At 40.9% G+C, this 109,844-nt stretch overlaps 5 protein-coding genes across 8 annotated transcripts; 1 reads left to right on the plus strand and 4 right to left on the minus strand.

The window, feature by feature from the left end:
• Positions 1-4,263: 4,263 nt before the first annotated feature.
• podxl2 (podocalyxin-like 2) lies at positions 4,264-32,009 on the minus strand. Of its 2 annotated transcripts, none has more exons than XM_033627385.2 (13): positions 31,650-32,009; positions 14,470-14,813; positions 13,698-14,013; positions 12,763-12,869; positions 9,156-9,372; positions 8,485-8,670; positions 7,973-8,232; positions 7,811-7,885; positions 7,100-7,256; positions 5,509-5,570; positions 4,837-5,016; positions 4,525-4,686; positions 4,264-4,417 (listed from the first exon to the last, which is right to left on the minus strand). In XM_033627385.2, the coding sequence occupies exons 1-13, from the start codon at positions 31,678-31,680 to the stop codon at positions 4,358-4,360; spliced, it is 2,157 nt and encodes a 718-aa protein (XP_033483276.2). In that variant the 5' UTR covers positions 31,681-32,009; the 3' UTR covers positions 4,264-4,357. The 2 variants fall into 2 exon arrangements, with proteins under 2 accessions (XP_033483276.2, XP_078027684.1); XM_078171558.1 differs by having other exon boundaries at positions 8,497-8,670; positions 31,650-31,939.
• A 3,263-nt stretch (positions 32,010-35,272) lies between these two features.
• Positions 35,273-46,338, minus strand: mcm2 (minichromosome maintenance complex component 2). The gene is made up of 20 exons (XM_033625472.2): positions 46,202-46,338; positions 44,141-44,334; positions 43,855-44,027; positions 43,553-43,683; positions 43,290-43,428; positions 43,087-43,184; positions 42,597-42,718; positions 41,643-41,850; positions 41,216-41,350; positions 40,858-41,049; positions 40,573-40,666; positions 40,403-40,481; positions 39,563-39,734; positions 39,345-39,471; positions 38,838-38,950; positions 37,861-38,025; positions 37,698-37,772; positions 37,306-37,488; positions 37,051-37,206; positions 35,273-36,267 (listed from the first exon to the last, which is right to left on the minus strand). The coding sequence occupies exons 1-20, from the start codon at positions 46,205-46,207 to the stop codon at positions 36,157-36,159; spliced, it is 2,673 nt and encodes an 890-aa protein (XP_033481363.1). The 5' UTR covers positions 46,208-46,338; the 3' UTR covers positions 35,273-36,156.
• Positions 46,339-47,611: 1,273 nt separating this feature from the next.
• Positions 47,612-60,322, minus strand: pigu (phosphatidylinositol glycan anchor biosynthesis, class U). Of its 2 annotated transcripts, none has more exons than XM_033627697.2 (12): positions 60,169-60,322; positions 58,235-58,299; positions 57,935-57,994; positions 57,557-57,619; positions 57,086-57,195; positions 56,406-56,506; positions 56,059-56,156; positions 54,881-55,035; positions 54,542-54,685; positions 54,312-54,436; positions 51,206-51,348; positions 47,612-51,054 (listed from the first exon to the last, which is right to left on the minus strand). In XM_033627697.2, the coding sequence occupies exons 1-12, from the start codon at positions 60,296-60,298 to the stop codon at positions 50,941-50,943; spliced, it is 1,308 nt and encodes a 435-aa protein (XP_033483588.2). In that variant the 5' UTR covers positions 60,299-60,322; the 3' UTR covers positions 47,612-50,940. The 2 variants fall into 2 exon arrangements, with proteins under 2 accessions (XP_033483588.2, XP_078027702.1); XM_078171576.1 differs by having other exon boundaries at positions 54,312-54,432; positions 54,538-54,685.
• A 1,345-nt stretch (positions 60,323-61,667) lies between these two features.
• On the plus strand, positions 61,668-74,711 carry psmf1 (proteasome inhibitor subunit 1). Its single transcript, XM_033625709.2, has 7 exons — positions 61,668-61,906; positions 64,470-64,622; positions 64,871-64,953; positions 65,551-65,736; positions 71,610-71,666; positions 72,414-72,575; positions 74,154-74,711. The coding sequence occupies exons 1-7, from the start codon at positions 61,778-61,780 to the stop codon at positions 74,203-74,205; spliced, it is 822 nt and encodes a 273-aa protein (XP_033481600.1). The 5' UTR covers positions 61,668-61,777; the 3' UTR covers positions 74,206-74,711.
• Positions 74,712-84,641: 9,930 nt separating this feature from the next.
• tmem74b (transmembrane protein 74B) lies at positions 84,642-103,392 on the minus strand. 2 transcript variants are annotated; one of them, XM_033627535.2, is made up of 4 exons: positions 103,298-103,382; positions 102,218-102,280; positions 98,786-99,070; positions 84,642-95,739 (listed from the first exon to the last, which is right to left on the minus strand). In XM_033627535.2, the coding sequence occupies exons 3-4, from the start codon at positions 99,011-99,013 to the stop codon at positions 95,095-95,097; spliced, it is 873 nt and encodes a 290-aa protein (XP_033483426.1). In that variant the 5' UTR covers positions 99,014-99,070; positions 102,218-102,280; positions 103,298-103,382; the 3' UTR covers positions 84,642-95,094. The 2 variants fall into 2 exon arrangements, with proteins under 2 accessions (XP_033483426.1, XP_033483425.1); XM_033627534.2 differs by lacking the exon at positions 102,218-102,280 and having other exon boundaries at positions 103,298-103,392.
• Between the last annotated feature and the right edge of the window lie 6,452 nt (positions 103,393-109,844).

Raw genomic sequence — 109,844 nt, forward strand, 5'->3', positions numbered from 1 at the left:
TACACACAACTTTAGACATGACTCTAGAGGATTGAACATGACCGTGCCGACTTGGACTTGTCTATGTTCATTCAGACATGACTGTACGGACTTGGACATAACCATAGTGACTTTGACATGAACAGTGCCTGGGGCGTACACACAACTTTAGACATAACTATAGTGACTTGAACATGACCATGTCGACTTGGACTTGACTATGTTCATTCAGACATGACTGTAGGGACTTTGACATGAACGTAGTGCCTGGGGCGTAAACACAACTTTAGACATGACTCTAGAGACTTGAACATGACCGTGCCGACTTGGACTTGACTATGTTCATTCAGACATGACTGTAGGGACTTGGACATAACCATAGTGACTTTGACATGAACAGTGCCTGGGGCATACACACAACTTTAGACATGACTCTAGAGGCTTGAACATGACCGTGCCGACTTGGACTTGACTATGTTCATTCAGACATGACTGTAGGGACTTTGACATGAACGTAGTGCCTGGGGCGTAAACACAACTTTAGACATGACTCTAGAGACTTGAACATGACCGTGCCGACTTGGACTTGACTATGTTAATTCAGACATGACTGTAGGGACTTTGACATGAACGTAGTGCCTGGGGCGTAAACACAACTTTAGACATGACTCTAGAGGCTTGAACATGATCGTGCCGACTTGGACTTGACTATGTTCATTCAGACATGACTGTACGGACTTGGACATAACCATAGTGACTTTGACATGAACAGTGCCTGGGGCGTACACACAACTTTAGACATAACTATAGTGACTTGAACATGACCATGTCGACTTGGACTTGACTATGTTCATTCAGACATGACTGTAGGGACTTTGACATGAACGTAGTTCCTGGGGCGTAAACACAACTTTAGACATGACTCTAGAGACTTGAACATGACCGTGCCGACTTGGACTTGACTATGTTCATTCAGACATGACTGTAGGGACTTGGACATAACCATAGTGACTTTGACATGAACAGTGCCTGGGGCGTACACACAACTTTAGACATGACTCTAGAGGCTTGAACATGACCGTGCCGACTTGGACTTGACTATGTTCATTCAGACATGACTGTAGGGACTTGGACATAACCATAGTGACTTTGACATGAACAGTGCCTGGGGCGTACACACAACTTTAGACATGACTCTAGAGGCTTGAACATGACCGTGCCGACTTGGACTTGACTATGTTCATTCAGACATGACTGTAGGGACTTTGACATGAACGTAGTGCCTGGGGCGTAAACACAACTTTAGACATGACTCTAGAGGCTTGAACATGACCGTGCCGACTTGGACTTGACTATGTTCATTCAGACATGACTGTAGGGACTTTGCCATGAACGTAGTGCCTGGGGCGTAAACACAACTTTAGACATGACTCTAGAGGCTTGAACATGACCGTGCCGACTTGGACTTGACTATGTTCATTCAGACATGACTGTAGGGACTTGGACATGAACGTAGTGCCTGGGGCGTAAACACAACTTTAGACATGACTCTAGAGGCTTGAACATGACCGTGCCGACTTGGACTTGACTATGTTCATTCAGACATGACTGTAGGGACTTTGACATGAACGTAGTGCCTGGGGCGTAAACACAACTTTAGACATGACTCTAGAGGCTTGAACATGACCGTGCCGACTTGGACTTGACTATGTTCATTCAGACATGACTGTAGTGACTTTGACATAACTGTAGTGCCTGGGGCGTAAACACAACTTTAGACATAACTGTAGTGACTTGAACATGACCATGCCAACTTGGACTTGACTATGTTCATTTAGACATAAAGTGACTCGGGCATGATCACAGTGACTCAAATGGGACTCGGACATGACGGTTTTGATTCAGACATGGACTGGTCAATCAAACATGCTGTCATAATCTGGTGTGTTATGTTATTGTTTTATTTTTAGTGCCTTTTGTGACAACTTAGTTGACTTGGGCGTGACTGGAAAGACTTGGATATGGCAGAGGTGATTCAGAGATGCATATACTGATTTGATCACAGCGACTCGAACATGACCATGGTGATTCGGACATGCCTTTGATGACTCAGACTTCAACATTTAACATTAAAACATCACAGACTTTGGGCTCGACTTGGACTTGGGGTTTGGTGACTAGACTTCAACACTGTAACTAGATATTTTTTGTTCAGGCTTTTGGCCTCTAGATGTTGCCCATGTGTCATCGCCTCAAGAGTTAGCCCGGAGCGTACAGCAGCCATTCCAACACTATTGAGAAAAAAAGCATATTAGGCTAACAGGACGTAAATATAGCAATCACATGACTGGTTGTAGAGTGAACAGTAAACATCCTCGGCGGTTACAACCATTCCTATGAGCAAAACAGAGATATTTCTGTCACTGTATGTAATACATTTAACATGATGCAGCATTTCAATGATGATAGTCGCTATTTCCAAGAGGAATCGATAAAGTGCCAAAACCTTACTTCCAAAGTTGCTACAGGCTGTACTTCCTGTTCAGTGAGGAGAAGCTAAGAGGAGTCGCTGTTGTCTCAGGAGTCAGACATCAGGGTGAAACCACTGAACATCTCTTAAGTTTTAATGTTTTTAAGGGAAGTTCTTGATTTAACTTAATGAATTTTCTATATTCTTGATTTTACTTCAGCTCTACGCGAAATTCAGAGTTGTCTGCACACAGTTCTCAATATGCAAGTGACTGAGCCAGCAGCTAGCAGCTAACAGTGCTAACTTGGTAAGAAGTGCTAAACAACAGCAACATTCTTAAACTTGATGAATTTTGGATATTCTTGATTTAACTTGATCTCTATCGATAATTCAGAGTTGTCTGTACACAGCACTCAACATGGAGGGGGCTGAGCCAGCAGCTAGCAGCTAATGGTGCTAAACAATGGCAACATTCTTTGACTTCATGAATTTTGGATATTTTTGATTTAACTTTGACTCTATGTCAAAATTCAGAGTTGCCTGCACATGGTTCTCAGCATTAAGGTGGCTGAGCCAGCAGCTAGCAGCTAACGACGCTAAACAATGGCAACATTCTTTGACTTAATGAATTTTGGATATTCTTGATTTAACTTGCGCTCTATGTGAAATTCAGAGTTGTCTGCACGTAGTTCTCAACATGGAGGTGGCTGAGCCAACAGCTAGCAGCCAACAGTGCTAAACAAAAGCAACATTCTTTAACTTCATGAATTTTGGATATTCTTGATTTAACTTGGGCTCTATGCGAAATTCAGAGTTGTCTGCACACAGTTCTCAACATGGAGGTGGCCCAGCTGGCAGCTAGCAGCTAACAGTGTTAACTCCGTAAGCAGTGCTAAACAACAGCAACATTCTTAAACTTCATGAATTTTTGGATATTCTTGATTTAACTTGATTTAACTCCACATGATATTCAGAGTTGTCTGCACACAGTTCTCAACATGGAGGGGGCTGTGCCGGCAGTGAGCAGCTAACAGTGGTAACTCAGTAAGCAGTGCTAAACAACAGCAACATTGCTAACAGAGCTAACCGTGTTAACCAAGGGAAACTGGAAGGTGGATGCTACCTCTCCGCAATGACACTGGTAACTGTGAGTGCAGTGCAAATCGGCAGCAATAAGCTAACCAGTGGCATGTTCACATATACTAACACACACGTGCAGCCGGACCGGTTTATCACAACAAACCGCAGAGAAGCTTTGATTACAAAATACACACAAGGTAGCGTGACTTCGTTCTCTGCTTAGGATGCCTTCACTCCAAGTTTCCTGTGAGCATTTTGTCACAGAATTTGGCTTAATGTGAAATAAAATATCAACTGTTCCCAATGTTGCTGCTTAAGACTTTAGAGCTCCTTTACATTCAAACGTTAATGGTGGGAAAAGGTGCTTTTTAGAAGGATTTTTGTCGCTAGTTTCATGTTTTGTTTGCCACTTGCAGGCAAAGTGCAAAAAGCTAAAAGCATAAGGCACGCTAAACAGATGATGTTATCTATCATCAAGTAGGGACATGAAGCTTTCCCAATCAGAGGTCCAACTTTGTTTCAAAAGTTGGACATTTTTTGAGATTAAGAGAAGTTTGTCTTTCCATGAATTCAAATTTTAAAGACGCTGACATAAACCCTAGTGTCTGATATCCATGAAGATGTCAGTGACTCCTCCTGCTAACCTCCTCCTAACCTCCTGACTGGAAAACATTTATATTACTCAGGCTTTACGTTACTTTTCTCTCCTTCTGTCTTTGTTCTCCTTTTCCTCCTTTTTTTTATCTTCCATTTTCTTTATTACCTTCTTCTTCTTCTTCTTCTTCCTTTTAAGCTCCACTTATCATCTGTCTATCAATAACCTGTCTCTCAGAGATGTGTGTCCTGCTCTTCTTCCTCCTCCTCGGTTGCTGCTTGATTGACAAACACCTGAAAGGAAAAAAAAAGGATGAGAGGTTTCCTGTTGTTTGCTGAGCACAATAAAATTAATTCTCCCAAAGAAAAAAAGAGACCATCCATATGAGTCATCCAATCACCTGCCAGCGACTGCTCTCCTCCCCGCCTCGTTCTCCTCCTCCTGCAAGCCCATTGGTCGTCGGCTTCTTCTCCTGCAACTCACGCTGATTGTCATTGGTCACGTCTAGCATGGGGTTGTCGTGGCAGCCGTTCTCCACAAAGTGAAGTTCTTCAGCGCGAAACTGAGGTAAAAAATAAGTGCTGAAGGATAAGGATAAGGATTCTGTTTGTGCACCTTTATATGAGTGTTAACAGCGAGAACAAAATTGTACTCAAGCAAAGTACTTGAGTAAATGTACTTCATTACATTCTACTACTGGGTGTTTACCTACCGTAGTTTTGGTTGCAGGAAGTCGTCTTTGCCAGCAGATGTAAATGAATCCAGATGTGATGATGACCATGCAGATGGAGCCGATGATGACCAGCACCACAAACAGCTTGCCGTAGTCGCTGCGTGTTTGACTGGGACGAGACTGGCAGCTACTAGCAGTGCTGTAGTTCTGAATGCCCACCTGATGAAGCAAAAACACCAGTCACACAGCAGTTCAAATCTATTTTATTTATTTTTTTGGTCTAGCTTTTTTGTTTGTTTTTTTTGTTTTATTACAGTTTTTAAATCCATTTAATTGTTAATACTTTTATTCTTGTATCAGATTGAATGAAATAATTGAATGAACAGATGATAAATGGACCAATCAACTCCTCATCACTGTTACTTAAGTGGTAATTCTTTACCTGGGAGCCAAGGCAACAACACAGCCAATCTTTACCTTAAGTCTAAAGTTTAGACTCTTTCTTGAATGCGAAAACCTACTTGGTAATAAACCTGATTCTGATTACTCTGTGAATTCCACATGAATTAACAGGTAGAAATCACAATGTGTCCAACAGGAGCAGAAACTTTGTCATCTCTGCTTTCATTTATCATGATGGAGGCATTTTGTGACAGTGCTACAACACCAGGAGATACACACCTACTGTAAAGAAGTAATTTGTCAGTGTACCTTATTCAAACTCTTCCTGATCTCTCCCAGCATGCCCAGCACTTCCTTCGCCTCTATCACTCCTGGAAGACACGACACATGTGGAACAATGTTAACACAGTCCTAAAAGCCAACAGCAGTGTCTGTGTGTGTGTTTATACGTGTGTGAATGTGTGGATGATTTAAGAAGCTCTCAAAACACCATTTAGAACTGAGCCAGTTAGCCAGTCTGCATTTACTGAAGCTTCTTCTTATTTGACAGGTTCTCTTGATGTCTGACATTTGTTACTCATGTTTTAGAAGGCTGGAGGTTTTCTGATATTGCACTGGCTGCTGAAAATAACTGCATGTGACGTCAAAACATCTATTTTTGTCTATTTATGCAAAGAAATAAGGCTTCAACACCAGGCTGCTTTTTATAACAAGGATCAAATGTTTCAGAGTGCAGTCTTCAGTCAAGGTTAAAGTGAGCATTAAGGTTAGAAATTTACTTGACAGGTCTGAAGCTGGGGGAGGCATAAATCTGAAAAAGGAAGAAAGGCAGAATTTGAAAATGCACCCTCCTCCTGCAGCTCCCCCTTCTTTGCCTTAAGCCCCTCACACCAGACAACCATGTCTCCTTGTTTATTAGACCACAAATGAGACAAGAACCGCTATTTTGTCACCCTACGGTCCCTCCATCTTGCTCCGCGCCACTGTAACTGCTTCGCCAGGAGGAGAGCAGGCAGCAGCTCCAGAAAAGGACCTTCTGTCGGCAGTTGTAGCAGCTCAAATTCAACCAGCACAAACCCCCTGAGCACTGGGTGTCACAGCAGCAACAGAAAGTTTGCGATCCAACAGGGAGCCAGGGCTGTCTGGTTACCTTGAGCTAGGGGTCGCCCTGATTTGATTCAGGTTGCTGCAGCTGCTGCGAGCTCTCCTCCTGGCACGGTGGTCTGTAGCGGCGGGGAGTGAGGTGGAGGACACGCTGTGATTTTGTCACAGCTTAAGTTTCTTAGGTTATGTTTTTATTTGCTTCATTCATTCATGTTGTTTTTTGTCTTACTTTGAAACTCACATTTCCCCTCGTTTCAGATCACCTGTGTGTTTTGCCTCCCTTTGGATGACTTCACCTGTGTCTGATCGTCTGCCCCGCCCTGATTAGCCTCACCTGTGCCTCGTTATCCTTTCCCTCGCCAGATTATTAAGTGTGTGTCTTGTTCTCTCAAAAGGCGTTCCAGCCTTTTGTGTCCCTGTGTCCACTTCTTGTTTTTTTTAATTTTGCCTGTTGATTGACTCTGCCTCTGCCTCATCCCTATTGGATTTGATTGCCTCCGCTGATCGACCTTCGGTGTACTGAACCAACTTTTGACTGAGTTATTTTACCCGAACTGTCTCCAGAGTTGTGCTTTTGAGTCCACTCGCACCTGGTTCACCAGTTATTACAATTATGCCAAATATTGTCCAAAAAAGATGAAAAAGAGTTACAGAAAAGACGGTTACAACACAGAGGCTCACATAGCGTCTGTATTTATTCAGAGAATGTGAATAAACTTATGATGATGGACGTATTTGTTTCGTCCTATATATTATAGATATGTTATAGTGTGTGTGAGTGTGTGTGTGTGTGTACCTTGCTCAGATGCCACGTTCATCAGCAGCTGGTGTTGCTGGTGTGTCGGCTTGCTAAGGTAAAGTACCCACGATCCCTCAGGGCTGTTCATTCTTCGAGCAAACACTCGCTCCATGATCTTCAACAACCGCATGCCCTGATCCACACGAAACTCCTCCTGTCACACACACACCCACACACACACATTTTTCAAGAAGTGACCACCTGATTTTGCTGCAGATATCAAAAAGTTTTTCCATCTGTTTCTCTCTCACACACAATATTACTCATGAACACAAAAATTAATTCTCAGACACGAAAAAATTATGTAAAGTCAAAGGAGCACAGTTCTGGCTCCATCCATGTTTCAGTAGCAACCCTGAGGTCACTGCGGTGGTGGGGAGGGTTTGTGTTGCCGCCATGGCGACAGACACCATGGTGAAGGTCCTTCCTCCCTCACCACCACAGACACACACGAACAGATGGCCTCCAGCAGCTGCGTCTGTAAAACTGAACTGAACTCATTCACTGTTTGTCTGACAGAGTGGGAGAGAAGCCCGGCTCCAACATCTTGGTGCCAATACCGAACTTTATTACGTTTTTCTGTTGATAATCATGCAGTCAGTGGTGGAGGAAGTATTCAGATCCTTTACCTCTGAAAAAGTACTAATACCACACTGTGAAAATATTTATGCGAAATGCAGCACCTTTAATTTGAACCGTTGTACTTACACAGTTCAAGTTTTGCGTCATGTTGAGGATGACATATCCACGTCCAGCCAGCTCACTCCAGTCGACACACACCACCTGAAAGATTTGGTCAGGGTTAGAACAATAATATCTGATACATGTGAGACTACAGAGAGCTTTAGATTTAGACTTAGAGAGCTTCACCTGCCGTGCCTCCTCCATCTCATCGATATCACCCTCCGGTAAGAAGACCTCTGTGACCCCGCCTCCCCTGACCTCTGTCCTCTGGGTCTGCAGGGGCGTGGTCTTGTTCAGCCAATTCCAGGACGGGTCGGTGAAGCCGATGGTGGGTGAAGGATCTGTCGTGAGCGGGACGATGTGTCTGATTCTTATCCCCTCTTCCTCCTCCATCTTTCTCCATCTCTCCTCCTCCTCCTCTTCACTCGTGTCTTGCAGTCGACCCCCTTGAGTGAATATACAAATCAATTTTTATGCAGCGCTGCAAGTCAAAAGCAGTGATTGACATGATTGACAGCTGCGTTAGAGACTCCTCCGCTCTGATTGGTTGTTTTCCTTCAGCTGCAGTTGATTCTAGCAAATGTCATTAGCAGCACGACGAGGACGAGGAGGAAGATGATATATTTCACAGATTATCTGATATGTATTACCGTGTGGATGTTGTGATAGTATCAGCAAATATGACAAAAGGTTCCCACCTTCCAACTCACGTTCTTCCTCTTCCAGCTCCTCCTCCTCCTCCTCCACACTGGGCTGAAGGGGCTCTCTGCTGGGAGCCATGCCAACCTCTGCCACAGTGGGATTCTGGGTAAATACGCCTTTGTGTGCCAGACCGGTTTCTTCCTCTGCCTCCTGCCTCTCTGTCTCTTCATCCTCTGTCTCATCTGCAGAGGTGAACCACAGGATGCTCTTCATCTTTATTCGCAGCACTTTTCTCATGTGATGTTAATACTTTGGATTTAATTCATGGCCGTGTGGTGATCCTGGCAGTCTTAGTTAAACAAGTCTAAAAATCAGCGGCCGTGCTGGTGGCAGAGGTGGAAATCATGAATCACTCTGTTAATTTGAGTCATTTCTATTCTGACTTGTAGTCACTTACTGAAAGCTATTATTATTCATTGTGAGGGGAACATGAATTTAATTTAATGGCAATCCACCAAGTAGTTAATGAGATATTTCATTTAAAACCAAATATATCAACCTCAATGTGGCACTGGAGTAAAATTAAGGGATCACCAGAGTCATTAAGATTCATCCTGAGGGGAACGTTGATGTCTGAACCAAATTTCACGGCAATCCATCAACAGTTGTTGAGATATTTCAAACAAAATCAAACAGTCAGTCGATAGTTAATCTTCATTTTAAATACCTTTTGTGTAAGTTCCCAGCAGCCCGAAGTCTGTGCCTGTGTCAGTCTCAGGGGTGGCAGTTCCTGCAGCGTCTCCATCAGCAGCAGCAGTCGGAGTAGCAGCAGCAGCAGATGTAGAGCTAGTTGTAGTGATGGAGGAGTGGAGGACTCCATAGCCACTGGAGTGACCATCTTCCTCCGCCTCTGCCTCCCACAGCTCTCTCTCTAAAGGACCCACCTGTGTGGTAGATATCAAGTTAAAGGAAGAAGTTATATGGAGGCACTCGTCGTGGTGAAAGTCAAAGTAGAGTCCTCTGAGAGTCTGGCTGCCATAAATCAGATGAGAGAAGCACTGAGTTGATTTAAAAAATGATATTAATGGACTAAAACTGCTGCATTCAAATAGTCCTTTTTGCTTGGGAAGGTGAGTGAAATGACGTGGAAGTATCGAAGTTGCATCCATTATAAGAGCTGTGGAAATTGTTTTAAATGCTAAGGAAAGGTGCTTCAATGCTGTCTTACTTATCTTCTTTAGCACTGGGTACACTGGACCATACTTTATAAAAGGAAAGGAGATGATGCTGTCCTACAATTCCTTGCGGCAGCAATATTTAAAACAATGCACCTTTTGGCCATTCACAAAAACAAATGATATGCCTATTGTAATGGTTTTGGGTCTGTGTAGCTCTTTGGAGTTAGACGACAGGCAGAAACTCACTTCCACACGAGTGAGGAATTTCACAAATGCTCATCGTTTATTTTTACATCAACTTAAAAACACTCCAACCTTACCAAGCCCGGTTGTATGGCTACTACCTTTTCATACATGAACAGAATAGTCGCTACACGTACTTCAACCATCACTGTTGTGTTGAGAGACAAAAGAAAAAGCAGGAGCACAGAGGTATCCGTCCGACCAGCGTTGGGTGCGCTTTCAATAGACTCAAATCATAACAAGCACTGCTTGATGACGTTGCTGTTAAGTGACACAGTATACATCATGTTAAAGGCACATTTCATATATTCAACTGTTACACTATCTTACATACATCTAACAATTATTTAAATCAATCATACTGATAGGGTTTCATGTGATAAATAATAAATGTAAGTGGACAGGACAACCCCTTCTCATTCCCAGGGCGTGAAATACTAACCCTTTGTCATGCCCCCTCAGTGTCTCACAGTGATGCACAGGGCGCCCTTTAGCTTCTCTATGTGATGCACAGCTGAAACGCATTGGGTGCGTTCATAAATTCAGTCTGACACTCTACACTAAAATGAGAGCGCTGTTTGATTGAAGAAACAGAGCGTTCTATTTCTACATGGATTAAAAGTTACGTGAATCACACATTTACTGTGCTGCTCTCAGAGTGTGGTGCTCTGAATAACAGAACGGTCCAGTTTGTGCCAGAATGTGCCTGGGCGCTAATAGTATTTCAGAATGCAGTAATTTGGTTAATGTTGTGAGATGGTTGCAGTTATGTTAGGGCACCAAAGTACTTGGTTAGACTAGAAAAGCGATCATGTTTTGATATGTTACATAATGTGACATTCGTGTGCAACGTCCACACGTAACTTAGCCTATGTAACGGTACATTAAAACAATACTGACCTTGGTGTCATGCGATGTCCTGAATCAAAGTCCAGTTTTGTTTGACCCATCCACCTCCCCTCCCTCCCTCCCTCCCACTATATGCAGACTTCCTCTCTCTACATACGAAGTCAGTTTCTCTCAGCGTCCAGTATACCGGCAGATGGGTTTACACTGGAGTGAGTTTTAAGCCCAGTGCGTCTCATAAAGACGCTAAAGGGAATGATTGGACAGGAGGGTGAGGAACCACTCCAGGTGACAATCATTTCATTTTACTTTTTTGACTTGTGTCCTATATTACTTTTTTAGTTTCAATTCCAACCAAGCTGTCCTCGTTTACATTATGTGCATGAAACAACATGGTGAGAACACACGAGGCAAAGTATTTAAGATGCACTTTGAGTGTCCGTCTTCAGAGCATTGTCATTTCATCATTAACTCATTTAACTTAGTGACAGAGCCTTGTGTAATTGCAGTTGGAGTCTCTTGGCACTGTGGTTGACCTTTCTTTAGTCCTTCTGAATTCTCCTTCTCATCTTTCCTTGACCTCACCTGACATTTTCCATCAAGGTCAAGGAAAAATGTGATATTCGCCGCAGCTTTGAAGTCTTTGCATGCTTTACTTATTTAGTTTCAATTTGCTTTGCTCAGATTTAGGGTTTCCTTTGGCTGTTTTCTTTTGTGGTTTGTGGTAAGAGATGTTAATATAATATTATCTCTGAGTCCCAGTCCTACACCAGTTAAAACTAAGTTTAATTTTTCGCATTCAGTGTATGAAAGATTCAGAAATTTAGGCCAAATTTCTTTGCTTTTTTTGTTGGTTGACTTACAGAAGGCACGAAAATGAAATGTATTACAATGTGTTATTTGCAAAGGTAAAATAAATGTAAGAAGTTAAATAGCATTCACATTATTTTTGTTTTGCTTCTTTTTTGGCTGGTTGCAGATCACCAGATTTTGTGATTACAGTGGTGGAAGTAATAGCAGTGTTCACTTAATATTTGTAGTACTGATATTGCAGGGAGAAGCTGTAGTAATATAAGTGAGTAGTAGTAATATTTCCAGTAGTAGCAGAGGTTGCAGCAGTAGTAGTAACCGTGATGTTGATGGTGGTAATGGGAGTTATATTTTATATTATAACAAGCAGTAGCAGCAATATTACTGGTTGGACTAAAGGACCAGTAGTGCACTGGAAGAAGTTGTCATAATAGAAGATACTGGCAGATTTAACAACATGAGCAAATTATTAATTCACATGAAAATATCCAGAGACTGATGTGTATGCTGCCGTTAATTTGTTGATAGAATGTTTAATAAAAACAGCCTTAATCAACACGTTCTTTGCTGTGTCACTTGTCCCACCTCGGCCCACCCAATTGATGTGGGCCAAAGAGACACCACTAATCCTATTAAAGGAGTTAAAGACTAATTAAATTATTCAACACTAGATTAGTAGGTGAGCCCTGGATTACATCTGATTTACTGCGATCTAATTAAAAGAACAACTTCAGCAGATGACTCCTCATTTTTATGCTGCTGGAAGCTTCAACGCGGCAGTGTGCCACTGTGTAGGAAAATCATCAGATCTGACTTTCTTACCTCCGCAGAGCCGACTGCTGTGTGAACTGGGCGTGTTTTGGCATTTACAGTAATGTATCAGTATTTGTATGAGGCATCTTTATTCCAGTGGCGCCCTCAGAAACTTTTTCTACAGGTGGTCAGATGGGGCCACTGAAAATCTCGGGGATGGAAACACCAAAACCAAAAGTCATAACTGCATTTTAGAAATTTAATTATTTATTATTATGATTCCCATATAATTATTAAATTATGCTGTCAGATATCTTGGGAGTTCAAATAAAACCTTTAAAAATGGCCTTGCCAGTTGTTCCCTCGCAAAAATTCAGCCTAACTTTGGAGCATTATTTGGCCTCCTTCCCAACAACCTATGCTGACATATTTGTTGAGCGTGCCACAGCCCCTTAAAGACAGTATGTCTGTCTCACAGTCAAACAGGAAGACATCTGTCCTCACCTCCAGGACCGGGGATGCACGATGCTCCTGTAGCCCAGAATCAAGCACCTCAGCTGGGGATGTGCTCGGCTGGTCGGAGCTGGAGGGGTGGAATGATGGACTGTAGCCTGTGTGACACAAAGAGACATGTCAGATACATGTGTGTGTGTGTGTGTGTAAACATCTATATAAACCTCTTGTCAGCTGTTCCTTTTTCTACAGTTGTCATTAGGTTTTGACAGTGTGCTTGAATGCAAAGACTCACAGGAGATATACAGTAGTACAATGTATGTCTTTAGCCCTTTTCACGCAAGATTAGTGTAACCTGGGCACCTCAGATAATTTGTAATAATTGCAGAAGTCGTCTGTGATCTTAGTCCTGTGTGTATCTGCCATGTCCGTAATTTGTCAAGTAAAAATTTCACCACAAATTACCAACCATAATTTGCCAAACACAGAGGTTTTGTGATATTAGTCCTGTGCGAATCAGTGTCTTGATGATTTGGGGTTGCAATTAGGTTTTCTGTTTTCTCCACGCATCTTTCTTTGCTCCTTTCCACTTGAGAATCATTAAGACTGCATTAGCAATTATAAATGAAAGTCTTGACAGCATTATGTGTGCGGAAATAAAGAAATTAATTGTTTATTTCATGACAAAATTAAAGATGGTGCCAGCCTCAGTCTGCTATCTAATGTATGTCCAGCAAAAGCAGAAGAAGAGCACAGTGGAGCAGCACAGTCTGTAGAAATGTTGGATTTGAAGTTCGATTTGGTCAGAGCAAACATTTAATAACTTCAGGCGGACAGTAAACATTTTTGGGATTTCAAAGAGAAGCCTTTGAAGATCAAACCACCTGTTGGATAACATAAACCGGGGTCTATGGCTGCCTGAGGGTTTATTATGTGTCAACAGCATCTATTGATCAGGCTCAGCAGGGAGGATCGTTTCTACTAACCAATCAGAGAATCCAGATCTGGAGTTGTGTGGTTGGCATCCAGAACGTGGACATCTCGATCGTCTGCCCTCTCTTCTTCCTCTCCTCTGCCGTCTCCCCCTCTTCTCTCTCTGTCCTCTCCCGTGTCTCTCTCCCACTCGTCCTCTCCCCCTCTCCTCTCCCGGTCCTCTCCTCCCTCCTCTCCTCTGTCTCTGTCCTCCATATCCGTACTGTAGAAGCCAGAGGCCTCCAGGGAGGCATCACCGGCTCCCAGCCCACCGCGGAGCTCCTTCTCTGGGTCTGTGGAGTCTTGAGGAACCACCAGATGAACCATACGCTGCAAATAGAAAAATATTTGGTGAGACGGTTTGATTGATAACCAATGAAAGCAGTGTTAAACCAGGCAGGGGAAAGCCAAATTCTCTGAAAATGAGCAGTCATCACTATTTTGGTCTTAGCCACTCTATTTCATCATAAACAACCCAGAAATGGGGCTCAAAATGCAAAATACCAGACTTCTCCTTTAGGTACAGTACTTACATTTCACCACTACCACATGCTGTGTTTTTCTGAGAGTCCCTGTCATACAATGTTAATCCATTGTTTCACGGTTTGCTTTGTCACATCTCTGTTGAATTACACATTTCGGCTGATTCACCAAAACAAAAACAGATTAAAACATTTTTGGCTATCAGTTGCTTCCATATAGACTTGTCCAGATGCAGGCATTTACTGTACACTGAAGGTTGAACCCTCTGCAGTTTATTACACGTCACCATGAACTCATCCTCACCTCCATCTCGTCTTCCACATCAAGGTTTTCATCCACAGCTGGATGGGTCCTGGCTACATGCTGACCAGCAGACGATGGCGGATTTAACTGAGAGGAGTTGGCAGCATCCATCTTGGCCTGAGAACGGGATGTCTCATGTATCTCTGGCCAGCCCATGTCGTGGACCAAATTAGGTTGGGCTCGCACTAACTCGTGGGCTGAGTGGCGTTTGGTTCTGACTAATTCCTGGATGAAGTGTGGCTGGGCTGGGCCTTCGTCCTGGAATAGACGGGCCACCGGGGGACTGAGGGGTATGACCCTATGGGTCGAACCCAATCTGAAGGCATCGCAGCTGGCCAGAAGAGCTGCGGGACACAGAGAGAAAAACCACTGTGAAGATGACATGGCTGTGTACCACAATGTCTTATTATATTATGTTACATTATATAATGAATGGCCTTGTTGTCTTGTTTAATGTTCATTCTAAGGCAAGGCAGCTTTATTTGTATAGCACATTTCATACACCAGGGCAATTCAAAGTGCTTTACAGAGCAGTAAAACATAAAACATAATAAAGGATATAGACTTCAATGAGAGAATAAAGAGAAAAACATTTTAGAAGGTAAAATTAATTCTAAATTATTCACATTTTTTAAAATCACCATTAAAAAAGCAAAAGTCTAGACAACAGGTGCAAAGATAAAAAGATTATTTATAATGATTTAAATTGAGTTTAATAAAGTTGCAGTGCAGTTAAAGTCAATAAGAGTATTTGAACAAAAATGAAAGTGCAGTGCAAGAAATGAAAAAATATTTGATTTAATAAAAGGCAGCGGCAGACAAGTAAGTATTCAACCTTGATTTAAAAGTTAAACAGGAGAGGTCCCAAAGTGGAGCCTTGGGGAACTCCACGTCATTTTTGCACACTCAGACATGTAATTACCTATAGACACAAACGCATCCCATTCTATGTTTTTTTATGTGAAGCACTCTATGCATGTAGCATTATTATTAGCAAGTGGGTTTTATTTCTATCTTATTCTAAACTTGTGGCCCCTACCAGTGAGTTAAAAGAGGAGTGAGGAGCATCTAACGACAGTCAATAGTTTTTCAACAACTGTGAATCATCACAACCACAAGAGATCCTTGAGCATACAGTCATAAATGTGCATATAATATATTAGGCTGACTGGTCCAGTAGTTTGCCAGATAAGCTGCAGACAGACAGATATACACATTCACTCACACACACACACACACACACACACACACACACACACACACACACTTACACAAACAAATGCATGATCCCCTCCAGGTTTTATGCCTGGTGGAGATACAAATAGGCCTGAGTGAAGTGCCTGATCAAATCACCTTAATGTATTCTCCAAACAGATTTGATGTGCGTTTTGTTTTGTTACCCCTGATGCTTTAAAGAATAGAAATAAGAGCACTCTGTTGTCTGCTTTGTACATTAAACTGATTTACTGTTGAAACTCAGACACCAGAGTGCTTTTATTTCCACTGCTGCCTTTGGAGTAGTCACTGCATAGAGTGGTAACAAGTTCTTTCAGTTTGTGTTTAAATTTCCTTCATCACTCCATCTGCTTTCCATTAATTCTCTCATTTGGTCTCATTCAGTCCTTCATTTGCTTGGCTGATTTGCTCATTTATGCATTCACTGATTCATCTGTGGCTTCAAACATTTTTATGCTGTCATTCACCTGCTCATCCTTTTAGCTGTTCTGTTGTTAGTTCATCAAATCACCCATTAGTGCACATTTCTGTCTTGCCATTTAGTTGTTAATTCATCCATTAGTGACTGCAATCATCATTCACTCACTTGCTCATCCATCTATTTGTCCATCCACCCTTCACTAATCCCCCGTCACCACAGTCTCCCTCATGTATCCTGTAGTGCTCTCTGTCTGAGACCACAGATGGCCGTCTGACCTCACGAGCTGACTGAGCAGATTATGATATCATAGCCAACATGTCTCCAACACGTCTGCAACATGTTAAGTTCTCTGGTCCGTCACCACAAAGCTCCCACAAAGCTCCCACAAAACCCCTCAGATCCATCATTTCCTCTCTGCTGGCTAAATGATTCCTTAAAAAAAGTAATTGTGTGTTGAGTAGCTGAATTGACTGAAGCTTTTTCTTTTTAATTCAAACTTTAAACAAGAAGCTCCAAGAAAGTTTGGGGAGTAATTAATGTGCAAGAGTCTACAGCCATACCTTTCAGCCCTGAACACAAAGTACAGTTGAGTCTGACGGGAATGTCTTTAGTTCTGCAGGTATTGGGTCATCAACCTAAGTATTTGACACATTAACATTCTGACCCGCTGGTGGAGCTAGATGAAAAAGTCTGAGGATCAACAAAGTTACTTCAATTCATCCTGACAGGAGCATGAATGTGAGAACTAAATTTCATAATAATCCATCCATTAGTTGTAGAAGGTGAGCCAAGATGGCGCCATTGATGGCTGTCTCGAGCTCCTCTTTAACTTTGCTCTTTTTATTGTTTTAGTTAATTTAATGTCTTACTTATTTCTTACTTATTGCAACATGCACACTGCCCAAGCAAGCCACAGCAACAACAGCAACAACTCTGCACGTTCGATCATTGGTGGACAGCAAAGCATGGGGAATATCCATTGCTGGGATCATGTGTTGCTGCACCTGAAAACTGAAGGAGACAAGGCAAGAGCCGTGGTGTCCTAGTGAGTGCAGTGAATAAGGACTGGTGTGTCGGTGGGGTGCTGTCCCGATCCAGCTTTGGATCGCCTAGACAAATTTATACCATTCAAAGATGGCTGTCCATGTTTGGGAGAAGTGACCATGCGGCCATCTTGTTGAAGTCAGGATGTTAGGACAATTAAATCATTCCACAACCAGAAACTGTGGATTACCCAAGCCATCCACAAACATGGAAAATTATAAAGCAGCAGCCAACAATGTAAGAAGACGTACTCCCAGTGGGCAGACAGGAGGTATGGTGGATGGGTCCAACAAACACAGACTTTTACCCGAGAGAGCGGTGTTGAGATTCTAACGTCAAACCCTGTCCCAGAACGTCAGCAACCAATGCACGCAGGGTTCCTTGCACGTTGCATGTGGACGTCAAAAGTCCATGACCAAAACCTTGGTTGATTTTGATTAATTGATTAATTGATTGTGAGACTGAGGAAACATGAAAACCGTCCTCCTCTTCTGAGTATCCTTCTGGCAAATGTCCAGTCACTGAATACTTAGCTGGATGAACTCAGGAACAGGATGCCTTTTCAACAGGGCATTGAGAACTGCAATGTTATGGTTTTCAGGGAGACTTGGCTCGACCCTTCGATCCTGGACTTTTTGGCCATTGTCCCAGAGTGGCTCTCCATTCACTGCCAGGATCGGCAATAACATCAAGGAAGAGCAAAAGGAGAGTAAGGTGTCTGCTTCATGATCAAAAGCAAGTGGTGCTCAGATGTGGAGATAATTTCTATGGGCTGTCTTCCAAGTCATGAGCACCATATGATCAGTAGCTGTCCCGATTACCTCCTGAGGGAGTTTACATCAGACTAGTAATATCCTGAGCAGGTGTGCGCAGATCTTTAAAAAGGATTAACCCACACAAGGCAACTGGACCTGATGGCATCTCTGGCTGAGCACTCAAGGTGTGTGCAGATCAAATGGCAGATGTCGTCACAGACATTTTCAACCTGTCACAGCTCCAGTGTGTAGTCCCCATATTTCAAGAAGACTACAGCTCCTGTTTCCAAAAAGACCCAAGCCCTCTGCCTGAGACACTACTGCCCAGTACCCCCCACTTCCTCCATCATGAAGTACTTTGAGCAGTTAGTCCAAGTCTTCATCACCTCTTCCCTCCCTGACTCACTGCAATTTGCTAACAAACCAAACAGATTAACAGACAATGCCTTTGTCCTTCACACTGCCCTCTCCGACCTGGACCAGAGGAACACATATGTGAGACTATAGTTCAACACTCAACATGATTGTGCCTTCTAAGCTTGTTAACAAGCTCAGTGACCCGGTACTCAACACCACCCACTGTGACTGGATACCAAGCTTCCAGTCATCATGGCAAAATGTGGTCCTGGATACGCCTTTTGTAGCTGGAACAACCACAGAAGCAGTTTGAGCACTTAGCCAGGTATTTACATGTCTGACTTTCTGTCTGTGGACACATTTCATCAATGCAGTAGTGTCGCAATCGGGCAAGATGCAGTCACAAAACTGAACAGATCTGTGGTTGGGATCAAAACGAAGGCTAAGTTTGAAGATGAGTGGGGTCCGTGCACAGGCGCTAGAAGTAAAGGGGCAGGAAGTCAGGAAGGGTCTATTAGGTGCTCCTACTTTACACCTCTGACTCACATGACTTACCCCTAATCAAAGGTGGGGTCTCCTTGGATTGGACTTGGCTCTGACCTGTCGAGGCATGGACGATCAACGATCAACATTTATCTTTCCAACCCTTGTCCCTTTGCTGCATGTCATTCCCCCTCTTTCTCTTCCCTCTTCACACTATTGCTGTCCTATCAAATAAAGGCAATAAAGCCCCAAAAATACCAACACAAATATCAACCTGCCAATCTGTGGTAGATGCTGAGATATTTATCAGGCTATGTTAACTCCATGACCTGTAGGTGGCACTAGAGGAAAAGTCAGACAGATCCGTCCTCTGGGAACCCTGATTGTAAAAAAACAACAACAACACTTAGACCTGCAGGTGGTGCTAGAGGAAAAGTCAGACAGATCCATCCTCTGGGAACCATGATTGTAAAAAACACTTTGACCTGCAGGTGGCGCTAGAGAAACAGTTGTGATCACTGAAATTAGTGGAATCCTTCCTCTGGAGGGCATGAACATCATAAAGAAAAAGTCATGTCAGAACCTATTCTACTCTCTGCTGCAAACCAGGGCATACACTCACATATAAACCCAATGATACAGCAATATTGGATTCTCTCATTTGAAGCAACCAGATTTTTTCATTTGGAAAGCAAACAAGCAAACAGAAGATCCGAACAAATACTGCAGAAAACTAAAATACTGCCTCTTACACATGATAATTATAGACTGTCTGCAGTGACACTGTGAGCAGTGTATTTCTACAGTTGTAGTTTGGCATGTATAAAATAAAATATTATGCTACTGTAGAATGAATTGCCATTAAACAGGCCATAGCAGAGGAAACCCTTAAAACAACAGGAGAAATTAAAGCTAACATTGCATTTTAGCATGATAACATTCAGCGTAAGCTTTTTTGGGAAGGATCTAAGAACATCAAAATTGAACAAAATTGTCTCCATTTTTCATCTATCTAACAGTTTATTTTCTGTGTGTAATGAACCTTAAAGCCTCACGGGGATCACTGGACAGGTTATAAACTTGATTTTTGTAATTACTTTGTGCCCCTGGTATGTCTGTGCCCTCAGACTCAGTGGGAAGTCCTTATTGCAACTATAGAGCTGATGAAAAGCATGTTAAATCAAGGCAGGCCTGATTACTTCATGTACAAGAGCCCTCCAGAGAAATATGAAGTCACAATTCTTATGGCCTTGTGTTATGAAGTTGCAGCAATATTTTTGGAGAGCAAGGTGTAATCTATGGAGGCCTCTGTGGGCCTAAAACTTTGGGCCAAGACTGAAATATTTTCACAAATGAAGCTCTAGCAAAAGTTCAGTCAGGAAGACTTTAGCATGCTCAGGCCTGTAATCTATTCCTCATACCCTCTACCATTCACTCACAGTTTCATGCTGTCATTGTCTGAGACTGTCAATTGAGAAATCAGCTATTCTATCAGCCTATCACAACTAACCAATAACACAGCGACACACCTTCATCAGCCCTTGGCTTGGCTACGCATCAGCGTGGACTTAAAATGACACTGGATTCAGGGGAGTACGTGGGTGATAGGTGACACCATGAAAATCAAATCCCCCTTCCCCACAGAAATCAATTAGATTGGGGACAAAAGCCTTTTTTACACAGAGATTGCGCCATAAGTTCGCTACGCAGTCCCTTCTTTACACCGCCTTTGCAGTTTTACACAGAACCAGACAATGGCGGCATCATGCCACTCCTGTGTATGATTTTGAACAGCATGCCAACATCACGGAATTAAAAGAGGCATGACGGTCGTGACAACACAAAAGCGTGAGCCTCTAGTGTGATCTACAACAGCAGCACTTTATAAGCTTCTGGAGCTCCCAGACATTTTTGGCTGTCCTCTTCTTCTTTGAGTTAGCCGCCAGCTGCTACAAGCTACTTTTTAAATCTCCCACAGTGGGTCATCAGCATAACATTGTATTTAGTGCTGATTAGAAAATGTTAGCAAGCTCACATTTAAAATAAACTATCATTGTGATCATCATAAAAATGATCCCTACTTAGCATCAACACTCGAGTTGATCGGGTTCCAGTAAAACATATTGGAAAACCAACATGTGTTTAGTAATACCAACTCAAGCCAGGTTAGCCACTGTTAGCAACACCAGTTGATAAAAATGCATTAGGCTGTATTTTGCACATACAAACCATAGACTGTATAATAAAGACAGACACATCAAATACATTTTTCCCAAAGATGTTTTTTTTTCACACTACTGTGCGTTCAAGTGTCTTGATAAGTCTGGTTTTAATTAGTTATTTAATGCTAGAAAAAAGGGACTTTGCAACATGACTGACAACTGTGTGAGCCAATCAGTGGGTCGAATTCAGTGGTGCTGCTTGCGATTGGTCGGACAGGTGTACGGTCGGGAAATTTGATACCGCAGTGATCACTTCTGCTCAGACTCTGGCTCCAAATTACATCACCAGAGCAAGATGGCAGCACCCGTATCCAGGATATTTTGGCTTCACTTCTGTACAGTGGGGGTAAGTGGAGACGCATCGTCCATCTTTATTTACAGTCTATGATACAAAAACTGTAGCAACATGTCCACAGATGCTGGTTGGACAGAATTGTGTGTGACTGTTTTAATGAGACACAAGTGCTGATAAACAGTGAATTACAACAGCTTTCAATACTGTTGATGCGTGGGTTGGTGAGGTTCCTCCCACTTTCTGAGTAGTAGGTTCGACATCAGGGGACGTTCCTGTTAAATTTTCCGACTAGGAACTCGAAAATTCTGACATTCTGGTACAAATTGAACATACTATAATTTTTTTCAACGAATGTATGCTATATCAGGTTTTGGCTGCACAAACAATTCTAATTGTTTTCAATCTTTTCATCAGATTTGTTGGCAATAAGACAAACACAGCCATCCTTTAAGGTACCACAAAAACATAAAGTCACAAAAAAAGCTGGTTATATCTAAACACTGATATCTCCTGATAAATTTAGTTCGCCTTTTAAACAGAGCTTAGTATAAAAAACAGTGGGCTATAAAATGTCCTGTGTGCCCCACTGTTCGCTGTGGATGACAGAGCCGGTCCAAGGAGAAGAGACAGAAGAGACAAGGGGAAGTTAAGGATGAAGGGATAAAGCAAGGAAGTGAGGAAGTGATTTGGTTGTTTTAATTCCTCTCTCCTTCGCAAAACTCCAAAGTCAGCAAGCACTGTGCTGATATGACTGCACGTTAATAAAGTCTGTTCGCATTTCCAACAATCTGAGTGCCAAAGACACGCCTTACACATGACGAAAAATAGAGTCAAGTTAAATCCAGAGACAGAACTTGTGTCTGTGTGTTAGTGAGGGAAATAACACCACAAACAAATGGCTTCTGCTACTGATCTTTCATTGATGTTTGAATATTTGGCTGAAGAGTGGGGATGAAGACAATGTGGGATTTACAGAGTCCATTAGAGCCCAAAGAGAGGGTTTAAAATTGTGCTATGTTTGTGCTGATGTAGCTTTCACCTTCCTGATGCTGCATTATTGTACCATATACCGAAGAGATGTATTTTGGAAGATCATACAGCACAACTAATGGGGTGGTTGTGAAATAACACCACATAAATCAATATTTCTGTATTTACAATGGGTAAAATGACTATAAAACACACAGAGATTTATGGCTTGACTCTGCTTCTTTGAAGCATCGTAACATCTTTCAGCTCATTAGTTTGGCTTTTCCACTGCCTGCATCTTTACTGTTTTGATTCACACTCACTGCTCTCATCGACAGTGGTTTTTTTGGCCATAATAGGCCACTGTAAAACCCACTGTACACTACCTGCTCAGTAGCAAACAGAAGACAGATGCAGTAAAAGTAAACATAACGGATCATTCATACGCTGGAGAGCCATATATTTCCTTCAGGGGTTGGTGAAGACCAAAACGGAGCTATGTCAACTGAAAGTGCTTTAACAAAACAGATCACTTCATGCAGCATCTCCGTATCACTCATAGAAAGAGGAGTTCTGTATTTTGCACAGATTAGCCAATCAGTGTCACAGGTGGGACTACTGCATTTTTCAGGTGTTGTCAAGTGGCGCACTGGAGCCAATAAGGAGTAATAACAGTAATGGTAAGAGCTATAGACAAGACAGACCCTGTTCCCATTGATATGTCTTCTCAATATCACCTGACATCTTAGCTTGGTTAACTTTGCTCTGCTCCATTCTTAAAACCTTGGAAAAACGGGTATGTAGGCATGGCTATGCATCAGTGTGGACTAAGAATGACAATAGCTTTAGGCAAATAGATGGGTCTTAGCAACTGGTTTGGAAAAAATCGAATTCCCCTTTCCCAATAGAAATCAGTTAGAGTGGAGACAACTGCCCTTTTTATACAGAGATCGCGATATGGAGCGACTAAAAAAAGTTTATGCCTCTTTATGCCTCCTTTGCATTTTTACACAGAACCAAATGACAGCGGCATTATTCCACTTCAGTGTGTGATCATACACAGCATCCCGCTATTGCAGAATCAAAAGAGGCAGGACGGGCGTGACATGTCACACAACAGTGTCAGCCTCAAGTGCAACACAAAACATACACATCAGCAGCGCTTTCTAAACCATAACAATGGTAAAACGTGGCAATAACAATACCTTCTCTGTTATATGGCGGCTGATCTCGTCCTCTGCTCGGAGGGTAAGGAGCTCTGGACCTTACTGTTTTTCCAATTTGCGGACATTTATGGACATTGTTCTTCTTTGAGTTAGCCGCTAACTGCGAGCAGCTACTTTTAAATCTCCCATGGGTTGTCACACAGATAACATGTCCTCAAAATGTCAAAAAACTGTCCTGTTTATACAGACATCATTTCAGCACTGTAAATACCTCCAGTGGCAGCTTAAAGGCGAGACAACTCTGTCCCCCCACTCCATGATCATTCCATATACAGCACAGCAAGGCGGCATAACGGTGCAATTCTCCCGCCTTGAAAAGGCAGTGTAAAAGGGGCTAATGTCAGACTGAAGATGGAAACAGACTGTAATGAGTTGACAACTCTGATAACAGCGGAGCCAAACTCCATGTAGTTCACTTGTATTTCGAACCCTGGCTAGTTATCAACACATCACAAAAATTTCAATATGAATTTATAAGATTTGTCTGTATTGCAGCAGTCCGATATAGAGCTTATGCCTCTGATGTTGTCCAAAAAACACACATAAAAGCGCATCTCTCTCATACTGCACACCCACATTTCACCTATACACAGTCACCTTGAATTTTTTGTCTACAAAGGCAACTTTGCAACATAATTACTTCCGAAAATTCTTCCGGCGTCCATCCGGCAGGAGGGACCGAACGGCTGAGTTATCAGCTTCCTACAGATAAACTGCATGCTGAGGTGCCTCGGAGGAGGATAAGAGCAGGTGCTGGAGGGGAGATACCTTCAGAGTTCATCAAAACTGAACCTGAGATTACAGATGAGGAAAGAAAATCCCTTCCTTGATTGTGGTCAGGAACCCAAAGTACACTGCTAAGGGAAGGGGAAACTGCTCGCCAATACCCAGTGAGGTTCATGTTAACGTGTGATGCTTTACACCAACGACTCCTTCGGGACAAGATAGGAAAAACATTATTGAGTGAGCTTCTCTTCTCTCACTTACTTCTGTTTAGAAGACAGATTGAGTTTCATTCAGTGTCAATAAATCATTTTATTTGTATGAATAAATGTCCAGGATTTAATTTGTCTAAACAAGTACAACTAAATTCTTTCTTTTTAAAGTGGATGAGGGTGTGAGGTTCTCTATTCTGGCCACACTAGCACCGTGGCTTTTACTGAAGTAAAAGTAGTTACACCACAGTGTAAAAAATACTCTGCTACAAGTAAAAGTTAAGCATAAAAGAGCTTACTTAATTAAAAGTATATACGAATCAGAATAATGAACAATCAACAATATGAAGCGCCAAATGAAACAGTACTGGAGTAATGGAGTAAAATGCACAGTATTCATTCCGAGATGTAGTACAAGTATAGTACAAGTAAATAGAAGAAAATGGAAATATTAACGTACCTCAAACACACAAGTTCATGAAAAAGAGACCTTTCAAACTAATGTAAATTCCCAACAGCCTCAACAGTAGCCCTCCTTTAGATATAAAGAAAATGGTGGAAAGTAAATTTCACCTTAAAAGCATTTTTCCTGTATCTCTTTCTTTTCTATAAAACATTTAATTATTTTTGATGACTCATCATGGATGCACCATACACAGAAATGTAACTAGTATTTCCGAATGCACCCTAGTTACACAGAAATGTAACTAGGGTGCATTCAGAAATACTCACTCCAAGTGCTGGCGTGCACTCTGGCACAAACTGGACTGTTTGTAAATTCAGAGCACGGTTGGAATGTACTGTTCGATTATTCAGAGCACCACATTCTCAGAGCAGCAGAGTACCCTGGGCAGTGTCGGGGGAGATGGAGCAGCAGAACGCCAAGCAGAGTGAATGTATGATTAACATAACCTTTCATTAACTTGTGTGGAAACAAATGCTCTGTTGCTGGCATCAGCAACCTTTACTAGCTAAAGAGCCATTTTTGGTCCACAAAAAAATGAATTAAATCTGTCTGGAGCCATAAAATATATTTGAGCTCCCTAATAAAGATAACACAGCCTTATTAAGTCTAAATTAGCTTATCAACCTTACTAACAGATCTAATCATAAATATGTTTTACCATTTGGTGGTTACTCTGCTGTAAGGTATTTATGAATATTTGGCACCTTGCAACAAAAGTAAACAAAGCTGTTGATGCACTATTAAATTCAATATTTTCCTGCAAGACTTTTTCTTTTTGGATTTGGAATCCACAGCTAGCTTTGCTAAGGAGACTCAAGACAAGCCACCACTATTAATGATGGGAAAAATTTAGAAAAAAGCTATGAGTCACACTTTATATATAGTTACACATTTTTACAATTGGGTAATGTAAGAATCACTTAAAGGGATAGTGCACCCAAAAATGAAAATTCAGCTATTATCTACTCCACCATATGCCGATGGAGGCCCTGGCGAAGTTTTAGAGTCCTCACATCCCTTGCAGAGATCGGCGGGGGGGGGGGAGCGGCTAGCACACCTAATGGCAGACGGCGCCCCAGACTAACGTCCAAGAACACAAAATTTAATCCACAAAGTATCTCCACACTGCTCATCCATAGTGATCCAAGTGTGCTGCAGCCGCGACATAAAAAGTTGTTTGGAAAAACGTCATATGAACTCTGTTTTTAGCCTCACTGTAGCCTGTAGCTCTGACTGCTTCTCTGTGCTCCGCGTTCACGTGTGTGCGAGACCAGCGAAAGCATGAGCTTTGCTCACCCGTGTTTACATCACGTGACAAGTGCACCGCAGGGAGAGACAACGTAACCACAGAGCTAAAAGATAATTTGCACTACGGTCTTTTAGCAAAGGACAGCCCAACATGTCTGAAGACTGAAGAGGAACAGCATTTCTTTGTTGAGCCATATTTGTTTGAGCCCGAGTATACGGACAGAACTCAGGCTACTGGACGAAGCAGCCGCCGCAGCTCATGAGCACTGGAAACCTGGTGGTGTAAACCTGGTGGTATAAACCTGGTGGTGTAAACCTGGTGGTGTAAACCTGGTGGTGTAGTTGTTTCAAATGCAAAGCAATGCCAACGGATGAGGAAAGTCTTTGCTGCTCAGACTGGGAATTGGCGATGCCTGCACTTGAGAATCTGGACAACAGTACTGACGAGACTGCTGCTCTTCAGAGACCGTGCATCACCGATCACCCTGAGCGCGCACACGTGAGCGCGGAGCACAGAGAAGCAGTCAGAGCTACAGGCTACAGTGAGGCTAAAAACAGAGTTCATATGACGTTTTTCGAAACAACTTTTTATGTCGCGGCTGCAGCACACTTGGATTACTATTGATGAGCAGTATGGAGATACTTTGTGGATTCAATTTTGTGTTCTTGGATGTTAGTCTGGGGCGCCGTCTGCCATTAGGTGTGCTAGCCACTCCTCCCGCCGATCTCCGCAAGGGATGTGAGGACTCTAAAACTTCACCAGGGCCTCCATCGGCATATGGGTGAGTAGATAATGGCTGAATTTTCATTTTTGGGTGCACTATCCCTTTAAGGCCTACTACAATGCTAAATGAAAATTAGAATGTTCAAAATTAACCGTAATTCAATTCCACGTACCCTCACTTTTGGTCAAAGCCACAGGGAGTCGTTGGAGAGGGGCTGAAGACCAGCATAGGGCTCCAGAGCCACAGGTTGCCTACCCCTGGTGTGGAGTGTCAAATTGGATTTATGAACACTCCCTGGGTAAAATGTGATGTGGCATTGACCACAACAGCACAAACTTCATTAGCTTGCGGATAAAAGTAGGTAATGCTTTCATTCATCAAAATCCCTCTTTTTAGTAAAACATTAAATTATTTTGGTGTCTCATCCTGCACCCCACATATACAGAAACATATTCAGTGAAATGTAATTTTAGGTGATCAAACCGGCATTAGATTTTGTTAGCTTGTTGGTAATTAGCTAACAGAGCAATAGGGTTTTTGTTTAAATATCACTTGCTTGAAAACATTATTTACTAACTTAACTGTAAATCATCCTCCAGTCTAATTTCAGCTGTTACAAAACAGAAGCTAACTGACACTTCACTGGGATTTTAATGCAAATACACAAATGCTAACAGCAATGTTAACATTAAACAGAAAAACTGTTAGCATGCTACCAAGCTAACTCATATACATTACATACTGTTAGCAAGCAAGCTAAAATCCTGGTATAAGCATGCTACCATGCTAACTGTCACTAGCTAGCCATCATCGGGTTAATATCCAATACTTGTGGTTTAAGCACCTTAACTGCCACAGAAGAAACCACAGTCATGTTTGTGAGATTTTAGCGATCTGAGATGAATTACAATTATATGTGGTGGGTTAGTAGTTAGTGACTTTCAACTGTCTGTGCAAAACATGAAGTTAAATTCAAATAAAAGGAAGATATTTAGTGGCCAATTCTCCCCAATATTAGATTCATGGCCATAGGCCTTTTCACAGTACACATTTTGATTTGTCATGGTAGGAAAAGCACAGGTGTTACTAATAATACTAATGATGGCTCTGCTCTGTTTAACTGCTCCAGTGAGAGTGACAGTGAGTAAGCAGAATACACGGATCCTGAAATCAAAGCAGCTGAATGGAGTTAAGCCAACATTATGTTTAGTATTTACACTTGTGCTGTTGCTGTAAATGTCAAAATGTCTTCTGTGAAAAAGGCCTATGTGTGGAGAACTCTCTGTAGCAGACAGACCATTATGTAGAGATAAAATTTACATAAGATAGAGCAACAGTTACATGAATAAACGTCAAGTGAAAAATATTAAATTTACTGAGTTCTGCTGCGATTTCATCTGAACAAGTAAGAATTTTTTGTAAGAATACAAAAGTTGTGTCTTCTTTTGTCACCCATTAACAATTTTTAGTTCCTGAACGGTTCTGTATGCAACCTTCAGAACATTAATATAGCAGCAAAACAGTATTTGTCATGTAAAGATACAGTGGAGTAATGACATCCTGAACAGAGAATTAAGTTATGCTATCTCCGTGTGTGTCTGAGCTTCTCTGTGGTTTGTTGTTGTAAGCAATTGTATCCCACTGGCAAGCTCATTGCCGTCGCTTTCGCTGCACTTATACGGTGGTTAGTGTTGATATCAGGACAGCGATGGTAAGGAAGTGTAGCACCCACCATTCCTTTACCCCCGGTTAACACCATTAGCTCTGTCAGCATTGTTTAGCTTTGTTTATGAAGTTAGTACTGTTAGCTGCTAGCCGCAGGCTCAGCCACCTCCATGTTGAGAACCATGTACAGACAACTGAGCTGAATTTAGCATAGAGCACCTGTTAGTATTGTTTATCGTGTTTATGAGAAAAGTTTTCACAAGTGTGCTGATGTTTATGAAAATGTTGACACCCATGGAAGTTCCGTTTCACATTTTTCATAACAATCAATAGCTTTTGCTGTATTTGTTCCTTGTTCCTAGCATGACACTGAAATCCAGAAAAAAACGAATTTGTCATACATTTTTGGGAACTGTAGTGTCTGTATTTTCACGACTTAAACCTGTTGTTTTATTTGTAGGGCTGGACCAGACCCCAGGAAGTGCGGCAGGCGTTGAAACCAGTTTTCGTAGTTGCCAAACATTGGAACTCCTGAGTCCATCACATGATGCCATTTGGCCAAAAAAGACTTTTACCCAGTGACTTACAGTGGGAAAGGGATGTCTGTAAATCAGTAGATCATTTTTTAGTGCCATAACCCCCGCAAAATGACTCATTCCACATTCATTCATTCACTAATTTTCCATAACCAATTTTCCTGTTGGGGGTCGCAGGAGGGCTGGAGTCTATCCCAGCTCATCTTTTTGGCTTCATGTGCCACTGGGCAACTGAACAGGGTCCCAGCTGGTCCAGCCACAGGGTCCAGATTTCTCTTTAGTCATTAGTTTAAGGTCCATACAGTTTAATCTATTTAATATGTTTAATATGTTTGCGGTCTCTGTTAAGTAGCTGTCCATTAGTCACTCACTCTACAGCAGGAAACAGCACTCCAAAATAAAAGCTCTGTCCTGGAAATCCATTGTACTTCAAAATAAAATGTGTTTGTGACAAACTAGACACATTTGCGAGTCACTTGTGGTCCATTCAGAATGGACCCATGACCCACTTTTGGACTGTGACCCACCAGTTGGGAACCACTGTCTTAATACATCCATGTGCTGAATGATATGGAGAAAATTATATCACAATATTTTTGGCAGACTACATCAATGTTGATATTGCAGTGACATGATAGAGCCGACTACTTGTGCTTTCATATTTAGAAATTAAGATTTTGGATAAACAATCTTTATTAGTAATGTGGTTAAAGGCAAATAATAGAGCAGCTAGAACAGTCACGCAGCCTTTAAATCCAGGAAAAGACAACACATTACAACCTGAGACGATATCTAGTCTCATATTAAAATATTGATATGATACAGATATATTACCCAGCCCTATATGTGATGGTTGAAGGTTGTTTTCTTTGTTTCCTTTAGTGTCTCTTTGTGTCCATGTTTGACGTTGCATTGAATCCGTCTTTTTGTAGGTTTATTGGTGAACGGTGTTTTATTTTTGTCTCACCATGTCAAAAATATTTCCCCATGATCTCTGTTTGAGAGCAGCATTTGTTTTCTGCTGTGTAATGAGCACAACAAGCCTCCTTTGTGGGTCTGTGGACATAAACTAATTAAAAATAGACTCAAGTTGGTTGTAAATTTCCATTAACTCTGCAGAATATCTTCAGTTTCAGTTCACAGAGCCAGTACAATCTGACGGTGCATGCTCCTTCCTGCTGTCATTTGCAGCTTTAATTTTATGTTCAGTATGTTAGGATGAAGGGTGTTGCCCCTAAAGCCCCCTCAGATCGGCTTATAGGAGGCCGGGACCCTCCCCCAAATCCCCCTTCACCCCGACTGAGACAGAAAGGGTGGAGAGGTTCAGCTCACGTTCCTCTTCCTCACCCAGTCAAGATTTATCCTAACAAGTGATGTGTTTTTCCTCTTCACAGAGCGATAACGTTGAGTTTGCAAATAATAACCAGCATGGAAGCTGTTTACATCAGCGTAGCTTCACAGACACACAAGAGACGAACCTCAATATTTCTTCTTAAGAGAAAGCTGCACCGTCAGAGACCCACAAAAACAACCGACTGGAGCTTTCGACGTGGGCAGTGTGGTGCTGCTGCAAACCATAATAATGGTGGTGAAGCAATTAATCCATTAGTCAATCCACAGAAAATTAATCTGCATCTATTCTGATGATGATGGGTTTTTAGTACAGACTGCTTCTCTTTCTCGCATATGATGGTAAATTAAATTTGTTTTTTTGGGGATGATGGTTGAATAAAACAAGCTGTGGGGAATTAAAATAAGGATTTAAAAAAATATTTTCTGACATTTTAAAGGCAAAATAAAAGATATATTAAGTGAGAATTATTACGATTGTTTGCTGCAGCCCTGATTCTGATTTATTTACTGATCATTTAAGCAACTAATACAGAAATAATTGTGGTTTATGGCTCTTAATAAAATGTGATATTTTTCTCCCTTTTAATACATTTTAATTAAATATGTGTGTTAAAGACATCTTTTCATTTGTCTTTTCTAATTATCTTATAGTCCAAATCAAAGCCAGTTTTAGTTTGTAGGTAATAAAAACAGTGTTGTTTTGATACTTCACATGATCAATAAATTTAAATATATATATTATTATTGTCCATGACGATGCAAAACTGCTGATGATCATCCTGTTTAAAACTAACTTATGCTGGTGATGATAGATTGTTATTCAGTGAGTGTGTGTGTATGTGTGTGTGTCAGACACTGCAGTGTGTGTCTGCTGATTTAAGTGCACTGCGCGCCTCCCACTCACTGCCAGCCTGTGCATCCACTTTGCAGAATTTAACCTGAACAGTTCATTAAAAACAGACTGCGTTCCTGCTGCTGCTGCTGCTTGACTCCCTGATTCATCCTAATACTATCATTAATGCTGCAACACATCCACGTCCTCATACGGAGTGAAAACACGCCTGTGTCGCTCAGCAGTGAGTTGACACTGATGTTATCTTCCTGTGTGGTGTTTTTCAAAGTCTCCAAAGATTCCTCTGGTGTGTGTTTCTGCAGGCTCGCGTGTTGTTTGTTGTAAAATGTGTGAAACGGTTGCTGGAGGATGAAATAAATAAAAAAAAGATGGTGAATATGAATTGACTCACCAGTCAGTGTGATGTGGAGCAGGCCCGGCATGTCTGCTGCTGCTGCTGCTGCTGCTGCAGTGCTTCCCCTCCTCCTCCTCCGCTCTGAATGGACAGATCACACAGATTTGAGCTGCAGATGTGAAGTGGAGGCCGTCAGGAAAACGCCGTGCTCATGGCCGTGCTGTCCTCTCTGCTGTGTGCGGGCTCACTCACTCACTGACTGTCTGCGGTGTCCGCACAGACAGACAGGTAGACAGGCAGGCAGACAGACAGGCTGTGCGTGCGGGCAGAGCTGCGGGCAGACCAGGATCTGATCTGCTGCACCACCGACGCTGGAAATAACTGCCCGTCAGCTGCCTGTAGTTCCGCACGGTGACCGCTGGGTGTCGCTGCCGCTACCTGACTCCGCTCTGGCTCACTGATGCGTTCAGGTGCTCCTCGGAAATTCTTGATTGTATGTATTCTTCTGTGCTTTTAACACAAAAATTACAAAATCAAATCACATAACAAGGAAGGGAAGAACTGAAATGATTGAAAAATAAGATTGTCAACAGCAAAATGGATATATTAAAGATAATATACAAGATATCATTAAAATAAAGGATATTATATACAATACTATATATCATTCAGCCTGTCACAGTTTTTTAGGTTTGAGAAATGTTTGCCTAATAGCATTTCAAATTTTAAGTATTTGTACTTTAGAATAAAAGACAAAAACATATGCAGTTTCATCGCAAAGTGGAAAGCATTGATCATAAACTATAAATGACAATCAAATAACAAGTAAGCACAAACTTCAGTAATAAATGTAATTATATAAAACCAAAATTAAATTAAATTAAATTAAATTAAAATAAAATAAAATAAACAAAATAAATTACATTAAATTACATTAAATAAGATATACAGTACAGGCCAAAGGTTTGGACACACCTTCTCATTCAATGCGTTTTCTTTATTTTCATGACTATTTACATTGTAGATTCTCACTGAAGGCATCAAAACTATGAATGAACACATGCGGAGTTATGTACTTAACAAAAAAAGGTGAAATAACTGAAAACATGTTTTATATTCTACTTTCTTCAAAATAGCCACCCTTTGCTCTGATTACTGCTTTGCACACTCTTGGCATTCTCTCCATGAGCTTCAAGAGGTAGTCACCTGAAATGGTTTTCCAACAGTCTTGAAGGAGTTCCCAGAGGTGTTTAGCACTTGTTGGCCCCTTTGCCTTCACTCTGCGGTCCAGCTCACCCCAAACCATCTCGATTGGGTTCAGGTCCGGTGACTGTGGAGGCCAGGTCATCTGCCGCAGCACTCCATCACTCTCCTTCTTGGTCAAATAGCCCTTACACAGCCTGGAGGTGTGTTTGGGGTCATTGTCCTGTTGAAAAATAAATGATCGTCCAACTAAACGCAAACCGGATGGGATGGCATGTCGCTGCAGGATGCTGTGGTAGCCATGCTGGTTCAGTGTGCCTTCAATTTTGAATAAATCCCCAACAGTGTCACCAGCAAAACACCCCCACACCATCACACCTCCTCCTCCATGCTTCACAGTGGGAACCAGGCATGTGGAATCCATCCGTTCACCTTTTCTGCGTCTCACAAAGACACGGCGGTTGGAACCAAAGATCTCAAATTTGGACTCATCAGACCAAAGCACAGATTTCCACTGGTCTAATGTCCATTCCTTGTGTTTCTTGGCCCAAACAAATCTCTTCTGCTTGTTGCCTCTCCTTAGCAGTGGTTTCCTAGCAGCTATTTGACCATGAAGGCCTGATTCGCGCAGTCTCCTCTTAACAGTTGTTCTAGAGATGGGTCTGCTGCTAGAACTCTGTGTGGCATTCATCTGGTCTCTGATCTGAGCTGCTGTTAACTTGCCATTTCTGAGGCTGGTGACTCGGATGAACTTATCCTCAGAAGCAGAGGTGACTCTTGGTCTTCCTTTCCTGGGTCGGTCCTCATGTGTGCCAGTTTCGTTGTAGCGCTTGATGGTTTTTGCGACTCCACTTGGGGACACATTTAAAGTTTTTGCAATTTTCCGGACTGACTGACCTTCATTTCTTAAAGTAATGATGGCCACTCGTTTTTCTTTAGTTAGCTGATTGGTTCTTGCCATAATATGAATTTTAACAGTTGTCCAATAGGGCTGTCGGCTGTGTATTAACCTGACTTCTGCACAACACAACTGATGGTCCCAACCCCATTGATAAAGCAAGAAATTCCACTAATTAACCCTGATAAGGCACACCTGTGAAGTGGAAACCATTTCAGGTGACTACCTCTTGAAGCTCATGCAGAGAATGCCAAGAGTGTGCAAAGCAGTAATCAGAGCAAAGGGTGGCTATTTTGAAGAAAGTAGAATATAAAACATGTTTTCAGTTATTTCACCTTTTTTTGTTAAGTACATAACTCCACATGTGTTCATTCATAGTTTTGATGCCTTCAGTGAGAATCTACAATGTAAATAGTCATGAAAATAAAGAAAACGCATTGAATGAGAAGGTGTGTCCAAACTTTTGGCCTGTAAGAAGGGTACAATTTCAAAGTATTTTGTTTTATGAAAATATAATGTAGCTAAGATCATGAGCAAATTAATTTTATATTGTTCATATTTGGAGAAATTTGGATTATTGACTATTATTAACAAATCAGGTTTTTTGAGTGAAATGTTCTTGTCCAGATGTCCTTAAGAGATCCAAATGAAAATCAGTCCAGAGGATTGTCAAGTACACGTTGAAGGTGTGTTCTGAAGTGCTCTAGTGTTTCTACCATCTCGTTAGAGAAGGTGCCTTCGACAGTCATATCAGGATTCTATCTATAAATTCTGCGACTTTAAATTTGTACTCCACTAAATCTCAGAGGGAGATGCACTTTCACTTCACTACATTTATTTGATAACTTCAGTTACTTTGCAGGTTCAGATTAATGAAACAAAGTATAATTGACAAATTAATTATTTAACATTAAGGATTCAGATAAAACTATATTGATCCTCAGAGAGTAAATTCACCCAGCAGTGTATAAAGTAATTAAAATGAGCTCAGCCTTTACCAGTTGCAACATTAAAGTGATAAACATATAAATGCGTCAAGAATTATTGTCAATGTATATTATTCTGAAGTGAAGTTTTCTACAATAAGGGCTTTTACTTTTTGTACTTTAAGTATATTTTAATACGACTATATACTTTTGTAGACTTGAGTAAAATTTTAAATGCAGATTTTTACTTGTAATCGAGTATTTCTACACCAATTGTTACTTTGCTGAGGCAAAAGATACCCCCTTAACCTTTGCATGGATTTTCAGGGATTTTCTTATATTCAAACATTCTTCCAAAATACATTAAAGTTATTGATTAAAGTATTCAGGTGCAGTAAATCCACCATGTAAATAAATATTCTGTTGGATTCCTGTTATCAGTTACTGCATTTGAATTAGTGATGATTTAAATGTCAAAGCTGCTGTGGGGATCGTTTTTAATATTTTATAAAATACTGTGGGGTTTAATCTATAAAAAAATAAAACTAAAATGCATGTACAAAATTAAAAAAATTACACGGCTGCATGGAAATGCCAAAATACATATCATGAATGAGATGCAGACCACAAAAAAAAAAAAAAGGGACAAAAGACATGTTTAACAAATACAAGTTTATTATCAAAACACACCTACAATCCAACTTTTGTTTTAAACACTGTTTTTTTTTTTTTAACAAATTCCATCCAAATCTGCACTTTTATCAAGTTGTGGAGATTTAAATTCCCGCGACGTTCACTTCACATGAACGCAAACCTCCGAACACGCCAAGCAGAAAGAGCTTTAAATGCAAAAATCTAGAGTACGTGAATCTGTAAAATGTCCATCTTAACATCAGCTCATAACAGAGAGGGATCTAACAAATTTATGTGAGACAATAAATCCTGTTTCTTGGACAGCACGGACATAAACATGTACATCTATTTACAATCAGCCCCATCTGAGGGCGGATAGAGACAGGAATAGGCGGAGAACACAGGAGGAACAGCAGAGTGGAACGACCTGAACACCTCAAGAGCTAGATTCTGTTATTTATTTGATTTTTATGCAGTTAAATAACTTTCATTGAGGTTATTCTACAAAGCGTTTGCTCTTATTCTGGAACCAAACTCTTCATGTCGTGTGGTGACGTAGCGCAAGAACATACATCACTGTAAAACCTTCACTTCCAGTCACCAGATACTCAAACAATCCCGTTGCGCGATCAGTGGAACTTTCACCACTTTGTGAAGTACACATATCCACCTCTTTTTCACTGCTACTTTAAGATTCAAATTAAGTCAACTCAACCTTCGACTGCCTGCTTCCTCCACCAAAACTATCCCATACAAAAGAGTCCTTCAGTTGAGATCTAAAGATGGGAGTCCAGACATGATGGAAACCCAAGTACTTTTTTCCCCATGACCCATTTTGGGCTGTGAAATCGAGTTCATGAAGCACTATAATAAGGAGAGGAGGAGGAACGGGTGCTGAAGGCTCTCAGAACTGCTGCAGGATCAGTTTCTTCTTCCCGTCATGGCTGAACTTGTTGGAGCGGAAGAGGTCGCTGTCGTAGAAGGACGTCAGGTTGTGGATGTTGATCTGTCTCGCCTGGAGGAGGAAGAAAAAGAACAGAGGGAAGCAGAAAAGAATGAATACAATGACACTAAGAATTTTCCTTGTTGACCAATAGTCATCATTACGATATTAATTGAATTATTAAATGATATATTTTGGTGGTTTGAGTTGAAGGTGTGAGAAAGAATAGTATCAGTAACATTGTTAACACTGTGCTACATTACAGAGAAATACAAACCGTACTAATGAACCTTCATTAATATAGGCCTATATTTTATCTACAAGTGCACGTCACACACTGAGCGAGCCGCCTGTTAATGACGCTGTGGGCTAATGGGCATGTAGCTACTTCCATGTTTCAGATGATACGTCATGTTTGTAGTCGACCAATGAAGATGAGTTTACATATCACCTTGGGTTCGTCCTTCACCTTCTCAAAATGATCCCACACTTTGGATTTCCTGCCCGACATGTTATTAACTAGCCTGTGGAATAACCGCAGGTACCAGCCCTGGAAATTAGGTGCCAGACACATGCTGCGTCTTTAACCGCCTGGAAAACACAAGGTCAGGTGCTGCTATTGTGCCTTTTCTGTGCCAGCTTTTAAGAGCGTGGCGGCAGGTTGCGTCTGAGGTTGCTAAGCAAGCTTATAAGTGTGTAGGCCTATCGTCCATGGGACACATGTAAAGCTCTGGGTAGCCCTGCACTAACATGATCAACTTTTCTGTGTTTATCAGACGGAATATTTTCAGAAGGTTACGTCTGGTTATCTAATTGTACTATTTCACATGTGCATTATCTCTCTTCCATCATTACCTTGTCCTGCAGGTCTTTCTCTGCGATCTCAATGGTGTCGTTCTGAACGCCATATCTGTTCCTCTGGTAGGCGACCTGCTCGGCCACCAGCTGTTTGAGGATGAATAGCAGCAGCTCGTTGTTGTCCCTGCGGAAGGCCAGGTAACGGGCGAACGTCTGGACAGAAACACAGATGACATCAACTTAATACAACATGACATCAGGAAGCATCGGGGACAGTTAGATGCCACTCTGACGGTGTTCACGCAGACGCACCTTCCTCATGCTCCTCATGACGCTGAACTTCTGTGTGTCGATGAAGCTCTCCAGCATCACCCTGATGGCCATGTTGACGTCGTCCTCCAGCACATAGTCCCTGAGGTGCATCTTGGCGTGGGCCTCGGCCATGCGGATCATGGACTCAATGTGACGAACTGTGATGGGGATGCTGCCTGTCGCCTGTTAGTGAGACCAAATGGACATGACTGATTTTCATTGTTAAGTCCACGCTGCTTCAAAGCAGCAGCTAACGACTTTTAATATGATTTGAAGGTCAAAGGTCAGGACTTTTTAATAAGTATTATAATATACAATCATATTGTTGTTTAAGCTGCATTTCGTGTAGTAGAATTGTAAATGATACTTTTAAAAATATAAGTGTCACTCACCATCGACTCTTTGCGGAGGTCGCTGTAGATGCGAGCCACCTTGTCCTGGTCCATCTGGTTCAGTTTGGGATGAACCTGCAGACACAAAATTGTGATCATGACGAATATGAAATCACCGAAACAAGACTGTCAAGACACGGGTGAGTAATGACTTTGTTCGTACCCGCTCCTTGGCGTAGATGATGTACTTCCTCAGGAGCTCCTGGGGAATCGGCGGCACGTCAGACGTGTTGGGCAGGACCACTTCCTCTAAGGCCACGCCCCCTTCCTTGTTGGTAGGGTGATGTTTGATGTGGGAGCCAACCACGAAGCGCGCCAACATCTCATCCTGGTTTGGAAAAAGAGGAGAATACAGTGAGTGTCTGACATTGCACTTAATTTAAAAAAAAAAAAAAAAAAAACTTTTCAACTTATCGAACTCATTTGTCTGCACGGTGTTGTTTTGTGGCTTTGTACCTGATGATTACTTTTTTAAATCTAAATGAAAAGATTAAAAAAAAAAAAGGCAAAACAATGTGAGATAAATAAAAAGTATGAAAATGTGATTAAAAACAGATTTAAAAGATAACAAAAAAATTGAGCAAAAAAGAGCAAATACAAAAAAAATACATTAAAGAACTAGATAAATAGATTAAAAAGACAAAACACAAAAAAGATGATATGATAATAAAATAGATTAAAAGCTAGCATAAAATAAAAATAGTAAAGATAAACCTAGAAACAAAAAAGATTAAAAAGACAAAAAATACAAAAATAAAATTGATAAGAGCTAAAAAAAAATATAAAAACATTATAAAAATAAAGATGAAATAAAAAAAGAATAAGATTTTACATATAAATACAATAAAGTAATTCAATAAAGTATTGTAAATAATTTCTATTAAGTATTTTTAATTAAAAGCCTGGCTGGTATTAAATCTATGTTTAAGCTTATATTTTAGGTTTATCCATTTAATTCTACTTTATTAAATCTGTTGCACACCAAAATAGTTGTACACTAAACAGATCTGGCGATAAATAAGACCGATGAACACACTTTACAACAAAGACAGGATCAACTGAAACAGAAGCGTTACAGTTAAATAAAAAGGTAAGGAAGTGTGTGTGTGTGTGTGTGTGTGTGTGTGTGTGTTTGTTTACCTGCACGGGGTCGACAGTGTCTCGGACGACACACAGGATGTCAAAACGTGACACGATCGGCTCTGTCAGGTCCACGTTCTCAGAGAAGGTCAGTGAGGGATCGTACCTGCCGCCTGGAAGAAAACAAGCACAGAGAGCGACGACGTGATGAAAACACAGAGATACATGTCTTTCACACGTCCTCATCTCTTTAAGGACCAATAAAAACAGACTATCACACAGTGGAGCCATGAACTGTCATGATTCATGTAACAAGGATCCTCCTGGGAGAGAACACGAAATATGTGTCCACAACGCAACATACTGGATCTCATAACTGAATCTAACGTCAAATAAAAAAGATGTTTGCAATCTGATGGACTTTCATTTTTAAATTTAAACATTCAGAAACACTGATATGACCTGTAAAGTTTCATAAATATCAGCTTTTCTCTTGCATTATTTTCACATGAAGTGAGACGAGTGGTGCAACCGTAGCTGTTTCAGGTTTCACGCTGCGTTACGTACCGATGGGGTTGGAGGCAGCGATGACGGTGCATCTGGCCTGCAGTGAGGTGACGATGCCGGCTTTGGAGATGGAGATGCTCTGCTGCTCCATGGCCTCGTGGATACTCGTCCTGTCTGCATCGTTCATCTGGAGGACAGAGTGCGGTTAGATGTTCATCATTATTACTGAACAGAACAGGATTAGTGTCAGAATTAGAGGTCGGACAGTCAAGTCTCACCTTGTCAAACTCATCGATCAGACAGACGCCGCGGTCAGCCAGCACCAGCGCTCCGGCCTCCAGCGTCCACTCGCGGCTGACTGGGTGTCTCTGGACGTAAGCGGTCAGACCGACGGCTGAGGCTCCCTGACCCGTGGTGAACACCGCACGACTCGCCACCTTCTCCACATACCTGCAGAGCAAAATCCATCAGGGCATCAGACCCAGAGGCTTTTTATTCAAATAGGAAGCATTTTTATTTTGCATTACGTCTGGTTACACTTCTGAGGCATGTCTTAAATGGAGATGTGTTTTTAATCAGATCACCTACATCTTAAAAATTGAATCTCAGTATTTACAAGTTTTTGCGGAGCTCCCTGTTTTGCTTTTCATATGTTTATTGGATTGGGTGCAGCTGATGCTTTCTTTCGTTTACCTTTATTAACCTTTTAACTACTTTGAATATCTTTTTCTTTTTTATTTCCATGTTAAAAAGGAATAATTTGTCATTTGGGGAAATGCGTTTATTGGCTTTCCTAGCGTTAGATGAGAATATTGTCAAGAGAACAAAGAGAGATCACACAGAACCGCTAACCACTAACTTCATGTTGTGGTGTTACCAGGGGTTTCGTGCAGGACTATTTCTTGGCCAGGAGGAGAAACTTAGTGAAGTCCTGCCTTAGCTTCAGATATAAAACTGTCAAAGTATTTCCTTGACATATAAGAATAAATAAATATACTTAAAAAGGAGACATTTTGAATTGCTGAATCCCTAAAATGTTAATTCACTTAAGTATGTATATTTTCTCAGTCATTTTATACAAAATTCGTTATTTTTTGTGCATGTTTTGTGATCCGTACTTGAGGAACTGGGACTTGGCGGTTCCCGGGTCTCCACAGAGCAGCACGTTGATGTCTCCTCGCACTTTGTGTTTCCCACCTGGAAGACAGACAGAGAGTTTACAGGTAACAGAAAGAGTTGGGAGGGGGCGCACAGATAATGGCGTCATCATTTCAAGGCTGATAGTTACCTGGATTTTTGGGCTCTCCTCCAAACAGCGACAGGGCCAGGCCTCGCTTGATGTCCTCGTGACCGTAGATGGACGGCGCCATGCTGGCAAAGATCTGCAGACATAACAGAAATCGAGTTATAGGATAGATTTTTACACACAGAAAAAGTTTGAATTTAGCTATACCTTAATTAACTTTTCACACAAATGTTCAGAAATATTTGCGGTACATTCAGAAAACTTCTGCAGTTTAACTTCTTCTTCACAAGGGACAAATAACCTCTGACTGATTGTTATGTTCCTCACCCTCTCCCCGATGCGTTCGTCCTTGGACAGGGCGACGATGGCCTTGACGTCTTCGTCAGTCAGCTCAGCCACAGCGACTCCCTCATCTCTGCGGGTGATGTGGTTGGCTAAGATCACCGTGGCAAACACGGGGAAGCCGTTCGCCATGTTCAGAGAGCCGTCGTAGTTGTTGTGGTAGATGCCTGTCAGCTCCTGAGAGGCAAGAAAAACCGTCATGGTCATTAAAACTGATGTTTTAGATGAACAAATTCTCATTCTTTTAACTTTTTAATTTTAAGTGCAGCTTAAGAAGACAGATTTGTGATCTCCTTGTAATTTTATTTGTTTATTTAATTATTTATTTATGTGTTTAACTCACAATCTCGTCTCCAGGCTTGCAGTTGTCCACCAGGTCAGCCAGCAGGATGGCATCTTTGGAGCGTGGTAGACGGCCGGCGGCTACTTTACCAGGGCTCTCCTGGATGGTGATTCTCTGGTAGTTCTGGTACACTGTCTGCAGGACGGAGATGATTGGTTAACTCACTGAGACAGGAGACACGCCATTGGCTGAACCAGCAAATCAATAAATGCTTTGTGCTTTTAAATAAAAAGGCATGCAGCTGAAACAACATGCATTTGCGAATTATGTCAGCACATAAATAATGACAGTGAACTTTTCTTAATCCACACTATCAAACATCTAATTAGGATAATGAGCACGTGAAGGTTTCGTCCTCAAGACAGTCCACGCGGACATTCCTGGACATAAACCTTCAACATCTCCAGCATACACAGGCGTCTCTCACCTCCTCCATGTTGATCTCGAAGGGCCCCTGGGACTGACACTCGGGACAGGAGCCCGGCTTCACCTCCTGGTTCTGGGACTGGAAGAAGGGCCCCAGCACAAAGTTACACTTGTTACAGTTGTACTTGACCATGCCGAGCTGAGGGAGGACGCCGGTACAGCTGCTCACCACGCCACTGGTCCTGATCAACTGGTTCAAGTGGAGCTGCCTGAGGAGGAGAGAAGAGGAGACACGATTTGATTTGTTGCCTCATTTTTATTTCTTCCTTGTGTTTATTGCTTTTTGTAAAACAGTTTGTGGACCTTTGGAAATTTGCATAACATGCATTATTTACCGTCCCATCTGCTCGTGTTGATTCAAACGTCTGCACTGCGCTCAGCAGCAAATGACTCATGCAGCGTTTGTGTATACAAAACACAGGAAGTCATGTCAAGTCAGTTATATTTTTTTATAACCCCAAATTGCAAATTTGACTCGGAGGGTTTTACAATCTGCAGAACTAACGATACCCTCTATCATTAGATGCTCCGTACAGGAAAACATTGAAGGGAATAAAGAAGAAATCATATGCAGTGTTCAGGTCACTCTGAAGTTATCATGACAAGTTTCTGACTTCTAAAGTCTGTGCTTCTCTAAGGTGCATTTACAAGTTGTTTTATTCATTGTAGTTCTTGACGATGATTCACAGAGCGAACAAAGCAGGCATGCCTTATTGAAGGATCCAACACTTTGTTAACACCTGCAATTCTTAGTATCCAGGTTGTTAGCTCTGAGATTTTTCTTGTTGTTTCCTGTGGCGATAGGGGTTTTAAAAATGCTAACAACGCAGACAGCAGAAGAGGGGAGAATGCCAGCTGAAACAGCCGGTCAGTGGCAGGACTATCGCCACACAGTCCACATCCAGTGACTCAGACTAATGGAAAGTAGACAGGTGTGGCAAAAGCAAAATATTACCTGAGCGAGCGGATCTCCTCCACTAACGGCAGGTTGCTGATGCGGACGTGGATCTCATGGGCAATGCGGTCGTATTTCGGGTACATGGCCAGCACCACCTCTTTAGCTGCTTCATCAAAGACCTGACAAAGAAAAAAAACAAAAAAACACAAACAGGTTTGTTTTTGTGGACAAAATGTTTGATTTAGGTTGCACCTGCTGTTCAATTCACCTGGTTCACACTGAAGAAAATGTAAAAGTTCTATTGTTGTTCTTTCATTCTGGACTGTTTGATGTTCACACTGACTTTTCACAAACGAACCAAAGAGGAGTAAACATGACGTCACACAGACTGAGAGGTCAAGAAAGCATCAAGAACACACAAGGAAATCAAATTTCCAAAGACAGATCAGGTATCAGAAAAACATGATTTTTAAAAATGACCTCCTCTTATTTAGGGGCAGTGTCAATTACAGTATATTACGACTAAAAACACGAGCACTACACTCACCTTCAACATCTCAGTTGGAGCCTCTGGCAGGAAGTAGGCCAAGACGTGCTCTCTGGCTGCAAGGTCCTCATAGTTCACGACCAGACTCTCCTTATTCTCTGGAACGACAGGAGAAGATTCAAGTTCATTCATTCATTCATTCATTCAACATCACAGAATTATCAGCGTGGATGTGCACACGTTTTATAAAACCGTTAAGCTACCTTTGCACATGTCGCTGATCTTCTCCTTGAAGACGTTGTGGCCGTTTTCGTCCACGTGAGTCCGCAGGAAGTTCTTGAAGCGGTTGTAGATCTCCAACCTGGGAGCCGCCATGGACACCCACTCCCTCACAGTGTGGCCCTGCAGACGGGAAAAATAACGTCAGACCCTCAAACCAGAGCCGGAGAGTAACAGTCCGACCTGGAAAACTACAGCACGTCATCTAATCTGTATTTTTATTACTCTAAGCAGAAAATTGTACAACCTTCATGTCCTCCAAGTTCTCGATGCTCTCGATCATTTCCTCTTCCTCTCCATCTGCAATGCCCTCTGCTGCACGCTCAGCCAGTCGCCTTCGCCGAGCTGCAGGACGCTCTTCGTCCTCATCTTCACTGTCTGGAGAACAGCAAAATAAAGAAGGTATTCACTCAATCCCCTCTCCCATCACAATTTTTTTAAACCTTTTTTTTCCAGATACAACTGAGATATGACTCTGAGAAGTTGTTGATGACACACCAAATCAGTGGGCTAAACTACAACCAAACAACGCATCCATTCTCTCCTCACCGTAGAGCAGCCCTCTCCTCAGCCGCCCACTGACGCCCTGCTCCCTGTCCCTCCTCCTCATGGCCTCTTCAGCGGCAGCCCGAGCTCCAGGCGACAGCTCCGACAGATCCTCATCGTCCAGGTCCAAACCCTCCGCCTCGTAACGATCCAGCGCCGGGATGGCTCGGTAATCTCTGCACACAGAGAGAAATGAAAAAAAAAACTCATCTTCATTGAGCCTTAAACCTGTGCAACACAGAGAAAATGTTGTGTTTGAAAATCAAAACAAATCTACCCCCATCCTCACCTCTCCATCCCGTCTCCGATCAGCTCCTCTCCGTCCCCATCTTCCTCCTCCTCTCCGTGCACTGTTGTGTCCCCCAGCAGTCCCTCGGACTCATCCTCGAAGGGTGGCAGGTCTCGTCCGGGGCTGGAGGTCAGGTCTCCCCTCCTGGACGCTCGGGTGGGGCTGGTGGCCATGTGGTATGACTCGGAGGAATCCTGTCAACAACACACAGATTACTCAGACTATTTCTATTCCCGTATGAGAACGTGACACGATCGACTTGACTTGCAGTACTAATGTCTAGTGTATTACCAGCTGTTCATACTGTGGAGAGTTTAATTAGTAAACTGTAACTATAAAATGAAAGGATGTTTTGCTGCCTCTCACAGCAGCTGGAGTCTGAGAAAAAATAACTTCATTCACTGGGTCGACAGCTGGCAACTTTTAAGATGGAACGTCAACTTGTAAGGTTACTCAATGCATGAGTTGATGACGTAAATCCATCAGCACACCTTAAATTTCACTTCAACAACTTTGACCAATCCTTTTATTTTTATATGACATACACTTTTAGTAATGAGTGGATCGTCAAGCACATAAAATATATATATTAATTTTGACAAAATTCTGTGACTACATATATTTCAATCCTCACAAAAAAGCATTGTGGAGCATCGTTCCTGTGGGCTCCAGCAACACTAAACCCCTGAGCTTGCCTGAGAAGGACTAAATGCACAAAGCTGCTATTTTTAAATATCCCATGGAGAGAGACTCTCACTGCAGCCTGTTCTATTTTGTTGTGAAAATGTCGGCGTGCAGCCTCGTTCTGTGGACGATAAACGAGGTGCAGACTTCCATCTGTGTCACCGCTGATGAGCCGGGAAATACAGTGAGTGACAACAACCCTGCCCACATTTTAAGAGCACTATTAAAAGTAACATTTGTGGTGGAAACACTAGGGTCTAGGTACCATGTCTTAAGGATTACTGAAAGTGTTTGGTGGAAACGGGGCTTTAAGATGACAATGTGAGCCTGTCAGTGGCAAAAACAAAACATTTTATTGGACATAAATCAATGGTGCTCAATTGCCCCAAGTGGTGACACTGTAGCCTGTTTTGCGGCGGCCAGCTGCAGCGGTCTCCGTCAATACTGGACCAATTTCAAAAACTACTGTTCTCATGAGTCTCAGACACAAAAATTGGGAAATGTGATCCAGATTAAAAAAAAATACTAGTCACTTTTTAATACAAGACAGTCAGAGTCAAATGCACAGAGGCACTTTGTCTTTGAGGCAAGTGTGACTGTGTTCAAACTGTGTGATCTCTGACTTGTTTTACTGTTGGTAACATGATAATATAGATCACAAATACATCTAATGTGTCATAATATGTGGTGAGGATGCAAGAGACAATGATAGCACTGGCAGCCATGTGGTGAAAAGCCAGTCACAAAGACAACAACATAAAGTAATGCAAAACAATAACAGACTGAGATTTATAATAATAGTCACCAACTATATAACAGTAAAGCTCTCAATATTTAGAGGCTGTTTTTTTTGTATAGAACACATTTAACTGTAAAGGTTGCAAGCTGTAATAGTATTCTGCGTGCATGATCCTGTAAATGCTTATTTCTCACTTTACAATTCATATTTCACCAGTTTTAGAGCTGACTCTAATAAATATTAAGCATCTAACTCGACATTTTATTTCCAGGTACTTCATCAGGCAACACAAAGCTCAACAGCCACATGGCGAGTCTGCTTTATAAAGCAAGAGGACAAATAAAACTGACAATAACACAAAGATTAAGATCGTTCATGTTTGGAAAAGTGTAGAAACCGACTGACTGTCAAATATATCTCAGATTAGCGCAGATTTAAATGTAACATCAGGCTCCTGATCGAACTTAAACTCTCTGTCAGTGTTGTGATGAAGAGTAAAGTCAAAATGTCAAACTTAGAAACAACATAAACTCGAGCTACAAACATAAATGTGTTTAATTTAACTTCACTCCTTCAGCACACGCAGGCAAACCCCGACAATGAGACGTTAACTCTGTTTTTTAATAGTTTTAACTCACCGCCATTGTTCCGTGTCTGTCTCTGTCTGCTGCTTGTAGAGAAACCTCTTCTTCCTGCCCGGAGTCGCTTTTCGCGCGAAATGACCACGTGACACTCAAAGCCCGCGAAAATTAATGAATATTCAAGTACGCCGCCGACGTCGCGCCTCTTTATTGGTCGCCTCTTCTTAAAGGGGCGGAGCTCAACGCACAGAGCGTTTGGTTTCAAATAAACCTCCAGTGAAGGTTGTTCGGCCGGTGTGGAGGTGCCGCCTGGGAGTGACAGCGGTGCGGCCCGTACAGTAAAAGAAACTCACCCTTTGCTGAGAGGTGGAGGCAGGGGCGGAGTTTAGGACGTAGTGCTTTTTCCCGGGAATATTTGGGCCGCGTTCAAATCAGTTTCACTGCCTTTTAAACGGATGGCCACGTCCCAATATGTTTCACATCTCCTGTTTCTTTTTTCTCTGGTTAAAAAAACTAATTAAACATCGCAAAAACAACACGCTGGTTGTGTAACATCTCTACAATAATTTATATATAAACAAAAAATATATCTAAAAATAAAATGAATAAGAGAATAAAAATTAGGGTTTAAAAGTGAAAAATAAATCCTGTGTCTTCCTCAAGCTCTGTACAGTATCTCAGCTGTAACATCCCCCAACATCACAGAGAAGAGATCCAGCTCCAGGTGTAAAGTCATTTTTGAGCATAGTTTTTGAACCTCACCCCAAAATGCGGATACAATGTGACAATACCAAAAAAGATGGACTGTTGATTCAGATTCTGTTCCACAAAACCAGCATTCATCTGATTCCCTAATACCACATATGTTTAGCATTTTTCTAGCTGCTAGAAAATTATAAATTATTTTTAATCGAAAATATCTTGTAAATAAGTCAACAGTTGTTTTATACATCAAACCAAAAAACAGTTTCCATTGTATAGAGCAGGCTCAAGTATCCTCCCATTTTTGATAAGTACTGTAAGGAATACTTCCTTAGGACCAGTGTGTTAAATAAAAGTTAGAAATGTTTTGATTTATCTTTCTGTTTTGGAGCCATTTGTGATTTTTTTTTTATTGCTGGCTGACAAACTGACAGTTTATAATTTATATCACAATTTTTTCTTTTCAAGTGCAGAAACCAGTTCATGAAAAGGACTGGAGGGAACACATACTGCCATACATATTAGTGAATTGGTTGAGTTTTTTCTTTGTCTTGATTTAAATCTCCGACACTTGTTTGATGAAAATGGCTGTAGACTCAGAGCTCAGTGGGGGGAACAGACAGTATGAAATGTTGCTGGTCTCACATCTGACTTTACATTTTAATTTCTGCATGGAAAACTAAAGTAACAAAAAGCTAAAATTATGATGCATTGCCAGCGCCTCACACACACAAACACATTCTAACAATCAAAAACAAACAGAAGCAAAATCAACACCTCAAGTTTAATAACCATTATTTATGACGTGTTCACTCATTCATAAAATTTAACATCACCCCTTTCAAACCTTTTATTTTTAATATCTGTAACAAAACAAAACACAAATATATACAGTATCAAAAACAACAGAAGAGCTCCGCCTTTATCTAAAATAAAAATAATCAAAGAAAACAATTTAAATCTCTTTGCAAAGTTTTTAGTGCAGCAAAATAAATAAATATCATCACTTCACTCATTGGTATCAAAATGGCCATCACTGAAGTTCTGCTCAGACAGATGAGTGGTTTAAAAAACAACTGAACAGACTTGTGTTTGTGTTGCACAGATAACATTTCTATGTAATTGTACAGTGAGCTCTTATTTTCATTTTGTATTAAAATACAGTTCACAATAATAAACAGTTAATGCTTGTATTTAGACGATGATGTGAAAATGATTTCTATGGGTCTTTTCTATGGGAAATTTGTTGTTAATCAAATGATTATTTTCACAATTATTAAACAAAAACATTAATCTGTGGACGTCAGAGAACAACATTAAAATAAAACTGAGCTTTAGATCAGTGTCCCAACACCTCTGAGGTGGTTTAAGGCTTATTTTAAGGGTGTGACTTAAATCCCTAAAGAAAGGTTTCTAAGAAAATGTTCATCAGTAGCTTCTAAAAGGCAGAGTTGTTGTACAAGCAGCACATTCTTGATTACAGTCGTGGTTTTCTTGTTTCCACATTAAGGAAAAACAATCAGATTGAAAGATGAGAATAACATGAGCCCTGTCCCAATTAGAGCGGCAACAATTAATCGATATAAATCATATAACTACTCCATTAATCAAGGAAACCACGCAGCGTAGCTTTACAGCTAGCTCTCTAATCTTGTTAGCTTGTTGGCCGCGCAGCGAGCTGTAACCTAACTACGCTGCATGGACCTGGCATTGATTGTTTCCTAAAATTAGCTGATAAACTAATTTTCTAACCACCCCCAGGAGTCCGGATGAAATAGCTAATGTCCACTGAATACAGTATTTTGATACTTTAGCTACCTAGCAATTCTTCTGTGTTAGCATGGACGCTAGCATGAGTTAGCATCAGCCAGCTTAAACCACACAATCACAATATTTCATGTCATATTTTTTTTAACACAAAGGGACACTGAATTTAATGAATTTACTGTTCATCAGTCCAAAAATGAGACAAGAATTTGCTAGCGCACCCCGCTGCTCAGAGCGCACTCTGGCACCAACTGGACCGTTCATAAATTGGGAGCGCTGTTGGAATGTATCAATCTGTTATTCGTACACTACACTCCTCAAGCAGCAGAGCGCCGCACAGAGTGAATGTGTGATTAATATTTAACCGTTTTTTAATTCATGTGGAAATAAAACACTCCGTTACTTCAAATGACATCAAATTGGACGAAGGCCTTACGAACGCTCCCAACATCACTGGGGGGAGAGCAGACGGCAGCTCGGCAGATGGACCTTCAGTCAGCGCAAACCTCAGCCGTGAAGTCTGTCTCCGAGCTGCTGCTGCAAAATTTATATCACAGAAACGGAGTATATGTGGCGGGTGACAGTTGTTTGTTGATGCTAGCGGACCATTTTTAAGCTAACTTTAGCTAATGTTGCACGCTGTTGGGAGAAGTTTGTCTCTAGCAGTGGTTCCCAACTGGGGGGTCGCAAGTCCATTCTGAATGGACCACAAGTGACTCGCAAGCGTGTTACATTTGTAAAAATCACACTTTATTTTTAAGTACAGTGAATTTCCAGCACAAAGCTTTTACCTTGAAATGCTGTTTTCTGCTGTGGAGCAAGTGACTAAGGGACAACTCCTTGACAGAGACAGCAAACTAGTTTGACGACATGGCCAAACGCAAGTATGATGCTCAATGTATTAAACTGTGTGGACCTTGAACTAATGACTAAGGGGAAATCTGGACCCCGAGGCTGGACCAGCTGGGGACCACTGATCTTGAGGGTTCTTTGCCAGAAAGGGATTTCTTGGTTAAGGTTCAGCATGTACATCGCGTCACATCCTTTGGATTCTCTCACACTGAACACTGCTGTTCACAGGTTGTTACAGGCAACAGAGGAAGTTGGGAAATGTCTCCGTTTTTAAGGGACTTTACAACCTGTTCATGCACTGGCTATTTAAAATGATTGAAGTTACATACAGAACCTTTATGCCTTTAGTGATTAGTTAGGTGGCACATTATGAGCCCACACTTTTGCTTTGTGACAGGAAATGTGTCCTTTGTGAAAACTTTCATGGGGATTAAAATGATGAAATTGTAATTTTCACAAACACAAAACACTGTTGAGCCTCCTTCAGCACTTCAGTTGTTTAAACACATTCACAAATGTTTCTATGAGACTAGCTTTTTGTTGGCGGAGTGATTTATAAATAAATATCTCTGTTTTCAGGAGGCTGAAGTTAAGTTTTATGTACCATGATGAGGTAAGCATTGGTTTTCACTTTAGGCGAGATGCAACACTGATAATCAGGAGTTTGTTCATTAAAGAGCCAACTGTGTAATAAAAAGGAGTGAAAGTAAGACAGAGTGAGGAAAAAGAAAGAAAGACAGATTTGTAGGCTTCCAGACAAACTTTTGAAAATAGTTTCCCCCCAAAAAAGCAAACCAGTTTTACCTTAAATGTAATCAGGTAAACATAAAACAACACAAATAAAATATGGATATCAGAAATTATCAAATCAGAGGGAGTTTCCAACTTTTGATGTTTAAAGAGGCTTCAAAATAAAAGCCCCAGCAGAGCAGAGTGACTTCCTTCAAGAAAAAAAATCTGTGTGAGAGCTGGTGCTTCGCAGTAAAAGATGTCCAGGGTGGAGCAGCGGGATAAACAGTGCGTCAAAATAAAATTCTTCTAGGTGTGGCTGTCAGGAGGAAGTAGGCTTCAAAATAAAAGCCACCCTTGCAGGCGCAGGTTCCAGGTAAGGGTGAGGCTTCAAAATAAGAGTGCTCCAGAGGAGAAAGTGAAAAAAGGATGTTAAGTTGTTGTTTGTTTGTCTCGCATGGCAAGAACAAGATTTCTATATCCCATCTCTGCATGTGTCTGACATGTTGAGTGTTGTGACTTTGCATATGACGTTGTACCAGACACACACACACACACACACACACACACTCCCTGCATGTGTTCGGAGGATAACTGTGGCTCTGACGGTCTTTTATCCTCCTCAGTTTGTGTTTGTTCCCTTTGTGGATACATGAGACCTCCAGCAGTTTCTCCATTCCTGGTCGAGGCCGCCAGCCTGGTAGCGTATGTGTATGTGTAGCGATGTGTGTATGAGTGTGTGTGTTTTATTTAAGAACTAGTGTTGCCTCTGAGCCGTCTTTCCTCTTCAGATACAGTCCGTAGCTGAGATGGTGTTCCCTTCTCAAGAAGGCGTAGAAATAATCTGACACCAGCAGAATCTGATGGGGAATAAATATAAAGACATTGATCATTAGACATAAATAAATCATCAATAATGTTTTAAATGAGAGAGCAGGCTGAAAATACAACATGATTACTAAATAACAACATCAGACATAAGTCTTTGGTTAACTCTGTAGACCGTCCTACCTGTGCTACGTTGAACAGCAGTGTTATGGCGTAGTAAAAGTTGGAGTTGGCGCTGCCAGCGTAGATCCACAGGTGCCAGAGAACCGGGAACAGAGCGGAACAAGCGAGCAGGACGCAGGACACCAGGAAGATGTTCCTCAAGACTGAACAGGACATGAAACCAGGAGAGAGATTATTTATTTCATTGCATGATTACTTTTTGCCTTTTATTTTCATGGTGTTAATCGAGAAAATTCCCAGATGACAATAAATCTCATTTCAATAAAACAATTGCTTGACGAGTACACGTTGTCAATCTGTTGGTCAAATACTTTGTTCCAGAGTGAAACACCTCAAAGTCAGTGTACAAATTTCAGACGAAGATTGGCATAATATGTGGAAAATACACCATTCAACCACTAATTTGTGAATGAATGAATTCTCATGGAACAATCTGATTAGTTTTGCATCTCCATAATTGCCAGAGCTGCTGGCGAGAGTGCGGGTCTTTGGATGTAGACTACTCTCATGCTTTTTGGCAATGTCAGAAAATAACAGTATTTTGGGAAATGGTATGTAAAGAGCTTGTTGTAAGACCGATGTTGTTTCATCTACAACCACAAATGCAGGCGAATGCAGGCCAAAATTTTAATGGTCTACTACTTAAAACTCATCTATCCATCCATTTTCAACCGCTTATCTGAAGCCGGGTCGTGGGGGATGAACAAAGTATTCCAGATGCCCCTGTCCTCAGCAATGTTTTCCAGCTCCTCCTGGGGGATCCCAAGGCGTTCCCAGGCCAGATGAGATATACAGTACAGGCCAAAAGTTTGGACACACCTTCTCATTCAATGCGTTTTCTTTATTTTCATGACTATTTACATTGTAGATTCTCACTGAAGGCATCAAAACTATGAATGAACACATGTGGAGTTATGTACTTAACAAAAAAAGGTGAAATAACTGAAAACATGTTTTATATTCTAGTTTCTTCAAAATAGCCACCCTTTGCTCTGATTACTGCTTTACACACTCTTGGCATTCTCTCCATGAGCTTCAAGAGGTAGTCACCTGAAATGGTTTCCACTTCACAGGTGTGCCTTATCAGGGTTAATTAGTGGAATTTCTTGCTTTATCAATGGGGTTGGGACCATCAGTTGTGTTGTGCAGAAGTCAGGTTAATACACAGCCGACAGCCCTATTGGACAACTGTTAAAATTCATATTATGGCAAGAACCAATCAGCTAAATAAAGAAAAACGAGTGGCCATCATTACTTTAAGAAATGAAGGTCAGTCAGTCCGGAAAATTGCAAAAACTTTAAATGTGTCCCTAAGTGGAGTCGCAAAAACCATCAAGCGCTACAACGAAACTGGCACACATGAGGACCGACCCAGGAAAGGAAGACCAAGAGTCACCTCTGCTTCTGAGGATAAGTTCATCCCAGTCACCAGCCTCAGAAATCGCAAGTTAACAGCAGCTCAGATCAGAGACCAGATGAATGCCACACAGAGTTCTAGCAGCAGACCCATCTCTAGAACAACTGTTAAGAGGAGACTGCGCCAATCAGGCCTTCATGGTCAAATAGCTGCTAGGAAACCCCTGCTAAGGAGAGGCAACAAGCAGAAGAGATTTGTTTGGGCCAAGAAACACAAGGAATGGACATTAGACCAGTGGAAATCTGTGCTTTGGTCTGATGAGTCCAAATTTGAGATCTTTGGTTCCAACCGCCGTGTCTTTGTGAGACGCAGAAAAGGTGAACGGATGGATTCCACATGCCTGGTTCCCACTGTGAAGCATGGAGGAGGAGGTGTGATGGTGTGGGGGAGTTTTGCTGGTGACACTGTTGGGGATTTATTCAAAATTGAAGGCACACTGAACCAGCATGGCTACCACAGCATCCTGCAGCGACATGCCATCCCATCCGGTTTGCGTTTAGTTGGACGATCATTTATTTTTCAACAGGACAATGACCCCAAACACACCTCCAGGCTGTGTAAGGGCTATTTGACCAAGAAGGAGAGTGATGGAGTGCTGCGGCAGATGACCTGGCCTCCACAGTCACCGGACCTGAACCCAATCGAGATGGTTTGGGGTGAGCTGGACCGCAGAGTGAAGGCAAAGGGGCCAACAAGTGCTAAACACCTCTGGGAACTCCTTCAAGACTGTTGGAAAACCATTTCAGGTGACTACCTCTTGAAGCTCATGGAGAGAATGCCAAGAGTGTGCAAAGCAGTAATCAGAGCAAAGGGTGGCTATTTTGAAGAAACTAGAATATAAAACATGTTTTCAGTTATTTCACCTTTTTTTGTTAAGTACATAACTCCACATGTGTTCATTCATAGTTTTGATGCCTTCAGTGAGAATCTACAATGTAAATAGTCATGAAAATAAAGAAAACGCATTGAATGAGAAGGTGTGTCCAACCTTTTGGCCTGTACTGTATAATCCCTCCAGCGTGTTCTGGGTCTGCCCCGGGGCCTCCCACAAGTTGGACGTGCCCAGAACAACTCTAATGTGAGCCGCCCCAGGAGGATCCTGATCAGATGCCCGAAACATCTCAACTGACCCCTTGGCCAATTTAGACTCACCAATTAACCTGACGTGCATGTGTTTGGATTATGGGAGGAAGCCAGAGTACCTGGGGAAAACGCAAGCTGACACTGAGAATATGCAAGCTCAGCACCACCTTGCTGTCACTACCAGTAGCGGTAGCTTGTAAATGAGACGTTTAACAAACACTGGTAGAGGTGTGAGGTGTTTAGGGACATCTGTAATTTGTAGCTTCAAAAAAACTGGGTTACACTGACGTTCTTACTTTTGAATGGTACTAACAGGGGAACCACTTCTTCTCCCTGCTTTATGTATTGAATGAATTGAAATATCTCAACACGATTAGATGCTTTACAGTGAGCAGAAACCCTCTGCACTTGTCCAAAAAAAAGTATATATTGACTAAATGCTTTGATGATTAAGCGTTATTGTAAACAGCTAAGTTGGAATCTATGATCAGAGTGATTTCAGACAGGTTTAAGAAATATTGTCCATGTAACCGCTCATATTAAGAGACCTGGATCGAATCTTGTGACAATTAATATGCAACATTTTTTTGTGTTTTCTTTACTCACATCTGTGCAGGTGACTCCAGACAGGAAGGAAGGCCATGTAGAGAGCGATGTCTCCCACAGTGGGGTAAGACTTAAAGATGGAGATCACAGCTAACTGCATGAAGATAAGAAACACCGGATGCTCCCTGTAACACAGACATGCACAGAATAAAGAACAGAAATGAAATAAAAAGAACAAACAGCAGCGTTGCGTTAGCTTTGATGGTGTGCGAGTGATGCAGAGGACTTGCTTGAGTTTGATGGACAGCGGGATGGTGTAGAAGAAGACGTTGATCTGGAAGACGCAGAGGAAGAAGAGGCGGAAGTGTTCAAACATCTCAGCGAAGAAATACCAGAAGAGGCCGATGTTTGGGGTCAGGTCTGGTACTGAGAGACTGGAGGGAAGAGAGACGGTCAATGCTACGACCACAACTGGAAAGAATCTGATCACATTTAAAGCTAAAGTAACTTTTACGAAAATAATTTCTTATCAGTCTTACTTTTAAAACTCTCTCAGTTTCTGTCCGGTCTGGTTAGTCATATATTACACAAGCAGTTTTACTTTCTAGGTAATTTAGGTCACCACTCACATGAAGCCATAGACAGACGGCAGGTAGTCCCACGAGCCGAGCAGGAAAAAGGAGAGGCAGATGATGACGAACAGGCTGCCCAGGTACATGAAGGCGTACTGAGCGATGAACCACCAGAAGCTGAACCGCCGGAAGTTCAGTGGGATATACCGATGCTGGATGAGAAGGCACGGAAACATGGAATGGCATGAACGAAAGGCAGATTAGTCATCGTTATTTGTGTGCTATTTCTATTATTATTACTATTATTTCAGTCACTACGGCTGCTCCTGCGCCAGCCGAAATGTGATTGTAGTAACGTAAGAAGCACACCCAGATGTCAGGAGCTACATCTGAAGTACCGTACGCAATCAATGCAAGCCACTGAATCCTCCACAACAAGTTCCTGCAAATGTTTCACAATAAAAGCCTGTTTAGAAAATGACGGGATTCTCCCAATCGAAAAGATAAGGGGCTTTTAATTTGAAAAAGATACAGGAAGTGTTGAGTTTGAAATGAAGGCAATGGGAGTGGACTAAAAGTAAAAATATAAAAGTACAGAGATAATACATAAAGACCTGTTTATAATGTAGTCTGTTTCAAATGAGGCTGGTAGCCTCTGCAGTAAAAGCCCCGCCACTGTTTTTTATTTTATTACTTTAAATCCACCATTATGAAGAAATAACATTCTTTGTTAGCTGGATGCTAATGGTGGTGCTCGACAAGTTGTGCCTCTGCTGTTTCACGCCATCATTTTTCCTTTTTACTCTGTGTGGTAACATCCCTACACGAAATATAATAAAGGCTGTGGTGCTGTTGTCCTACAGTTTCCATGGCAGCAGGTCACTCTGTGTTTCTACTGGTCAAAGTGACGGCTGTGACGGGAGCAGTCATGAACGACAAAAAGAAAATCAAACACACTGGACTTGCTGCTGGGACATCATGAGGCATCCCAGACTTGGCCTTGGTTGACGTCTACTATGACACACTACACGAGATGAAACGATGGATTATCGTGCACGACACTCATTTTCATTCACAATCCAAGCTGACACCGTGCAATGCTGCGTCGGGCAATAATCAGGCTGACATCATGTAGTGTGAACCAGGCATGAAATACAGGAAATTATAAGGTAAAGGAGAAAAGAGCAACAGAAAAAGAGGAGGGGAACGCACATGTCCATTCATACAGAACGTACCTGCATCAAATAGAGCAGCGCTGGAGCGCACAGAGTGAGAGGATAGATGGACTGATATGTGGCCAAGGACAGAAATATGGCACTCAGCAAAACATTGTCTGCAACACAGACACAGAAAAACTGCAATTAAACAGTCACTGTATGATTTAATTGTTGCAGCCATTTTAAGTTTGACAATCAAAGCAATTTCAAAGTGCTCCTTCTTATGAATAAAATAACACACTGTGCTAACAATAATGAATGAATTAGTCGTGTCTCACGCAGGCAGAAATGTCAGTTATGGATCCAAAACTGTGGAATGCCTTTTGAAGAATCACATCATGTTTATAGCTGGAATCAAACGTTACCTTTTATTGTAGCGAGGATGAAGAGGGCGATGACGACGTTGTTCAGGCCACAGGTTGACTTGGCGACGCAGGACAGGATGGTGAACGGGTTCAACAGGTAACTGTGAGAGAAGAAACAGTGAGATACAACAAGCAACTTTTTAGAAGGTTGTGGTTTTTCCTTCATGGCCTTTTAGGCTACAATCACCACTATTATCAAATATATATAAATATCTAAATAATGTGAACTTAGCATTTTCTAAAATGTCTTTGCAGAACTCTGGTACCTGTTGCACTGTCCGTGTCTGTAACGACTAACAACCAATCTGAGCTCAAGTTTTTGTCTCCAGCAACTGTGTGCTTCTCCTGGTTTGCGCTGTTGGCTTTGGTATTTTTTTCTACCCAAAATGCATTGCAGTCTACGTCACTTCCTCTCTTTGGTTCGCTGGACAGTCCGTTTGCATTTCCAACTGTAAGCGAACTGCACCAGGGTTCACTTGCAAGTGAACCGAGACCCCCAGTTTTCAAGTGGACCAGGGTTTGCTTGTTTGGTCCACACCAGAGTTCACCAGAATGAGCGTTCACACCACTCCAAATTAACCAAACTATCCGTGGAAGTGGACCAGTGTTCGTTTAAAGCGGACCAAATAGCGCCAGTGTGAATGCGTCCTAAATCACTCTGGGAGGTGTTTGATACTTACAACATGGCAACTTTCAGAGGGATGTAGTACATCTCTTTTGGGCTTCTGATGAGCTCCAGACAGTCGAGGGGATAGCGGTCTGCCTCCAGAGCAAATTTCTGCTTCCTGAACTGAAACAACATCAACACCTTGTCAAACATGTCACAACACTGGACAATACCCCAAATATACCACATACTGCACTGAATATCAATGTATCAGTAAATTTAATACACTAACAATGAATCCATGTTTAATCTGTAGAAATTATATCATTCATTGATCATAACTCAGTTATCATACGATGTCCATATCAATCTTGTGTTTCCCTGAGCCTCTATAACAGAGGTGGTGAGTGCAAAGTTATCACAACACAAACAGCCACAAAAGCAATATCTCAATGTCGAAAAAGACTGGAATTTCCCTTTGATATCGAATTTTTTCTAAATCTATTTTTCGTTTATTTTTGAAGAAACATCACAGTTGTCTTACCACTTGTTTGTTGTAGTCCTTCACTATCATGTAGAGAGCCACAGCAGTGATCACATCTGCCAACTAACCAGACAGAAAGACAGAACGAGCAGCTGAGCCTCAAAAAATCCTCATAAAATCCATATACTTTATTTTCAAATCACTGGAGGCAGAATTTTTTTTTGTCACGGGGAAAGCAGTTTAAATTATTATGCAGACTGCTGGCTAACATGACAGAAAATCATCCTGTATACTAACCAGAGCAAATCCGAAGCCTTTGCATCTAAATTAGTTTTTAATAGTGTTTTATGACAGCTCAACAGAGAAACATTGGTGTTGGAAAGATTCAGCCAAAAACATCATGTCTTGATTAGTTTATAAACACATCTTCATACGCACCATAAATGTTATCTCTGCATAGTCCACCACAAAGTGAAAGAGGTAAATGATGAGAGGAGTCTGAAGAGAAAAGAAAAGGAAGTTTGGGATCAGAGCACAAACACAAACATGATGTTGGGTCAATAACACACATTTATGTAGATGTTATTGTGTTTCAATTCAATTCCATAGAATTTAATTTATCCAAAGGAAATTCTTGTTTACTAAGACTAAGATATCATGGTAATATTGTATCGTAGGGCCTCTGGTGATTCCCACCCCTCGTATTTGTGGGTGTATATGTGTGTGTGTGTATCTCACCTCATGGAAAACATCTCCAGAGTACGGTGAGACTCCCAAGTCAAGAAGAGCCAATCCTTCAACAACTATTAACAAACAAACAAACAAACAAACAAACAAACAAAACAACATGTCAGTAGGGTTGCGATGATATGAGATTTTCACCGTACGATAACTGTCTCAGAAAATATCAGGGTGTCACAGTATTACATCATTATTATTACTATTATTATTATTATTATTATTATTATCATCATCATTAGTCAGAATGACCCTTAAGGAATAAAAATAAAAGGTTTATTTTTGGTTGGACGAATGTTTTATATCTATAATTAAAACGTGGAACTATTTTTTATGTGTACAAATTCTCCCTTCTGAAAATAACTAAAATAAAGGTGACAGTCTCCGTCCAGCTGCAATTTTATTTTTAATATTATAAATAAGCAAATAAATCACGGCGTGATGAGCGTCAAAATTTTCATATCACAGTATATCTTCAAACCGGTACACTGCTGCAACCCTACATATCACAGAAAGACAGTGCCATTATCCAGCTGTGGGCTGTCATCATCATCATCATCATCATCATCATCATCATCATCATCATGTCCTCTCTTCTCTCAGTACAATCGGCTGCAGGATACAATGATGCAACTTCCTGTTACAGCTGCCTAATGAACAATCTATGAAGGGTGGTGGTGGTGGTGGCAGTGTGTGTGTGTGTGTGTGTGTGTGTGTATCCCTTTATACAAAAACCACAGTGTGTCTCAATTAACGGACTTCACTTCAGCACGACGTCCAGAGGTTGAAATGAGGCTTCATATTTTGTTGGTAGATACAGAAACTAAACAGTTTTTATTAAAAACTGGAAAAATGCACATTACAGGAGCTAAAAATCTGTATTGAAACATTTTTTGTTTTTTTTTTTGTTTCTTACTGTTTTTCAGTTTTACAAATAAGTTTAATGCAGATAACATTTTGGGTTTTAAAAATAAAAAAGGCAAGAGGACAGATAAAAAAAAAAACATTAACAGAAGATTAAAACAAATACAAAGGGTGAAATGTAACTGGGAGGTTGTGGCATTTCCAAATGTACCACCCTGATAGCATTTTAAAAGCTGCAATCTTGAAATAATTAGCTCCTTTAAGAGAACTACCCTCTGCCAGGACGCTGAATATAGCCATCAAATGACAACACCAATGCTCTTTGTTCTGGGGGAAATCTGCAGCAGCTTTTGGAGGAGGTCACGACAGAAATGAAAACATGCCTTCAAAACCCGCTTTCAGGTTTAGAAGGCATGTTTTCTTTATAAATAGGTGGTAAAATAATACAAAATACAGTTAGTTTAAGTTGTGTGCCACTCCCCTGAGCCAACATAAACACAAGTCCCTCCCATGTGCTTAAAAATTAATTTTACATGCCTCCCCTTTTTGCACCACCCCGTCCCCTCACATAAATAACGAACAGTCCCTTATTGGAAACTGGTTATATTATCATTGACAGTGAAGCACAGTCAAATGTACAGTAGTGTTTAGAGCTGTAGTATCAGGAGGGCAGTATTAGTACTCGAGTGAAGTATAAACACTCTGAAATGATAATTTAGTTAATTTCCACCCCTCGTGTCAGTGGTTAATGACTCTTATTGATGGTTGCTGCACCATCATCTTTGAACATAATGAAGAACCTCCATTAGAAAATTAACGAGTCAAAACTAATTCACATCTAGAGCGACATAAACCACAACGAAGCTGTTTTATCAGACTCAATGTGGCGTTAGTAATCTTTCTGAAAGAGAACGGCAAAGACAGTTTTTATTATCTTTATTGTTATTTTCTTCTTTTAGCTAAACCGGTTGCCGACCTATCACCGGGTAACAGCGCCGAGGAGAGGAGGGAACCGAAGCCGCGTATCAGCGGGAAAATTCGGCCCCAAAAAGCCGCTACACCCCGCTTACCTCTCTTCCAGGCGGTTAACGGAGACACCACCTCCACCCTCTCTGAGATCAGGTCCGCTAAACTGGATCTGTACAGAGCTGCGCGGACCGTAACGGCTACAATCAAAAGTAGAGTCAGGGGAGCCGCCATCTTCACAAGGAAGCTCTCTCCGCCCTGCGAGGTGCACCATGGGAAATGAAGTCTTGTTGTTGCAGAGGAAACTGGACGGGACGGAATCGAAACGGAAAATATATTAGACGTATATTAAATAAACCAATAAATAATACATATTAGGCTTGATTTGCATCATGTTTATAATGATAATAATAAAATAATAAAAAATAATAATTTATTATTATATAAATAAATAAATAAATAAATAAATAAATAAATATTATTATTATAAATAAATCAATCAATGTATTTAATATTATAAATTGCTACAAAAAAACCGTTGTAGGGTTAGTTTTCAAACTTTTTCCTAAGGTCAGTAGTACACAGTGAATGTCTCTTTTTTTCAGTCAGCCAGTGAAGGGAATACGGAACCATAAGCCCTTAGTATGTTTTCACCCCGGGACTCTTTATGCGTTGGATCAAAACACAACTGACAAAGCTCTGTAAAGTTAGACACATTACACTACTGGGTTTCCGCTAAGAACATTTTTTCATTTTATTAAAACAAAATTCGCTCAAAATTTTTATTTAATCTATTTTCAATAATTGACATACTCAAAGTAATATAAAGACTATGAGGCATGCAGTGTACTTTTGAAAGAAAGGTTTCCAAAAGTAGGCCTAATAATAATTTGTAAGGAAGAATAATTACCAAAAAAGTCTTCTGATAGTAGATAGTCTAGATCACATCTAGAGATAATGTAATTTATAATAATTAATTGTAATGTAATATTAAACATTTTTTTGAACTTATGACTCAGTTTTATCAGTTCTGCACACCTTGCAAGGTGAGCACATTATATGAATGATGCTTGTGTTTAAAGAGTATACTTTATTTTTTACTTTTAATAGCAAAATTAGCAATTGTGTTTTTGATACGTGTTTCACTAATGCAATACAATACAAAATTCATGTTCAGTGTGGTTTTATTCGTGCACTGCTGCTGTAACATGAGAATATCTACCTACAAGAAAACCCCAATTTCAGGCTTGAAGTTCACTTGAAATGTGGTTGAAAGCTCAGGCAAAAATGTCAGTTTAATTATTACCTCTATATGAAGTTGAATAAACAACCGTATAGAGGTAGGGCCGACCTGAAACTTTTTTAAAAAACAAACAAACTGATTTATATATCAAAAATCTATCTTTATTATATTTGTAAAATTTGTGTAATTATTATTATTAGTCGGTTACTTTGTTGTTTTTTATTATTATGGTTATTATCATTTAATTTTTTAGTTCGTGGTGTTTGTATTCTGTGTTTTAAGAGCCACTGTTTTTAGCTTTAAAATGTTTATTTGCATCAAAGTTAGTTGTCAATCACGTTTCACCGGTGCTTTTACTTTGAAAAGGCCAAACAGGAAGTGGTTGCAGTTGCTGTGAAATTGTGTCTTTCGTTTTCGTTTCTTCACCTGAAACTGAATTGATGTTGTTATAGTGGTTAGATTAAAGAAACATGGCGGGCCTGGAGGTGTTATATACCTGTGTCGGTGGCAGCATTAGCTGTCCACAGGACGCCGTTGTGTGTTTCGTTCACTGGGAAATGATAAAGAGCGGATACAGGTGCATCGGGTCCGGAGACGAGGTAAGTTAAACTAGCTAACGTTGATATTTGCTTAAATAATCTCATGTGTTAACCAGAGGCCGCGATACACCAAAATCCGTTTAAAATTTAACGCCATAATCGTTGGTCAACATCGCAGTAGCTGTTTCTTTGGGAGACCATTTTAATATTGAATATCCATGAATAAATGACAGATTTAACAAACGGTTACCACTGGTTCGTATGAGGAGTTAGGGGATAGACAGGATCTGAACTAGATTTTAAGAAAAATACGCGCTGCTTTGTGGATAACTTATGTGCCGAATTGAAGAATGGCGCTTAAGCTGTTCATAATTGTATTTTGGTCCGTTTTCACTGAGGTTATTGATCTGTGCTTAACAGAAAGAAATTAATCTGTCAGTTTTTCAACGGAATTCTGTCCGCACCAACCTGCCTCGGCTGCTCAGTTTAGATTAGCTTTAGCTTCCTAAATGAACACTATTCATGTTATCTAGCAAACTGTTATCACTGATAAACATATTATAGCTTTGTTTTAATGAGCTGTCGTGTTTAATGCAGCAGTCACCAGCAGTTGTTTTATAACAGAGTCATTATGACGAGCTCTAAAATCTGTCATGTCATCTTATGCTAGCTAACCGAGTGTTGTGCCACTTGGGGCCAGACACTCTGTAACACCACAGTACAGACAGTGTTCAGATCCATCACTTCAGTAAAAGTACAAATACCACACTGTGGAAATATTCCACTGCAAGTAAAAGTCCTGCATTCAAAACCTTCCTAAAGAAAAGGTTTTTGTATCATCAATAAAATGTAGTTGGAGTTTGGATTATTATTATTACAGCTGTATTACTGTGTCTGTTGCATTTTATTGCTGTAAATGTTTAAATTTGTGCTCATTTAACTTCAGTATTTACTGGTGGGTCGTTAAAGCTACAGCAATACATCATATTCTGCACTGCTCCAAAAATAATGGAACACTTAACAGTCACAGCGTAACACCAAGTCAGTTAAACTTTGGAAGACGGAAGATTTTGAATCAGTTTCAGCTGCTTTGGTGCAAATCAAAGTGACAACAGGTGCAATGGAGAGGCAAAAGCAAGACAACCTCCAAAAAGGGAATGGTTTTACATGTGGCGTCCACAGACAGTTGCGCTCTCCTTATCCTTCCTGACTGATTCTTCTCTAGTTTGGTCTTCTGCTAGTGTCCTTGTCACTACTGGTATCATGAGGCGGTACCTGCAGCACAATCAGGTTGCACAGGTTGTCCAGCTCCTCCAGGATGGCACATCCATACGTGAAGGTTTGCTGTGTCTCCCAGCACAGTCTCAAGAGCATGGAGGAGATACCAGGAGACCTGCCATTACATGAGGAGAGCTGGACAGGGCCGTAGAAGGGCATCAACCCAGCAGCAGGACCGGTATCTGCTCCTTTGTGTGAGGAGGAACAGGAGGAGCACTGCCACAGCCCTACAGAATGACCTCCAGCAGGCTACTGGTGTGTATGTTTCTGACCACACTGTCAGAAACAGACTCCATGAGGGTGGCATGAGGGCCCCACGTCCTTTTGTGGGACCTGTGCTCACAGCCCAGCAGTGAGTAGCTCGAGTGGCATTTGCCAGAGAACACCAGAATTGGCAGGGCTGCCATTCTCTTCACAGATGAGAGCAGGTTCACACTGAACACATGTCACAGGCTTTAAAGAGTCTGGAGTAGTGAATGTTCTGCTGCCTGTAACATCATCCAGCATGACTGGCTTGGTGGTGGGTCAGTGGTGGTCTGGGGAGGCAGATCCTTGGAGGTTTGCACAGAACCTCCATGTCATAGCCACCAGTACCCTGACTGCTGTTCGGTACTGGGATGAAATCCTCAGAGCGATTGTCAGACCAGAAGCTGTTGCAGCGGGCCCTGGGCTTCTCCTGGTGCAGGACAATGCTCGGCCTCATGTGGCCCTTAAGGGGTTGATGATTTCGGTTTCCATTGACCGTTGTTACATCATTTTGTTCTCAAATAATTATACAGTGTACATCAGTAAAGATTTTCAACTTGAATTATTGTCATCAAGATCTGATGTGTGACTTAAGTGTTCCCTTATTTTTCCTGAGCAGTGTATAAGATCATTATACTTACGTAGTGTGCCTGTCCTGTGAGAACCACACATCTCTAAAAAGTCAACTTGTCATAAAAACAGTTTTCAGCTTTGTGACGATGCATTTTCCTGCTCATTTAAGAGGGTTTCTAGAGAGTTTAAGGAGGAGGATAATTTTTTCAACTCATCCTTCAGTTTATCACAAACATTCAGAACCAGCACATCTGGAAATACATGGTTTTCACTGGACAAGAGGGGGATGACAACTGGAGTCAGACAAATGCAGTGGAGTAAAAAGTACAATATTTGCCTTGAGAATACTCAAGAAAAGCACAAGTACATGTTCTTGGTTACATTCCACCACTGACTACTGAACACATTCTGAAGAGTTTGTCCTGACATCATTATTATGTGCTCTCACCGTCTTCTAACACCCTCCATTTTCCCTCTGTCTGCCCCTGTTGTGTGTGCCATTTTCCTGTGTCTCTCCCACCTCCAGCCTCGCAGCAGTGATAAGAAGTCCGAGCTGCTGCCTGCTGACTGGAGCAGCAACAAGGAATTGTACAGTCTGCGATATAAAGCCAAAGACAGCGACACCCAGCTGCTGCTCAAAGCCATCGCTGTCGACTCCACCTTGATCTTCAACCTGATGGTAGGAACAGCTGAGTATTGAGTCGACTCTGCAGACAGACGACCAGCTTAAATGAGATGAATGATGAGACAAAACAGTAGATGCTGCATCCATAATCTGTTCACCAATATAATCTGTTCAGTTTACTATTAGCCTGATGTGTTTGGATTAGATTTCTGTTTTGTCCTGAGGAACAAATGTGAAACAGGTATTGATCTTTTCCTTGTGTCATCTTAACGCATGCTCTCTGTATGTGTTTGTGTGTGAAGACCCCAGGCACACAGCAGGTGTCAGACTTGACAGTGAACATCAGTGATCATGTGGATGCTGACCAGTTACACACATTTGACAGGTTGGTGTAATTTTTTTTTGGCCATAACTTCATAACTCACATGAGAATTGAGCCTTCCTAACCTGGCTGACATTGGTGATCTAACATAGGCTAACTCCACTTGATGTAGCTATACGTATATAGCTAGCTAGCGTTTTAATGGATCCCTAAGGTCCTCTAATTCTGGTCCATTAAATGTCCCCGAGAGTGGAACTAAAAAGTGTGGTGATGCTGCGTTCTGTGACCAGTTGACATCAGACTGTCTGATTCAGGAGACAGCTTCAAACAAAATCTTAAAACCTATCTTTTTAGACTGCATTTATGTAGCTTTTATTTAATCAATTGGCATCAAACCTAATTCGTATTTTGTGTGTGTGTGTGTGTGTGTGTGTATGTCTGTGTAAGTATGTGATTGTGTATTTTAATCTTTAATTAAACCAGCCGATGCCTGTTGGTTATATATTTTTTCCTGACAGCATGCTTTTAGTTTAATGTTTTCCATAACAGGATGTTCAATCATTACCAACCAGAAAGCACAGGACACTTGTACCGTAGATCGAACTGCACAGACCAAACTTTATTTAGATAAATGAAGTTAAGAGCAACTTTTTCTTCCAGTGTGTTCAAGGATGCAGACAGTCTGTCAGAGAAGGTGAAGACTCAGCTGCTGCCATCCCAGGACAGACCGACAGGACAGAGGGCAGAGAGGAAGAGTCGGAGGGAGGTGGAAGAGGAGGCTGAGCAGAGACGAAGAAGAGAGGACAGCGACCCCCTCCGCATCCCCAGCAGACAGCCACCACACTGGTGAGTGATGACAGGAAGCTGCCTGTGTAAATTTACCTTGACACAGAAGTGTTCTTATGTGTAAATATCTGCTAAAAGCAAATGAATCCCATCAGTCACACGGCTGTATTTCATTCAGAATATACTGGGATTTAATTTCATTAGTTTAAAATAGTGTATTTGCTTCTCATTTGCATTTTAATCAGAGGCATTAGTAATAGACAGCTAATAATAGGGAACTAAACCATGTTTGGATTTACGCTATTTCAGGCTCAGTACACCCAAACAGCCAAATTAATTCATTTTTTTCCACTGCTGGATTTGCAGTCTGTACTTTCCTATAACTGGTTCACCTGTTTACTTCCAGGAAACTACAGTGTAGAGACGTTATAAGAACCTTTTGTCTTCCATAAATAGAAAGAAATAGGGCAAGGTCATATCATAGAGCCTTAAAGGTGGGGTTGTTAATGTTTTTAATGCTCTTAAATCTACTGGCACAAATCCAAAGCCTCATCGTCATCATTTTATATAGAAACAGTGTCTTAGTTTTAATTTAAGTATCAAAAATAATGTTGTGCTTTTCCAGGGTGACATCTCCTCATTCATGCAGACTCATGACATTTTCCAACTGTTTTCCACCTTCTGTGTGCATAACTGCGTTGTTATGATCATTAAATCATAATAAATCCAGCCTATAAATAATAAATAAATCTATCAACCGTCTGAAAGCTGTAGGCTCGACTGTCTAAGTGGCTCAGAGAGAGTTTGTTTTCATCCTGTTCGTCGATAAACCAATCGACAGTCTGTTTTTCTGCTCGGGGCGAGTTTGCCATAGAAATCAACCACACTTGCTGTTGCCAAGGTAACCACAAGTGTTGCCAAATCAACCAGGACGAGAAATTTTATGGATTCTAACTCAAAGTCATTTTTCCAAGCCAAAATGTCAAGTAATTATTCCCTTGTTTCAGTTTCTCAGCTGTGAGGTTTCGCTGCTGCTTTCTTTGTCTGCAGCTAATGATTAATGTTTGTCATTGATTGATCTGCTGATTATTTTCTGAATCAGTTAAGCAGAGCCCAAGATTTTTATTTGTCACACACTCAGACTGCCTCTACAGTGTGCAGTGAAATGCTTTGTAACCCCCTTCAGTATGGAAATATAATATAAATTATAGCTGCTGCGCAGCAATGGGTTGGGTCCGGGCATTTTTAGGCAATTCTGAGCAACAAGTAGAAGAATTGGAAGACATTTAGGAATTTAGCAACACAGTCTGCCTTTTGCATCAGCTGAGGCTTGAACTCACAACCTCTGAGACTAAGAATCAATTTCTCTCTCACTGAGCTAATTAGTCAGTGACAATTCATGTGTAGCTTCACAAACTGACTAAGCCAGACGTGCAGGTTTAGCAGCCGTCCGTGCATGGAAAAGCAGATTTCAAACCACTGTAAAAAAAATTCAGTTATCAAAAAAAAAAATCTGAAAATACACATACTACATCTAGACAGCATGGACATGTTGGTAATTTGTTTGTAAACAATGATTGATTTGCTCCATAAGTGAAAAACTGATGTTTAAAATTGCCATTTTTACATTGACTCCAATTGTTCACATTAGAGCAAAATTCAAAAAATTCTGTCAAAAATTCAGTTTTTGAGATAAAATTCTGAAATTTGCCACACATCATCTACCATGACTCTAGAATTTTGTCATTTTTTCATGAACATTGAAGATTTATTTAGCAAGAATTTGCATGTATATGTTTACAGTACCGTTTACAGTCAAACGTTTTGATGCACTGTAGGCTCAATTTTTGATAAATCAAAAATCTGAGAAACATAGTTTTTGTAGGACAGTCTGAAGATGCTCTGTAGCAAGTTTGGTGTCAATTGAGCAAAAATTGTGGGAGGAGATAGGTTTAAGAAGTTTTGCAGTTTTTGAAAAAAACAGAGTGATGGACTTCATAATTTTTAATAAGTTTAAATGTACAAAAGTTTCTTCAGTATTGGGGCTACAGTTTGATGAAAGTTGTGAAGTTGTAGCACGTATGGTAGATTTGTTATGAATTTTTGAACTTGAGACGCTTGCTGTAGCGCCACCATCAGGACTATTGGCTTGAGTTAACAGCTGAGGATATCTGGCATGAGACTGGACCTTTGTGCAAAGTTTGGTGAGTTTTCACCCATGGGAAGTATGATTTCCTCGGAAGAAGAAGAAGAATATCTAGGATTACAATAGTGTCCTGGCAATAGTGTCCTGGCAGCTTAGCTGCCCAGACCCTAAAAATACATTATCTACATCAGAGAAAGAAGATATACACAAAAGCCCCATTTCCACTAACACTTTCAGTGGTCCGCTTAGCGTTTCCATTGCAAACAGTACTCTTAAACGTGGACAGGGTTGTTGTCACTCACTGCTCCGTCCAGCACTCACTGCATTTCCTCCTTTATCAGTCTGCACCTGGTTTATCGTCCACAGAACGAGGCTGCACGCCGACATTTTCAGAACAAAATAAAAACAGGCTGCAGTGAGAGTCTCTCTCCATGGGATATTTAAAAATAGCAGGTTTGTGCATTTAGTCCTTCTCAGGCAAGCTCTCAATTGAGGATTAGAATATATGCAGTTCACATAATGCGGTCGAAACTAATATACGTAAAGCTTTATGCACCTTAATTGGAAAGTTGAGTTGAAATCAAATGTCCACCCTCTTGACTTGACTCCTTGTGGACTTTAGTTGTATGTAAAATGGGTACTGTTTAATTGAGTATAGAAGTGAGCTCAGAGGAGTAAGAGTCATAAGAAGGACTATTTTGATCACAGGTTTCACTTCCTCCACAGTTATTTCCTCAACTGTATGATAAAGGTTGAGATCTACTGAATTAATTAACCAATTGTCTCAGCTCTAAACTGAATATCTTCCACTTTGGACTGTTAGTCACAAAACAATTTGATGATGTCACCTTGGGCTTTAGGAAGTTGTGACTGTTCTATAGACCAACTGGTTAAAAGATTAATCAGATTAATAATCAGATGAATTGATCGTGAAAATAATTATTAGTTGCGGCCTGAATCCTGATTGAACTACTTAGGATTGTTTGGATAAAACTGAAATGAAAATGTGTTTGGGTGGATTCACGTGTGATTAAAGTGTGCCAAACAAGAACACGACAAATACATGAGGGACTTGACTTTAAAATAGGTAATACACACACACACACACACACACACACACACACACACACACAGAGTTCATGCCTTGTACAAAGTCTAGACAGGAGCTGTTGGTCGACTACAACTGCAGAGAATAAATGAGGGCAGAACTCGGGCAGCTTGAGTGTGTGTGTGTGTGTGTGTGTGTGTGTGTGTGTGTGCTCAGATTGAATCACTCTGCTTTTCGCTCTTCGTCTCATCTCCCTCCTCTCCCCCCTCCTCCTCCCCGTCCTCTTTGCTGTTACCCGATCAGATGAGATGCGAGGTGATGTCAGCACTTTATCGACCTCGCTTCTGTCGCCTCCTCGTCTCCGGAGAGGGAGGGAGATAAGGAGGGAGGGAGATCAAAACAGTGACAGATGGAGAAAACCAAAATCTGAAAGAGAAAAGACGTATAAAAGGGAGAGAAAATAATAAAAAAGGGATAAGATGCAGAATGATGGAGAGAGGAGCGAAAGAGATGCAGAGACGAGGAATGATGAATGAGAAAGCAAAAACTGAGTCAGGGCTGCAGAGTGCAGAAAGTGTTAGAAAACAGGGACGAGGAGGACAGACGAGTGGGGAGGGAGGAAAATGGACAGAACAGAAAAGATGGCGAGCAGAAGATCTCTGCCTACAGTGTGTTTCCACTGTGTGATTCACGCTGAATAATTATAACTACTAATGGGATAACTGGGATTATGAATGGGATGTGTAATGTATAATGTTGAGTTATAGGATTAGGGTTGTAATAAATTTAATTTTATCCATCTGTGTGGATTCTGGGTCGCTGCATCAGCAAAGAGTGTAAGAGAGATGACAAGTGAAATTTAATCAAAGGGCCGCCGCTAACAACCATCTTTATGAATGATTCATCTCTTCTGGATTAAAGCTGTAGTTGGTAACTTTTATGAAAATAACTTTGCGTCACATTTGCTGAAACTGTCATCATCCACACAGAAATACATGAGACAGATAATGTGTAGTGCCTCTAACAGCATTTGCGAGAATCTACCACAGCGAAAGGAGGACAGTCAGTCAGAGCTGAGGAGTCTCGAACGCATCATGTCAATCGCTGCTCATCAAACTAGGCAGCGCTGATCAAATATCAATCAAGATTCTGCATCGCCTATTTCTCGCCTCAAATGTTTTCAGAACCATATTTTAGTGTGTGACCTGGCCGCCATGTTGGATACAGTTGAGCCAAAACCAAGCACCACCCATCGACCAGAGCAAATTCTCATTTTACAGCCTGAAGGCCTTTTATTTGTCCAAATTGTCCCACGTCTAAAAATAAATACGACCTCACGTTTTGTCAGTTTTTGCACACTGAGTCCGAAACTTTCGTCGGTCATTAATATTTTCGTAACAGATTTGACTTTCTGCATTTTTTGCATCCGTCAGAGCCTTTAGAGACGTTTGATCAAGAGTCAGTGAAGCCTATTGTTGTTACTTCTCATTGGTTCTGGTGCACCGCTTGACAACAGCATTGTATCCTCCCGCAGTGCTCATTGGTTGGTTGTTTTTTTATTTTAACTCAGCTCGAACTTTTCGATTTAAAGGTCTGGACCCAGGCATTTAAAGATTTAAAGGTCTGGACCCAGGCAACACTAAAATATGTTTCTGAGAACATTGTAGGCCAGAAATAGGCGATGCAGTTACATAATGTTGATAATAGTTTTGACAGTTTGACGGCAGCTCACGAGCAGTGATTGACATGACTTACAGCTGCTTTAGAGACTCCTCGACTCTGATTGATTGGTTTCTGTGAGCCGCGGTAGATTCTAGCAAATGCCAGTAGAAGAACATCGAGTGGGAGGAGGAAAATAATTTTTTGTACCAGGCTGTAAACGTGTATTTCTGCTGTAAAGCTGGGCATTTTAATATGGGTGTTATAGGTATTGACTTGCTTTTGAAGCCTATAAGTGGCCAAGAACTGCAGTTTTTGACACTTCACGCTTCATCTTCTTGGCCCTGCTGGTTGCTGCTTGGTTCATCTTAAACAACCCTTTAATACTCCACCCCCTCCTTGTTTCTGTTATCCTCGCCTGAAGTCTTTCTCTTCAACACTGCATTAAGTCCCGTACGTCCTAACCTTATTCTTATAAAGATTATATCTTCTTTTCGACACCCACCTCTGTAATTTCATACTCTTAACAGCTTTGTATTTCCTATATTTTCTGCCAAGATTTTAGAATAGATTTTGTGTCAGTTCTACCAAACGTTATTTCACAGTCTCTGTTTTAAAGCTCTTTTCAGCTGCCTCATTTCCCTCTCCTCCAACATGAGCTGAAATCAGATGTTGTTGGATTTACATCTTATCTTAACAGCCTATGTTGGTTATTCAGTTCTGGTATTTTCAATTAAGAAAACACTGACATACTTACATCCTTTCATTTCTTTCCAGCAGCTAAAGCATCATTTTTCGGTTTTTGTCCTCACGTCTTGTCTATTGCAGCGCATTTTTGTAGCACAGTAACATTTCCACAGCGTTCCCTTATTAGTCTGAAACATGTCATTTAAAAAAAGTGAAAAATGTCGATTTAAATTTTTCTTCGGAGTATTTAAATGTATGGTGTATCAGACCAACGACCCAAAGATACTCAGTTTGCAGTCATAAAAAACAGAGAAATGCAACAAATATTCACATTTGAGAAACTTAAAATAGTATTAGCCTCATAAATAATCGATTAAATAACTTTTCTTTCAGGCACGACCCCATGATTCCTCCGTTTGCAGCTGGAGGAGCAGATCTGGATCCCTTCGGGTGAGTCCGTCTCTCTCCCTCATAAAAAACCCTCACAAATAATTCTTATGGAAATGGTTTTGCAGATATATATTTAAGCACCAGTGTGGTTTTTGTTCTAATCTGGGATTTTGGAGGATGAACAGTCCGTCCACGCAGTAACAGACAGACAGCAGAGGATTACTGGCGCTTGTCCAGACTCCCTCTGCCAGCTGAATGTGAAGCTCTAAACACAAATATCTTCAGGATGCACCGTGGACGGACAAATCACAGTTTAATCCAGTTCAATCTAACCACTGAGTCGACCACAGAGGGACCGAACAAAGGCAGACTAAATATTGAGAGCCCAGTTGCACCTTTGGTTCACTAATGATCAAGGGTCAGTTACACTTCTCCCCCGTCATGCAATACCGCAGGGACGTCAACTAAATGGAATTTTGAATGATTTCATTCTTTGTCTTTTGGGGTCAAAACTTTTTCAAATGTAAAAAATACATTTGGTGTTTAATCATACAGTTTTTATCTCTGTTAGAGGAGCCATTACTGAAAGAAATATAACAGCTGATTCCAAACGTTTGAATGGCAGTATATGTAATTTATCTGACAGTTAACATCAGGTTGTTCCTCACCCCTGCATCATCCACTATAATCATGGGATTGAACTTCAGAGGAGCATCAGTGTCATGCCAAACATTCATTAAACTCAGATTAAGTGAGCTACCCTCCTCCCTCTCCTTCTCTCTTTCCTGCCCCTCCCCCCCCTCTCAGGACTCGCGGCGGTGGTGGCATGATAGTCGACCCGTTGAGGTCGGGGTATCCTCGCTCTGGCTTTGATCCATCAAGTGGGATACCAGACATCCTGCCTCCTGGAGCTGTTCCCCCGGGGGCTCGCTTCGACCCGTTTGGACCCGTCGGACGACACAGACCAGGGTAAGACAAACACACACACACACACACACACACACACACACGTCTCTCTCTTTGTCCTCCCTAAAGGAGGACACTCAAGTACACTTTTCTAGACCAAAACATAAATCATTTAAGCATAAAAATGTCTATTAAAACTACAGTTTACAACGTTTATGAAAATAAGTTTAGGAATCTACTAAGGCCAAACGAAAACAACCAATCAGAGCCGAGGAGTCTCTAACGCAGTGGTCAATCATGTCAGTTAGGGATGCACAATATATATCGGCCGAAAGTGGGACATTTTTACAATTATGCATTATTCAGAAAATTAAAATCATAGCCAGTAAATAATATTCGATAATACGAAGCCAGACTGCTTTCATTGATTTAACAAGGGCAGCATGAGGGTAGGGGCGTAGAGGGAAGGCCATTTGACAATACCCCAGAAAATTTTCCTCATTTTCACAGCCTAATGTCGGCAGGTATGAAGAGTCAGAACTGTTCTTTGTTGTGTTAGCAATAGTGATGTCAGTTTAATTTGGTTAGGTCAGAGCTACAGAATATTAAATCAGCCATATTTTTCCTTTCTTACCCTCAGGTGTACATAAACTACAGGTTATACACTTAATTGTGTAATATTTTTGTTGTATGTTTTTATTCTGTGAAGCACCTTGTGCTGCATTTTTAATGCATGAAAAGTGCTATACAAATAAAGTTTGATTTGATTTGATTTGTAAAAAAACAAATGTGAAATTATAGGTTATTGGCCATGAGAAGCAGGAAATTATCGGTTGAAAAAAATCCATATTGGCGCATCCCTAATGTCAATCACTACTCGTGAACTGCAGTGAACCTGTCAAACTAGGCAGCAGTGATCAAATATGAATCAAGATTCTTTTGCTGCATTGCCTATTTCTTGCCTCAAATGATTGCAGAAACATAGTTTAGTGTACCGTTTAGCTGTGAAAAGAGACAGTTGGTCTGGGCGGTGGGTGGTGGGCGGTGGTGCTGTCGCACCAACGCCAACGCGGCAGACAGGTCAAAAACTGATCAGGTAATACAACTAGGGATGTTCCTGGTGACTCATTTCCCTGTCGCTTGAATGAAAATTTTAATTAAGACTAGTCGACTTGTCTAAAAAAGGGAAAACACGCAGAAAACAGTCAACATTTAGCACAATTTATTGTTAAGTATTTGAAACATTGTCCCCCAAAATATTGTGTGCATTAAGAGCCCTTTGAATCCTTTAATCACAATCTTCAACAACCATGTCAGATTTTAAATGCCGCTGAAGTATGAGACACTTTGCGCTGTGCGTTATGAATATGAACATGAAGACAGCTCAGTCAAAAGTTAACCACTGAAATAACATCTAAAATAAATAACTGCCTCTGAAGTGTGCCTCTGTAGCACCCACTAGTGGTGGGTGGCTGCATGACAGTTAAGCAGCCTTGTACATGAATAAAACACTAATTGCTTTAACCAACTAATATTTCTGGTGCCGACTAGTGAGGGGGCGGACGTTTAATCGTTAAGACGTCTAATTGCGTGCATCCCTAAATACAACAATGACAGTTTTTGTGTGTCTGTGTTTTTCAGGCCGGATCCGGACCACATGCCCCCGCCTGGCTACGACGACATGTTCATGTAATACCTGCTTTCCTACTTCCTGTTTTACTACTCACAACAACATCCTGCCCTCCAGCCAATAGGAAGCCAGGAGGAGTTCTCATCTTCTTTATCTCGTCGAGGATTTGATCTGATTTAGTGGTCCCAAAGTAATAATGTTTGCCTTTACATTTTCTCCTGTTTTTGAAAAAGAGGGTTTGTTTTCTAATCGTTGGTTTCATGTAACTAATGTACAACACATGTATATAACTTATGTCGACATACCCGCCTCCATGTGTTAAAATCAACGCATTAGTGGGTTTTTTCCTCTGCTTCCTAAAAGATCGAAGTCAGTTTAGATTCTTGTAGTCCCATTAAACTGCAACTTATAATTTATTCAGAATAAAGGAAAAGTCACTGAATTTCTCTTGTGGATGAATTAGAAAAAATAAAACATAATTCTTTAGAGTTGTTTTTGTTTGGATTGTTGTTGATTTAACAACATGGTTGAATAATTGTGTCACACCAAAATAAAAATCTGAGACTTTACATTCTGCTTTCTGTTGTTGACATTTACTGTTGTTTACTGTTGTCTGTGTTATGAGCCAGTCCTGAAATGACTTTAACATCTTATTTCATGATGCTGCAGCAAAGACAATAAAAAGAGTTTTGCAGGTGAAACATCAACAGCCAGAGATCAACATAGTTAAATCTGTTTGTCAGGACAGTTGTTTCAGTCTGATTCATAATTTGTTTATACAGTATGTCTGTGCTCATTACCTTGTGTTCAACAAGTTCTTATTTCCCCTGTAGGCAGATGACAAACAGCCATCTCCAGTTCTCTTTAATTGTCCCAGGGAGAGCTGAAAAATATATATGTGCTCTGGTCACAGCGGTGCTTTCATTCTCATGATTGTTAGAGCAGGAAAAAAAATGTCAACACAGTGTGAAGCAGAATTTTCTTTCTGAAAATAGGGAGGCAGCAGAGTTATAAGGTAGTTCCACTCTCAGACTCAAGTGATCATCATGAGACAAACAGACAGTGATACAGAAATATAAATCAACTCTGAGAGTCTGCTTTGTGCTAAAATGCTAACATGCGCATAATGACAGCACCCCAAGGCCGGTGCCACTGACATCGCACCTGATGAAGACCCTCGAGAGGCTGGTCCTTACACATCTCTGCCCCCTTCACTACCACACAGCCCACGCCTCTGAGTGACAAGTTGGAGCACACAGGGGTGGACCACAACCTGACAACATGGATGCTGGATTACCTCATCAACCAACTGCAGTATGTGAGGATATGAGACAGGAAGTCGGTTATGTTAAGGCATAAAAACCATTGGGGTAGAAAAAAAATCATATTTTGGCCTAAAATACAAAAAAGCTGCTGGAAATTAATTAATTAATTAATTTTCCGTAACCGCTTACTCCTGTTGGGGATCGCAGGGGGTGGGAGCCTATCCCAGCTGACACTGGGTGAGAGGCAGGGTACACCCTGGACAGGTCAGCAGACTATCACAGGGCTGACACATAGAGACAGACAACCATTCACACTCACATTCACACCTACGGACAATTTAGAGTCACCAATTAACCTGCATGTCTTTGGACTGTGGGAGGAAGCTGGAGCACCTGGAGGAAACCCACACTGACACGGGGAGAACATGCAAACTCCCTACCCCAGGGTTCGAACTAAGAACCCTCTTGCTGTGAGGCGACAGTGCTAACCACTGCACCACCGTGACGCTGCTGCAAATGCAGCAATGTAAAAATGTAAAAAAACAACTGCTTTTCGTGGCGTTATCCCGGCTAAAGACAAAGCGATGGAACACCCATGTTTAGTAGCTAAAAAGTCACTGAAAGATGCAGCAATGGCTCATTGGTTTCAAACAGTTGCCTGCAGCTTGGCACCATCCCCTCCATCTCTCGATGACAAAGTCGCTCATATACCAAGAAACGTTGGAATGATTCATTTGAAACGTACAAAGGAGGTATCGGATTTGTAGTTTGCAGATATGTACAATGAGCTGTTACCATCTTTAACCCCATGTGTGTTCCAATACCCAAACTACCATACTACTTAGCATGCCAGAACAACATTTAGAGAGTCCCAATACATAATATGTCAAATGTGGTATGCCAAAATTCTACGGCAGCATGCTTCCTCTGTGCAGCAAAAGATACATCACATCAACTGAGCCACAAACAGATGACAACATATTGTCAGCTGTCAGAAGCCACAATTATGAATGTCAGCGCATTCAAGTGACCAGTCGAATAATAACAGAACTATCGTTTAATTGAACAATATGATGATACAGATAATCAATAAAATGACCTCACTATGACAGTAATCTAAAAAGTTATATATAGCTTTTATATACTTTTATTTCACAGACAAGAAACATTAAATTGTGAAAACAATAAAGCCTTCATATAAATAGCATTTTAAGTCTTGTGTGTGATTTATCCTGGCTTCATATGAGCAGAGGAAATCTCTGCTCGTCGCTAGGCTAATTTATACAATGTAAAATGCCATAGGCTTGTGCTAATAACATTAGCATGTTGTATTTGTTTGGAAAATGTGTCCAGATAAAGACAAGTGTTTGTCTGTGAATGCTGCAAGTTACAGTGAAGCTGATTTGTGTACTTGTGTTTGAAACTGTCACCATTAAGCCATGTTTAATGTGTGTTTAATGTGTGTTTTGAATCAACTAAACTTTACAGCGCTTCACAGAAACCTCTGCCACTAACTAGTGTTTTGGAGGTGTAACTGCAGAGTTACACAGACACAGCACCGCACAAGTATAAATCCCCTTGACAACTGCATAAATATTAGTTATGTAAAGTCATCTAGTGGGCTGGATTAGACCCTTTGACAGGCTGTTCCTGGCCCTCAGGTCGTATGTTTGACACCCTGCACTCGAGTAAAAGTCAATAGGTCACTAAAGTCAGTGGGATTCATCATCTGTGGAAAATAACATTGCAAAATTTCACAACAACCCATCCAGCAGTTATTGAGATATTTCATATTGGCATCCTAACACGCTGAATCAAGATGGTGAACACATCAAACACTCCTGTTACACCTGCATGTTAATATATTTATACTATGTCATGTTAATGTCAGGGGAGCGTGGCTTTTCAGTGAGAACAACATATGTCAGAGCAATCAGTGTGTCATCTAATGAAAACAAATCTGCCTCGTCTCAGAGCCTCCTACGTGCTTTCTGCTTTATTATTCAGACTCATTATTATTCAGACAATGTGGTATTTTGCTCTCAGCGATTCTTTTTAAACCTGCAGACAAATATTATTCTGTCTCTTGATTCTGTTTGTCTTGTTTGTCTCTTTAGGCAGTCGGCACACGTCTTCTAATTCAGATTCAAGCACTGAACTCAACTTCATTCATTAACATATTTTTATGCTCCGAGACGTTGTAAAACAAGAGCATTTGAGTTCATACGACCACACAAACAATCTCAGCCCGTTTTTTTTCTTCTGGAGGTAAATAAGAGGCAGAAGGTGAAACGGAAATGTGAGTGGGAGCGATGGGGATGTAAATAATGCTCACAGCTCACTCACAGTTTCACCTGACATGTTTCCTGTTAGTTTTAACTCGAGGTCCTGACAGAGGCAACATGTCTGTAGGAAACACATTTGACTTACCTTCAGCAGGTGGTTACAACTGATTCTCCTCAGTGGGTAGAGAGAGAAGGGAGGCTCTGCTTTTGTCTTGCGGGAAGCATTACCCTGCGACAATCATGAGTCATCCTGGAGAGGGAAAATGATACAACTCAGAGGGAGGGAGACAACAAGAGACAAAGAGCGACATGCAGACAACTGTTTAAAATCCAAACCTGACAGACTGACAGTGATAATAATGAGAGAGAAGGAGGGACAGATTATTTTTAAAAAGTCCTTTCTTTGTTTACACTGGTATCAAACAAGGGACCCCTTAACTCACACAGAGACGGAGCAAGGACCCCCTACTACATATATTGTATAAAATTTGGTCGCACGTAAGACAATTGACCCTTTGCTAAGCCTGCCCCTGGACGCAGACTGACCAATCATAATGTAGCATCAGGATCAGACCAGGATCCGGCAACAACACAGCTGTGCTCCATTGACTCTAATGCAGTTGTTTCAGATTTCCTTCATTTTCAGGCTGGTTTTGTGGATTTGGAGCTAAATGTTGTGCCTGGGGCACGTCATGTATTAATGATACTCGTTACCTGGAGAGGTTGGAAAAAGATATACGTTTCTTCCTTGATCCAAAACCAAAATCAAACCCTGAAAAGTGTAGGGTTAGCTAGCTAGCTACTGAAGATATAGCCTACTGAATGTATACACATGCTGTTTTTGCTCCTTAATGATTATAACAGTGAAACAAAGACTGACCCTGCTGTACAGGAACCAGTGAAGGGAAGCAGGGAAACTTTGCTCATATTCAACCAGCTCTGTGTCATCACAGTGTGTCAGACGAATGTTGTTTGACTTCCCCAGAGATCCCTGCCCGTCCAGCAGCGGAGGCAGTCCAGGCAGCAGCACGGGGGTGAAGCCAAACACGGTTCATGTGCACACACTGCGATGCCACACAGCTGGTTCAAGATCAGCAAAGTTTCCCTTTATATTCATTGTCTTGTGTGGCGATCAGCAGTGATGTGGTGGTTCACTTTTACACTGTGATCTGTAGCCTATAGTTCGGCTTTAGCTTCTAACTATCTTTGTCTTTTTAACCTGTTGTTGCTGCTGAGTCAGTTTGACATCCTGGATATATCCTTCAAACACAGACTGTAGACCCCTCTGTCTGCTTCTCTCTGGAATCACTCTTTAATTTTTACAAAAATATGATTCTTCAGTGAGTGCAGTTAGTTACAGTGTGGGCTCCATGCTTACTGCGACAGCTTGTTGGACCATCACAAAGGTGCGGGGCTTAGTGAAGTGTTAGTTCTCTGTATATTTTGAGGTTGTCTGCCAGTCGCTGCCAAGTCAGCAGCAGTTGTAGCATGGCTAGGTGTGTTAGCTTCACTCTCCACACTTTTCGCTGGTGGTTTTCTGTGTGTCTTCATTGACATAAAAAACACTTAATTTTGGCTCACAAGAACATCCATCCACTTGGAATAATACTACAGCTAATTATTTTTTTCGTCCTGCTAGATCCATGACCCTCCACAAGATAGGGATTTCAAAATAAACGCTTGTAAGAATACCTGTTTACCTTACATTAATTTGTATTTTCAGACATGCTTTAATTTTGGGAAAAAAAATCAATCAATAAATAAAAATTTAGATTATCAAGCAGTAACTTGGCACCACTTTGCTTTAACTCTGAGGACCCCCCCCTGTTGAAGACCCAAGATTTAGAATAAACATGGCCATATGAAACTTAAAATCCACCCATACTCTGGCTTTAAATAATACCACACAAAGATGAACTAACTCATGACAAGAAACATTTTCTCTCGTTTTTTTCTGCCTCTTTTAGACAACTTTGCCTTTTCCCTTTGTTCTTGCCGTACCCAGTGCCAAACATTTAAGTGGTTATGGACCATCTACTGTCAAATTTCCTCAATAAAACATCTATTTATTCAAACAAAGGTTGAACCCTTTTTAAATTCTGCAAAACAATGGGAAAATAGTTGGAGACAGTTGTTTAAGTGCAGCTCCAATCGTGGGTGTTGGTTGTATACTGCTTACATTCTAATTAAGTCGACTTTTACTTTTATAGTTTAAATTTTTATCTCTCTCTGTGTATCTGTACTTATTTCTGTCCCTGTGCTGCTGCAACACCTGATTTTTCCCTCAGGGGATCAATAAAGGATTATCTTATCTTGTGAAACAGTTTGTCGGCTCGTTTTGGTCTACTTCCTGTTTCACCAGTTATACTTCGGCCAGAGCGGCAGAGAAAGACTAAAACTAAAAAAGACAAAAGGGGGATAAAAGACAGACTGACAGATGGATTAACAGATGGATGGAGGGGGTACCTGTATTATCCTCCAGCTGTGTGTGTGTGTGTGTGTGTGTGTGTTAGGCTCAACTGGATTACCGTTATCCTCAAACACACTTTACCGTTGTTATGGATTAGCTCCAAAAACTAACTTCAGACAGAGAAACAACTGTAACTCGCTCACTCACACACAGTCCTGTCTCTGTGTCTCTGCAGGCAGCGCCTTTCACCTCCAGGCTTTGTGTCTGCTCTCAGCAGTGACACCTGACACAAACAGGTGTGTGTGCCTTTCCGAATCATGTCCAATCAGGTGGATCACAGATCACAGGTGGACTCTCCAACCAAGGTGGTGAAACATCTCAGAGATGATTAAGAGAAATGGAAGGCATCTGAGCTAAATTTAAAGAGTCTGAATTGTTATTGTCAAAGTTATATTTCAGGATTTTCCTTTGAACAAATGGGCACAAAGTTTGGGACATTTACTTTTTCATATTTTTGTGTTGGCCACTGTCGTTAAAAGGCCATCTGCAATGAGCAGCACTGGAAAAACACTGATTTTTATTTAATGTGAAACTGTTTTATTCAGTGTTTTTACCAGTTTAAATCACCTGTTCCATTTGTTTTGGAGGGGAAGAGACCTCTGCGGATAACTCAGCTCCTGGTAAAAACCTCCTGATTAATGACCACTGAAGAAATTCTAACTGGGAGAAGTTTCCGCTGGTTGCAATCTGCAATCCTCACAGCTAAATGCCACTAAACCCCCCTAAATCTAACACACCATTCCTTTAAATGATTTCAGAGTAGGAGTGCAACATAAAAACATGTTTAAAGAGTGAATACTTTCTAAATGTACAGTAGAAATAAAAACACACACACACACTCACCAATCTCGTGTCGGTCATCACATGAGGCATGTCTGCTCTGTAGCTGTTACATGGAGACACTGGAGGAACATGTTTGGGGTTAATGACAGGAAGTCAGTACGATGACGTCGCTCTCCTTAGCGTGGAGTGGAGTCAGTTTTACAGTAAATTTACTCCAATTTCCGTGAACAGAAACAGACAATAAATGACATGAAGCATAAACTTAAATGGACTGTTCATAGTTAAAAATCCATGTTTTTCCTCTGACCTGTCATGTTATTTATCAGTCGAGACGTTTTGGTGTGAGCTGCCAAATGTTGGAGATATCAGCCGTGGAGATGTCTGCCTTCTCTTGAATATAATGGAACTAGATGGCACTCGGCTTGTGGTGCTCACAGCGCCAAAAAATACATTTGAAAAACTCAACAGCAATGTCTCTTTCTAGAAATCACAACCCGGTTACTCAAGATAATCCAGACATCGTTGTGAGCAGTTTAATGTAGGAACTATTTCCTTTCTACCGAACTACACCCACCAAACATATCATCATGCAAAAGGAAGAGGAAGAGGCTTGTGCTCGGGATGAAATATAAATAATAATGGCGTCCTCCTCGGTTGAGCTGTAATGTTAGCAAAAGGATCAGAATACATCTTTCTCTCCTGCTAATGGTGGTATTGAACCTGCAGCCTGCGTGGCTACAACTGCAGCTGAAGTTTAAGAGTGAAACACAAAGAGCAGTCAGACTCACTGGATTTAAAAACAACAACAAAACAGAAATTTTATTGGTCACGTTAACAAAATCATACTTAAAAGTCATCAGCGTCGTTGTAACATACAGTATACAGCTCCTCAGTATGTACAGGAACAGGGCATCTTTACACCTTTACAGTGTCACATAACATGCAGATTCACCAGCCTCCACACAAAGCAGCGCTTCATAAACTATGAGTGGAGATGGGCCCGTTTCTCCAAATCATGACAAGAAATTCATATATATAATTCATATATATAGATGTATGCATTTCTGTGTGTATTTAATGGATCACTGTCTGGAGTGAGAATATATTATCTTTGTCTTTCTTCAGCTATAGAACATTTAAAACTCTACATTCATCTTCAGTAAATTTCAAATTAGATATTTTTCAGTTAAATCTCGAGGGGGATTTAAAGATATGTAAAATATTAATGAAAAATCGTCACAAATGAACACGTCAGTTTATGATATGACTCTAACAACATACTGCTGTTACACACTGTACACAACAAACTGTGCTCTTCACATAAAACGCCACAGAGCAACCCAGGGGTCTGTGTAGCTGAAAGCTTTTCAGTTAGACTTTGATTGTTCTGTTATCAGGAGGGAAAACTGATTTAAATCAACACAGAAGTTCACTCTTCACTCTGATTTAGTAAGAACAAATATTTGGTTTCTTTGTGTCATGTGTGCCCAATTCAATGGATTCAATCTATCTATCTATCCTTGAAATTTGGATATCAAAAATGATCAAACTTAATGTGTAATAATTCTAAGTGTTTTGTGTAAATGTACTGCCTGCAGAAGCAAACAAGAGACAAAAGCATTTTGATTTTTATGACCACTGAATACTTATGTATGAAATTTAAACACCAACAAATCCATCGCATTGAAATATTTTACTTTGAAAATCATGTATCTGAATGTATATGTTGAATGAATTTATGTTATATAATTTCTTTCAGTGTCAAAGATGAATTTGAATAGATTGTTTCAATGGTCAAATTCAGATTCAAAGATTTCAGAATTTGGATTTTTCAGATTTATGACCTATTGAATTTGACTAATGTTCAATAAAAAAATTTGTTTAACTCAGATTTGAGCAACCTGCTATATTTTTTTTAATTCTGAAAGTCATATTTTACATATTATATTTTTAATATATTTTTCAGAATTAAAAAAAAAATGCTCAAATTTGATTGGTCAACGTCAGATATAAAAATTCAAGTTGACAAAATTTAAATTGAGCATCAGTCAAATTCAGTGGGTCAAATTGTGATCCAAAAATTAAAGTCGAAAATCTGAAATATCTAAATTCTGAAACTTGAATCGTTGGTTTGACTTTATGAAGACTGAAAAAAATGAATTCAGAACTATAAATTCAGATATACGGTTTTTCAAAGTAAAATATTTCAATGCTATGAATTCAGAGGTGTTTAAATTTTAATATTAAATATTCAGTGGTTGTTAAAAATACTATACTTGCATCTTTTATTTGCTTTCATACACATCAACTGCATTAAGGTTCATACATGTGGTTTGGCAGGTGAACTGAATCAAGCTCGTGTTTTACTTTTATTTTTTTAAATCCAAACAAACTTCAGCATTTGTATTTTAGCACATACAGTAATGTGAAGAGAAAAAAAACCTTCAAACAATAAATTCCTGGAACTAAATGATGAAAGTACAGACTGAACCACATTATAAAACAACCCCTGTCTGCTTCATGACAGTTTAAAGACCCTGGTTTTCACTCAGATTAAAGGGATATGTCACTTTTCTCAAGTAATATTGTACATTAGATAAGTCATCTACAGATATTTTAGAGTAGAAATCAGTTTCTTAATAACAACTCTGTAATCTATAAACATTTCTACCAGCTGACAGTCAAAAATCACTTTAAAACACAAGTGATATATCCCTTTAAAGTCTATGTTTTTCTGTGCTAATGTTACTTTCACCGTCATATATTGATTGCAAAAAGATTCACATCTTTGATTCACAAACAGACACACAACTTCTTTCTCAGGCCACGTAATATTTTTTTTCATACATTTCATAAACTTTAGTAAGCTTCATTTCTATCCGGCTTCTGTAAGCGATATTTCACCTGGATAAAATAGTTCCTTTATTTTACATTTTAGTTCATTTAACAGTCTGCTGCGAACACAAGCCCCGCCTTTAGGTCACTTTCTTGTTCCTGCTTTTATTTTGAAGGCTAAATATATTACAGTACTGCTTTATCCCCCCAAAATATTCCTCCTGAGTGAAATATCGCTTTATCTTGCTAAATACACATGTATTACCTCTGTATGTTTGATATAGGATTTAAAAAAAGGAATGTTTGTACAATAGTGTTTCCAAGGCGACTGCACTGAAATCATGTGACTGTTTACACCATGTGACCGACAGATATTGTGGTATTGCGTGACACTGCTGCGACCTCCTCCTGCGTTACAGCATTAGTTTGTACATTCATTGAGTCTCTGAGTAAAATGCTACGGCTGTGTGTGTGTTACATTTGTGCATACTGTATCTGTACATAAAGGGAAGCATCCAGCCTGTGAGCAGGAAGGACCTTTCTGTCTGTGGGTGGTTTGTTTAAGCTGAACAAAAACTGTAAACTGTTATATAGCTCTATTTTCAGCTGCTTGTATTTTCACCTGGAGTTTTTTTTTTTCTTTTCACAGCGCTGTCAACCTTCTCCGGTTATTTTCTGCAGCAGCAGGATGTGCAGTGATTAATGAGACCGAGCTCAGGGTCACGACCCTGCACACTGCTGCTGAAGTGTCCTTGAGTGAAGTACTGAATCGCAAGCAGCTGTGGGAACGCTGCCGCTGTAACTGACCATTGACCTCCAACCCCTCAGTGTGCAGAAGTGGGAGGTGGGGAGGGGGGCATGTTTTTGTTCAGGAGAGGAGACTCATTATTTTGTGTGACTACAGAAAAGCAGAAACACGGGTTATCTTGTAAACCAGAGCACTGATTACAAACAGAGTTTGTGGAGGTCATTAAAAGAATACTTCACCTGTATTCACTGCGTGTTACGCTGAATTTGTGAAGATATTTTTCTTGCATGCCTCCACAGTGAACAGAAAATCCCCACAACATTCATCATGAACAGAACTAACCGTGGACCACGTTTAACATCAGCAAAAATCCATCAAAACATCTGCTTACTAACTGTCACACAACTCATGTTGTATAATCCGATCTCATCTATCCAGTCGTATGCTCAGTACCTCCCAAACACATGCATCTTTACAAAAACATTTGAACGCCCTGAGCATGCCTAAACAGGCACATACATATAAGCTCCGCTTGAACAGAGTTTACATGCACGCTCGTACTCAGGTGTGCTACTCAGATGTGCATGACCCTTTTACTGTTAGTAAACAGTACAGATGTTTTTTTGGTGGGCGGGGCTTAGCTGGAGGCAAATAATTCTCCACAGACATTAGCTAGCGCTAGCAAACAAGTTCTGTTGGCTTGTTTTAGACAATGGAGGGAGATGAATGAAATGAATAAAAGTGATGCATTCAGAAATATTCATTCCAAGTGGCAGAGTGCACTCTGACACAAACTGGACCGTTCGTAAATTCTGAGCGCTGTCTGAATGTAACGTTGGGTTATCCAGTGCACCGCACTCTTAGAGTGGCAGAGCGTACTCTGGGCACTCTGTCTGTGGAGACGGAGCAGCAGAGCACCGAGCGGAGTGAATGTGTGATTAACTTAACTGTTCATTAATTCATGTAGAAATATAACGCTCTGTTTCTTCAACCAACAGGGCTCTCATTTTAGTGTAGAGCATCAGACTGAATTTACCAACGCACCATGTCAGGTCACTCACTCTCCGGGACCTCCAGTGTTACTGGAATAAGTAAACACTGACCAATGGGACCAGACTGGCCGACCCATATGCTCTCACTCAGTGGATGGATGATTTGACAGGTTTACTGAAGCTTTGGAGTTGATAACTATGTCAATCACACAAAGGAGGACCACACTTGTTTGTTTTGCTATGGAAGCTAACGGTAGCTAATGTGCTAAAAAGTTAGCGTTCCAGAGAAATCCAATATTCCTCTTAATCCCTCCCCAGTTTCTGATGAGGTGGACATGATAACCCTTAATACACATAATGTTATTCATCCCTACAACAGGAAATACTTTTTCCCTAACCTGATATGAAGCGTGAGCATTTTTGATGATGGCCTCCGTCCAGTCTTTTGGTCTTATCACATTTAACCATAGTCGTCTTTGTTTTTGTTGACGGGCAGTGGCGGCTGATATGTGATAACATTTTTGAGTCATGATATGACTCCTTCTATTCTGGCTCAACACAACAAGACAAACACATTTTAAGTTCGGCGTACTTTAAACAGCGCCATCTTGCCATGTGCAATGCAAATAAACGTCCATAAATCTGCTTCAAAATCCTAGAAATTAGATGCTTCTAATATCTGCAGAACGTTACTGAGAAGTATCACATTTTTTTTAGTTTTCTTCAGTACTACATGAATCCAATTATATCCATGAGTGTGCTGCAAACAACAACTGCTAACAGCTGATTCTGCCCATGTTATCTCACTGAATCTAAGCCAACATCATTTCCTGCTTCCATCTTCAAAGGAGCGTTTACACGCTAATAATCAGACGTGTAGCTAAGATAACAATTTGAAGACCATGGGAGACTAGTATGTATCCTACTGTGGCAACCACAAGAATAAAAATCATATGCTGCTGAGGTTTTATTTATCTGACTTTGTCCTCCTGATCTCCTGCGGCAAGTTCTGATGACTCAGCCAAACACTGCCCTTGGTCTGGTGTGAAATAAAGCTTCGGTTCTAAGAAAACTTCCACCTACAGATGACTTGTACTAAAAATATGGCATTTATTCCAACAAAAGACTTCTGTGTGTCCCCTCAGGTTTATATATTTCCCTCTTTGGGGAATGGTTAGACGTTTTAGGAGTTTACAACGATGTCTCCTCTGTCATGTCCTCACAAGGACTTTCCATGACATCTGAGAACTGCCCCACCAACAGTCCTTGATATAAATAGACTATTTCTATGGTAACGGAGTCATCATGCTGCCGACAGAATAAAGATTGATTTTCTCTATGTCTTTGGTCAAGGTGCTCGCGTTAGTGTCTTGACATTCAGACGCATCACAGCTGAACAGAAACATAGTTTGGTTTCTTTTCAGATACTCCAGACTCACATCCTTCATCTGTCTTCTTCTTCTCTTACCAGTTCTAGTACATATCTATTCATTTGTTTATTGTTGTTACAGGGGTAGGGCATAAGACAAAAGCTGCATTTAATTTACTTTAAAGGGTCAGTTCATCCAAATTTAAAAACTCTCTCACCTACCACTGGCAGCATGCTCAGAGTTTTGGTTTTCTATGTGCCTGTGTTTGGAGAGATCTGTCTCAGATATAAATGACCATCTTGACACTGTGAACACGTTTCATTGGAACTCCGGGTGGGAATCACCAGATGGCCCACAATACAATATTAACACAATCCTTAAGTCACAGTACAATTTTTTTGCGATTTTAAACATGGTGTGATATGCGGAGTATTGCGATATATTGCAGTTTAGTTTGCCTGCAAACTGTGTCCCAAAATTCAGTTTGTCCATCTCACGTCAGTCATTTAAATAGCAGCAAATTGCATCCAGTGGACTGAAATTGTTATAATTCATGTAGGGTACAACAAGTTTTATTTGAATTAACATTAATAATTTATATAACAAACAAAAATTGATACTGTGGATCTGTGTATCAATATAATATTGCCATGCAAAAGTATCACAATATTAGGTCTCCCCCAGCTAAGAATTTTCCTAGTCGACCAATAGTTGTCATTTAGGGCCATTAGTCGACTAGTTGCCAATATTGTATATATTATGTTTACAATATTTATTTAATTTTTAAATTACATATACTGGATGGGGCAACACAATGGTTTGAGTTCAAGGTCTGAGAAAGAATAATATAAGTAACATTGTTAACACTTTTATCTACAAGTGCACGTCACACACTGAGCGAGCCACCTGTTAATGACGCTGTGGGCTAATGGGCATGTAGCTACTTCCATGTTTCAGATGATACGTCATGTTTGTAGTCAACCAATGAAGATGAGTTTACATATCACCTTGGGTTCGTCCTTCACCTTCTCAAAATGATCCCACACTTTGGATTTCCTGCCCGACATGTTATTAACTAGCCTGTGGAATAACCGCAGGTACCAGCCCTGGAAATTAACCTGACTGCTGAGCGTGGACACTTCCTGTGTCTGTCCTTTCAAATTAAATTCACACATGGTCCAGTCATATAGGTTTGGATTATTTTGACAAGGCACAGCTCCTAATAGAGTTTCACTTTTTTTTGTGTTTTTTTTTTTTTTTTTTTTGTGACTAAGCGACCAATGAAATCTTGTGGAGTAATGACTTCTCTGGTTGACTCACGTTTAGTCGACTGCTATGGGGCAGCCCTACACGACACTATGGAACTGCCTCAAAAGAAGAAATATTCTCTGTTAAAACAGCAGACAGTGTCTTCTGTTGATTACGTTGTGGGGAAATGTTTCTGAAAAGTTGTTGTTGAATTTCAAAAATGCATTTTTTTTAAAGTTTTTCAAACAGAATGTCACCTTTTTTGTATTTGAGTTACTATGAAAATCTTCATGGCAAAAACACGCCATGCAGCTCATAAGTGCGGCAAAATAAAAAGCTGGGGATTAAACAGAGGCCCACAGTGCTAATGTTAGCTGAGATGCTAGGGGAGATATGATAAGTTGGAGAATGGCCATGAGGGGTGGGAGGGCATGGTGTGGCAGGGGCAGCTCCAGATACACTTACATTTTTTTTTACTTTTCAAACTTAGTTTTCAACAGATGCTGACTCAAGTGACATCACACAAGGCCATTTATCAGACTTCACACAGCTCCCTCTGGATACACCAAAGGCTTTACACTACTTTTTCCACCTGGAAATGCACTTAGATGTATAAAATTGACGTACTTGCCCTTTTAGAGTTTTTCTACAAAAACAATCAACAACCTGTCTCCTTCCTCCTGACCGGATTCAATCCATCAGTCCGTGTCACTAAACTTACTCTAAAAACCCTTTCAGCCCTGTTTTCTTCCAGGTGTGTGCATCCGACCTGCACCAGCAATCATTCCTTCCATCATGGCGTGTTCCTGCTGCTGTGTTTTTCCCCGCACTAATGAGGTTCTGCAGATTGAACCCGATCTCCCAACAAGAATAAACGCTTCTTCTTGCTCGTTATTCCTCTCTTCTTATGCTTTTTCTATTTGAAGAAATCTGGCTGCGTCGTTGAAAATGTTCCGCTTGATGCAGAGTCACTCCCTGTCAACCCCACAAGCTAAAAATCCATCTCTTCAAGAATCACCTCACGTCATCCAGCGTCTCTGCTGCATCCTATCAGCTCTCCCTCATCTTTTTTTATCTCCTTCACTCTCACACAAAAAAACTCTTCTGCATCTTTTAACTTCTCAATTCAGTTTCTCTCAATCACACAGAAATAGTTTTATCTTTGCTCCCTTACTGGTTGCATACTGGTGATGTACGAATAGAAGCAAACTCCACTGTAGTCCCTGTGGATGTTGAAGTCTCAGCTCAACAACATGTAGAGGCATTTCTGTTCAGATGTTTCTGCATCGTTCTGTATTATCAGGATGCTTGCGTCCAACATAAAAAGCAAGCCTGAAACCACAAACTGTTGTTTTACTCACAGGTTTTTAAACTGTTTTTTGATGGAACATTATATTTTACCTCACTTCTAAAAAACACATTAGAAGTGGAATTGGGAAGTGAAGCCCGACTTAAAAATCTGTATTTCTAAAGACAGTTTCAGCTCTTTGCTGTGTTTCATCCCGCCTCCTCTCCCTCCTCTCCTGTCAGTCTCAACATGTGCTTCAATAAAGGCAATAAAAGCCAGAAAAAAAACCCTTAAAAAACAAAAAAGAAACCTCTGACTATCGATAAGCATCAGGATGCACACAGCGATTTTTCAATAGTTAATGTTGTTTTTCTTGGGGTGGAAAGTCTCAAAAAAACTTTCACTACTGTCTCCAAACCTTCTGCCTGCACCTGGAAGTGTTACACACAGTCGAGTCCACACAAGTGCCCGAACATCAGGCTGGTGCGTCATTTTAGGATTTAGTCATGAAGGTGCACCTGATCCACCAGAAGCAGCAGAATTTTTTTCTTTTTACTCAAGGACACCTCAGCAGAGACGGACTGCAGCAGAGATCAACACCGCTGCACTATAGAACAGCGCTGACCAGTATGACTCATTTTATTATACTCTTTAACATCTGTAATGGACACTCCTGTTGCTCCAAATACATTATCACAAACTAAATGACTTCTGGATTAAATTATTTCTTAATTTTCTGTCGCAAATGTTGGGGAAGCTTAGTGTGCTACCTTTTTAATCATCGATAATCATTTACACTTAGCATCTACTTCTTCTTCTTATATGTCTGTTTTAGCTGCAATGATTAGGTGAAATATTGATTAGTAAATTGACAGAAAAGTATTTGTTATTTTTTCAAAGCAAAAAAAGGCGAAAATTCACTGGTTCCACTCACTAATCTGGGGATAGCTGCTTGTTTTCTTTTTTTTTGGACTGTTGGTCAAACAAAACAAGAAATTTAATTATGTCAGCTTGAGCTTTGGGACATTTTTAACTATTTTCTAACATTTAATGTGCCATACATTTAATCTACAGTGAATAAAACCATTAGTTGCAGCTCTAATATCTTCCAAGCATTAAATTCTATTTGTTTTCCTATGAGTTGTTTGTTATTTAATTAATCTGTATGTGTAATATTGAAGCACAAATGTTCAGCTTTTGTTCAATGGCTCAGTTTCTTATTTTGATTGATTTGTTTTTTAAGCTGCTGCAAACAGAAATGACTTGGTCCTGCTGAGACGAGGTTTTGCATACCTGCGTTGCGTATTTGGTTTCTGAGTATTTAGCTTTTGCTGGTCCTCTACATCCGGCATGTCTACGTGTTGTATTTACAGGATATTTTTACTGCGCAAAAAAGTGACATATTCTAATAAACATCTTGAGATAAGTAAGTTAGACTTGAGATGTCCTCACAAGTAGAGAGCCACAAACTGACTTGTGAGGTCAACTGACTTATGAGGACATTATGTGTGCGTGTGTGTGTGTGTGTGTGTGTGGCTACATTACCCTTGGCTAATTGGCTCACTATACAGACCTTAATACATCAGCATAATAATATTTGTGTATACACAATTTACAGTGTCAGTGTTAACTCATTAAGGCATATTGTATCCTTACATGACATAAATAACTGTTTTACATATAATACAAATAAGTAGGCGCTGTGTCATTAAAGGTTAATTCCAGTCAAAACCAGCTTCTTCTCCAGAGCTTAAGTCAGATTTTAAAAGACTCACAAAACACCTGGATGTTTGTTTTTTTAAATTAAATTAGCTATTTTGTTATTTTAAGAACAGTATTGAATATTTTCTATAGATTTTATGGACTGATAAAGTCACTGTAGCTGTAATTGTGATGTTTTCTTATTACAGTAGCTACTAGCATGTAGCACAGTAGCTAGTTTATCATCCGCCAAACACTCAGGGCCTTTAAATGCCAGATAAATATGATCAATCATACAAAGGAGCTGCTGAGGGTGGATATTTACTTGCAACATGATACAAAGATTCACTCTCTGATGCTGTTGGAAAGTGATGCTAGCACAAAATGCTGATTAGTAAATATGAAGCAACAGTTTTTTGGTGATGCAGCATGAGACATTGGATATGTGACGCGATACCTCGGAGTTCTGGGTTGTTATTATTTCAGTATAATGCTGGATTCACTGAGAGCAACATTCGTTTATGGCCTTCAGCCACCAGCAGTGAGAGTGATGATTTTCACGCCTTCACTTCACAGATTTTCTTGTCTGGTTCTGTCACTTACATAATGACACGTCTTTTCCAGCTGTCTGCCTTCAAACACGTCGGCGTTCCCAACTAAACCACCCAAAAATCGATTCAGCCTGGTGGAGACATTCCTGTCATGAAAACACAGTCTGTTTCTTTTCTCCACTGTGATAAAAACTGAATCGATTTGCGACAAAGACGCAGCGACAAAGTCTTTTTTTAATCTCTCATGTGTTGAGGCGGCAAAGAATCACAAAGGGCTTAAAAACATCTTCAAGTCAAGGACGAAGCTTATTACTGACTAACAAATCAGGTAAGAAGAGCTCTTGGGCTGCTGATGCAATGCTTTCTGGGTAATGTGTGTCACCCACTCAACATATCAGCTCTCAGTCTCCTTCCTCTCACCGTATCTTATTGTATTTCCTTATAGAACTTGTCTATTTTTATTGTGCACCTTTGTCCTTTTGGTGAATTAAAGCCAATCATGCTGTTGCACTCAGAGGAAAAACAATCAGCTCAATATTTCCACATGTCAGATATCACGGCTGCAATAGGCCCCAGTCAGACAGAGCATGTTTTAGCAGCCTGGGGCAGCTTATATTCAGTTAGAGTGTTGAGTTACTGAATGCCTCATGTTTTTTGCAGGACCGACCTGAACGCCTCCAGTTGACAAAACTTGAACTCTGACATCATTAGAGTTTTTTCCCATTGTCCAATTAGATGAATTATAGATGTGGGCCTTGTAGACGCGATGACAAGTAGTAGCTTACAGTGTTTAGCTAATGTTAGCTCACTTATATCACCAACCCACTAGGCAAGCTGCCGGACATATCTGAACAAACTGCAGCCTCAACTACTTTCTAAAGTCTTACCAAGCATAATTAGGCCTGACAATTGACAGCAGATTGTCAAACTGTTCTGACTTATCCTAACATAAGCCTTGAATCGGATCAGTTGTTGCTACTCCCTGTGATGCCTCCTCTTTCTATGTTTCCCTGTGTCTAGTCCATTTTTATGCAGATTTAAAGGTATAAATCTGTGAATCCACTTTACAGCAACATCACAGTTAAGCTAAAGACATATGACTCAGTGATTGCCTTGCCTTTAAAAAAAGACGCAGCAAGATGCAAAAAGTGCTGTTTGATCGGGCAGGCTTTAACTAAGAAAAGCAGTGCAGGATGCCTTGCATTTTGCAACCTGCAAATGTTATCCCATTGGATCCTTAAGCAATTTTTGACCACAAAGGGGGGCTAAATTGTGTGACTTCTACGACATTTTCACCACTTTTTAAAAAGCCAAGCCTTGCAATAAATCAAGCTCTTTGCCAGTCAAATGCTTCCCAGTTAATGTGCAGAAGAATATTTTTTACTCTGGCTGCAATTTTCTGGATTGACAGAGTCAGTGAGCAGCAGTTTGTTCAGCCAACAGAGCACACAAACATGAATAATGTGCATGTGTTTGTAGACTTGTAGCTCGTCTTTGTGCAGTGTTGTTTAGTTAGAGATCAACTAACTCTGGATTTTTGAGGCCAACACAGTTATTGATATTTTACGGCTTAAAAATCTGACAATTTATCTGTCAGCCTGTAGTTATAGTTGTGTTTAAATTAGTTTCATGGTTTTCTTTACATAAAATATCTTTCCAACACACTCTGATATGCAAGTCATTCCACAATGATGTTACATGTACAGAACTTAGCACATGGCATCATTTGGCGAGATTTTGAACAGGCCGTCGCTGCTTTTCATTTAAAGGTCCAGTGTGTAGGATTTAGTGGCATCTAGCAGTGAGGTGGCAAAACTGAAACTTTTGCCATGTGCCAAGAGTCTAAGACAACTACTTTGGCTGATGCAAAAAAAAACACAGATGTGCCTATCTAGAGCCAGTTTTTGTTTTTGTTTTATTTCGTTCTGGACTGCTTTAGAAACAACATGGCAGACTCCATGGAAGAGGACCTACTCCATTGTAGATATAAACTACAAAAACAAAATGATTCTTATTTTCAGGAGATTATAAAGTAATGAAAACATAGTTATAAATATATAAATCGTGCACATTGGACCTTTCAAAATATTGTTACCATTGCAGCATACAAAAATGTCTCCTGCTGACGTGAGCCAAGGGGACAAGTTGAAAAAGTTGAGCCATCATGAACTCGGAGTGCATCAGCAACTACTTGCTGTCTGAGAGTACTTTTGGAGCCACTGCTGAGATATCAAGATTAATATTTAATTCATTTAAATAATAATTTTACAAGAAATAGATGTAATGTTCTAAGAAAAAGTATTTTTAAAGATTGAAGTCATAACATTAAGAGAGTAGAGTTGTACCATTACAGGGGAAGAAGTAATGATACTATGAGAACAATGTCAGAGTATTAAAATGAAAACACTTCCTGTAGCACCAAATGAGAACCTTTTACAGATGTAAAGGTCAGCTGTAAAGTCTGTGTACAGACAGAGAAACAAAATAATGAGCTAAAAGCTGCGTAAAGCTGCAGAGTTTCAGGCTGACACTCAGCAGTTTGTTTACATCACACACTGGGTCATTTTAATCCATCAAACATATTGCCTAACGCAGTTTCAAATTGAACATCCCTTTTATCTCTTATTTAGTTTCCTGCAGGTTGGTGAGTGGAAGTGGTGACACCGTTTCAAGATTATTTCATACTTTATCTTCTTTACTGTTATCATCCATGTATTGCTGATGCAAGTGGTGAGTGTAAATGTCTCACTAGAGTGAAATATTACTTTAAAAGAATGTTGCTTCAGTTTGTGTGAGAGCTAGCATCACACTTTCCACAGTACTTTACTTTAACAGTCCAGTAATGACACTCTCCATCAAATGACTGTGATGTCTAATCGATTTACAGTGATATTCTCAGCAGCTTGACAAGTCAGATATTATTCCTTGCAATTGGGGTTTGAAATATGGCTACGTTTAAATGCTGAACATCAATCAGTGCATGACTTCATAAATTAAGTGTTTAATTCTGCAGTGGCGACGACCTCCAGGGCTGTCGAACACAATGTGCTTTATATTGTAAAAGCATTGTTTACTGATTAATATATGATTTATATTGGAACTGTAATCTTTGATAAACAACCATTCACCTCCAAATGTGCTCTTTTCCACATTAACATACTGTAAGCTTACCTCTCTTCTTCTACAGGATCGAGCCCTCTTTTGTTAAGTAATACATCCTTTATGATTGGTTAGAATTAGTGTTTCATAAACTGGTTCATCCCAAAACGCTGGGAGAAAGCCCTCCCACAGAGAGCCTTGTGCTCAACATGTGCTTCTCCTGTCAGCACAAATGGGGGGGACCTGCATCGTGTTTGCATCCCCATTTTGCAACTCACTCAGAGGAAGGCAGGTTGCAGAGTGAAAGTAAAGGACAGCTAGTTGTCTCCATGTGCAGCAGCTGAAGGAGCAGAAGAGGACGAAGCAGCAGGAGGCGGAGGATTCCTGCTTGGTCCTGGTTCTGATTTGAGGTCCCTGCTTGGACCTGGCTGTGTGTTATTCCTCGTCTTTGCGTGTTCCACCAAAAACTCCTCACCTCCATCCTCACCCTCCCCTCCTCCTACTGCCTCTCCAGTTGCCAGCTGCTTCATCCTCAGGTTAATAGAGCCATAAGTCCTCTTGGGTCGAACAAACGCCGCCCTGCGACGGTACATCTCGCCCCGGCAGATGGACACCATGAGCAGCACGGACAGGAACATCCCCCCCAGAGTCAGCAGGCCAAGGCCTGCAATGATGCACTTGTCCAGGTGGGAGCCCAGCTGGGCGTAGTACATCTCCAGCTTCTCCATCTGTCGGGCTGACACGGAGTCTGGGTCGACTTTGGCCTCTCTGGGGATGGTGTAGGCGATGACCACTAGGACGATCCCGCTCACCAGGAACACCAGGGCAAAGATAAAACCGTAGTCCGCGGAGTGGTCATCAGCAGGGTTGAACTCGGCGAAGTCCTGGCCTTCCTCCTGCCCTCCACCTCCTTCCTCCTCATCATACGATCGCGGAGAGAGGTCCTGATGCTGCTGCTCCCCCTGAAAGGAAGAAAGAAAGAACGCAAGGTAAAGAGGAAAGTGAAAAAAGGATAAATGAGAGCAGCATAATGAGCAAGAATAAATTCATAATTAACAAAGAGGAACACAGAGAAAAGCACAAGCACAAAAACATGGAGACATTTTAGTCACATTTATAATATTAATAAGTAATCTCAGTGAAGCAGCATCAGGCCAACAATCTGGTCCACAGTGGCTGCCACAATTATAAAGCATGGAAATTTAAAAACAAAAGACAACTTAAATTTAAAAGTGCAACAAAACTATCTCACACAAAATAAATCATAACAGAAATTAAATATTCAGCCGAGGGCAAAAGGTTTTTAATGTCTTTACAAGCATATCATGTTTTCTGTAAATGTTAATCTCTGGTTACACAATGAGTTAATCTCTCATTGTGTAACCAGACTCTTCAGTGCGTTTCCACTAAAACAGTGAATTCCTGACGTGTAATGACTTCCCTGTGTAACCTTTTATGTGGTCCTGTTTGGTTGTAATTCACCACTTTGGTGGAGTAGACTCTGATCGATATGGGGCTTGAGGGCTTGAGGCTTTTCAGCGAAACATTAGCTCCACAATCTGCTGCTGTCCTGGTTTATCCTGTCCATCATGCTTTGTTTAACTTGGGATTCAGTATAAGCTCGTATTTAGGATTCTGGATGGCTAGCGGTGCAGAGTCAGGGTGAAAGCACTGTTTCAAATATTCAGTCATGTTTTCTTCATATGAAAGAAGTCTACATTACATGTTCACAAAAACATATAAATGCTCTACAGCAATTTCTTTGTGAAAAATTGACATTTATGTGGTGACCAAGTGTGAATTACTGTGAACCTAATGCATTAAAACGTGCGATATTATGGTGCAAACCAATAATAATGTCAGTGACAGCGATCAAGAGAGTCATCAAGAGATCTGATACAGGAAAGTAGGTTTATGGGGCATTGAAGGCATTTTCATTGTTGCTTTCCCAGTGGTGGAAGAAGTACTCAGCTCTTTGTTTTTATGTAAGGCAGGAGACAGAGATGGGATGACATGCAGCACAGGGCCCTTGGTGGGACTCAAACCTGAGCCACTGCAGTAAGGAATATCACCATGCACAACACCAACCTGTCACCATGTACAAAGAAATGTGTATCTACTTATGGATGAGAGGCTTGGGACCAGGCCCCACCGAAGTGCACTGGGCTTTAAAGCCAATTTTTGTAGTGGCCAAACAATCGAATTACAACTTTTGAGTCCATCACATGATGCCTTTGGGTTTTCTCCCATTGACTTACATGGAAAAAGAGATGTCTGTAAATCAGTAGATGCATTTTTTTGAGCGTTACATCCCCCGAAAATGACTTGCTTCACTATCAGGATTTAATCCATCCAGTCTGACAACAACTGAAAAGTCTAAGAAGACCCACATGATTGAATAATTGTATCCTCAGTCAAGTTAGCAGAGGGCCAAACCAGAAGTAGCCAGCTCAGCCAGTGGAAGTCTCTAGTGCGCCTGCTTTACGGGCCACACAGCGTGGGAGCAGTGCCGATCATGTGTGCGGTGACAGAGTTGGCAGGAGTGGTTTGGTGTCTTCTTTTTCCATGATTTTTGGTGTCAGTGAAGGAGATATGGATTTTATGCCGTGCTGTGTATATTGTATGTACTGGTGTTGTGACTATTGTCTGTAAAGCAAATGGCCCCGAAGAGACATTAAATTTTTTTAAAACTTGACAGGAAATAGTTCCTACATGAAACTGCTCACAACAAGATCTGTGGACTATCTTGAATAACCAGGTCGTGATTTCTGCAAAGAGACATTGCTGTTGAGTTTTTCAGATCTATTTTTGATGCTTTGAGCACCACGAGCCAAATGCCATCTAGTATCTTCACGAAAAGTCAGACATCTCTACAGGCGACATCTCCAACACTCGGACACTCACACCAAAACAATCTAGACTGCCAAATAGCTCCACAGGTAGTAGTTAAAATGTCTATTTTTGATTATGGGGTGAAGTGACCCTTTAGGTAAAGTAGCAGAACACTTTCACCACTGTTAAATCAGAAAATAAAACAGCCTTCTAACGTATGTTACTGCTGTTATTACATACCTGTTACGTGTTGCATTACCTGTAGTTTCAAATAGGCTAGTTTTTTTAAAAGTAATTTTATATACAGTCAATAACAGGCATCATATAACATTTGAATACAGATTACAGTAAAAATATAACTGAGCAATTTTACTTTTATACAATTTTATTTTTTCAATTTTTCAGCATTTTACACATTTTGATCTGCTTTTATTGGTTGTTATTTTAACAGTCCATTTTTTATATTTGTTTTACATGTGTTTTAAATGTGAATCCTGTATTGTTGAGTCTTGTCAAAGCAGAATATCTGTCACTGTTGGGACAGATAATAAAGTTTATCTATCTATCTTTCTATTTGTTTGTGTAGAATTATCTCATTTAGAAATGCAGGAAATATTTGGTTAGTCTTTCAAATACCACATTTGTGAATAACATATGTTGCCAAAATAATTAAATTATTAATCCCAAACTCTGCTTTCTTGCCCTCATGCAGCGTTAGCAGTTTCAAATGTTAAAATGGCAGTTTACTATGTTGACCAAGCTCATTTTGATGTGTCCTGTTAGCCGCTTAGCTAGTTAACATTAGTTGTCAAAAACAACTATTTTCTGTATTTTTTTTGTGTCATGTTATTAAAATTACAGTGGTTGGTATCCCAACTAGATTTTAAAACCAACATGTTTTTAAACCGTACATGTGTTGTACAAATATCTAGCTAAAGTGTGTACTTGTCGCTAGCTGCTAACGTTAGCTACTTAGCTAGCTCCTTCATTGAAACATAGGTTGCGTTACGTCAGATTTAAACGTTGGTGGGTTCAAACGGTTTATCGACGGCCATTTTATCATTCGAGGCAGACTACAGACATTATTATTATTATTATTATTATTATTATTATGTGAGATCACAAAAATACCAATAAATCCAACCATGTGCTGTCAAACTGCGGGACTTGACTCACCTTGCTGTTGCCTGACGTTGATGGCGGACATGCCGCGGACACAGTCGCCCCCTGCTGGTGGTGCTCGTGCTCCTCGTCCTGCTGGTACGAGGCGTTCTCGAAGCCCCGGGCGGCGCAGCACGCTGTAGCCGCTGTCCAGGGCACTGAGGCCGGCGTCGGAGACAAACCTCGCTGGCCTCCTCCGCCCCGCAGCTCCCGGAGCTCTACGGCGTTAAAAGAGGACTCCATCGGTGTCTGCTGGATGTGCTCATGTCTTCACCATCCCTCCGCTCGGCGTTATCATCACTGAACAAAGACAAAGTAATGATTGAAGCGAGCAGAGATAATGCATAATATTCATGCATATGCATAATAGCCTGAAATAATATTCCTTTAAGGGCATGTGGTGACCAATATACTGAGGTATTTTATGTCATATTTAAGGCATCACTCTTTAAACATTAATACTGGAGACTACATCCACATATTAGTAACCTGCAGACTTTCAGTTTATAAACAGTGCAAGCAGGCTACTCCTATAATATTTCCCTGGGTTATAGTAGCCTAATTTAGGTTAGGGACTGTTGTTATTTATGAGGGGGGCAGGGGGTGGTGCAAAAAGGGTGTGACAAGTCAAATATTTTTAAGCACTAGGTAGGGCCTTATGTTTTATATTTTTGCTTAGAGGAGGGGCATACAAATTTAAATGGTTGTATTTATTTTACCATCACAGGTTTGAAAGGCGTGTTCTCACCATTATCACCATTTACGATAGCAAGAAACTGTTAAAACAGAAATCATTATTGGATTTTCAAATTTCCGATGGCTGTTGGACACATAATTTGCGCCAAATGCTTCCCATTTCATTTAAAATTTGGCCAAAAATAAACCTTTTGTACAAACTTACCAGCATGCTCGACACGACAATCGTAGAAAAACCACATCTTTTTTCAATTCCTGGATTTCGTCTTTAACTTTTAATGTTTAACTTTCAAAGGGTAAGTTTCAAAATCTCTTAACTTTTCCCATTTTCCCAAAGTCACTCAGGGAGGCTCGAGGAAAAATATTTGTCACTTTTGGGAGGGTCAAAAAACAAAACAACACAAACAAAAAAAGTAACACCCCAGCCACCACCCTCCTCTTATAAGAACAGTCCCTTATATAGTGTTCTACATATAATGTGATAAGGGCTATACAAACAAAGTAGTACTGGTGGTAGTGTTACCTTTTTATTTCTGGATTATAAATGTGTTTACAGTGAAATGTTGTACTTTTTACTCCACTACATTTACTTCACGGCTATATTTACTTTTCAGACCAAGATGCAGCACTCACTGCAGAACACATGATCAGGTCATAAAGCATGTGCTGAACCCAACAATATATTAATAAGTTCGTAATTTTCATTATTTTTCACTGAAAAAATTGAAAACATTAGATATCACACCATCAGCAGTCGACCCCATTATTTACTTGTCCCGGAACCGCCAACTCACCAATCCTACTCTATGTCAGTCCTCTGCTCGTTTAGTTCAGTGTCACTAACTGATCTCAACACAATGGTGATGCGCATGAAATCCTCCTCTTGCCCTCTGGATGTGGTCCCTACCAGACTACTGAAGGAGATTATGCCCACTGTTGGCCCCTTCATTTTATCTATTATCAATCACTCTCTGACCTCAGGTGTGGTTCCTGCTTATTTTAAATCTGCTCTAATTGAACCTCTGCTCAAAAAACCCAATCTAGACCCATCCATTCTGAACAACTACAGACCAGTCTCAAAGCTCCCTTTTTTATCAAAGATCCTGGAAAAAACTGTATTCAAACAATTAATAAATCATCTATCAGTCAATAACTTATTTGAAAAATTCCAGTCCGGCTTTCAATCACTTCATAGCACAGAATCAGCTCTCCTTAAAGTTTGCAATGATCTCCTGTTGACTCAGGATGCCGGCAAGTGTTCCATTTTAGTTCTTTTGGACCTTAGTGCAGCATTTGACACGGTAGACCATGACATTTTAATTGACAGGTTAGAGAAGTGGGCAGGAATCACTGACGTGGCCCTGAATTGGTTCAGGTCTTACCTTTTTAACAGATACTCTTCAGTATCTATAGCTGGCTCTGTTTCTTCCCCCACTAATCTCTCCTATGGTGTCCCCCAGGGGTTGATCCTGGGCCCTATTATCTTTTCCATTTACATGCTCCCTCTACGTGACATCATCTGTAAATACAATGTCCATTTTCATTGTTATGCAGACAACACACAGTTGTACATCCCAATCAAGCCCGGCGATCAGTCTAATATAGCAGCCCTCCACAACTGTATCACAGAAATAAAATACTGGATGTCAAACAATTTTCTCCAACTCAATCAGTCAAAATCCGATGTCATTGTTATAGGTCCATCCACAACAAGAAAACAAATTTTGGAAAGCCTTGGCGATTTAAAACCTCCTGTAAAACTCTGAGCCAGAAATCTCGGCGTCATTTTTGACCAGGACTTGAACTTTGAACTTTATGTAAAAAAAGTGGTCCAGACATGTTTTTAATCATTTGAGAAACATAGCCAAAGTCAGGTCTTTTATCTCAGCCACAGATTTGGAGAAACTCATCCATGCTTTTATTTCTTCATGCCTCGACTATTGTAATAGCTTATACCTGTCTCAGCCAGAAATCACTTCACCATCTACAGTTAGTACAAAATGCTGCAGCTCGGCTTTTAACTAGGTCTAAAAAATATGACCACATCACCCCTGTTTTAGCATCCCTGCACTGGCTGCATGTTAATTTTAGGATTGATTTTGAAATTCTTTTATTTGTTTTTAAGGCCAGACTTGGGCTAGCCCCTGCCTATATTTCAGACCTTTTATCCTCACACAAACCAGCTTGCAGTCTGAGATCTGCTGATAAGGCCCTGCTAGCTGTTCCAAGGTCTAGGCTGAAAACAAAAGGCGACAGGGCCTTTGCAATCAGGGCCCCCAGACTCTGGAACGATTTACCTGAGGAAATCAGGTTTTCAGAGTCTGTTCCTCGTTTTACATCGCTCCTCAAGACACACTTTTACAGGAAGGCTTTTATGAAGTAATGTTTAAGTTGATGTAATGTTTAATTTGTATATATTTTGTGTTGATATTGAGTGTGTGCTGATATTTTATGCTGTAAAGCACTTTGTTTAGGGTACATGTGGATAAAAAATCCCCTCTGAATGGGACCACTATGCACAGTGAGTACCTTTACTTTTGATTGATGACTTTTTGTTTCCAATGTATATATTTTTTTCTCAATAGGTTACATCTTAACTGATTGGTTTATGAGATCATGTCAATAAAACCATTAAATTATTACAAATCAAGCAGTCCTGCTGCAACAGAGAGGTTTATCCTGCAGGCCTGGTTCCTCCAGAGAAACAGGCACACACATACACACACATCACCTGAATCACCTGCATCTCACCTTGATAGTTATTTATTTCCATTTCTTCTCATCACCACTATTGCTGTCACTTCCTGATGAGTCCTATGGAGAGTTAAAATCAGATCCTAAGTCCTAAACAGATCTGTAACACACACACACACACACGAGCATACACACTGCATAAAACCACTAAACACATATATCTTCAACACGATAAGTGATTTATTCATTATTTTTTTTAAAACAATGAACTCGCAGTCTGTGCATGTTAACACCTTTGAGCTCTGGGTGTGAACCCTGTTCATGCGCCTATCTGTGTTCAAACAGCGGTTTCACACCCGGCTATTATGACCAGAAGCCCGTGTGAATATTAAAAGCAGGATGACAGCTGAAGTGCACATTACAAAGCTATAATATATCCACCTTACACATTTATAATTTCCCATTTCATTAAATCAAACCTGAGGTGTAATTTCACCCATAAAACGTGACATTTGTGTTTGTTTTTTTAAAATGTATCCTCCCGGAAAATCTTATTTGTGTGTGTCTACAGCCGGTTGATCTCCGGGGAGCTCCAGGCTAAAGTAGCCCACTGACACAGTTCCCATTTATCAGCACATCAAGCCCCGTGGCCCGCAGAGAAGAGCCTGAGCGCCCGTGGGCAAGGTGTCCGGCCGTCACCACCACCGTGACCTTGTGATGCGCCAAACAGCCCAAAACCTGGACCACTACGGTCCGCTTGTGTGTGTGTGTGTGTGTGTGTGTGTGTGTAGGAGAGATAATATCAGCCGGGACTGATAAGCACCACACCGACTAACACGTTATTCATTATACCGATCTAACGGCAGATAACCCGAACTGAGAGAGGAGGGAGAGTCTGAGTCAAAGGAGGATCTTATTCTGGGTGAAATTATGCAACCGAGCAACGTAAGTGCCGATTTCCCCCCGGAGGGAAACACCGGGGATGGATTCAGTATCCAGGCAAGGCAGCATCCACCCCAGCTCCCAGCTCCTCCGAGCTGAATCCGAATTAACACCGCGGATAGCGTCGACCATCTGCAGGAGGGTCGATGAGAGGTGTTTGCGTAAAGCGACCGGGATGACAGCGCGGGGTCTTACCTGGTGCTGAAGCCGCGACCAGGCGGGAATCCAGACGGCTGTGGGGCATCGCATCCGGAGAGATGGATGCTGCTGGATCATGTGTGAGGAGGATGCAGAGGGAGGGAGGGAGGGAGGGAGACAGAGAGAGAGGACCGGGGTGAGACTGACCATGCGCAAAACCAGCCTGTGGTTCTCTCTGCTGGTGTCTGAAGAGCCGGTGGAGTCACAGGAGAGTCACTCAGAGAGGTGTGGTGGAGAAACATTAATATATAAATAAATAGTGCAAGGCAAGTGTGACATCAATCAACACGAAGATAACATTTAAAGGGACAGTTCACCCCAAAATCAAAAATACATCATATTTTCCATCTTACCTGTGGTGGTCTTTATCAGTCTAGGTTGTTTTGGAGTGTTGGAGCTATCAGACATATAGATGTCTGCCTTCTCTCAAATATAATGGAACTACTGTAAATCTTCAATTAAAAGCCTGGTCCCTTGTACTAGCCTGGTGTGGCTACACCTTTTGACAAACAAACCAACACATTCTCACCCCAACTTTGTCACATATGACGTCTGGTCATGGACTTTCCACGTCCACATACAAGGTGTAAGGTACCCTGGGTGTGTTGGTTTTTGATGTTCTGGGACACTGTGTCAAGTTCTGCCTGTTACATGCATTGTCTTCTTTCAAAGTAAACTTCCGTTTTCACAGGAAATGTAATGTTTACATACAGTCTCTTTCAAAATAAACGCACTAAGTCGGAACAACACGTTTTTTTCCCCAACAACAAACACACATGGTTAGGTTTAGGAAAAAAGAACAGGATTTGGAATTAGAATCTTATGGGTTGCAAACACTGCTCTCTTGGGTGAAGGTCAGTGCTGGTTGCCACGTTTCCCTCTGACGCTGCCGGGCCCTGAAACTATATCGGCAACCGGACACGTATCATGCTGACGTTAAAGGACACCTTTTATCGTTGATTTCTGATGCCTCAAGTCACTGCCCAAGCGCTAGATTTCAACGACTTAGGAGTGAGACCGGAGTCTATTTGTCAACCTAGATTGTTTTGGTGCGAGTTGGAGTGTTGGAGATATAAGCCAGAGATCCGTCTGCCTCCTCTCAAATATAATGGAACTACCATAAAACTTAAATTAAACGCCTAGTCCCTTGTACTGGCCTGATGTGGCTACACATTTTGACAAACAAACCAACACATTCTCACTCTGAAAGTTGTCGAAATCCGGCACTTGGGCAGTGACTTGTGGCATCAGAAACCACGAATAAAGGCAGCCTTTAACGTTGGCATGATCTGCAACCAGTTGCTGTTATGGTTTAATGGTGCTCGGCGGCATCAGGAGGAAACGTGGCGGGACAAGGACGAAAGTTAAGGTGGCGAAAGTCCGACTCTGGCAGGCAGGAAGGGTGGTGGATGGGTCCAACAAACACAGACTTTCGCCTGAGAGAGCGGTGTTCATGTCCTGTATGATTATAAAGCCAAACCCTGTTGTTTTTTCCTAAACCTAACCACATGTCAGTTGTTGAAGGAAAAAAAAATGTCAATTTGCGGTGTTGTAGTAGTTAAATGTAAAATGTTAAATTTCCTGTGAAAACAGAAGTGTATTTTGAAGAAGACAATGACTGTAAGAGATATAGCTTTACACAGCGTCCCAGTCCCAGAACATCAACAACCAACACACCCAGGGTACCTTTCATGTCGTATCTGGACGTGGAAGACTCCATCACCAAATGCCAGTTTGTGACGAGGTCGGGGTTGAGAATGTATTGCCATGACATCACCCACTGATTTGAGGACTGCCATTTAGAAGCCTTGAGGTTGCCATTTCGGCCTGACTGATAAATAGCACTACAGGTAAGAGGAAAAATATAGTTTTGATTTTAGGGGGAACTGTCCCTTTAAGGCAACATCTGTCTTGTACAAAGCAACTGTTGTGGAAAAGTGCAAATAGATTAGCCTATAATTAAAACAAGGATTTCAATATGCATTGTATAAGCATATTATTATCTCTCTTCTTCTTTTTTTTTTTTTTTTTTAATCGAAAAAGTAAATAACTATAAGTGTCAAATAATCGTGCAGTAAAAAGTACAATATGCACCTGAAGTAGAAGCCTTGATTAGTGTTGACTGGAAATAATTTCATGAAATACATTAAAGGAGGTTAAAGGTTAAATAACAACAATGTGTGACATCATCTTCTCATGTCTTTTAAAATAATATTTTGCAAATAAAAAAGAAATTTAATTGTTTATCTTTAACACAGGAGGCAAGATTTGTCATTGGAATAAACATATTATGCTTTGAATTCCACATTAAACTTTTTGATTTAATCTAATTTAATTTAATTGTGCCCATTGAATCTCCTTCAGATTGTCTAAGATTTTGGAAGATGAACTGAAAAACCTGCTCCGTGCTGGTGTGTGAAAAAAGATTATAATCTTCACAGAGAGCAAGAAACCGTGCCCGTTACCATGGCAACACATATCTAGTGCAGACATGACCAAGCCATCATCAAAAAAAAACACATCCATTTTTCATCTCCTCTCATTCCAAAAAAATCTTTTCACCTGAATAAATGATTCTATTTTTTTTATTTTTTATTTTTACAGTGTATTGATCAGATCTGTTGCTTTAAAACACTCTTCTTCTTCCTATTCTTCTTCTTCATCCTCACGGTTTTAATCCGCAGCTGAACACCGTGATGAGGTTCATGATTGCAGCAGCATGAACAACAGTTTGTCTGTTGTGAATACAACACTGTTTGATAGTCATACAGAAAGAAATCCATCATCGAAGGGAACAGATAGTTTCTCCAAAGAACAGAATGCACTGCAGCTACATGGTATGGTGCTGAGGAGATGTTCCTCTCAGGTTCATCATGATGTTAACTTTTTATAGGTCACGCATAGGGTGATAAAAGTCCAGGAAACATTCAAGATGGAAACTTTCAATGGGAATGAACATGGGGATTAAAATGGAGATACAGGGGTGATTTGCTGAGGCTGTGGTTACCATGTTATATGAAGATAGAAACAAATCTTTTACACATCAACAGCAGACATAATTGTTACGATGGGCAGAACGATTCTTTTCACAGTATGTTTCCTTGAGTTGATGCATGTAAATGAATTGAAGCTTTTGAGTGTTGATACTTTATGTAAAAATTTGGTGTCGGTTTCTGCAGGACTCTCTGGTATAGTGCATACACATTATACAGCTAATGCTGCCCACCCGACCTGGCCTCATTCCAAGGTTGTTGAATACTGGCGCTTGGGAAGTGACTTCCAGTGTCAAACACTGACTAAGAAATCCATCCTTTCACGTCAGCCTGATACGCAGCCGGTCACCAGCCGGCGAAGCTTTTGATTTACTAGTCCATCTATGTCCCAACCCTCACCTATGGTCATGAGCTCTGGGTAGTGACCGAAAGAATGAGACTGCGGATACAAGCTGCCAAAATGAGTTTCCTCCGTGGGGTGGCTGGGTTCAGCCTTAGAGATAGGGTAAGGAGCTCGGACATCCGGAGGGAGCTTGGATTAAAGCCGCTGCTCCTTCGCGTCGAAAGGGGTCAGTTGAGGTGCTTCAGGCATCTGATCAGGATCCTCCTGGGCGCCTCCTGTTAGAGGTGTTCTGGGCAAGTCCAACGATAGGAGGCCCCAGGGCAGACCCAGAACATGCTGGATGGATTATATATCTCATTTGGCTTGGAAATGCTTTGAGGTCACCCAGTAGGAGCTGGAAAGTGTTGTTGGGGAGAGGGATGTCTGGGGTGCTTTGCTTGGCCTGCTGCCCCCGCTACCCCGCCCCGGATAAGTGGATGAAAATGGACGGATGGTGCCTGGTGGTAACAGGGGCAAACACGTCCGGACAAGAACAAAAGTTAAGGGGGCAAAAAGATTTAAAAAAAAAAACATCATGGTTTGGCTTAAAATAAGTTTGTTTGTCACTATCGCAATGTAATGTCATGTGACAAACACCACATGCTTCATGCGACACAGGTCATGAGCACAGTAAGCTACAAAACCCCCCAAAAAGGCTGGAGGAGACACCAGAGGACACCAAAGTTTTTAAGGATTCATCCTCTAGGAAACCCTGAATGTCACAACAATCCATCAGACAGTTGTCAAGTCATATTACCAAATTAAAACGTTGACCTGCTGATGGTGCTGCATGGAGGGAAAGTCAAAGGATCATCGAAGTCATTAGGACTCAGCTTCAAAGGATTTTGAATATCTGCACCAAATGTCATGAAAATTGTCAAAGTTTTAAGTCAAAGTTTTGTATGAAATGTATAGTATTGTATATAGGGTTTGGCCAATGCTGGGATTTGAGGTTTAGCCTGTGGGAAAGTGGTTTACATTGATAGGAAGGACCTGAGACCCCAGGCAAACATTTATCTCGGGCCCCAGATAGTGTGTGAGTGAGATTTTCTCTGTATTGGACGAACAGATATTGAACTCACTGCTCCGTCTCTCTCTCAGAGAAGGAAACACCGGCTGTCTGCGAGAAGTCATCCATGTAAAAAGGCAGCCGCCCGTGAAATGTTAAATAATCTCATGTCACGGCGGCTGGAATCGCTTTCTCTCCAGCCTCGGGCAGATTATCAGCTGCTCACCTTGTGGAGACATAAGGTCAGAGGAAGTGAAGTCAGTCACTGCACAGAGAAACCACTGAGAGCTGCTCACAGAGGTGGCCTCAATACTTAGCCGGGCTAATTTTAGATCAGGCCATTGTATTCAGTCTAACAGCATGGAGAAAGGATATTGTGTTCACGAGGATATGAAGCATTATGGGTTTCTTTTATTCCTAACAGTGTTCAATTACTAAAAACCCGCGGCAGGGATCTGAGTCTTTTCACTTTCTTATTACACTCAAGGATTTCTAGGCTTCTTTGTCAAATGCACACCACAGGAAGTGACAAGCATCACAAACTGAATGTGCAAAACTCTGTGCTGACGATAGAGGTGTGGACTCAAGTCACAGATTTAATGACTGTACACTCGACTTGACAAAATCAAAAAAAGGTTTGAAACTCGACCTGGACTTCGTGACTTCATTTAGACTTGAGCCTTTTGACTTGAAAATACTTGAAGATTAAAAAGTGTGTGATTTAAAAAGTGCCACAATCAATTCATTTCCCTTTTCCTGAATCAACTACCATTAACATTGTTCATTCTCAGCAAGTCTACACTTAATCTAAATAACCCATATATAGTTATTTGTTGCTATAAACATCATGACTGACAACTGTAGATGCTAGTCAGTGTGCTCGAAATCAATGGCGCTGCTCACGATTGGTCAGATGGGTGTATCAGTGGGAATGCGATATAGCTGGGATTGCTGCACAGACTGTGGCTCCAAATGATGTCACCTGCACATGATGACAGTGGCCATATCTGCGATATTTGTTTGTTAATTAAAGTGCTACGAAAGCAGGTATTAGTACTTTAATTCCATAAAGTCAGAGGTCTGGTAAGAGACAGGTTTGGCAAGGCATTTGGAGTGTTCTGCTTTGCTTCCATAGCCCCTTTTACACTGCCAGATTTTCCGTGAATGTTGGGCTGTTTTGCCGGCAAGCTGCAAGCATTTATACACACAGAGCCGGACTGTCGAGTTGATCCGAGGTGCCCAATTTTCCGCCTCGTAGGGTAGTCATATTGGTGGAACCCTTTTAGTTTGAACAGTCCGAGGCGCCCTTCCGCAATGGGAGGGGCTGTTGATGACTTGTGGGAGGGGCTGTTGAAGACTTGTGGGAGGCGCTGTTGATGACGCCGCACATGCGACCCACTGGCGGTGGATAAACAGGAAACAGCTGTTAGCAGGAATTAGCGAGCAGCTAGTAGCAAGAGGGAAACGCAAACCTGACAGACACTGTAAAGATGAGCAACTGGGGAGACAAGGAATTGCGCGTCCTCTGACGGCCATTAACCGTCAGATGGCGGGGACGGTGAAGGACGGGCCGACTTTTGAGAGAATCACAGAAGGACTGACCAGCCGCGGCTTCCCTCCCACGTCACTGTTTACGTCACACGCTGAGCTACACAGATTGTTACTTGCTCACGCCCCCCATTGCCGGGAAAAAGGCACATTCTTTTTATACTGCCAATGCTGAAAAAAGACTGATTGGGCTTTCCTGCAAATTTGCACAATTCCTGTCTAAAAAGGGCTCATGATTTGTCTTGATTTATAATCACTTACGTTTCTCTCTGTGGGTCAGAAACACTAACATGTTCATTTTCAAGTATCTAAAAAAGTTAATATGTCCTTATTCACACAATATGCCACTTTGCCTGAAATCACCCTGAATAAAATGGTAATTAAATTTAACTAAACCTTATTTTAAGGGCTGTCAAAATAACACATTAATTTCAATTAATTAATCACAGAAAAAATAATGCGTTAAAAAATTATGATTAATCACCTTCTGTGGTGCCCTGCGACCAGATGGGTCATTGAAGGCCACAGTGGCTTTGTCACATGATCAAGGCAGACAAGTCAATGCTGTTTGACCCCATGAATTGAAGATTTGCATTTAAACAAATGCCCAGA

The sequence above is a fragment of the Epinephelus lanceolatus genome, chromosome 1, assembly GCF_041903045.1.
Source record: "Epinephelus lanceolatus isolate andai-2023 chromosome 1, ASM4190304v1, whole genome shotgun sequence".
NCBI classification, from domain to species: domain Eukaryota; kingdom Metazoa; phylum Chordata; class Actinopteri; order Perciformes; family Serranidae; genus Epinephelus; species Epinephelus lanceolatus.

Excerpts from the sequence above, each read along its gene's own strand:
- podxl2 (XM_033627385.2), bottom strand. The coding sequence starts at position 31,680 with ATGCCGGGCCTGCTCCACATCACACTGACTG. Across the intron at positions 8,233-8,484 it reads GGAAGAACGTGAGTTGGAAG|GGGGTCGACTGCAAGACACG; the intron begins GTGGGAACCTTT and ends TATTCACTCAAG. Across the intron at positions 5,571-7,099 it reads GAACGTGGCATCTGAGCAAG|GAGTGATAGAGGCGAAGGAA; the intron begins GTACACACACAC and ends CGTGTCTTCCAG.
- mcm2 (XM_033625472.2), bottom strand. Across the intron at positions 43,429-43,552 it reads AGAACTTGGAGGACATGAAG|GGCCACACTGTGAGGGAGTG; the intron begins GTTGTACAATTT and ends TCCCGTCTGCAG. Across the intron at positions 43,185-43,289 it reads GATCAGCGACATGTGCAAAG|AGAATAAGGAGAGTCTGGTC; the intron begins GTAGCTTAACGG and ends CTGTCGTTCCAG.
- pigu (XM_033627697.2), bottom strand. The coding sequence starts at position 60,298 with ATGGCGGCTCCCCTGACTCTACTTTTGATTGTAGCCGTTACGGTCCGC. Across the intron at positions 57,196-57,556 it reads AGGACTACAACAAACAAGTG|TTCAGGAAGCAGAAATTTGC; the intron begins GTAAGACAACTG and ends ATGTTGTTTCAG. Across the intron at positions 51,055-51,205 it reads TGCTGTTCAACGTAGCACAG|ATTCTGCTGGTGTCAGATTA; the intron begins GTAGGACGGTCT and ends ATTCCCCATCAG.
- psmf1 (XM_033625709.2), top strand. The coding sequence starts at position 61,778 with ATGGCGGGCCTGGAGGTGTTATATACCTGTGTCGGTGGCAGCATTAGC. Across the intron at positions 61,907-64,469 it reads GCATCGGGTCCGGAGACGAG|CCTCGCAGCAGTGATAAGAA; the intron begins GTAAGTTAAACT and ends TCCCACCTCCAG. Across the intron at positions 64,623-64,870 it reads CCTTGATCTTCAACCTGATG|ACCCCAGGCACACAGCAGGT; the intron begins GTAGGAACAGCT and ends TTGTGTGTGAAG.
- tmem74b (XM_033627534.2), bottom strand. The coding sequence starts at position 99,013 with ATGGAGTCCTCTTTTAACGCCGTAGAGCTCCGGGAGCTGCGGGGCGGA. Across the intron at positions 95,740-98,785 it reads CAACGTCAGGCAACAGCAAG|GGGGAGCAGCAGCATCAGGA; the intron begins GTGAGTCAAGTC and ends TCTTCCTTTCAG.